At 36.5% G+C, this 144,179-nt stretch overlaps 9 protein-coding genes and 3 long non-coding RNA genes across 16 annotated transcripts; 8 read left to right on the plus strand and 4 right to left on the minus strand.

Annotated features, from left to right (window-relative positions):
- Positions 1 to 26,497: 26,497 nt before the first annotated feature.
- On the plus strand, positions 26,498 to 27,651 carry LOC130986078 (uncharacterized). Its single transcript, XR_009089161.1, has 2 exons — positions 26,498 to 26,778; positions 27,371 to 27,651. It is a non-coding gene; the product is annotated as an uncharacterized LOC130986078 (long non-coding RNA).
- An 8,293-nt stretch (positions 27,652 to 35,944) lies between these two features.
- LOC130986077 (uncharacterized) lies at positions 35,945 to 37,098 on the plus strand. The gene is made up of 2 exons (XR_009089160.1): positions 35,945 to 36,225; positions 36,818 to 37,098. It is a non-coding gene; the product is annotated as an uncharacterized LOC130986077 (long non-coding RNA).
- A 7,357-nt stretch (positions 37,099 to 44,455) lies between these two features.
- LOC130986079 (peroxisome biogenesis protein 5) lies at positions 44,456 to 54,011 on the minus strand. Of its 2 annotated transcripts, none has more exons than XM_057909355.1 (15): positions 53,563 to 54,011; positions 52,490 to 52,618; positions 52,254 to 52,410; positions 50,916 to 51,109; positions 50,339 to 50,587; positions 49,546 to 49,668; positions 49,069 to 49,236; positions 48,721 to 48,905; positions 47,746 to 47,992; positions 47,393 to 47,477; positions 47,037 to 47,146; positions 46,692 to 46,916; positions 46,052 to 46,117; positions 44,934 to 45,028; positions 44,456 to 44,866 (listed from the first exon to the last, which is right to left on the minus strand). In XM_057909355.1, the coding sequence occupies exons 1-15, from the start codon at positions 53,677 to 53,679 to the stop codon at positions 44,785 to 44,787; spliced, it is 2,232 nt and encodes a 743-aa protein (XP_057765338.1). In that variant the 5' UTR covers positions 53,680 to 54,011; the 3' UTR covers positions 44,456 to 44,784. The 2 variants fall into 2 exon arrangements, with proteins under 2 accessions (XP_057765338.1, XP_057765337.1); XM_057909354.1 differs by having other exon boundaries at positions 48,721 to 48,914; positions 53,563 to 53,937.
- Positions 54,012 to 66,008: 11,997 nt separating this feature from the next.
- Positions 66,009 to 70,163, plus strand: LOC130986080 (COP9 signalosome complex subunit 6a). Its single transcript, XM_057909356.1, has 9 exons — positions 66,009 to 66,358; positions 66,474 to 66,562; positions 67,055 to 67,148; positions 67,943 to 68,004; positions 68,082 to 68,160; positions 68,300 to 68,392; positions 68,614 to 68,714; positions 69,318 to 69,373; positions 69,835 to 70,163. The coding sequence occupies exons 1-9, from the start codon at positions 66,124 to 66,126 to the stop codon at positions 69,914 to 69,916; spliced, it is 891 nt and encodes a 296-aa protein (XP_057765339.1). The 5' UTR covers positions 66,009 to 66,123; the 3' UTR covers positions 69,917 to 70,163.
- A 1,149-nt stretch (positions 70,164 to 71,312) lies between these two features.
- LOC130986082 (putative 4-hydroxy-4-methyl-2-oxoglutarate aldolase 3) lies at positions 71,313 to 73,381 on the minus strand. Its single transcript, XM_057909357.1, has 2 exons — positions 73,087 to 73,381; positions 71,313 to 71,925 (listed from the first exon to the last, which is right to left on the minus strand). Exon 2 carries the CDS (start codon positions 71,919 to 71,921, stop codon positions 71,421 to 71,423), a length of 501 nt encoding a protein of 166 aa, XP_057765340.1. The 5' UTR covers positions 71,922 to 71,925; positions 73,087 to 73,381; the 3' UTR covers positions 71,313 to 71,420.
- Positions 73,382 to 75,964: 2,583 nt separating this feature from the next.
- Positions 75,965 to 79,060, plus strand: LOC131025526 (uncharacterized). Its single transcript, XM_057955319.1, has 4 exons — positions 75,965 to 76,621; positions 77,100 to 77,389; positions 77,472 to 77,946; positions 78,035 to 79,060. Exons 1-4 carry the CDS (start codon positions 76,517 to 76,519, stop codon positions 79,058 to 79,060), a joined length of 1,896 nt encoding a protein of 631 aa, XP_057811302.1. The 5' UTR covers positions 75,965 to 76,516.
- A 538-nt stretch (positions 79,061 to 79,598) lies between these two features.
- LOC130986083 (uncharacterized) lies at positions 79,599 to 80,258 on the plus strand. Its single transcript, XM_057909358.1, has 2 exons — positions 79,599 to 79,729; positions 79,820 to 80,258. The coding sequence occupies exons 1-2, from the start codon at positions 79,676 to 79,678 to the stop codon at positions 80,255 to 80,257; spliced, it is 492 nt and encodes a 163-aa protein (XP_057765341.1). The 5' UTR covers positions 79,599 to 79,675; the 3' UTR covers position 80,258.
- Positions 80,259 to 81,389: 1,131 nt separating this feature from the next.
- LOC131025527 (uncharacterized) lies at positions 81,390 to 83,287 on the minus strand. Its single transcript, XM_057955321.1, has 2 exons — positions 81,554 to 83,287; positions 81,390 to 81,422 (listed from the first exon to the last, which is right to left on the minus strand). Exons 1-2 carry the CDS (start codon positions 83,285 to 83,287, stop codon positions 81,390 to 81,392), a joined length of 1,767 nt encoding a protein of 588 aa, XP_057811304.1.
- Positions 83,288 to 85,181: 1,894 nt separating this feature from the next.
- Positions 85,182 to 90,726, minus strand: LOC131025528 (uncharacterized). The gene is made up of 6 exons (XM_057955322.1): positions 90,180 to 90,726; positions 89,829 to 89,948; positions 89,422 to 89,717; positions 89,016 to 89,271; positions 88,528 to 88,895; positions 85,182 to 85,199 (listed from the first exon to the last, which is right to left on the minus strand). Exons 1-6 carry the CDS (start codon positions 90,724 to 90,726, stop codon positions 85,182 to 85,184), a joined length of 1,605 nt encoding a protein of 534 aa, XP_057811305.1.
- A 26,289-nt stretch (positions 90,727 to 117,015) lies between these two features.
- Positions 117,016 to 121,348, plus strand: LOC130986084 (receptor-like protein kinase BRI1-like 3). The gene is made up of 2 exons (XM_057909359.1): positions 117,016 to 117,464; positions 117,553 to 121,348. The coding sequence occupies exon 2, from the start codon at positions 117,590 to 117,592 to the stop codon at positions 121,244 to 121,246; it is 3,657 nt and encodes a 1,218-aa protein (XP_057765342.1). The 5' UTR covers positions 117,016 to 117,464; positions 117,553 to 117,589; the 3' UTR covers positions 121,247 to 121,348.
- Positions 121,349 to 128,027: 6,679 nt separating this feature from the next.
- LOC130986086 (uncharacterized) lies at positions 128,028 to 128,796 on the plus strand. Its single transcript, XR_009089162.1, has 2 exons — positions 128,028 to 128,169; positions 128,293 to 128,796. It is a non-coding gene; the product is annotated as an uncharacterized LOC130986086 (long non-coding RNA).
- Positions 128,797 to 132,434: 3,638 nt separating this feature from the next.
- LOC130986085 (probable WRKY transcription factor 2) lies at positions 132,435 to 138,373 on the plus strand. Of its 4 annotated transcripts, none has more exons than XM_057909361.1 (7): positions 132,435 to 132,757; positions 133,804 to 134,306; positions 134,920 to 135,108; positions 135,324 to 136,126; positions 136,210 to 136,368; positions 136,453 to 136,968; positions 137,906 to 138,373. In XM_057909361.1, exons 2-7 carry the CDS (start codon positions 133,857 to 133,859, stop codon positions 137,967 to 137,969), a joined length of 2,181 nt encoding a protein of 726 aa, XP_057765344.1. In that variant the 5' UTR covers positions 132,435 to 132,757; positions 133,804 to 133,856; the 3' UTR covers positions 137,970 to 138,373. The 4 variants fall into 4 exon arrangements, with proteins under 4 accessions (XP_057765344.1, XP_057765347.1, XP_057765346.1 ...); XM_057909363.1 differs by having other exon boundaries at positions 132,503 to 132,927; XM_057909362.1 differs by lacking the exon at positions 132,435 to 132,757 and adding an exon at positions 132,998 to 133,333.
- The last annotated feature ends 5,806 nt before the right edge of the window (positions 138,374 to 144,179 follow it).

Genomic DNA, 144,179 nt, shown 5'->3' on the forward strand with positions numbered 1-144,179 from the left:
AGAGGGAGGCCTCCCTCTACGGACACTATGATCGGCCAACCCGCTAGATGACTCACGATCACAAGGTGTACACTAATTCCGAAGGGATTTGCGGTCCCATCCAGAATCCGAATTCGATTAACATCAGATAGGCAATTAATAATAAAACATAAAGCATTTAGGCATTGACAATATCATTTAAATTCATAAGCATAAAGTCTTAACAATTCTAATATATAATTTTAGTTGATACGTAGAAAGCCTACCTGAATAGCCGACTCACGGTTTAGCTCTAACTCTGGTGCTTGACCTTTAATTCGAGAAAATAAAATAAGATTCTAATTCTCAAAAAATCTCAATAAATGAGGATGCGTGAAATGATTATGCATGACTCATATTCCTTTAATTAAATTATGAGATGTTAATCCTATTTAAGGAATTAAAGCTCGTCTTATGAGGTCGGATTATTAATCTTTAATAATCTACTCATCTTAAAATAATCTAATTCACTTACTAATTAATAATTAGTAAGTCTTAAAATTTATCACTAATTAAAATAATTAGGATTAAATAATGGGCCTAAATTAATAAATCTCATTGGTCTTAACTAATAATTTCATTGAACTTAATCAATTAAAATAGTAGGAGTTCAATTAATAAAAATAATAAATTCATTATTAATAATTAATAGAAGCCCAATCAAAATAAATAATAAGAGCCCATTTATAAAAATAATAGAGTCCAAACAATATATATATTAGCCCAATGGAAATAAAATAAGCAAAGCCCAATTGAATTAATCTCCGGCCCAATAAAATAAACTAGGCCCAAAAGGAATTTAATTCGAGCCCAAATGAACAAATTCAAAGCCCAATGCATTAATAATATTAGGCCCAACATCAATTAAATTCTAAAGCCCAACAAATGAGGCCCAAGATAATAAAATCATGAAGCCCAATAAGTGAGCCCATCATCACCCTTAAAAAAAATTAGTAAATTATAATATTAATCTTATCTCGTCAAAACCTTAGACTCAAAACATTATCACATAACTATCATTTAGGTTCGAAACTATTTATTCGAACATCAACATGCGCATTAATCATAACTCGTTCTATTTATGTCATCAAGTCAAATATTCCGTCATTTAAAAACCTATAATATTACATAGATAAATTATATCATCATAGATCATGCTTTCTTATTTTTTTTTTTAAAATCGTTTAATCATTTTCACATAATCCATATTAATAAGTCATTTGAAAAGAATTAATCTAAATGAGAGTTTAACTCGAAATATTTCATTTTAAAAGTTCATTTGTAAATAATCAAATGGAAGACTCCATTTAAATAATTAATTTAAGAGGTTAATATATAATTAAATTAATCAAGCTCAATTTAAATTAATAATTAAGAGCTCAAATAATTTAAATAGATATAAGCCCAAATTAATTAGATAAATTAAGTCTATCATGTTTTTCTTTGAATAAGACCCAAACAATTTAATTAAAATAGGTCCAAATCCTTTAATTAAAAGAAGCCCATCAGATTTTATTTGTAAAGGGCCGAGCCCAAACATTTAAATCGAAGCCCATCTGTTAATTAAATAAGGGCCCAAACACTAATTAAAATCGGCCCAAGTCTCGGCCCAAACAATTAATAAAATCGGCCCAAACAATTTAATTAAATTGGCCCAAGGATTTAATTAAATCAGCCCAAACAATTAAAAAAAAATCGGCCCATACCCGGCCCAAATCCTAACCTAAATATACACACACACTAAATACACTCAAACACACACATAACACACAAGCTGCGCCTCTTCTTTCTTCTTTCTCACTCTCTCTCTCGGACCTCCCTCTCTCCCGACTCTCTCTGTTTTCTGCCGCCACCGCTGCCGTTCAACGGCGCCGTCGCCGCCGGCGAGCGGCGCGGCCTCTCCTTCTCTCTCCCCGAACTCTCCCCCCCTCTCTTCTCCTCTATCTCTCTCTCTCATCCTCACAATATCGGTTCTCTCCCTCAAAATCAAGAAACGGACACTGTTCATCGTCTCTCTCTCTCGCTCGATCCCTCATCCTCGCGGCAGATCCGCCGCCGCCGTTCAACGCCACGGCCGCCTGGAGCTGCTGCTGTTCGCCTGGGGTCGACGGATCTGGCCTTCGGTCGTTCGTCTTGCTCGGAGTTCCCGCCGCCGTTGGCTTGCCCGGAGTCGCCGCCGACTGCAGCTGCTTCGCCGGGAGTCGACGGATCTGGAGTTGCTGCAGGCTCGTCCGGTGGTCAGTGGCTCGCTGGAGGAGCGCCGCCGCCGGCCGCTGCTGTTGGCAGCAAGAGCCCGGCAGCCGCCTCTCCCGGAGCCGCCGTCGCCGTGAGTCGCAGGGCTCCGTCAATCCACCATCCTTTCTCTCTCGTTTATCACTCACGATAGGTTCGTAAATTTGAATTAAAGACTGAAACTCCTCTTTCCCTTTCTTGGCAGATCGGAGACAACCGCGGCTCCGTCGCCGTCCGTCAACCGCCGGCGACGACGAGCCACCGAGGCTGCCCTCCCCCTGACCTCGACTCACACACGCAATCAGCCAACACAAAGGGTTTTTGTGCGAGAATCATATACTGTAATTGCTCAAATAAAAGTTTTAACTCTTTCCTTGTAACTTCAGTTCACAAGTACATATTTAGTAACTGTAAATCTATGAATTTGCTACTCATTTTCTTCATTTATCAAAGCATATGTAAATCTGAGTTAATGAGCATGTGTTGGTATTCTGGAATTGATGTATACAATTGAAGGATAATATATAAATTAGAAATATAAACCTTGAATGATGAAAGATGTGGTGTCGTTTCTTGGCTGCGAGAGAGATGGTAGATGAATGTGAGAGGTGGGACTTGGCTGAATATGGTGTAGGTTATAAAAGAAAAAAAATGGGTTGGCTTGGATGGAAATTCTTCAACTCACAGGTATGAATACCTTCAGCCTGCATGTATGACTGAAGAATTTCTTCAGCATGCGTAGCAAGAATTTCTTCAGCATGCTTTAGGATTCAGCATGCTTGCCATTATTCTAATTAAAAAAAATCTAAGAGATTATTATATTAATTATAAGGTTCCAAACTCATTTAAATACATTAAGACATATAAGCCTAATTCTTATTGAAGCATAAAATCCATTTGAGCTTGCTTCTAACATAAAATAAATTACTCATGGCTTAAGTAAACAATCGATAAAAGATTCATATTTAACACTTCAGTGTTAAATTCTCCACAATAAATTAATGGACTCAAAATATATTTTGAGTGCATCATCTATTGAAAAAAAAAAAAAAAAAAAATCATCACATATATAAATTATCAATTTCATATAAGTTCGTATTTTATAAATGGATGCTGAACTCTAATACATCCTTAAATCAGTAATTAAAAGTATATAATCCTTAATAAAAAGTCGGGTCATTACAAGTTCTCTCTAAACCACACCCTATATATATATATATATATATATATATATTGGTGGGCTACCGTGAGAACACATCTTAAAATAAGAAATAAGAGCAATTTTCAATGTATGAATTTTATGTAGAACACGTATGAATTTACTGTATAAAGGTATGAATTGTGAAAAATAAATTTTTGCTACCTTTGAGATTCGAACTCAGGACCATAAATTCATCCAATAGGATTACGAATAAACCGTAGATCTTGATGATCTAAGGACTGAAAATGATTCTTATTTTATATCTTAAGAAGTGTAATATTACTTTAAATCCCAAATTATTTTTGCACTATTAATTATGTCATGATCTATTGAAAATATTTTTTTTAATTTTAAAAATTATTAATTTTGTTTCAATTGTACCCTTCATCTATATTTCACTTTATTTTTTTTAATTAGTAAGACATATAATGACGTTGTTTTATAATGTAGGTTAAAAAGAATAAAATTCTAAATACATTGTGGCATTCGTGAGTCACATTAAATTTTTGAAGTTAAAGAAAAATAGATGAATGATACGATTGATATAAAATTAATAATTCAAAATTTTAAATATTTTTAATAATTTAAAATATAATTAATAATATAAAAATAATTTAAAATTTAAAGTGATATTTATCCAAAATTATATACAAATTGAAAGCGGTGATAGAGAGCTCGTGATTTGTGATGATAGCTGTTATTTCAATATCTACCCTGAAAGAAGACGACAATGAAGAACAAGAAAAAGAATCTCCCCTTTTCGTAAGAAGACTTTCAAAATTATTTTTCGAGACAGTACTCAGATAATTTCCAAATAAATAAGTCTATATTCCTGCTTTTACTCATTTTGTTTGTGAAAAGATATTTTAAACTTGTCCACTAAAAACAAAAGACATTTTAAAATTGTCTTTTTCAAAGAAGATGTTATATAATCCCATTTGAACCTTTTTTTTGGTTGCCATTTTGAATACTTTATATTTCGATTTCTACTGGACTCCATATCGAGCTATAGCAACTCGACGATCAAGTCTTGATTATCAAAGCCATGATCCACAGTTAAATGAGAATATATAAAATATGTTTCAGATGAAAAAAAAAAAACTCGATCGATTGTGTGTGTGTATATATATATGCACGTAGTAATAAACAAAATTAAAATTTGTTGCCTGAAGAAGAAACCTTTAATTTCTCATAGGTGGAAAAACAGATTGGATGTTGTTTGAGATGGGAGAGTCGTTAAAAAAGGAATCTTGAGCAAAAATTGTAGCAAAAAGTGTGAAATCCGAGATCCATGTTTCCTCTATTCTGTCTCTGAAATTGTGCCACGCCATTTCTTCCATTCAATTCTTATCTTATTAATTTGTCCAAGGCACATGAGATGAGATGATGATACCAAACACTTTTGTGGAATCTATCTTGTTTACTCCACATTTATTACATTTTTGTCACTTTAAGACTAATATCGATGGACCATGTCAAACTTTAATTAATCTTCAAATGTCAAATTCAAAGAATCTTGAGAAGACTTCTCAAATCCATAAGCCTCTTAATTTGTTTTTTATTTTTTATTTGGTAAAACTTGTACGATCCTAAAGATTTTGAGAAATGAGATTTAACTTAATCCATTGTAATTGTAAAGAACCTATATATACGACCCTAATGATTTTGAGATATGCGAATTAACTTCACATGCATTATTCATTTAGTATCTATATATACGTCCTCTCATACGATGCACGGACTGCAATAATATTTTTTTAATTTTAGATTATATAAAAATATCAAGATGTCATTATTTATGAATTAGATTAATTAGTACAAAATTTATATTAATTTAAATATTAGTATTTCATTTAAAATAGTATTTCTTACGTTCTATTAATAATGTCTCACTTTTTTTTTCTTCTGTCCCATTGATAATAGCATGTTTCAAAAAAGAAACCACATTCTCTCGCAAAATATTGTATGCTCCACCACTTTCTATTACTTTTATCAGTTTTTTGAAGCACTATTACGGTTATCATTTCATCACTCTTTTTCTTAATAATTGTGAAGAACAGTAATGAACCATTATAAATGGAACGGAGGAAGTATATATATAACAACATATTATCAACTTAATGAGTATTGTATAATGATTATTAAATTTATATATTGTAAACAAAACAATTTAAGTCAATCTCATTTTGAGCAAATAACATTAAATCATCAATATAACAAAATTAATAGCCGTCATTTAATATAACCATTTTGGGCTCTTGAAAGTCCAAATTGTATTATTATAAAAAGTTTATAGATTTAAATAGTCCAAAACTGATAAAAAAAATTAGAAAAATACGAATAATATAAAAGAAAAGTACAACAAATATATTTTTATAAATAAATAAATAAATTGTACACATACTAATTAAATAAATCTATATAATGTTTGTATTCTAAATTTAAGGAATATAACTAATTTTTTATTTACAAATTCATATTAAAATTAATACTTCATCTGTGCCATAAAAACATACATAATTTTTCTTTTTCGTCCGTCCTATAAAAACATGCAGAGTCCATTTATAGTATTTCTTAAAACATCAATGTGGAACCATTTCTCCACTCACACTATATTTTACAAGATTTCTTAAAACATGTCTCGTCCCAAACTATGCATGTTTTTATGGGACGGATGGAGTATAAATTTTCTTCTCCTTAATTGCATTAAAAAATACAATAATTTAAAATATTAAAATTTAAAATATTTATAATTAAAAATCGTGTAAACTATTTTGAAAAAAAAATGGGAAAGCAAAATGAAAAAAAGAGTATGATGTTCAACATTAGAGATAAATGAGAGAGAACATAAATTATTTTTTGACATTTTAAACGATCGCAACTTATTCGTAGCAAATTTATTTTTTATAATTTTTACATCGAATCAAAGATCTTCTCGTAATGTTTATTTAATATACATATTGAAATTTATTCATGAATCAAAGTTAAGGATTTTTTGTGAAAAGAATTAAAATAGGAAAAAAAAATGAAAAGAAAAATTTGAAGGAAAAATTGAGAGAGAAAAATTCAAGGTAAAAAATTCCACTTTTTATATATACGGACTTTCATCATAATTGCATAATTGCGTAGCCTTATTTAGATTTGTATATGATTTATATATTTATATTTTCCAAATTATTTTTTTAATTAATGAGGAAGATTCGTTCTGATTCAATCCGAACTGTAGATGCAATTATATATTGTTATCTTCCAACGATATGATCAGGGCTGGTGAAAATATATCGAAAATTCAGTATATTATTTATATTGTATTAAAAAATATTGAAAAATACTAAACTTAAGATATATCATACTTTTAAAAATAATAATAATAAATTAACAAAAATAAATATGAAAAGGTATATTAGACTTTTTGATGAGGTATGCTACTATATCGAAATTTTTCGATAAAATAAAGATATGAATTTTTCGGATATCAGGGTATACCGATCTATACCGATACTACATAAAATCTATAAATATTGTAATAAAACTATATATTGTATTTAACAATTTATGTATCGGTATACCGGTATATATACTGCATCACCGGTATATACGGGTATACCAGTACATACCGAAAAGAGGTATACCGTCGTATACCGTAATTTTCGGTATGTATCAGTATACCAATATATATACTGGTAATGTGGTAGCATAGCTTGTTTCGGTATGGTGCAATTTCTAAAATAAATTACATCTAACTTATAACAGTAATATAGTTTATTATATGAACATACAAGTATGAGAGTATGAGAGTATGAGTTACATAGTTATAACTTATACTCCCTCCGTCCCCATTCAATAGACCATGTTTCATTATTCTGATGTCCCAATTCAATTGGCCACTTCCAAAAATAGAAAGTCAACACATAACAAATACTCTTATAACTCATTATTTACATCAAATGTCATTGTACTTCACATTTAATTATCTTTTCTTTATTTCTCTCTCTTACTTTTTGGAAACATATATCTAGGGGTGAGCAAACCCGAACCGGACCCGCCGAACCCGCCCGGACCTACGGGTTCGGTCCGGACCGGACCGACCCATTGTATATGTATGGTCCGGGTTGGGTCTAATTCTTAGGATCGATTTTTTTCGGGTCGGTCCGGGTCGAGACCCGGTGAACCCGCCGAACCCGGACCGACCCATATCATTAAAAATTAATTATTTATTATATATATTTAATATTTATAATAATATTAATAATATTAAATTTCAAAATTTTCTAAAATCTAAAGGAGGAATGATTTTGATTTATGTTTTTTGTTGTGATTGTGGATTGCGAATGGTGAAACTATGATATTGATATGTGTTTGTATCATATTTATTATGTTTTATGTATGAAAATTAAGTGCGAAAATAGGAAAAAAAATAATTTCGGCCTCGGCGGGTCGGACCCGGACCGAACCGGACCCGTTGCTCGGGTTCGGTCCGAGTCCGGGTCGGCCCGCACACATTTTTCGGTCCGGGTCGGTCCTTCATTTTAAAATTTTCGGTCCAACAAACCCGGCGGGTCGGTCCGGGTCCGACCCGCTGCACACCCCTACATATATCCTCAATAAAAGTCACTTTCTCTCTCCTATTTTATTATAAATTATTTGTTTCTTAATATTCGTGTCTAAGGCTTGTGGGCTATTGAATCGGGGACGGAGGGAATAGTATATTATTATAACTAGCTACATGGTGAACAATACATATATATGAGTATTTTTTATATTGTACTCTCTCCCTCCCATTACAAATGTCTCACTTTTCATAATGGGATGGCCTATTACAAATGTCACATTTTTTTTGGGCAAAATATTCTCTCTACACCTAATATTTAAATAATTTTCAGTAACCCACTTTATCTACTAATTACACAAGTCTTAATCTCCGTGCCCAAAAATAATGAGATATTTGTAATAGGACGGATGGAGTACAATTTAATATAATTATATGATATTTTTTATATTAATACTATAACTTAGTTATATACTCCCTTCGTCCCATAACAAGTGTCCTACTTTTCTTTTTGACTTGTCCCGCAACAAATGTCATTTTTCTCCATCACTTTTTTTTACCTTTTTACAATCATTTCCACTTTAATTTTATTCTTCTCACAAAATAAAAATGAATTTCACCACTCTTTATTTTTTTTACTTTTTAATCATACCCACCTAAATTCTCGTGCTGAAACAAACTAGGATACTTTGTTATGGGACGGAGGGAGTAATAAATAACTATAATTATTGTTCTAAAATAAATTACATCTAATATATAACATCAATATATTCCCTCTGTACGTGACTTGAAAAATGTGTCGCTAAAACTAATTTTAATGTCACAAAAGCTAATTTGCAACATTTTCAGTCACTGTAAATTTTGTCACAAAAGGGGTATGTAGCAATTATACGACATTCTTTTGTCAATTATGCCCAAAATGTATACAACATTCTTTTCATAAGAACTTGATAACCATTAAAATTAATGCATCTGCTGCTCAATTTACTGCACTCAAAAAAAAAAAAATCGCTCCTTTCATAATTCGAACCAAGTGTTGCATTCATCCACTAAGATGATGCATTCACAATAAATCTTGATAATCGAAGGGTTGAAAATGATTTTCCGTTCTTATTTTACTTAGTGGTTTTTACTTGATCCTCTCCATATATATATATATATATATATATATATATAAGGAAAAAGTTAAATAGAGAAATGTAAATGTTGAAAGAAGGGAGAAACAATCTCATCCATTGATCATGATCCATAGAATGATCAATAATTAAGAATAAATTTCGTGTCCAGATTTTGATAAACATATCAATAATTTTGATAAACATGTAAATAATTTTTTATGAACAAACATATTTGTTGAAAATCTCGCACTCCAACATTCAATCACCAAACGTTCAATAAAACTATTGATATGTTCTCAATTATCCATATAAACTAACCCTATATATATAGGGTTAGGATCAATGGAGAATTCTCTCCCCCCCCCCCCCCCCTCTCTCTCTCTCTCTCTCTCTATATATATATATATATATATATATATATATATATATGAATTCATAGTGGCATTAATTATAATGAATCTTAATTAAATAATGGAATTGTTATTTTTCACAATCAATCAATATTTATTCACGCCCAACTATATATATAATTATTCACGAAAATTTCATTTAAAATAAATTTTGGTAAAATTCATGTTAATTGTTATTTACAAAAAATCGTAATTTATTTACAGTAAATCGATATTTATTCATATTAATTTATTTATTAATTTATTTGTTATTTTCAATCCCACGAAACATAGCTATTATCGCCCGATTCAATTTTATCTTTTCGTAATATACGTATGGAAGCAACAGATTTGGGTTCAGACCATTATTTAAAATATGGAAAGGTTAAAGTAGTAGCCCAGAATATATAAATTGGTAAAGAAAGGTGATGAGATTGTGATAATTGAGTACTTTTGGGAAGGATATTCCAAGATCCTAATCAATTATATTAAATTGTGTAATGGGCATCTTTGATCCTATCTTAATTTATTTTTCGCATATGAAGTCCACTAAATTCAAACTGTTAAGTTGACCATGTACGCATAATATATACATATATAGACGACATACGGAAATATTTAACATTTGGATTGTTCCAAATCAATGTGTGTTGTGCGTGGTTTGAGGGAGACAGCAAAGGCATAAATCGCGTCGCAAAATTTAAATGCCTGCCAGAAAAGAAAATAAAAACTACTCCCTCCGTCCGCCAAGATTATGTCACAATTATTATATCGGGCGTCCGCCAATTGTCACTTTCCTTTTATGGCAATGATCCCACCATCCTCTTTAATATTTTATCCTTACTAACACTCTTTATTTACAAAAAACTCATTCAAAATTCAATATCAACCACTCATCTCATAAAGTGGTGGGCAGAGACGGACACACGTTGTTTAGTATGGGGGCATGTGCCCCCACAACTTATTCCTCTTTTTAGTTACATATGTATATTTTTACAAATATCTCAATTACCAATTCTAATTCCAAACTAACTCGGTGCCCCCACTTTTTAATTGTAACTTTAATCGTAACTTTATTAATTTAATATGCATATATATAAAGGAACTCAATAGGGTATTAGGTTTGCATGGCAGTCAATAGCTACAACCCAACTTTTCAATTAGTGGTGCAACTACCTTAAAAAAATGGTAGAAACGAAAAAGCACGAGTTATATTAATTGGTTTATTTGCTTATAACACTAGCTCTTACTCTTTCGGTTGCCACTGTTATAGTTGAAAGAGTATTTTTTGCAATAAATGTCATAAAGAATCGTCTACACAATCGGATGAGAGATCAATAGATGAATGATAGTTTGATTGTATATATTGAGAAAGAAATTTTTGATAATGTTGATAATGAGTCAATTATGCAAATATTTCAGTCAATGGAAACTCGTAGGTTCCAATTTTAATAGTAGTAATTTTTTTAACATATTATATGGAGTATATATATATATATATATAATTATTTTGTGCCCCCGTACCAAAAAATTTCTGGATCTGTCCCTGGTGGTGGAACCCTTTCTCCACTACATCAAAATCATCACCAATTTTATTAAATCTCGTGCCCAAGCAAATTGTCATAATCTTGACGGACGGAGGGAGTAACTTCTTTAAAGAAAAAAGATTTTGTAGCAAACATTGTTTTCTTCGAAAAGTCATTTCTTTGATTATATAAACGACCTCAAAATTAAGGGTTTTATTTAGAGCACTTCCAGTGGAGGTGCGCCGAACCGCACCGGCAATCACAGCTCGGCGCGGGATGATGGGACATATCAATTCTTTTAGGACGAAAGGTGTGATGGGTGATTGACACGTGCTCCCTTAAAAAAAATGAAAATTTGTAAATTTAATCGTTTCATATTTTTTTCAATTTTTTTTTTAATTTCGATCGTTTGAGCAATCGACTCTATTGGTTGATTTTTTTTTAATTCCTTTTATCATCTATAAATACCACTTTCCCTCATTCATTTTTTAAATTCAAAACAATAATTCTCTCTTCTTTTCTTACTTTTTCATCTTCTTCTCTCAAATTGACTTTAAAAAATAGAAGGCCAATTCAACGACCATAGCTCAAGGCTCGGGTGCTCCTCCTTCTTTCACAGGGTTTCTTAGTTCTCCCCAGGTGATAGGGTCGCGCCTTTCTCGCAAGCTTCAAATATCTTCTCCCTGGCTCTCTTCCAACCACGGCGAATCTAACTCGTGCCGAAGCCAAAGACGTTGAAGCCCCGCACCAGGGTACACCTCGACGGAGGCTGAGCTCATTTGTATATTGTGGGCGAAGGCTACCCACAATTCAATTACAGGAACAGACCAAAAGACAAACCAATATTGGAGAGATATCGCCCAAAGATACAACGATGCTCTACCTAAGGGGGGCTCCTATTCGTAAAAACAAGAAGATCAAATCTCATTTTTAATGCGTCCAAAAGGACGTCAGGGTGTGGGAGGCAATCTACGAGAAATGTAAAGTCAATTGGGCTAGTGGAATGAGTGATGAACAAATCATTGAACAAGCGCAGGAGATCTACGAGGCCAGCAATTCAATGAGATTCAAGCACTTCAAAGCTTGGATGATTTTGTGCGAATGTCAGTGGTTCGCGTCCCAGGGGAAAGATGTGCACTCGTCGAAAAAATTGAAGGGCTCAAAAGGTCAGGCCACGACTACATCTTCCGAGCCAAGAATCACGGCCAAGGTTAGAAAGCGGCAAAACGCGACAAAGGTAAGGGGAAGAAAAGGGAGACATCCACAAATAAGGCTCCATACTACGATGCAATGGAACTCGTCGCCCACGGAATCGAGATATTTACCACCTCAACCAATTCTCTCGCCGAAGCTAGATATATATATATATATATATATATATATATATATGGTTGGGTTCCTGTAGTATCCAAGCTTATAATAGATCCGTAGGTCCAAATCTAGACCACACATTTATGACATGTGGCGCATCAAGATGGTGACACGTGGCAAGGCATTTCAAGGCAAAATCTGGATAGGGGTAAAATTGGAATGTAATTTTCGGATTTAATAATTAAAACAAAAAAAATTAGATTTTCTCAAAATATATATTTTAGATGCATAAAGTTTAATACGAAAATGCATGAAGGTTCATATAAAAATGCATAAAGTTTCATATAAAAATGCATAAGATTTCACCCCACCCCCACCCCACCCACCCCCCACCCCCTACGCCCCCACCCCCACCCCCAACTTTTTTTTTCAAAAACTAATCAGAAAATCAGTTTTTGAAAAAAAAATTGGGGGGGTGGGTGGGTGGGGGTGGATCAGCAATCAGAAAATCAGTTTTTGAAAAAAAAATTGGGGGGGGGGGGGGAGGGGGGTGGGGCAGGGGGGTGGCGAAACTACCAGATTTATTAAAATGAAATGCATTTTTTGTATAATTTAATGCATTTTTATGTGAAAACTTTATGCATTTTTATTTGATTTTATATGCATGTGAAACATGCCTATTTTTGGGGGGTAGTAATGGGGAGGGTTGGGGGGTGGTGTGGGGTGGGTTGGGGGGTGGTATGGGGTGGGGTGGTGAAAATACCAAAACTGTAAAAATCAAATGCATTTTTCTGTTCAAAGTCATGCATTTCATGTGAAAACTTTATGCATCTTGGTGTGAAACTATATGCATCTAAAATATATCTATTTTGAGAAAATCTAAAAAAATATATATTTTTTTAATTATTAAATCCGAAAATTACATTCCAATTTTACCCCTCTCCAGATTTTGCCTTGAAATGTCTTGTCACGTGTCACCATCTTGATGCGCCACATGTCATAAATGTGTGGTCAAGATTTGGACCTACGGATCTATTATAAGCATTGGATACTACATGATCCCATTCATATATATATATATATATATATATATATATATATATATATATATATATATATATATAGGGGCGCGCTCCAGTGAGACCCCCTATTTTTCGTGTAACATGAGTACAATGAATAAGACATATAATACTAATGAACAAAACGTATATCTAATGAACAAGATGTATATAATGATGAAAAATAAAATTTAAAAAATTCGTAATGAATAAGACATATATACTGATAAACAGTGTCGTATATACTGATGAACAATGCAGTATATACTAATGAATAACAAAATTTAAAATATTCTGCTCCCTCCAGGATTCGAACCCTGCGAAAAAAAATCACCCTCTAGATACAATATCAGCCATAGGATTGATAAAATAAACGCACCAGATCGTGCCCTAGATCTCACTAAAATTAAGGGGTCTCATTGGAGCGGCCCCCTATATATATATATATATATATATATATATATATTTAATGTTATCTTCTTCCTTCTTTTTTTTCGACTCATCCTCTGATAAGGTTCTGGCCGCTCCCGTTTCTGCGTTGATCTCGTCGTCCAATTCATGTCTTTGGTGTATCAATTTTTAGAAATTGCCTACGCAGTTGGTCCCCGTAAATTCCTTTAAGGTTAAGGTCGAAGAAGAAAGCTTATATTCATTGGAATCGTGAAGTCGGTGCTCAATGGCTTTATCAGGATTACTTCGCTCCAAATCCTATATATCTACCTCGATTTCTTTTTTTGGCGTCGTTTTCGTATGCGCCGCGATTTGTTCTTGCGCATCGTCAACATCGTGTAGTCCGATCTTTACTTCCAACAATGTGAGGACACGATTGGGAGGCGATGCTTCAGACCACTGCAGAAATGCAGAGTTGCAATTAGGCAACTTGCAAATGGAGGTTCAGTTGATTCATCGTTGGAGTGCTTGATGAAATTCTATCGAGCAATCGTCTATATCTTCGGCCCTGAATACTTGAGGAGGCCGACCTTCGTCAACTGTCAAAGGCTACTTGCATTGCATGATGCCAAACACGAGTTCCCGAGAATGCTAGAGAGCTTGGATCGCAAGCAGTGGACATGGAAGAATTGTCCAATGGCGTGAGAATGAGCATACACTCGAGGTGATTAGGGCGAGCCGACGATCATCCTCGAAGCCGTTGTATCCCAAAATCTATGGATCTAGCATGCATTTTTTGGGGTACCCGGCTCAAACAATAACATCAATGTGCTCAACGCATCGTCGTTATTTAATGAAGTTCTTGAAAGAGGGGCTCCACCGGTGACAGTCAACTCCAATGGCTCCTACTATACGGTGAGGTACTACTTAATTGACGGCATCTTCAGTGATTGGTCTACTTTCGTGAAGAGTCCTCCATTCCCATTAGACTAGAAGAATAGGAGACTCAAGTTAACGCAAGAAACGACTCAGAAGGATATAGAATAGGCTTATAACGTCCATCAAGCTCGTTGGCAATCATCAAAGGACTGGCTCGTCTTTGGAAGAATGAGCAATTGAACGACATCATGTTTGCGTGCATCATTTTGCACAACATGATCATCGAAGACGAAGGCGACTACACAATGGAATGGGAAGGGAAGGGCAACGACGAGATTTTGAGTAGCTCGGCTGCATCTCGTCCTCGCAACGGAGCTCCGCGAAATTTCGACAGTATTTGGCTAGGCAATCCTCCATTCACGACCGCCAAATTCACAATAGCCTCAATTCAAATTTAATCGACCACATTTGGGCTCGATTTGGTCCGATCGAGCCATAATTAAATTATTGTAAGTTTATTTTAATTACTGTAATTTTACTTTTATTATTGTATTTTATTTTAATTAATGTAATGTGGCAATTTTAGTTTTAATGGAATATTTGATTTTAAAATTGAAGAAATAAAATAAAATGAAATGAAGATGAAAAAATTAGAACCCCTAATTGTGGAGTAGAGGCTCTAAGGTGGGGAAACCCCTTTAGAGCCACTTGATTTGAGAGCTCTCAAATTAAGTGGCTCTAAGACTTGAGGTACTCTTATAAACTCAGCTAAACACTCTCTTAGTTAATGACAATTATAATTTGTCATTTTATAGAGAGACTTGTAAAAAATGAAAAATGGAAAAAAAACTTTTCGTTTTAGGTGAACATGATATTTTTTCTCAAATAATTATTTGAAAGAAAATACAAAATATATAGGGAATATGTAAGAATGTAAGAAATTGTCTATCAAATATAATTGCACAAAAACTTGGGTACAACCCGGTTGTACCCTGACCCGCATCCTGACTCGAACCTGCATCCTGATCCAAACCGTGTAAATGACATTATTCGACTATACAAATGATATTGCCTATAATTGACACTATTCAGTTATACAAATGACATTATTCGGTTATATAAATGACACTATGTATAAATGACACTATAACATTGTAAATGACACTATTCGGTTATACAGATGAATGCGTTTTATATAGCTGAATAGTGTCAATTATAGGCAGTGTCATTTGTATAACCGAATAGTGTCATTTACACGATTGGTTTCATTTGTATAACCGAATAGTGTCAATTATACACATTATCATTTACAATTTTGTAGTGTCATTTATACGCAGTGTCATTTGTATAATCGAATAATGTTAATTACAGTCAGTGTCATTTGTATAACCAAATATTGTCATTTACACGGTTCGGACTTCGGATCAAGATGCAGGTGCGGGTCAGGATGCGAGTTAGGGTGCAAACTGATTGTACGATACAATTAGTTGTACCCAAGACCAGCTCGTATAATTAAGAGGACACATTAAAAATGATTTAATCAATTTAAGCATAAAATACATATTTTATAAAAATAAGCATTTTTTATACACACTTGATATGAAAATAGACATTTTAAATTTCCAGCCCATATTTCAACGGTGATAATATCAATAATGTGACATTTCCATTGCATATAGTGATCCTTTTCTCTTTTGACGAAAATGAGTGCGTTTTGCATGTGTATCTATGTATGTATTTATGTGAAATGGAAAGACACATAAAATCAATCATTCAATTGACTAGGTGGAAATGATAGATCCAAAGTGAAAGGAAAAAAGAAAGAAGCAACCTAATTTCGTTTACACTATTGAAAATAAAAAATGGATGCAAATACCAAGAAAAAAATAAAAAACAACATACCTCTGATTAATTATCCCCATCACAAAATGTCTCAATCATACAGCTTCTTACATCAATCGTTCTGCTCAATCAATAGTAGTAATACTTCTTCCTAATTCATCTTGCCTACTATTACACTTTTTATTCCTTTCCATTTTCTTTATCGCTATTTAGCACAAATTTTCAGCTCATTATTTTCCATTTATTTAAATACCCACCTGTCTTTTCATTGAAAAACTGTAATTTATCCATTATTGTTTATAAACTTTAGTTTATCCATGTTTTAATTTTATTATTAATAGTATTACATATTCAAGGACTTTCTATGTGGTGCATCATCTATATTCTCTATTCTAATTTTCTTAAATCCTCATTTAATCATTTTAATCCATACATTCTTCAATCCCACATCGAATTTATAGTAGCCAATGACTATAAGAGAAAATATATAAAAGGATTAGATATAATGTGTACTTCTCCATCCCTCATTTATTTTCCACCTCCAATAAAATTTGGTCTGATGAGTTAAAATATTTTATTTTAAAATATTTAAATTCAAAAAATTGTCAAGTTGACGTAATTTGAAGAAATGTAGAATTGCATTTCTCCATATGCTAAATATTTGAGCAAATAATTAGAATAAAATATTTGCTAGATTTTTATAATTTTGAAACATAAATTTTTAAACTAATACTATAATATAAAATCGATTTACTTTTCTTAGTAAAAATTGTCATGGATGATTATATGACTTTCTCTATTCTCTATTCTTATTTATCTCAAGTCCGAATTTTAATCATTTTAATCCATATATTCTCCAATCTCACATCAAATTTTTAGTAGTCTACAACTACTAGAAAACATATATGAAATGATTAGATATATAAATAAAAATGATTAAATACAGATTTAAGTTGAATAAGTATAGAGAACATGCATACTAATATTTACTTTTGTTATATTTGATTATTATTATTTTATAAATTTAGACAAGTTCAAATAATTAGCAAGTATTAATATAAAAGTTAGGAACAAGAATGAATTAACATTATTTTTTTTTGTTCAGGTTTGTGACCTCAACACATTTTGACAATAGCTCTCCATTTATTAGGCAATCAATATTTGAAAAATGAGAAGTATATAGAGGTAAAAAAAAAAAAACAAATAATAAAAAAAAATCAAGATTTTCACCAAAAATAAAAATAAAAATTCCTGCAATTGCTAAATATGTTGCGCTAAATGATTTTACTAATTTTTTAAAATCAATCTTTATCAATTATCGACGGACTGCACACTAAGATATATATCATCTGATGATAAATTATCGGAGGTGACAATCTTGGTGATGGAGAAGCTAATGTGACGTATCACACGATAAATTATTCGAGGTGATAATCTTGGTGATGAGAAGCTAATGTAACAATATTATCATATGATTTTTTTTATACAAGACACGTATTGCGGTCATAATGAAAATTACATATCAATATATATTGCATACTGCATTCAATCCAGAAGTTTATAAAGATAGAGATATTTTGGGGTTATCAATGAGATGATTCTTCATGCGTGTAACACTTATTTGCAATGATTTGTCGAAACTTATCACTTCAAAATAAATTTATTCGATCATTTTTAAAGTTTATAGTTGTAAATTACAACGTAAAGTGATTTTCCATCGAATCTCGCCGAATTACACATGTTAGGTCCGGAGGGTCTCGAATAGGTGTATGGGGGGGGGGAATACACCTATGGGCTATTTTTCTCCTCTAAAACAGAGGGATCTCAAGATAGAGATCAAAACGAAACTTTACAAGCAAACTAAGACACCTGTTAACAGAAAGGAGTTTTGACCAAACAGGGTTGACGACTGATACTGAAAAACTCTTCAGTAAGGAGTTATCAGTTAAGTCACTGGAACTTAACTGATGCACGTTAAGGCTTCAGTCGAGTTTGCTAAAACAGAGATGATATCACTCTTCCTGACTATCAGAGGATAGATCAGTCAGACTAATATCATACGCAGCGGAAATAACTTTATTTCGTAATAGCCTCGGTTGAGCACGTTGTTAGTCTTAGGTTTCTCTTTGCAGTTAATCAGAATTCAGTTTATCAAATGTAAGAACACAAGTAAGAATGTAAAACTGAAAGCTGTAAATAACACAGAGACTTTTACGTGGTTTGTAAAACACTTCCTACATCCACGGTCGGTTGATCAGACCAGCAATCCACTCCGCAAGTGCTTAACTGGTGCACTGCAAACCGAACCGTGTGCTTGCCGGGTGCACACAACCGTACCACTGAAGATTCCACTCTTCAGTACCAACACTTCACTCGCGTTGGATTTCTCACTCCTAGCACGACCTTGTACTAGGATCTCACGGAGTCAGAGTACCTTCCTGAACTCCTTTTCACTCAAACACTCGATTCTAACTCGAAGGGAGGTTTGAAATCCTGCCAACTAAACTTCAAAGAACAAGTTCTTTGCAGCTAGTTTGACCTAGGCTTCTGGGTAAACAGAGATCTGCCTAAGGTCTAAGAGAATGTGTGTAATCAGCAGTGACCGATTTTTTACTTTGGAATTCTCTTCTTCGATTCAAACTTTGGGGAGGTTAAGCTTTTGGCTGAGAAACTATTTTGGCAGAGTTTCAGCTTATGTTGTTGAATCGGTGAAGATTGAAGTGATCCTCGAGCGCTATTTATAGGAGAGGTCTTGAATAGATCCGTTGGCGGAGAAAATCTTCAAGATTTCTTCCGTATGAGAGCTTTTCGAATTTGGGCTGAGGCTTCAATCTTCGAGGTTCCTTGTTTGGTGAGAACGGCTATTTTGAAGAGCAGGAGATGTGATGTCTCTGATAAAGTAACCACCAAATATGAATGACATCTGCAGAGAGGGATGATCCTGAGATCTCTGCATTTAATGCGGCTGTACTTTTTGAGTACGTGGCTTCCTTTGAACGTTGGAGGTTTAGTCCGAGGAAGAATGTTTAACTGATACTTGACTTTAGTATCAGTCCGCTGAATCCACGCGGTACGCATTAAGTAATCAGTTCCGAACTGATTCTTCAACTGATACTTCAGTTGGTATCTTCAGGCTTCAGTCTTCAGTCCTTCGTCCTTCAGTCTTCAGAACCGCAAACTAAACTAGAAACGAACTCTAACACTTGAGTTCAAATAGTTCTAGTCTATTACAATTAAGACCTATGGATTTTGGTATCATCAAAACAAGGATTAGGATATTCCATAAAGTTCCCAACAATTTTCCCGTTTTTGATGATGCCAAAACCACACAACAGTTCTAGACAAATAAAAGACTGAACTCAGAGCACAAGTCCTAAAACAGGGTGAAAACTATTCCCCCTTAACAATAGAACCTAATAACTTGTACTTATAGTCAAGAACACAACAGTTCTAACACAGAACGAGGAGAAAACAGAAAAACATTAATCAGAGCCTGGACAAAGAGTCATTGTCTTCAGGTTGAGATCAAAAGAAGTTATTTTCATTAAAAGTAAGACTGATGAGACATCAGTCGAGGTACAGAGCAAGACTTACATTGGAGTAAAAAAGAAAAACAAAAACACATGGAAAACCCATGGACTCCAGCAGTCTGCATGGCTGCGCCTTGAACTTCTTGATCTTCATCTTCTGTCTTCATGTTCCTAAGCTTGTTCCATTCACACTTGTTTTCCGTTGTCTTGAGGTCTCCCTTACTAATCTTCCTCATGATCATCGTGATGATCATTTTGCTTAATCGGCTTCAGTCTTTTGACTTTTCCCCCTTTTTGGCAACATCAAAAAGGTAGAATTGACTGAAGGATGAAGCTAAGACAGTGCGAGGAAACAGAATCGCAGGATGGTCCAGAGAAAGATGCCTAGGGTAAGATGGAGGTGGAGAACGCGAAGGTTTAGAAAAATAAAGTGAAACATGGAGAAGAAGGTAAGGGAATGGAGGAGACGGAGAAAGGGGCAGGGGTGGATTTGCATGGCTCTCCAGAATGGGAAGAGAAGAGAGCGGCTATCATGCAAACCGAAGAGGGCTGATGAGAGGTTTTTGGAGAAGAGAGAGGGCAGTAGAGAGAAGTGTGTGGGAAAGGAAAATCGAATCAGTGACAGTCGTGAGGACAACCACTATCGATGACCCAGCACCAGGCCCATGAAGAGAAGACCTTGTGCAGTAGGTTGCGCCGGCTGACAACGAGCTCCTGCTCATTGTTGTTGCTCCATATGGAAGCATCACAAAAATGTGAGGAGCTTTCCTGAGAACCAGGTGAAGTCCGTCTTCTTGAGACAGGAACTTCAAACCATATGGGCCGAGCATGAGGATGGAAGACTCTCGCGTCGCTGGATACAAGTGAGAACAGAGCAAGCTTTGACGTCGGAGAGACGTTGAGATCCAGTGGAAGGGTCCGGCGAAGACCAAGTATGTGAGCGTCATTCTCCCACTCCATGACTTTGCAGTCATTGATTTCTCCTTTTGTCAGAACAAAATCTTTCTGCAACTTTGGAAAGATTGGAAATTTTTCTCACAGTGAAGGTTGTGGAGAGTTGTTAGTTGATGCAAAAAATAAGTGAAGACATCAAGGTACAAATACACAAATTTTACCAAGTAAGAAGATGAAAAGTTTTTCGAAAACTTGTGCCTAAAATATTTTTGAAGTAAAAATTCACTTCTGCCGTCACTGCAGGGGACGGAAGCTTCAAAAGGTGAGAAATATCATTGCATTATGTCATGTCAATGAGATTCTCAAGAAATTTGATCACAGAGGCAACAGGTTGGAAAGATTTTTAGAAAAGATCAGGACAAGTTAAATCAGATACGAATTTCCCTTTTAAAAAGAACTTGTCCTTCTCGGAGATTTCATTTTCCAACAATCAGTTAAAGGTTTTGAAAGAAACTGATCAGTCAGAGAAAGATTTTGAACTCAAGCAAAAAGACTCTGAACTGAAATAACTGATTTTAAATAGTAAGCTGAGAAATACTTACTGATCGACTGATCATTGTAGTCAGTCGATACCACTTGATCCTGGTTGACTTATCAGGATGAGTTTCTTTCAGATGAGGGCTTGTCTTCATTGCTTTCCACGTCAGCGGTCGTAGAACAGCAGTTGGTTGACCACCAGTCAGCATGACTGTTTGAGAAAATCTTCAAACACAGCATCACTCTTCTGGGTTGATAAGGCCGATTGACTCAACTAGAAACACCTCTAAGTTGACTTGCAATAGAACAAGGACATCCTAGTGATGGTAAGTTGACCCAGTGTCATCTCTCAAGGAAAGTCTTTAAGGGCTTTTAGTAGTATCGTAGGAAAAAACAATAAAAGAAAGCAGTAAAGAGTTGGATTTAAAAACGTAACTTAAACTTAAACGTGCAGAGTAAACTTGAACTCGAAATTAAACTTAACTTGAATTTAAACTAGAAAATTAACTAGGCATGCAAAGAACAAGGCTGAAAACGTAAGCATAAAGAAACTATAAATCCTAGGCATGATTTAAACGATTAAAGTAAAGCAACTTAATAATTTAAAGACTTGTAAATTAAAAACTAACTAATCTAGGCGTGAAACTAAAGTGCATAATTTAAATTGCATAATTAAAAAGAAAGCATGAACATGAATGAAAAACGTAAACATGATTAAACGAAATAAATTGAATTGAATTACGAAATACCGTAAACGTCTTGAAAGTGTAATTGTGTCACGCAATCACAATCCAAGAATAAAAGCTAAACAAAACTAAATTGAAACCTAATTAAAAATCGACACTATGAAATCAATTAAATTCCTAAGCTTCGGATGCCAACAGATCTCAAAGATGGCGCCTAAAACTAGGGCAATGGATATTTTTACAATGAAAAGTATGGCCCTATTTATAGACTTCAAATCCCTCTAGATCACCATGGAAGTTGCCATGCGAAGTAGAATTCTAAAGGCAATAGAATCGTGCAAGATAAGGCAACTCTCCAGCTGTGACGCGCGCTGCAAGTCATCTCCATTCTGGCCGAATTCGCGACTCTCGCCAGAGAAACGGCTTCCGCTCTGGCGCACTTGTCCGCTCTGACTCCCGGTTTCTCTGGCTTCTTGATTTCTCTGCTCTGGCATTCGGTTCCTCTGGCTTCTTGATTTCTCTGCTCTGGCTTTTCTCCCCTCTGACTAGTGATTCCTCTGCTCTGACTATCGACTTCTCTGGCTATTGGTTTCTCTGCTCTGGAGATTGGTTCCGCTGCTCTGACGAGTTGACTTCGCTGCTGTAATACCCCGTTTCCCCGAGATAAATTTAGAATTTATTTTGAACTTAGAAGTCAGGATGATTCACGCCGGATGTAAAGAAAATAAATTTATTTTTAATTCCAACAAAAATAAATTACAAAAACATTTGTAAATTTAGTTATTAAATTTATGTGCGTCGAAGACATTTCTTTTGGTATGAGTCTCGAGTCCAGGAGGTGTCGGAGTAAGAACAGGTTAGATTTTGAAGTTGAGTCAGTGTAAAAACAGAGCATGTTTTGATAATGTTTGATTGTGTTTTCTTATGTGCATTATGTGATTGTGTTGTCTATGTGTTGAATGAGATTAGACGAGCCTTATATGAGAGATAAATCGAGACTTAGTACCATGATTTTCTTGAAACCTATCCTTGAACTTAAGGATTTGAGATGAGTGGAGAGTTTATATAGAGTTGAGTAAAGAGATAGAATATGAGATAGAGCATGAGTTAAGGCTTTATGAGTATGGATTTTAAAAGGATTAAAATGTTTTAAATCAATTCCTTTTTAATGGAGTTTAAAATGCTTATTTAAGTCATTTATAAATGAATAATGAGAAATGCGTAAAGGAGTTCGTAAATGAATCGCGGCATGAGATTTTCAATTTCCCTAGTAAACTAAGGAGATATTATGAAGGAACAAGCAATGAACGAGACTCTCACCACCGAGTCACTACAACAAATTGGAGAAGGAAAAAGTTCACGCACAAACAAGATATGTACACCACCTCAAGATGGAGGTAAAGAAAAAGAAAATGGAAGGAAAGCAATAGAACTAAACTTAAGGTATAACCCAACCCCAAGGCTAGTAGGCTCTAGCTAAGAGAGTGAATGCTTTGGCTAAAGTGCCAGAAGCTACAGCAAGAATAAAGTTGGAACGCCACCACAATGGAAACTTATAAAACCCCATTAAATAATCATTTGGAAATGAGAAAATGAGTTTACATGGCAGAAGGGAGTGCCATTAATCTTTAAGTGAAAGTTACCAAGATGATGAGAAAAGTTTGATGTTAGAATTTCCTAGTCAAATCTGAGAAGGTGACTTAGGACGAAGGAAACAATTAAGGTAGTTCACCACTTTACTAAGATGAAGTGGGTGAAAGAATGTTGTTAGGTCCTAAACTGGTCCAACAGATGATTGAGAAAGTCGACCACATCAAGCAAAGAATCAAAGAAACTCAAGATAGACAAAAGTCTTACGCCAATAAACGCCGATCGGAATTAGAATTTAATGTTGGGGATCGAGTTTTCCTCAAAGTCTCTCCCTCAAAGGGAGTTATACGTTTCGGAAAGAGGGGCAAGTCACGACCCCGTTATATAGGACCTTTTGAGATCCTAGATAAGTTAGGTCTTTGTAGCCTATAAGTTGGCTCTGCCACCAAGCATTGTGGATGTATACAATACGTATAGCATCTCGCAATTAAGAAAGCATGTGATTAAGCAAGATAAAGTAGTCCTAGCCAGGACCTAAGTTGTGAAGAGAAATCAGTCCAGATACTTGATCGCAAGATTCAAGTTTTACGAGGCAATGATATTGTTCTCGTCATGTAGTGGAACCAACACAGGATGGAAAGGGCCACAAAAGAGAAGTGTTAAATGAATGACTAGTATCACAAGCTAGAATACCAGATATGCAATTCCGAGGACGGAATTTTTTTTAAGGAGGGAGGGATGTAATACCCCGTTTCCCCGAGATAAATTTAGAATTTATTTTGAACTTAGAAGTCAGGATGATTCACGCCGGATGTAAAGAAAATAAATTTATTTTTAATTCCAACAAAAATAAATTACAAAAACATTTGTAAATTTAGTTATTAAATTTATGTGCGTCGCATATTTATTTAATTTAGCATTCAAAGCATTTTTGCGAGCATTTAGTCAGCAAACCCTGAAGAATTATTACAGTTTTCATAGTATAACCCGGAAGACTTTATTTTATTATATTTAATTTCTCCACCAAATTTCCCACATCTACCTACTCTTCCACCTCCTCCATGACAGCCATGCCACCTTCCTTTACACATCCTTTTCCACCTCCATGATTAACATCACTAACTCCTCTACTGCACATCACCAACTTCCCTACTGCAATACACCCACTACACCTACTCCTTTACAGGCATTCAAGCCATGCCTGCTTTACAGGCATTCAAGCCATGCCTTTACAGTCAGACTCCTCATCTGCAATACAACTATACATCAACCAAGTTTCTGCCTTTTTCCACTAGGCACAAATTAATTGATCACTCACCACATATCACTTCGCAAGAAAGAAACTCAGATTCATAAGTCTATACAAAATATATTCCAAGCTCATCTCCTTCAACAATTCAGCAGCAAACGATCAGCCCTCTCATTCAAGGTTTCAGCTTTGAACTCACTTTGATATTTCATTTTACAGTATGATTTAAGCACACATTTCGCCTTATCTGTGCAAACTTCACCAAGCAAAAATCACAAGCATACACCCATTCATTGAGTCTCCCAAAAATGAACTTTACTATGAAAATAGATATGTATACATAATCTGTGCATATACATCAATGAAAGCATGATTTGTTTTAAAAATGAAAAGAAGAGTAGAAAAAAAAAGTCTTGAAGCTTTAACTTTCTCTGTTCGAACTTGTTGTGTTGAGTCGGGAGGTGGACGGAGGCACGGCACGGCACGGCAGCGGCGCCGCTGTCGCTCGGCCACGGCCGGAGAGAGAGAAGAGGGGTGGCTAGGGTTCAGGCGCAGCAGCGGCTCGTCGCTGTTGTAGCCGATCAGTCGGGGGTGAGGGAGAGGTGGTCTGGTCCGGGCACGATGGAGTAGCAGCGGAGGTGGAGCCTGTCGTGGTCGCCGTTGCTCCAGCGAGCTCCAGCGGCCGTGAGAGCAGTCGAGAGGGAGAGAGACTGGCGGCGGCAGCGAGCTGTTGTCGTCGGAAGGAGGAGGGAATCGGTGGTTTCAGGGAAGCTTGGTCAGGCGGCGGTGGCTGTTTCTGACTGCGGCGGCCGTGGGTTCTCCGCGGTTGCTGCTGCTCGGGAAGCCGGCGCTCTTCGCCGGGAAAAAGGAAGAAGAGGAGGGTGCAGCGTGAGATGTGTGGGTGTCGAGTTCAGTAAGGTCGTGTGGTGGTGACCGAGGTTTGAGAGAGAGGAAGGTTGAAGGGTGAGTCGACGGACGGCGGCTGGTTAGCTGCTTCGCCGGAGAAGAGAGGGAGCCGGGCAGATTGAGTGAGCCGAGAGAGAGTTGAGCGAATTTCTTTTTGAGATTGAATGGAGATAGATAGAGAGACGAAATGGGAGAGGGGGCGCAGCTTTGAGGGAGGAAAGGGTGAGAGTTAGGCTAGGTTTGGGCTTGGGGTTTTGGGCTCCTATTTTGGGCCGAGTTAAATTATTTGGGCCGATTTTAATAAATGTTTGGGCTTGTTTTTATTTTAATAGGACCATGTCTATTTTATTGAGTTGGGCCTCATCTTTTAAATTTATAAGGGCTATTATTTATTTAAGCATGGGCTCTATTTCATCTATTTAAATGGTTTCCCTATTTTAATTAATTGAACTATTAATTAGTTTAATTAATTATTTTCAAAGACTAGTTTTCATAATAATAATAAATTATTATTATGTGCATATTATAAGTAATTACTTATTATATGCTAAGCATGACATGAAATTGCATTATATTTTGCAATAAAAGTATTTATGATTTAATTGGTTTTATTTATAATTCCAATTATTAAAGAAAGATGAGTAAGAATATTGTTGGTGTTCTTAACTCAAGAGAAATGTTTTTAATTATTTATTCATTAAAAACCCGGCTAAGTGAATCATAGAATGTTAAGCACTACACCATGACTTAAGATTAGATTCAAGGAGACCTATTAAGAATAGAATTTCTTGTAGGCTTTGTGGACCAAGGGGATTAGCACTGTTTTCCCAAGACAGGTTATGTGATTATGATCTTCAGGCTTTGCCTATCCAGGTGGGCATTACTTTTACTATACGTATATAGAGATCCCCTGCGTGTCGTAGGCCTCTTATACGAATATATGCATGAGATGATTTTAACTGTTAATTTCAGTTTATTATTATGCCCAAATGATAAATGACTCTTATGAAATGAAAATGAAAATGTTTATGAAATGAAAAGTTTATGAAATGATTGACTGCCAAAAATGTTTATGTTTTTATATGTATCCTATCTGTGTTGGTTCGCCAACTTTAAAGGAAATCCAATTGGGATCCTATGCTAGACAAAGGTCGCTAGCTAGGGTTAACGTGTACACTTATGGAGACCGCGAGTCGCTTGCGACCGGTCTTGGCGTCCGTGGTAAGGAGGCCTCCTTCCCGGCGCGTGACAGAAAGGAACAGATATGGATCATATGAAGGAAAATGATCGGCCGATCGACTTTATGAAAATGAAAGAAATATTTTAGTAAGCACAGGTCATTTAAGAAAACCCCTGTGTGTTACTGTTATGGCAGTTCAATTTATATATGTATGCATGTTGTATTTTTGGCTATGCCCACTGAGTATTTTTATACTCAGCCCTGCATGTATTTCTAAATGTGCAGGTTGAGCAGCTGATGGAATGGAATGATGTTGAGCGGGTGTTCCTTTGACATTTCAAGAAATGTAACCTTGAGTATACATCTTCATATGTATATCTCACACGTTTTCCGCTGCAAAACACTTTGATTAGGATAACTTTATGTTATGAAATTGTGACACGTGTTATTGGGTAACCCACCTTAATCAGTTCTCATTTATGTGTATGTTTTATAAGTATCCAAATAATCATATATGATCCTAGCATTTTATCTATGAGTGACATTTCCATATACTTTAATGTTAAGTAATTGTCCATTTCCATTTCTTATTGTTCACCCAAAGTCATAACCCCGGTTAACCCGTCATTGGGATAGTGGGCTGTGACAGAGTGGTATCAGAGCGGTTCGTTCGCTCTGGCCCTAGAAACCTTATTCTAAAGAGTCGAGTCTAGTTTGATTCTTTAGACTTACACGGGTTCATATGGCACCGCTCAACACTCCATTGCATCGTGCTCAATCAAGGAAAGAAGGTAACTGCAGTTTCAACGTTTTAAAGATGTTAATGTTCTAAAATGCTTCATGAATATGTTTATGTGAAGAGCAGGTTATGATGAAATGTTGAATGTTTTGCCTTTCATGGCATATTTTCGCAATCTATGATGTTATGATCAGACGAATGATAGAAAAATTGACATATGTTTTCCCGGAGAACATAGATTGCTATAAGTTGCATGATCACAATTTTAAAAGAACATAGACTACTAGATTAGTAGGATATCTCTACAATCTAGATTCTCAAGGTGATGATGTAGAAGAATGAAAGAGAACTTAGAACGTCTCAGCTCCCTTAAGAAAATGATGGTTCTTTTGAACTACAAAGAGGAATGAAAAGATATGTACGAGGTAAAGGAAAAGCACAGAATGAAAATACGAGACGAATTCAAGGTAAACGTTGCATCAAAGGTTGAACCATAGTCTCTACGTTCAAATGTTCAAGTGCGACGGAATATCAAATCGACTTTTGCTACAGGACAGATTTTAAGAATAGTGTGTTTTGCCTGTGTACGTATGTCTGTGTGTATATGTCTTAAGAGAGGTTTGGGGTTTGAGATCAATAGGATAGAGAACCTTAAGATAAGTTTAGTTGTCATAATGAGCTTATGTTTTGTTATGTATAATATGTTCATGGCTCTTCAAGTTCGGGACGATGTTTCCCGTGTGACTGGGAGGTGATGATGTTGGACCTGGCCAGTCCACATGATCCAAATCTCAGTAGACGTCTTTTGGGTTGAAAACCCATGTGTTTCAACTTTCGATTGAAAAGCCAGATGGGCTCTTACTCGAGGTCATTTTGTTCGACCTTGTAGTTAATCATTTCATACCCTCTGGTCAATCTTTTGATTCTCTTGAACAATTTCTACAACACCTTGTATTGATGTTGTGTTGAGTTTGAGCCTTGCAACTCGTGAGTTGTCATAATAGATCCCCTTGTTTGATAAGACCAAGAAGTGTTAGTCTACCGATGTAGTATACTACCCAAATTATGGCTTCGTATAATTGTGTCTCATTGTAATTAGTTGAGATTATTAGTCTTTGTCCTATAAATGATATCGACCACTCATTATGATAGAAATTCAGAGTTCAAGCTAAGACCGTAATATAGTGTTCGAGTACGAGGACTTAAGTTAATTGGTCTATGATAGTTTTAAGATAGATTCATAGGAAAGTGTTGTACATGTGTAGGTAACAAGAAATGGGTTGATGACCATTTTGGTCTTTGGAAAATAGGATACTCCGTAAATGAGCCCTAGGAATGAGGTAGGAGTAATGAACCGCCGCAAAAGGACGGGGAACTTATTCTCAAGTAAATCTCATGTATATAAATTGGAATTAGGAATCCAATTGATATGAGGAGAGACCCGAATCTATTCTAGATCGAAAAGTTAAAGTACTAAGGAATAAGTCGATACCTTTAGTAATAGTTCTTTGGAAGCACCATGATCAAGAAGAGGCGACGTGAGAACTCGAGTTTAGCATGAAGGAAAAATACCCAGAATTATTTCCTGTGGTACAAATTTCGTGACGAAACTTCTTTTAAAGTGGATAGTATGTCATACCCCGACTTTTAATCCCTGATTAAGGGCTTAATTATTAATAATTGGGATTCGGCATCCATTTATAATAAAAACTGGTTTGATTTATCTGATGTGATTTAATCATTATATATGTGTTTTAATGTGCTTAGTTAAAGGAAAATTTTTATAAATGTGGTGCATAAGTTTTAATTGGTGAGTTAAGTGTATTTATATGAGCCACATGAATTTTAAATTATGCATGAAGTCATGAATTTTATCTAAATTTGATAGTACATGTAACACCCCGTACTTTTCCCTATGTTGTGAGATAGTGTCTTAACACTATTGAGAATACTGAGATGTCAGAGAGATTGACTGTCCTATTAAGAAAATAGGAATAATGAGTTGGAAATAGAGTCGAGAAAGAAAGAGTGAAAAACCTTGATAAAAAAAAAAAAAATCGGTCGGAGAGACGTCTAGTTTGTCTGTGTTTGCCGACTGCTTTGACGTGATATTATGTGAAATTACGTGACTGATTGATTATGTGAGTTTTGTTACGTATGTCATTGTGAGCAAGTTATTATGATTTTTATTTGAGGATATTAGCACTTGGAATTTTAATTAAGTTTCTAAAGCAAGTGTAGTTTATTTTCACCGAGAAATCAAAGAATGCCGGTTAATGAAAATATTTCCAAGCATATATTTTGTTTTAAACTTATTTTTCCTATAAGAGGAACATTATAATTGAGTGAGTGCACTAATATTAGTGCTATAATTATTTTATGTGGTCACATGAATAATTATGTATTGGTATTTTATTAATTAGTACATTTCCATAGTTTTTGTGATTTATTTTTTGATCACCCTTCTCACACTATTACTTTAATTTCCCTACCATGTGACTAAATACCACAATTTGCCAAGTGTAGAGATTATTGAAGAGAGTGTAGAGATTAGAGAGATAGTGTAGAGATTAGAGAAAGAGAGATCAAGGCATTAATTGCCAATACTTCCTTAAGATTACAAAATCCTCTTTAAAGATCACAAGATCATTTACAATCTTGCAAAATCCTCTCTCACTACTCACTCATCATTTTCGACCAACACCTCTCTCCCTCTTTCTATCACTTTCCTCCATTTTCCTCCATTGAAGAGACCTTCGGAGCTTCCAAAAAAATTTTACAAAACACCTCAATCCACTCTAAAATCTTCCATAAACACATCCTAGCTACTTATATTCAAGAGAATCATTGAAGAAAGGCTTCCAAGCTAGAGTGAGAAAATGTGAGTTTTGGTGAGAAATTTGGGTAAGTGGTCATGTATTCCATAAATCTTGCTTGAATGATGTTGTATGAAGAAAGAAAATCACCTCTCCCTTGTTCTTAAAATTTTCAAAAAAAATGGGTCTTTACCCTTCAAAAAATTTCTTTTTCTTTCCTTGATTTGGGGGAAAAAAAAAAATGAGACCTATGTGGTGTTTGTTGATGATTGATGTGTGTTGTGAAAGTATGTGCTTTGAGATGTGAAAGTCGATTGAGTTTAGTTTACAAAAAAAATTGGGAAATTGTGAGTCGATGATTTATATGATGATTGATGATTATTGAGTTAATATATATGAATATCTTGATGATTAGCCATGAGATATAGATTTTTCTATTAGGTTAGTTTACCTAAAATTGGGATGTTGAGATCCTATGAATCAATTGATGTATTGATGATGGATTTGAGTTTATGAGATGATCTAGATGATTAATGATGGATGAGATTGAAGTTTGAGGTTGAGAAATGAAAAATGAAAAGTGTTAGTTTGAGGAAGAAGATGACATACATGTGTATCTATATGTGATCTTGTTTTATGATGTTGATTTGTGCTAATTGGTAACCTAGGATGTTAGATCTATGATTTGATCAATAGGTTATACATGATTAGTGATATTTTCAAAAGAGTTTAGTTTAATAAAAATTAGGACTTTTTGCCTATGTGTTATTAAAGTGATTTTGGCTTAAGATATATGTATTTGAGCATGATATTAGTGTATAATTATGTTTGAGTAAGTCTTTTGTTGGCTAAGAAAATTTTTGACTTAGTTTAGTTTATATGAGTTTTTGAGTTTTCATATTTTGAGAAGTCGATGATTGATAAAATGAGGTTTAATTGCTTTATGACCATTATGTAAAAGTTGTCATGTTTTTTTTAAGAGTTTTATAATGATACATGAAGTTTCATTAGAGTTTAGTACATGATAAAAGGGAATCTATATGTGTATAATGATTTATATGATGAATGAGATCGTGTTGAATAATTGAGTAATTTTGTACATGAAAATGAAAAGAGAATTTTAATGATGCGTTCATTGAAACGTTTTACTAGAGATTTGAGGTTATGATGTAAGAAGAGAGTCAAGATTTGAGTATGATGAGCATTATAATGTGCTTGAATGTTTGTGAGTGTTATATGTGTTTAAAATGAGCTTTGATGAGTTTCCTTGAAGGAATGTTGAGTTGAGTATTTTAAGAGTTTGAGATGAGATTTTGGTGAATTTCGTAGGCCTACTGACCTACTGTGATCGACGGTTTTTTTTTTTCAATGTCAAAAAGCTTTGAAAATTTTATACCAAATCTCTACATGAGTCTTGAGAACATCGGTAAAATTTCAAGTCATTTGGACTTCGTTTACTATTTTTATAAAATACAAAACCGAAACTGCACATTACTACCGAGAGTTTCAGAGAGCAGGGGAAAGAGTCATTCATTTCAGTAGCTTCCTGTGTGATCTAGCTTTCCAAAATTTTATGGTATTAACCTTATTGTGTTAGCTAGATATCCACAAAATTTGAGCCCAGTTTGACAGCATTTACTATTTTTCAAAAATCCAAGTTTTCGATTGCTCAAAACTGCCGAATATGGTAGACTGTAGTAAAACAGTCATATCTCCTACAATACTTGGAGTTTTTGACTCTACTTTTTTTTATATGAAAATAGACTCGAAGACATTTCTTTTGGTATGAGTCTCGAGTCCAGGAGGTGTCGGAGTAAGAACAGGTTAGATTTTGAAGTTGAGTCAGTGTAAAAACAGAGCATGTTTTGATAATGTTTGATTGTGTTTTCTTATGTGCATTATGTGATTGTGTTGTCTATGTGTTGAATGAGATTAGACGAGCCTTATATGAGAGATAAATCGAGACTTAGTACCATGATTTTCTTGAAACCTATCCTTGAACTTAAGGATTTGAGATGAGTGGAGAGTTTATATAGAGTTGAGTAAAGAGATAGAATATGAGATAGAGCATGAGTTAAGGCTTTATGAGTATGGATTTTAAAAGGATTAAAATGTTTTAAATCAATTCCTTTTTAATGGAGTTTAAAATGCTTATTTAAGTCATTTATAAATGAATAATGAGAAATGCGTAAAGGAGTTCGTAAATGAATCGCGGCATGAGATTTTCAATTTCCCTAGTAAACTAAGGAGATATTATGAAGGAACAAGCAATGAACGAGACTCTCACCACCGAGTCACTACAACAAATTGGAGAAGGAAAAAGTTCACGCACAAACAAGATATGTACACCACCTCAAGATGGAGGTAAAGAAAAAGAAAATGGAAGGAAAGCAATAGAACTAAACTTAAGGTATAACCCAACCCCAAGGCTAGTAGGCTCTAGCTAAGAGAGTGAATGCTTTGGCTAAAGTGCCAGAAGCTACAGCAAGAATAAAGTTGGAACGCCACCACAATGGAAACTTATAAAACCCCATTAAATAATCATTTGGAAATGAGAAAATGAGTTTACATGGCAGAAGGGAGTGCCATTAATCTTTAAGTGAAAGTTACCAAGATGATGAGAAAAGTTTGATGTTAGAATTTCCTAGTCAAATCTGAGAAGGTGACTTAGGACGAAGGAAACAATTAAGGTAGTTCACCACTTTACTAAGATGAAGTGGGTGAAAGAATGTTGTTAGGTCCTAAACTGGTCCAACAGATGATTGAGAAAGTCGACCACATCAAGCAAAGAATCAAAGAAACTCAAGATAGACAAAAGTCTTACGCCAATAAACGCCGATCGGAATTAGAATTTAATGTTGGGGATCGAGTTTTCCTCAAAGTCTCTCCCTCAAAGGGAGTTATACGTTTCGGAAAGAGGGGCAAGTCACGACCCCGTTATATAGGACCTTTTGAGATCCTAGATAAGTTAGGTCTTTGTAGCCTATAAGTTGGCTCTGCCACCAAGCATTGTGGATGTATACAATACGTATAGCATCTCGCAATTAAGAAAGCATGTGATTAAGCAAGATAAAGTAGTCCTAGCCAGGACCTAAGTTGTGAAGAGAAATCAGTCCAGATACTTGATCGCAAGATTCAAGTTTTACGAGGCAATGATATTGTTCTCGTCATGTAGTGGAACCAACACAGGATGGAAAGGGCCACAAAAGAGAAGTGTTAAATGAATGACTAGTATCACAAGCTAGAATACCAGATATGCAATTCCGAGGACGGAATTTTTTTTAAGGAGGGAGGGATGTAATACCCCGTTTCCCCGAGATAAATTTAGAATTTATTTTGAACTTAGAAGTCAGGATGATTCACGCCGGATGTAAAGAAAATAAATTTATTTTTAATTCCAACAAAAATAAATTACAAAAACATTTGTAAATTTAGTTATTAAATTTATGTGCGTCGCATATTTATTTAATTTAGCATTCAAAGCATTTTTGCGAGCATTTAGTCAGCAAACCCTGAAGAATTATTACAGTTTTCATAGTATAACCCGGAAGACTTTATTTTATTATATTTAATTTCTCCACCAAATTTCCCACATCTACCTACTCTTCCACCTCCTCCATGACAGCCATGCCACCTTCCTTTACACATCCTTTTCCACCTCCATGATTAACATCACTAACTCCTCTACTGCACATCACCAACTTCCCTACTGCAATACACCCACTACACCTACTCCTTTACAGGCATTCAAGCCATGCCTGCTTTACAGGCATTCAAGCCATGCCTTTACAGTCAGACTCCTCATCTGCAATACAACTATACATCAACCAAGTTTCTGCCTTTTTCCACTAGGCACAAATTAATTGATCACTCACCACATATCACTTCGCAAGAAAGAAACTCAGATTCATAAGTCTATACAAAATATATTCCAAGCTCATCTCCTTCAACAATTCAGCAGCAAACGATCAGCCCTCTCATTCAAGGTTTCAGCTTTGAACTCACTTTGATATTTCATTTTACAGTATGATTTAAGCACACATTTCGCCTTATCTGTGCAAACTTCACCAAGCAAAAATCACAAGCATACACCCATTCATTGAGTCTCCCAAAAATGAACTTTACTATGAAAATAGATATGTATACATAATCTGTGCATATACATCAATGAAAGCATGATTTGTTTTAAAAATGAAAAGAAGAGTAGAAAAAAAAAGTCTTGAAGCTTTAACTTTCTCTGTTCGAACTTGTTGTGTTGAGTCGGGAGGTGGACGGAGGCACGGCACGGCACGGCAGCGGCGCCGCTGTCGCTCGGCCACGGCCGGAGAGAGAGAAGAGGGGTGGCTAGGGTTCAGGCGCAGCAGCGGCTCGTCGCTGTTGTAGCCGATCAGTCGGGGGTGAGGGAGAGGTGGTCTGGTCCGGGCACGATGGAGTAGCAGCGGAGGTGGAGCCTGTCGTGGTCGCCGTTGCTCCAGCGAGCTCCAGCGGCCGTGAGAGCAGTCGAGAGGGAGAGAGACTGGCGGCGGCAGCGAGCTGTTGTCGTCGGAAGGAGGAGGGAATCGGTGGTTTCAGGGAAGCTTGGTCAGGCGGCGGTGGCTGTTTCTGACTGCGGCGGCCGTGGGTTCTCCGCGGTTGCTGCTGCTCGGGAAGCCGGCGCTCTTCGCCGGGAAAAAGGAAGAAGAGGAGGGTGCAGCGTGAGATGTGTGGGTGTCGAGTTCAGTAAGGTCGTGTGGTGGTGACCGAGGTTTGAGAGAGAGGAAGGTTGAAGGGTGAGTCGACGGACGGCGGCTGGTTAGCTGCTTCGCCGGAGAAGAGAGGGAGCCGGGCAGATTGAGTGAGCCGAGAGAGAGTTGAGCGAATTTCTTTTTGAGATTGAATGGAGATAGATAGAGAGACGAAATGGGAGAGGGGGCGCAGCTTTGAGGGAGGAAAGGGTGAGAGTTAGGCTAGGTTTGGGCTTGGGGTTTTGGGCTCCTATTTTGGGCCGAGTTAAATTATTTGGGCCGATTTTAATAAATGTTTGGGCTTGTTTTTATTTTAATAGGACCATGTCTATTTTATTGAGTTGGGCCTCATCTTTTAAATTTATAAGGGCTATTATTTATTTAAGCATGGGCTCTATTTCATCTATTTAAATGGTTTCCCTATTTTAATTAATTGAACTATTAATTAGTTTAATTAATTATTTTCAAAGACTAGTTTTCATAATAATAATAAATTATTATTATGTGCATATTATAAGTAATTACTTATTATATGCTAAGCATGACATGAAATTGCATTATATTTTGCAATAAAAGTATTTATGATTTAATTGGTTTTATTTATAATTCCAATTATTAAAGAAAGATGAGTAAGAATATTGTTGGTGTTCTTAACTCAAGAGAAATGTTTTTAATTATTTATTCATTAAAAACCCGGCTAAGTGAATCATAGAATGTTAAGCACTACACCATGACTTAAGATTAGATTCAAGGAGACCTATTAAGAATAGAATTTCTTGTAGGCTTTGTGGACCAAGGGGATTAGCACTGTTTTCCCAAGACAGGTTATGTGATTATGATCTTCAGGCTTTGCCTATCCAGGTGGGCATTACTTTTACTATACGTATATAGAGATCCCCTGCGTGTCGTAGGCCTCTTATACGAATATATGCATGAGATGATTTTAACTGTTAATTTCAGTTTATTATTATGCCCAAATGATAAATGACTCTTATGAAATGAAAATGAAAATGTTTATGAAATGAAAAGTTTATGAAATGATTGACTGCCAAAAATGTTTATGTTTTTATATGTATCCTATCTGTGTTGGTTCGCCAACTTTAAAGGAAATCCAATTGGGATCCTATGCTAGACAAAGGTCGCTAGCTAGGGTTAACGTGTACACTTATGGAGACCGCGAGTCGCTTGCGACCGGTCTTGGCGTCCGTGGTAAGGAGGCCTCCTTCCCGGCGCGTGACAGAAAGGAACAGATATGGATCATATGAAGGAAAATGATCGGCCGATCGACTTTATGAAAATGAAAGAAATATTTTAGTAAGCACAGGTCATTTAAGAAAACCCCTGTGTGTTACTGTTATGGCAGTTCAATTTATATATGTATGCATGTTGTATTTTCGGCTATGCCCACTGAGTATTTTTATACTCAGCCCTGCATGTATTTCTAAATGTGCAGGTTGAGCAGCTGATGGAATGGAATGATGTTGAGCGGGTGTTCCTTTGACATTTCAAGAAATGTAACCTTGAGTATACATCTTCATATGTATATCTCACACGTTTTCCGCTGCAAAACACTTTGATTAGGATAACTTTATGTTATGAAATTGTGACACGTGTTATTGGGTAACCCACCTTAATCAGTTCTCATTTATGTGTATGTTTTATAAGTATCCAAATAATCATATATGATCCTAGCATTTTATCTATGAGTGACATTTCCATATACTTTAATGTTAAGTAATTGTCCATTTCCATTTCTTATTGTTCACCCAAAGTCATAACCCCGGTTAACCCGTCATTGGGATAGTGGGCTGTGACAGCTGCTCTGAGCTTTGATTTCTCTGGCGAATAGGATTTCTCTGGCGCTTATGATTCCTTCCAAAATTTTGCACTCTTCATCTCGAAAACCTAAATCTCCTGCAAAGCATAAAATACACCATAAAACGCACCAATTTCCAGAAGATTTAACTTAAAATATGCACATGAAAACCCCAAAATTTAGAACAATTAAGCATAAATCATCGATCCTTCCACACAGATCATTGAACCTTTCTTCTGGAAGAGCCTTGGTCAGCAAGTCCGCTCTCTGAACTGCAGTCGGAATCCATTCAACAGAGATGTCCTTCTTTTCGACGTGATCACGAATGAAGTGATGTCGAATGGCAATATGCTTGACTCTGGTGTGATGAACTGGATTCTGGGAGATTGCAATAGCACTGGAGCTGTCGCAATAGATTGGGACTTCTTTTTCTTCTATCCCATAGTCCTTTAACTGTTGGACTAACCATAGGAGTTGTGAACAGCAGCTTCCCACAGCAACATATTCAGCTTCAGTTGTGGAGGTGGCGACTGAAGTCTGCTTCTTTGAAAACCATGAGATGAGCTTGTTGCTTAGGAATTGACAAGTTCCCGAAGCCGATTTGCGATCAATCTTGCATCCTGCAAAATCTGAGTCTGAATATCCGGTGAGCTTTAAGTCATCGTCAGCTGGGTACCACAATCCTAAGTTGGGTGTGCCTTTGAGATATCGCAAAATACGCTTTGCTGCATCCATATGAGCTTCATTTGGCTAAACTTGCATTCATTTCTCTCTTTCCAGATGCACCAAATTGTACAAATCCAAACTCCGGAAAGGAAAGAAATATCCTCCTTGTTACCACGATTGGTGAAAGCTAGCAAATGTTCCTTCGCTTTATGGTGGCTTGCTGCCTGTTTCCCTATCTAAAGAAGAATCTCCTTCCAAATTTCTTCCGTTTTGAGGCATTCAAAGAAAAGGCGATCGATGGACTCTGTCTTTATCTTACAAAGAGCACAAGTCGCCTCCGTGATCGTGATCGTGATCGTGATCACCACATGTCTTTTTTGAAGATTGTCGCAAGTTGCCAACCTCCCTTTTAGCACTTTCCACGCAGTTGTAACAGCCTTAAAAGTTGCTGGAGCTTTCCAGATCTGTTTCCACTCGAACACTTCTCTGTTGGAGCTGAGGGGGGCTTGTCTCAAGGCACAATGAATTGTAAGCCGTCTTGACGGAGAAAATACCGTTTGATGATGCTTTCCACCTCCATCCGTCTTTTTTACCTGGTACCACTTGAAAATTTCTGATAATAGAATAAAGGTTAGAAAGCTGATCAAGTTCTCTTCCCGAGAGATCCCGATTCCACGATAAATCCCAACTCCACTGACCCTCAACCCGAACGCCCATATTGTTAATAAACCCTCCCTGTTTGGTGCTAAGATGGAAAAGTCTAGGGAAATCCTTCGCCAGACTCCTCTCCCCTGCCCATTGTTGGCAGGGTCGGCCCTGGGCATGGGCGAGCATAGGCGACCGCCCAGGGCCCATAATTTTTGGGGGCCCCAAAAAAATTATATACCTTTAATATTTATGTTATATTTTAGGCCCGATTTAAATAAAAATATACTTGTATATTGATATGTTTTTATTTGGGCCCAACAATATTGTATCCATTTGATTAATTAGGGCTCAAAATATCATAATTATTAATACTCTTTTAAAATAAATAAAACAACTTTAAATATTATTTAGCAGATCAGATTCGGTAGATATAATTATGGGATTGTCCGTTCACCCATGATCTTTTCATCTTTTCTTCTTTTCTGCAAACAGTCTTTGCCAATCCCAGAAATCTTTTCCAAAAATTTTCTACCGTTAACAATGAACTATATATTCAGAATATTCTTCAATCTACAAACCACAATTTTATCAATTCCTTGCAATCTACATACTGAAAATCTTCATCTACATTCTACAATCAAGTGAGTGATCATCTGTATTGGAAAATTGAGATCAAATTGAAAGGAAGACTGAAGGCAATCATCAATTTTGATTTCCACTTTTTCAGGTAAGTACAATTTAATTTTCTGTTGAAATATTTGATTTTCGAAACTGAATGATTCTAAATGTTAGAATTAAAATCACTAATTGCATTTGAATGATTCTTTGCGGTAAAGTTTAAAATATAATAGATAAATGGCTAATGATTCTTAGGCGTTTAGCATAGGCTATTATAATAGGCCACATATTTGATATGTGTATGTGAACTGTATAAAAAAAACAAAGCTTTCTATTCATTTATAATTGCAGTATTTATTTTATACGAATGATTGTTGATTCTATTTAGTATATTAATAAATTATATATTTTTTTATGTAACAGAAATTCTGTTCAATTGCAGTGGCTAGTGGGAGTTGAAAGATGTTTAGCAATTTATCTATTGAAAAAGATGTTTTAGAAATCCTAGAAACAAATGAGATTATAAATGACCTTGCAAGTAAAAAATCTTGAAGAAATCATTTTGTATAATAAAAAAATAATTTATTTATTTATACATAATTGTCATATTGTATTTTTATTATAATAAATAAAGGGCCCATTTTTTCTAGTTCGCCCCGGGCCCTATTTTTGTCAGGATCGGCCCTGATTGTTGGTGCCAAAAAAGGATCGACTCTCCCTCCCCGATTTGCACCCCCCCCCCTCCCCCCAGCTGAGACTTAAAACCTTTTTCCACTCAAGTTATTTTTAATAAATTTTCCACTCACAATAAAGTGGTACTCTTACTCAATTAACAATACATTCAATTATTTTATTAAAAAATTCGTATTATTTTAAAATGGATATTTTTTATATGGACGGAGCGACTTAGAGATTAACTTTATAATTTTTATTCATTGAAATTAATTTTTAAAAATAAACGCCTCATTAAAATATAAAAATAATTTTAAAAATCACAGCTATGGTTGAAGGAGTATTGGCTCCCTTTGAATGTACTTGCTTCTATTATGAATATTTCCTCTGTTAACGTTGTCAGGTTATCATGCGTTTTTGCGAAAAATTAGGTATCTTTGTTACTTTTTAGTCGTTACATGCATCAGAATCCACTCACTAATTTCTTATATAAAAATCGGCGTATTGCCATGTTGGAGAAGAACTACTTTGCATTTAATTAACAGCACAACATGTCCTCAGTGGAAAAAAAATACTACTCTCTGATTCTCATTATTCATGACACATGACACTATTTTAATTTGAGCTGTTTTAAGTTAAATGACTTATTTCACCTAGTTGTATATATTTTTACACTATAAATTACATAAATTTACATATATTTATACATTATAATCTTATTTTTTTTAATTTTCATGTTGAAAAAATATGTACAATAAATAATGAGACGAATAGAATAATAAATAAAAATAAACAGCAGACTATATATATTCATTCAAGTACACCCATCGAATTCAAAAAATTGAATACTTAAAAAGTGGCATAACGGTAGAATTTATGTTTCGTACTGATTTTTATAATGTTTCATTCATATACGAAAGAACTTCCTATTTTTCTTTTTTGAAACGTTAACAAAAAAACTTTTTATTTATTTTTGGACTATAGCCCATTATCCTCAGTACTAATTCAAATAACTTTTTACTCTTTTGTGAACGGAGTATGATTTATTATTTCTTTATAATTTACAGATTATTGCATGAGCGAGATTCACTTGGACATTTTTTCAGTAGGTTTACTTAGAAGGAGCATATGTTTTATTTGTCTCAAATAAAAGTAATTAAAAACAGTCCCTTTTCGGCAACTCGGTTGGGACACTCTTCCCCTCTCTCTCTCTCTCTCACACACACACATTGATTAGAATAATCATTAATCCATTAATCTTTAAATTTCCTATTTGGGGAAGCCGATATTATTCCGACGATCTTAAGAGAATTCACAAAATATTTCATTTACGTAACAAAATTAATTTGAAGATAAATCCTATGCTAAATTTAGGGACGTGTCTTAAACCTTTAGCTAAAATAATAAATACAAACTATATAGTTTTATTGTAGACCAAAATAATACATTATCTTATCAAAATCAAGTACGAAATTTTTTCTTCAGTCACATACTCACATATAACGCAATATATATATATATATAATATATATATATATATAGGGAGAGGTTCAAATAAGAACCACTAAATAAAATTAGAACAGAGAACCATTTTAAGCCATTCGATCATCAAGATCTACGGTGGATGCATCATCTTGGTGGATGAATGCAGATCCTGGGTTCGAATCCTGAAGGGAGCAAATTTTTTATTATTTTCGGATGCATTAAATTTAATAGCGAATGCATTAATTTATATAGTAGATGCATTGATTTTAATGGTTCTTATGTTCTCACGATAAGTGTGGTTCTCACTATAACCGCACCCTATATATATATATATATATATATATATATATATATATATGGGTTAATTGCCAATAAAATACTATACTTTCGTCCAATTCTAGTTTTGCACACAAACTTTGAACTGTAGCGTGAAAATTACTAAACTTTAGATTTTATCTGATTTTGCTACTAATCCAAATTCCGGTCAAATATCAGGCTAATATGACGTGCCAATATTTGACGAGACGTATTTATTGTTGATTTCTTATTAAAAAAAAGAACACTAATATATCAAATCAAATAATAATATTTTTTAATTCTCAAGTTCAAATCAATTTTTTTCTAGTTCACTATTACACAACTGATTACTCCAATATATAGAATAGAAGTTATTCAAATAGTATAAATATATATAGTTTATAAAAAAAATCCTTAGATAATGAAAATTTAATAAACTTTATTACTTAGCTAAATAATTTTTTTTATATATTAAGTTATTGATAATTAAAATATTATTTGGCTGACACACCTAAATTCGAAGAATCCCCTTACTATTATTGAATTTATTCAATTAATTAATTCAACTAAAAAAATACTATTATTTGATTTGATATACTCCCTCCGTCTCACAAAAACATGAACAAAGAGAAATGCACGAGTTTTAACAAATGTTAGTTGAGAGTTAAAGTTAGTGGAAAATGGGTCCCACTTAAAAGGTGTTGTGAGAGTAATGAATTAATTAAGGAAAAGTAGTGGTGGGCCATGATGTACTAAAATGGAAAGATTCATGTTTTTGTGAGACACCCCAAAATGGAAAAACGTTCATGTTTTTGTGAGACGGATGGAGTATTAAATTATTGACAATTTGAGTTATTTGCTTTGTGTTCTTTTTTTATTGATAAAAAATTAAATAAAAAATATTATTTTGCCAACTAATTGTCACGCAAGAATAAATACGCCACATCAAAATTGGCACACCATATTATATATTAGCTTGGTATTTGGCTGGAATTTGAATTAGTAGCAAAATCAGATAAAATCAAAAGTTTAGTAATTATTACGCCACAATTCAAAGTTTGTGTGCAAACTCAGAAATGGATGAAAGTTCAGTATTTAATGAGCAATTAACCCCTATATATATATATATATATATATATATATATATATATATATATATATATATAAGGGTTCAACAAAGAAGCTAAATATTGTGGAGAATAGAGAATTCGTAAAATAAAAACAAACAGATCTATAATTTTAATGAACAGATCAATGTACCGCATGAACAACAATTTGCCCCGGGTTCGAATCCTGCTGGTGGCGAGTTTTTTCTATATTTTTACTAAATACGTCTGTTCATTAGTTATGTTGATCTGTTCGTAAACTATATAGATTTGTTCATGATGATTAAAAAGATAATTCTTTATTAAACTCAACCCTATATATATATATATATATATATATATATATATATATATAGGGGCGCGCTCCAGTGAGACCCCCTATTTTTCGTGTAACATGAGTACAATGAATAAGACATATAATACTAATGAACAAAACGTATATCTAATGAACAAGATGTATATATTGATGAATTTTTTTAAACAAAAATTTGTAATGAATAAGACATATACTGATGAACAGGGCTGTATATATTGATGAACAATGCAATATATAGTAATGAATAACAAGACAATATAAATGTGTCGTATTTTGTGTGCATTATTTTCAGAACTTGAAGAATTCATATTAGGCTATTTGGGATCAAGATATTTAATATTTTCTTCACGTTTTGTTTTAAGGGAATCTCCGATGGGTTTACTCTCCAATAGTAAAAGCTACACACTCTATAATAGAATATTCCGTTTTATATTTTTTTAAATAATTTATTAATTTCTTTATCTAACTATTGTACATCATAGATGACTAGGTATATTCAAATCAATGCATAATAAACAACTTATTATTTACACCAAATGTCATTGTGATCCTCAAACAATTAATTATCTTTCTTTTTACTTTAATAATATTATATTCTTTTCTATTTCCTATTTTTTTTTTTACAAATATATCCTAAAAAAAACTACTTTTACTCTCTTATTTTATTATAAACTAGTATTTGTTTCTTAATATTTATGTCATATTTAATTGGGACGGAGGGAGTAGATGATTTAAAAATAAAAATAAAAACAAAATGAACTCAGACATGTTTAATTCCAGTGGAGTTATGGGTTGTGTTTTGGGGCATCAAATTTAGTGAGAGAGAGAGAGTTGCTGAAAAGAAAAGAAGATTAGGTAGGAGGAATAGAAAACGAGACAAGTGATGATTGTGAGGTAGAAATAGAATCCAGTGAAAGGGACGATGATCCCCTCATCTACTCTCTCTTGCCAAAATCTGCTAATAATAATACTACATTTCTATATTACTCCTATTTTATAAACCCGTACTATTTTACAAATCAATTATTTGTGCTGCTATTGTGCAACTGGAGTGAAAATAACAGTGATTTATTAAAATAGAAAAGCAAGCATATGTATAGATAGATGGATAGGGATATCTCCAAAGCAAAGGTTACATTACCACTTGGAAAATAGATGGAATAAAGGAGCTGCTTGAATTGGTACCATCTCTATCCCATCACAATCTTGTCCTACTCAAATGATTTTGGAGAGAGAAACCACAGCAGATTCTCTCTCTCTCTCTCAGATCGTGCATTAGATTCATCCCATACCTAAAATTATTTTTGTTTCATCCTAATCATCAAACCCAATGCCAACAACTATACTTGGAGATTTCTGTTTAGATAAGTAATACACATATGCACACTTAGCATCCATGTGATATACTCCATAATGTAAGCATTGGACAAAACTGAAAAATTTAGTAATCCGCCCTCAACAAGTCTATTTGATCAGTAACCACACAGATTTATTAATTGAGTCTTCTAACATTTGCCACCACAGATATGTAAAATAAATCGACTTCGACTTCTTGAACCCTTTTTAAATCAATGAGACTTTTGCTATATACTTAGTACTGTATCGATTCTTTTCTCATATATATAATGATACAACATATATGACAGGTTTCTTGTACACTGTAGTATCCTAAACCATACCATAATTTGCCTCAGGCAGTTTTACTTGAAAACCAACTTATTGGTCGATCTTCCATCCCTTTACAGAGTTTGAGCTGGGATGAAGTCACCCGGGAGAGGCCTTCGGCACGACCAAATTTATATCAGGGGAAATTCTTTCTGCAGGATGTCGAGATTCCTTGAGTCGCAGGCTTCCAACATGTCATTCCGCGAGGCACAGCTGAAAAATGTAGCGTGTAAAGTTTATATTTTTACAATTAACAAATAGAATTATATCAGCTAGTTACCTCAATGATATTCTCAAATATTGCCAGGCATTATCTGCTTTTGGGTTCATTGCCAGTGCCCGGACATAGTAGCGGATAGAGTCCTCATACATGCCCTGAGCAGATTTACATTGCAAGTAAATCAAATATCAAATATTATGCTGAAGGAACCCTCAGACTTCAGTGTTCATTGCTGAATAATGAAAAGAGCCAATATCTGAATAGGTTAAGAGGATGTGCATATCTGGTGGCTGAATACAATTCTATTCTGTAAATTCATATACATTACATGTTTAAGGTGTATATGTGTGTGTGAGAGGGGGGGAATTGTATCTGATTGAGTTGCCTTATTAGACAAAAGGATTTGACACCAAAGGGTTTGGGCAAGCATAGCAAAAAGCAATTGAAAAGTCTGCGTATCGAGGTTGGTGACCAACTCATTAACTCCAAAAAGGAAGAAGTGAAATAAGTGGAGTATTAAGTATGGGATTCTAGAACTTCCATTTGATGATCAAATTAGATCACATCACCAATGAAGAAAAATATGGGTCTCCCTAGTTCATCAGAAATTTGTCACCAAGCATTACTATAAATGATTTGGCTGATCAGAACTCATCATCAAGCATTACATTTATATATGGTTTTGCTCATCAGAACTTATAATCAAGAATTACATTTAGCGCATGTTTGGCTGGGCTTTTTTGGAGCTTGGAAAGGGATTCAATTAATTGAATCCATTACTTGTTTGATTTTTGATTTGGGTAATGAGTTAACCATTACCCTTACTTGAGGGTAACTCAATCACCTAATTTGTTGCCCCTCAAAATAGAGGAGAAACAAAAGAAGGGAATCCCTTACTAGTGATTCCTTGCTAATTGTTGAACCAAACACTTAATAAAAGTAACAGTTATTGTTACCATTCATCCCCTTTATTTACTTTCATTCTCTTTCCATTCCTCTACTTGAACCAAACAAACACTTATATTGTTAAGAAAAGCATCAAAGTATTCAGCTTTAACTGCGTCTAGCATCCTTTTTATGCAGCTAATGCCGCTTCACTGCCATAGGCATTAATTCTCCAACCAACAGTTCTTTATTGTAAAACGAGGAGCAATTTTATAAGTGAGGTTTAACCATACCTGGTTGGCATAACTGATTCCCATGTTTGCCCATGCACGTACATAATTAGGCTTTAGATCTAGAGCCTGAAACCCAAAAAATAGAAAAATATTGAAACATTTTACCATCTGGAGATAATAAAATAAGTGTATTTGCAGGATTCTGTGGTAGGGAAAGGGCACGTGAAAGCTTATTACAGTTGAAACAGACACACAAGCAGTTAAGGACAAAGTAGGTTGAAAATAATTAAATTAAATTAAATCAAACAAAAGAAGTTCCAGCATCAAGTCCAAGGGTACTAAAGAAAAAGTGAATAATAGTTGGTGACTTATACCTTTCCAGTTTTTGAAATTTAACATGCTATTTCATGAGATGCAAATAAGCTAAATAATTGCTGCAATAAAACAATATTAAATTCTAGTTTCAAATTTTATTGATTACTCTCGTCTTAGAGAAATCCATATCATGTGCTCCAGTATAGTGGTAGTGGATGTCAAGCAACAATTTCAAGCTTTATCTACATTACAGTTTCTCATTAGTATGTACACCTATTTATCTTAAATGGCACCAGAAAAGACGCCTTTCAAGATGCTATTATCTAAATCACATCCAAATTATATATGCCATCAATCACCACCGTTACTGGACATAAACTATCACCTGTTGATAAGCAAAAATTGCATCAGCACTCTGAACACTATTAGCTTGTGTTGCACCAAGCTTATTCCATAGTGAATAATCTCGTGGTTTGAGTTTCAAAGATGTCTGAAAAGCTTCAATTGCTTTGCCGTATTCTCTAGATAAGTTGTACAGCACCCCAAGCACTATATGTACATCGGCATCATCAGGAGAGAGTTTAGCTGCATCGTTAAATAACCTAGCCACCTATACAGCCACAAATCAAACCATCAGAAAGACTCTTGCTGTGAAGATATATAATAAATACAGACAATATCATAGTGTGTGAACGTTCATGTGCATGTTGCAGTCTACATAGACACTTACATCAGCATAATACAAATTCTCAGGCTGATCTGGAAGGGATATGGCGCTATATTTAGGATGATGGTGTAGCCAACTATACAGGTACTTTAGTGCAGCTGCTTGCTCCAGCTCTGGAAGTTTTATGAACAAAAGTGAAAATCCACATTAGTTATTGCTAGAACACATGACATATTTTGGAGGTAAAACATAGTGTGAGCATAAAATACTGTGAGAGATCTATAAATGACCTTGTGAGACTGAATAACGTGAGAGATCTATAAATGACCTTGTGACCGCACTATTACAATTAACAGGCCCAATCAAACAAAGGGAAAGCTATGAACGCTATTTTAAGCTTCAATGCTTTAGCTACTTACCATTTGTATGACTCACACCAAGAGCAAGAAGAACTTCCAAATTTGTTGGATCAACCTCATGTGCACGCATCATGGCTGCAATTGCCTGGAACAAGGGAAATTGTCTTAACGATAATAAATGGAGGAAAACAATGAAATTACAGATTACACTACCAGAGTTGTAATTATTTACAAATACCAGAATATCCTCACAAATTTTAATTATTGAAATCTGATGTAATTGTAGGGTACTCATAGATTTTAGAAATATCTAGTTATAAAAACATGAAAATATACTACAAGAATTTCAAGCAGCAGAAATCTTTAGATCCCAATAAAAGGAAAAACAGAAGTAGCAAGTCCAATATATCAACCTGCTGATCATCATCATTCTCTGCATGAGCTATACCAAGCAATCTCCAACCCTCAGCATTATCTGGGTTCTTCAGAACCTCAGCTTCCAAAGCAAGAACTGCTTCACTTAAAAGCCCCTTCCGGAAAAGTTCCTGCCCTTCCTTCAGAGGATTAGGACGGCCAACATAAGGATTTAAATCAGAGAACACATATACCCCTCTTGATGCGTCTGATTTCTGCCTTAGTGATGCTTGCTCATTTAGGTAACTGCAGGTTGAACCGCATTTATATCCAAGAAACTTAACAGGGATAACTCTAATAAAAAAATTCTTAGATCCAGCGACGCATGTCCTCATACATGACATGCTAGTAAAAAGAAAATACATACAAGGACATGCTAGTACAGAAACCACACAACACTCATTGTTTATGGCCGCATATGCAATGAAGTATTCCTATTAACGCTTGATGACAACCAACAAAAGTAAATCATTTCCTGGAATGCACTGCTGTGCATGGGTGAATTTGATACCTCAATTTCCAGTGAAGGAACAAGACACAAACAAAAGTTCGAATGGCACACAAGTTCAATCAAACAAAATTATTTTGTGTATGTTAAGAGTAGAAAGTCCTTGTATCCCTAGAAGAAGAAGAGTAGAAAGTCATTGTATCCCTAAGAAGAAGAAGAGTACAAAGTCCTTGCACAACAGCACAAGTAAGTTTAAAAGAAGAATTGGTCTAGAAGAAATGAAGAATCAGATTAAATGCACCTATACTACACAAAAAGAGGTTGCTACTGAGACAAAAAATGGCGCACTTAAAGGACACATATGTTAGTAAGTCCTTTTCAGTATTGAGATATAATGACGATAATCAGATTGATAGTTATTCATTGACAGACCAAGACAAAACAAAGGTAAGAAAATGTAAATTAAACAAGTAACAGAAATGAGAATAAAATGTAACATTCCCACAATTTCTTGTAGTGGACTTACTCATCATAAGCATTAGCCCAATTATCAGCAGAAGAATCGCCAAGCACTCCATCAGCAACCTGACGCTCAAATTCATCGGACCAGTCATTGACATTTAACTTGGAAAATTCATTCACCCACTCATCCTCTGCCAATCCTTGTTGCCCACGTTCAGTAGCAAACTCATTTGCCCAGCCATGTGGTCCCTGAGAAAGCTGAATGTAAGATAAGATAAGATTTTTGCTAACTGGTCTTATCACTAAAAGGAAATGAAGAAGGAATGTCTTAAGAATACAAGCAAAACTCCAGAACATTTTGCTTTTTGCCAAAAGCATGTGTTCAAGGTGTCTTTATAATGTCGGTACTTGCCTGTTCATTGGAAAACTGATCAGCCCAGGATCTGCCTCCACTGTGCTGCTGCTCAAACTCTGCTGCCCAGTCTCCAGGTGCGGAAATCGCAGCTGGCTTGAATTGATTGTCCTCAATAGTGATCTCACCACGGCTCATCTTTGACACAAATTGGAGGAACTTTGAATTCTATACGTCCAAATTAGTACAGAAAAATCAGGACAAGATTGTGATCAAAAAATTCAATAATCAAGGACCTTCATGTATGCAGATGTATTCTCAACTAGGCTTGCTTTGTCATACATTGAACTTGCAATTGAACCCCTCAAATTAACCATCAAAACTTAGTATCCAGTCATAGGGAGCTACTGTTATTTTTAACAACAGGTTGAGGAATATAAAACTTCGTACATACTGGTAAACACTGAGAGCAAATATCAAAATGAAAGTGTATAAAAAAGTATTTACAACATGATCATGTTCAAGATGGAAAGTAACCTGAAACTTTGGGTCATTATTTTGAGCTAGTGTATGAGCTAACATGCGAGTCTGCTCCATGGCAGCAAGGTTAGGGACACCTGTCGCTCTCATTTGATCAATCGAAGCAAGTTGCGAGTGCTCCTGAAATTTAAAGGGGATCTGAAATTTAGCAAGGAAAATTAAAACAAGCATGGCATTCATCAGCATCAATATAAAACCTGCTCTCTTCCAAGAAAAGCAAGTGCAATGGGAGAGAAACGTATAAATGGGGACTGACCAGTGTTGTTACTTTGCATATGAAATTACATAGATGCAGCAAAAAAGTGGAGGGCAGAGCTTCTCTCTCATAGTCATAGTTAAGAGTGTCAGAATAAGGAGTATGCAGTCACTATGACCACTAACACCAAGGTAAGTAAGATAAGCTCAAGACTGCTAAACATTTAATCTTCTTTAAAAGATACAATATGGTAGTTACACCATCCAGGGACTTCGATTCTGGTTTTACATTCCTTTTACGAGATAAACTTAAAAACTAAGAAGTAATATTCTCACCAAGTTAAACAGAAAACACTGATGCATTAGACACTACACTTGAAGCCCAAATGCTTTATTAGCAAGCAAAAATTAGTTGTCCAGAAGTTGAAACTGAATAGGTAGTAACACTTAACGTCTTCCCATTATTCTCTTTTTCTGGGAATATTACGACAGAGCTGACTTTCTCGCAAATAACTACCAAGTAAAATGCTGACAATCAGATAGACCAAATAATGTTAAAGACTGCACGATGAAAATACAAGAAACCCTTCCTTACATGCTCAAATTCAGATGCCCAGCCATTTGCACCATGTTGTCTTTCAAATGACTGAACCCACATATTTGGATTGTCATGCGGCAATCGCTGTTGTGAAAATTCTGAAACCCATCCATCTGCACCACCAGACAAAGGTTTCATATGTTGTGATTCGTTCCAATATTCCTCTAGCTCCGGAAATCTCCCAGGAACCGGGCCTCTGGCTCGGATATCATTATCAATATCTAAAGATGATAGAAGTGCATTAACCTGAAATGATGGTTAATACAGAATTATCTGAAAAATGCAATGCCAGATACCCTCAAAAAAGGAACAAAAGACTGTAATGATACACACTCAAATTTAGACACTACTAAAAGAACCATAAGAAAGATAATCATATCTGGGCTGAAAAACACAGATAAGCGTATTTTATATGCAGAGCATCTTTGACAATGTTTAGAAGTTAAGACACTAAAACCCCATATTACTACAATTGTTAGAAGATTCAAAGTTTAAAATATTCCAAAGGATAGACAGCAGTACACTTGGACATACTCTAACCACTCAACCTGTGAGAAATTTTTTGTACAACTACCTGTGTGTGAATAAATTCTTCACTCTTGTCTGCAAAAAGATGGCGAGCCATAATACTGCTACGATCACGTATGCATTGCTTATCACCTTCAGACAATCCTAAAACAGGAAGTGAAGCTGGACGAAAAGGCATGCTACCGCGATCGCTGTGAAGAAATGAGTGCAAAAAATTGGACAAAACTTTTTGAGGTGGCCCTGCAATCAGAAAATCAATGTAGCTGATCAGGAATGCATAAATCAATCCATAATGTTCTCCGGTAGGCAGTATTAACCAATACGCACACAAGAGGCACTTACTTGAAAAGAGAAAAATACATCTGCTAAAGTCAAAAAGACTCTCAATAGGCATTATCCATTACATTTAAAGGGAAACAAGGGTTTCACTCAACATTACAGTTTATGACACCGCACCCCCAATATTTCAACCTATGCAAGAATTTCTTGGGATGTTTTTCCAACTCAACCAAAAATATGACACCGTGTGTAAACTGGAACTTTATGTGCTACCAACTCCAGTTTGCAGCAACTCGTCAAACTATTGAGACTGTAGTTTCAACTTTTTATATGATTACTTACACCAACATCTCAAATCGGAATACCTGCACCACACCACTACTCTAGCTATCACATAGATATGGAATATCAACAGACCACTGTGCTAAATGGCTTGATCTAACTGCTGCTCAGAGCTGTCCCCGTCAATCATTGATCATTAGAGAAAAAATAGATTGCAACATGCCAACATTGTTCACCAAGTCTGTTCAGGATTTCCCACAACCAACTAAATGGTGATTTTCCAGAATTCAGTTCAGCTGTTATCGCTAATAAAACAACAAATTTGCCAGTTCCTATCCCATTTTTTACTTGATTCATCTCCCAATGTTGGATGTTAAACATTGAAATATACAACAGAATTTAGTTTGTTCTTTCTTTCCTGATGTTCCTTTGTGATTCCATACACCCTCCATCTATGATTGGGGATAACTCATGCGTTCTTAAATTTTTACATTTGGGTTTCATATATTTTCATCCACTGGATATTCCATTCCTGAGTTCTAAGCTGAACTTTTATATTCGTCTGTTGATATTAGTGAAGCGGCTGGATGCATAAGGGAAGCTCGGTTTATGAGGTCGTTGTCAGGATGTAAGTGAACGTGAATGGCTAATGCTCTCCTTGCAAATGTTAGATAGTGCTTAAAAATTGATTTGATGTGATAAATGGTGTTAGAAGGAATCAGCTTAGTTCATTAATACTATAGGATGGAATTTACCCGCAACCAAACACAACTTGAAGAGCAAAGATCTCATCATAATAATGATAAAGAACTTCCAAAATTACCATCAAAATCTTGTTGAAGCCGAGCTTGCTCTAAAGGAAAGTTGGTTGGCCCCGTCCTTCCCTGATAATGAGGAATTTGAGGCCTCTGAATGTCATCCCAAGCATCTGGAAACCTATTTTGATCCATCGAGTGAAAGTCTTGAAGGAATTTTGAACCCTGAAAATATAGTAGATTATGAAATTTATCCAATAGATCCAACCAGCAATCAGCAAGAAAAAGATAAAGTAATACCAACCTGCGCATTAGGATGCAAATATTCAAGCTCGGACCCTGGAAGGGCAGCAGCAAAGGGCTCTCCCACCCCTGCATGCAAATTGCCATCTGATGCTGTAGCTGTTGCAGTTGGTATCTCTTGAAGCCTTTCCTGCTTGACGACAGAGAGAGCACTTGTCAGCTATTATGTGTGAGACGAAAGTATATGAACTCTAGAGAGCACCTAACAATATAAAGAACCCAAATACCCAATACAATTATTTCTTTAGATAGGTTGACATCCATCTATCGATTCTTCTTTGGTTTCAGCATTTTGTATTTACCACCAAAGACAATGTTTAATAAATCAAATCTGGTCATAGGTGAAGAGTTAAGTCATATTACATTCAATTCTCAGAATGGGCGAGTTATAAAAATACATGATACATCTACTGTCTGGTAACTAACAGAAAGTATAACATTGGAACAGCTGATAACCCATCTGATACACAATATATTAGGCAACTCCATATCCATTTCAGTCTGAGTCTCCTATTCATAACCTACCGATAAATTGCATTAAAAACATGAATACTCATGTGTATAACTCTTGCCAAATAGAAAGGAAAACATCACCAGCAGAACCTTGCAGTTGCCTAATGCAATTTACTAGATAAGTGTGATCAAAATAATACAATGCTCATACTTCCATCAATCAATCTAATCTCTCAATAGTTGAGAAAGCCAAAACACTTGCTTATCTCGACTAAATAGGAAAAATCATTACAATGAAAGAAAAGTGTGATGTGAAGACATAAAACCCCAAGTACTACAGCGCCAATTTGCACTCTCCACTATCATAACATAATCTTCTACAGTATCACGTGTCAACTAACCCAAACAGAGCACGGCAGCAATTGCTCGAAAAGCAATGCTATATTGCTCGATCACATAATCTTAACACGACAATCGTGCTTCTCCTACTAGCATGAAAACATGGGAAAAAAACTGCTACAATTAATTTCCACGAACGCCACCAATCCAAAAAAAAAAAAAAAAGACATAATCTTCAGCCATGAAAATAGAAAATTGAAAGAAGAGAAATGATTGGAGAACCTGTTTGGAGGATGAACCAATAAGGGCGTTGGCGAGAGCTCCAAGAGGGTTAGATGAAGAAGACGACCCCGGCACCGCGCAGGCGGCGCCGCCGCTCACCAGCTCCCGCATCGCCATACTAACAGAATTCTGGTAACCCTTCCTACGGCAGCTCGGCGCCGCTTATTTTTCCCAAATTCAGTAGTTCCCTTGTGGTCGGAATTATCGAAATAAAAATTTTAATTTGGAACTTGGAAGGCAGAGAAAAACGTTTGAGGTGAGGAAGTAAACAGCATAAACAATTCTGAATTTTTGCTGCTATGTATAACCCCTGTCGATCGATTCCAGTCGACTGGGTGGGGCCGGTATGCATCTTTATATTTTCTATTTTATTTTATTTTATTTTATTTTCAGATAGTGTAGATTATTTATTGGGATGTGGAAACTTTGTGATAAGGTGTTTTTGTACGCTTTGTTTTGGTTTCACTGATAATTTACACCTGGTCCTATTTATCTCGCCTACCCCCAGGCGGTCCAGGCCTATCAAACCCAACCCTATTTTTCCAAATACTATATCCTATACTTCTTTGGGTTTTTTTTTTTTAAATTACTAGTGCATTCTCTCAAAAGATACATAGGTTAGAGAATATTTATAATTTATAAATTATATAAAAAAATTAATGTCATCGTTTGAGTTAGATTAATAAATAATGAAAAATATTTTTTATTAACTTAAATATTAAATTCAATGATCATATAGTAATAGTTAAATTTGTAACGAAAAATATATAACTACGAATAACTACACAATCTCATAATTTTTTTTGTGTAAATCAAGGTTGGCCAATAAAAAGTGAGGGTGGCTGGTGGGGCTGGCACAGACAGGAAAGCCTCGTGAGAGACGGCAGCGCCATTAATAACGATGTTTCCACCAACTGCAAATGTTTTCACCAACAATTTTGCAGAGATTTCGGAGATGTCGGGGAACTTGTTGAGAGCTAGGAAGCACGGGGACGCCCCCTGATTGTACGTATGCGTTCCGGGGACGTCCTGGGGACGATACGTGAAAAATGCGTGGAAAATATGTTCCCTAATATGTATTTTTTAGTCAAAATTTTTAATTATTTTTTTAATTAAAAATACGTGAAAAATACGGTAAAAAAATGTTTTGACCAAGTAAATAGATGAAGAAGTGAGAATGACGACTAATAATGCGCCTAAATCTGTTCCGTTGCCGCCTACCCAACCCCAAACTAACTCAAATGAGCTCTATACAAGTTACACGATGAAGAAAAGAAATGGGAGTGAAGGGTGCTCATCGGCTCTTGAGAAGGCATTCAATGTTCAAGGCAAGAAGACGTTGGATGCTATGATTGCAAGATTGTTCTATTCTTCGGGTTTGCCGTTTCATTTGGCAAGAAACCCTTACTTTCGGAGCAGCAACCAACAATTTGGTTGGTTATGTGCCACCTGGGTACAATGTTTTGAGGACGCATTTGCTTGAGCAGGAGAGAGCAAATGTTGAGCGTCTGTTGGAGCCGATCAAGACCACATAGGCTGAGAAAGGAATAAGTATTGTGAGTGATGGATGGAGTGACTTACAAAGAAGGTCATTGATCAATTTCATGGTTGTCACTGAGAGTGGACCTATGTTTTCGAATGCAGTGGATTGTTTAGGGGAGGTTAAAGATTGTTTAGGGGAGGTGATTGAGTGGATTGTTTTCGAATGCAGTGGATTGTTAATCTAATGAAGGAGGTGATTGAAGATGTTGGACCTCAAAATATGGTTCAAGTGATCACTGATAATGCGAAGAATTGTCAAGCAGCTGGGCTCCTTGTTGAAGGAACATATCCTAGGATTGTGTGGACACCATGTGTTGTGCATACGCTCAACTTGGCACTTTAGAACATATGTGCCGCAAAGAACGTTGAAAACAATCAAGAGACCTATGAATTGTGTTCATGGATCTCTGATGTTTCTTCAGATGCTAACATGATCAAGAACTTCATCATGAATCATGGAATGCGCTTGGCAATATTCAACAAGTTTGTGCCTTTGAAGTTGTTTTCGATTGCTGCAACTCGATTTGCTTCAGTTATTGTGATGTTAAAGCGTTTCAAGCTTATCAAGAGATGTTTACTTGAGTTGGTTATTAGTGAGCAATGGGAAGCATATCGAGAGGATGATGTTGAGAAGACGAGCAATGTTAAAATGAAAGTATTAGATGACACTTGGTGGGATAAGCTTGACTATATACTTTCATTTACGACTCATTTGTATGAGATGCTTCGTGCTTGTGACACGGATAAGCCGTGTCTTCGCTTAGTCTATGATATATGGGGTACTATGATTGAGAAGGTAAAGTAGGCGATCTACAAGCATGAAAGACTTCAACCAGAGTAGACAAGCAACTTCTATAATGTTGTTCATACGATCTTAGTCAGTCGTTGGAACAAAAAAAAAACACTCAATTTCATTGTTTAGCTCATTCTCTTAATACAAGGTAACAATTTACATTAAATATCTAACTTAATTACTATTAGACTATATTTTTATTAATTCTATTCTTTGAATTTTATATATTATAGCCACGAATGGCTTTCAAAGGACTCCTCTCGAGTTGCACCACATAGGGATCCGGAAATTGCTAAGGAAATGATCAATTGTTTGAAGAAATAATTCCCACTCATATCTGCAATAAGAGTTGTGGCACAGGGGTTTGCTAACTTCTCTAGCATGGCAGGTGATTTTCCCGATTCTGATTCGATTGCATAGCGCCATGATATGGATCCCAAGAGTTGGTGGGTTACATATGGAACAGGTGCACCTGCACTTCAAAGTTTAGCATTGAAGCTACTTGTGCAACCATCATCCTCATCATGTGCTAAGAGGAATTGGAGCACATACTCGTTCATCCATTCTTTGCGAAGAAACAAGATGACACCTAAACGTGCTGAAGATTTGGTGTTCGTTCATAGCAACCTTCGTTTGCTATCTAGAAGAACACCTGATTACATAAAAGGTGAAACAAAGATGTGGGATATTGGATGAGATAAATTTGGGATATTTGCAGATGTTGGGGAGTTAGAGTTTGCTGAGTTATCTCTTGATGAGCCAGAGTCGGAGAGTGTTGTCTTCAACAATGAAGATATGAGGGAAGAAGAAGAGGAGGAGGAGAATGAGGATGATGAGTGAAGAGGGCTAACATTTTAGTGTGTTTTATTAAGTATTAACTATTAAGACTATGTTTTATTTGCTATTTGGTTAACTTTATTATGAATTAGTAGTGTTTTACTTATATTATTGGTGAATTATGAATTTATAATATATATAAATATATTTTTAACAAAAAAATTAAAACATATTTTTGACGTATCACATCATTTTTTTTGAAAAAAATGACGTATTTACGTCCCCGTATCGTATCGTTTCCGTATTACGTATTCGTCCCCATGCTTCGTAGGTTAAGAGTGCAGAGAAATCCCATCGTTGAAGATGAACTGAGATTTTCATTTCCCCTTTGAATGGAGTTTTTCCCATGGGTCCTGCTGCCGTAACCTCTGATTCAAAGATGTTGAAATCCTTTTTTTTATAGAGAAAAGAACTTAGATCTGAGATCATTATTTCCCCATGAGATTTTTTTCCCGTTTGAAAAAATAGAGAGAAAGATGGGTTCCTCCCCAAATTTCCCTAGTTGATTAGACGGCAGAACAGAGCAACCCAGATTTGTAGAATTTTTGAATTATTTTTTTCTATGAACAGTCGCCAGAAAACTTTGCAGACTAGACCTTGAATTTTTTATCGGAAAGAAAATGGACCTCACGCGTCACGCCTTAGCTCAATTTTTCACAGACAGCATCAGTTGATGAAACAAGTATTAACACCTTAAATAAAGATGATAAAGAACGCTAAGATTTACGTGGTTTGATCATTAAGATCTTCATCCATGGAAGGTTGTCGGAGTTTTCACTATGTTTTGTGAGATATTACATTTACAAGACAGATAAAAAGAGAATCCTCTTAAGTTTAGGAATGAAAATCCTATTTATAAGCATCAATGTAAACCTAGCAATTTGGCCCATTAGCTCAAGCAATTAGGCCCAAGCCTTATTACATTAACTCATGTCTTGTCCATGCTGAGGTGAAGCTGAGAATATATTTATTCTGTGAAGTGTCAGCAGCTCTAGTGTTTCAGAGCTGCATCATCTTCTTACGAAAGAAGATTTGAATCCCCGATGTCACGTGGGGCTTATCTCTCGAATGATTCACCATTTTTTACGTCTTTATTGATTAAGTCGGCCTTGCCAACAGTGTTGCTCCAAATATTCAAAACAACAACAACAACAATAACAATAAACAATAAACAATAAGAGAAATTTGATCATTGTATTCGGTATGAAGATAATTATGATGCCACGATTCAGTTATGTTCTTTACATCGTTGAAATTTGACTCTTTGCCATTATTCATATTTTTTATTCATTAGTCCTGACCCAAAGAGATGTGCATAATATTGTCCTTATCACATACGAACATAATCTCATTTCTCAAGATGCCAAAACTTAGAAACCATGAAATAATTATAAAATGGAGCATTTGACAATAGTGTAGGTATATTCCTAACTAAATAAATACCCTAGGATTTCAGAACTTCCACAAACATATAGAGATACTTATGATGTTGCTAGAATAACTTCATGTAAAGTATGAAATAATATCTTCAACATAGGCCAAACATGTTGAGTAACAATATTTGATTAAAGAAAGATAAATGGGAAATTAAACAAAATAGAGTCACAAGGCTAACTAATGATTTCATAAGTTAGTTTTTTGTGCCCATTTATGGGACCACCACCAGTAACTTATTGACACGTCTTCACCTCTATTTGAAAATTTTAAAAACCAATTCAATTATGATAAATGTATAAATATATATATATATATATGTATGTATTTTCTTGTGCGGGGGATAAAATCCAGGATTCCATCTCCATAGGGTTTAAGCACAAATTTATGCCTTTATTTAAAGAAGGGCAAATAACTATTATTCAAAAATTTCAAGTAATGGAAAGCAACCCCAACCTCCAAGCTTTAGGGTGTGGATTTTATTAACTACTCCCTCCGTCCCATTGGGCTTGTCCCATTTGGTTTCGGCACGGTTATTAAGGAGAGTAGTAATAGTGTTAAGTGTGTAGATAAAGTAAGAGAGAAAAAGAGAGAGAATGTGATAAAGTAGGAGAGAGAAAATGATAAAGTGATAAAGTAGGAGTGTTATTTATAGAAATTGGACAAGATCAATGGGACAAACAAAAAAGGAACACGGGACAAGATCAATGGGACGGAGGGAGTATTTTTCTGTAGATATTGCTTAGGAAAAGCATTTTATGTGGTTCGTTTTTCATATCTTCTGTTTATGATAATATCATTCTAAATGAGCACTACCTTTGGCACATGCTAGCATAATAAACTAATTCATTGTCCTTGAAAGCTAACGTTTAACAATTGAAAGGGTTCTCCTCATAAGTTGTTGAAAGTATGAAACACTCTCATCTAATGTTCGAGCAATTTTTATTGCTGAATATTTTTGTATGATTCTCCTTCCCTGATTCTTTGACCTTAATGTATGTTGGATTGTTTGATTGGAAAAATAAAAGGAGAATATGCAAATATATAGAGGAATTTCTAAATAATGTATGCATATATACATCAAATCATTGATGTTTTTTAGTTTATACATATATTAACTCATATCCAATGATTATTGATGAAATATAGTACTTGTTTTTATCAGTTAATAAAATAGTCACTCTGGTGTAAACTAAAAAACAAGTTTTTATCAATTAATATTTATCTTCTTGTAATATTTTATAACTATTATGCACATATATTTTACCGGGAATATTTGTACATTTTTTAATGAAACTGTCGAGTTATGTCCGTGTGAGCAAATACGAAGCCGACAAATCAACGCATTAAGGGCATGTTTGATAGTTAAATTGAGATAAGGAGTGATATATAAAACTTAGATAATGTGAAATTGTTATTATAGTATATGTGTTTGGTAGATAAGATATAATCTTAAGATAACTAAAGAATCTTATTTGGTAAAGAAGATACAATTATGGAATAAATAATCAAATTACATTATTAACCTAATATAATATAAATAAAAGAAAAATAAAAAAGTAAAAGCCCTTACATCTTTCAGCGCCACCCACCGTCACCACTGACCAAGAATTACTTTTTGCAGAGATTTTTTTTTTTAGAATTGCAGAGAGAAGTTACTAATGTATCATTCAATAAATTAAGCAAATTCTTAAATCATTCCCTTAGTCCCCTCATATACGGTGAGCTCGCGGAAAGCACCAATACTCCGAAGGGCATTCAAACACACCCTTTATATTTATGGCTTAGATTCGGTGTAAATTATTATGGTATGAATTGATTCGCTGGAACTACGTTCCCCTTTGTCTTTTACTTTTGGTGCTTTGGTGGTGTTGTTGAGCCCTCTCTGTGAATCATAGAGCAATTGTGTAGCTGTATGTATGCGTATTGTGATAACAGGGGTAAATTCGAAAACCTAGAAAATAAGCTGGAATACTGTAGCGCTATGGAAAAGTAATCCGGGGGTGGACGAGACACACAGATTCCAAGTGTAACAGTGAATTAAGGGCGGGCCATGGCATACTAGCGGGCCTTTGACATTAGGAATATTGGCTATCAAACGTCCGAAAATGGGCTGAAACGTAATTATTCAGCCTATATCCCAGCTATCAAACACACCCTAAATGTATCCATTTGTTGAGCTCTCAAGTCACACTACTTACTAAAAAAAATTAGTCATATACTTAGATTTATTTTAGTTCTTGAAAATCTATAGTTATTAATTACCATACCATTACGTTCTTAGTTAAGTATTTTCTGACACCATAAAATATGGGGTTTAAGATAACAATTAGTTTTGTTCCCATGCGATGCACGAGAAATATTATTTTTTAATAATAAATATTATTTTAAAGTATTTTTATATTTAAAATTCAATTATTTATTAATATTAAATAAATGTTAAAAAAATTATGTTGTACAATATATCAGTAGGAACAATTATTGTCAATTATTTCAAATAAAAATTATCGTTGATGTTGTTAGAGTAGGACGAGTAAGTTTTTGAAATGGCGCCTTGGAACATCATATGATTTAAGTAATATATTCTCAAGGAAATCGATAGATGCATAACCATCATTATCACCACCATTTGATACATCTCTAATACCTACATTTATTAAATATTTTATTTACATTTACTGAACACATGTGATAATTTTATACAAAAATATGTATAAATTATATATATAATATAACTATTACATATAAAATATTTAAGAGTGAAAGAATTTTGTGTTCCAAATTACCAAAAAGTATCAACTGTGTAAAACGAAGAGTAATAGAATGTTAATAGCATTGAAATCAACATGCAGCGGAAATTAAAGAACACACAGGAATACTTTTTCACGGATTATGTAAATATAATCCGCAAGTGCCTCAAGGCTGAAAACACTATGATCATCAACAAAACAAAGTACAGATTTGAGATATCTTGGAGATCTATCTTTACAGATTGGCTGCCTAAGATAAATCTACATATCTACTCACTGCACTAGAATGTCGAATCAACACAAAATCAAAACACCCTGCTACGCTCCAATGGCCTTGTACTTCAATTCTTGCCCTTGACCTCCCGTCAATACAAAGTGAGACTTCACAGATTAGCTGCCTAAGACTTATTCGTTAAAGCGATCCTTGAAGAACCGGTATTACGTTTGCAGCAGGAATGTTGAAACAACACAGCCGAATAACTCGGACAAAATATATAGTATGCTACGCTCCAATGTCCTCAATCTTCAACCCTTACCTTTGACCTCCCATCAATACAAAGTGAGCATTTACAGATTGGTTGCCTAAGACTCCTCCGTCAAAGCAAGGTTTGAAGAACTGGTGTCATGTTTGCAGCAAGACAAAATGACGAGTTGGTTGTGAGCGAATGTTAGGTCGGTGAAAATGTACTCCCAAAACGTAAGGGTGAATGAGGCTTCTTGCTGCTTTTATAGACCTTCATGTCGTGGTTAGTTTCCTCCACTTCCCACTTCCAGAAGCTTCTTATAACCGCTGCAATCCACCTCCGAAAACTATCAGTTGACCAGTCTGGAATATTGGTTGAAGAGATCATGGGTCCTGAAAAATAGGAACTAGCAGCCCACTACTTTGGACCATGATAAACCACCTTTCCACTTATTAAAAACGTGGACAACAAGCATAAAACCTTTATTCCACAACCAAATAATAATAAAACGTGAAAGGAATGTAAAGATTAAATATATACAATTATCAATGGAAAGTCAAAGTACAGAGTCAAGACAGAATCCAGAATGTTGGTTGAAGCCCAGAAATGTTGACACTATGAATGTTATCAATATTCAACCCAACATTGAAAACACGAATGTTATCAACATTCAATCCAACATTGTCGGAGTCAACATTGACTCTAACAATCTCCCCCTTAATCTTTTCCTTCCTGTAACAAAAACAAAAACAAAGAAAAACTATATACAGAAAAGAATTCTATGTTACAGGTTTTCAGAAAAGAATTCAATCCAACATTGTCGGAGTCAACATTACTCTAACAAAGAGATTAAAAATAATTAATGATATGTCATAAATAATTTGTTGGAATTATAATTGACACACAATCATAATGGTTGATTAATCTTAAATTTCAAATGTTTTACATATGTTGATTAAATATTCAAGAAATAATAAATAAATATCTTAACGTATATTTTTAATCATAAATCTTATCTATATAAATATTTTAATAATATTATAAATATTTGTTAAACATTTTATTTACATTTTATCTATACAATTAACTATACTATTTTAATTGGGTCAATATGAAAAATTACAACAAAAAACTATTCATATAATCTGAAGTAGACGAAATTAAGAATAATTAAAAAAAATTATTTCTTAAAATAGTAAAATGATTTTGGTAACTTGCATTTTTATGTAAGTGGTTGAGCTTATATATAGAGAGAGAGAGATTTAAAAAAATTTATGTAAATAATATTATTTGAGACATAAATTTGATTTTTAATTAGCAAGTTGATTTGACATAAAAACGACCAATTAGGTATTATATGTTGTTTTTCTGCTAGGTAATTGATTCTTGATGTTAAAGATATTAAGACATCATTATATATTGTTTAAAAATTTATTAATATATTGTAGATTTAAAATTACCACGTCCAATAATATTCGTCGAATTTAGATCAACAACTTACTAATTTTTTTGAATAAATAAAAATAATACTCCCTCCGTCCACGAAATGAGTACCCATTTGTGGACGGCACGGGTTTTAAGAAATGTATGGAGTGTAGTGTGAATAGTTTAAGGGTCCCACTTTTTGAGTGTATTAATTAAAGAGATGTGTGGGGTACACTTGCCAAAAAGGGAAATGGGTACTCATTTCGTGGACGGACGAAAAAGAAAATATGAGTACTCATTTCGTGGACGGAGGGAGTAATATGATTATGACTATAATTTTCGTAAAGTGAACCTTGCATGGTGTTTAGTTTGATGTATATAATATTTTACATATTTATCAACGAGGCACTCTCTCGTGCAATCGGCTGCACCGTACGACTGGTTTCTGAATGACACTACTTCAACATACAAATGACACTTGAAGATCTTCATTTGTCATTTGTATGTTGCTTCAAGTGTCATATGTATGTTGAAGTAGTGTCATTTCCCGAATGAAGTAGTGTCATTCTAGAAACCAGTTGCACGGTGCAATCGGCATCGTAGGAATACATGACTAATTTTGGAGAAAGAGGGAGTACTAATCTAGTTATAATTTGGGACCAGGAGAAACAACTAACAGTACGTATACTCTGATTGAAAATAAGATAAAAAATATAGAATTTTTTTATGAATAAAGTAAAATATTTTATTGAATAATTCATTTTCGCTCATTTTCTTTTAGTGTTGAATAATCTTTAAGTAATGGTGTGAAAATATTTTTTAATATTTTCAAGGGTTAAATGCATGTAATATCATGAAATTTAGTTGAATTCCAAATTTAGCACGACTTTTAAAAGTTCCAATTAATATGACCAACTTTGCCCCGTGTCCAATTTTAACACCGATTTGTTTTCCGACATAACCACGTGGCAATGACGTGAACCACATGGCAATGATGTGTCTTCCAAATGACACGTCATAATTTGTAACTTAAAAATGTCCAATTTAAATGTGTAATTTTACTTCGTGTCCAATTTAAATGTGTAACTTTACTCCATGTTCAATTTTAGCACCGAATAGAGAAAGAGAGAGAAAGACAAGCACGGTCGGAGAAGGTGAATTTTTCTAGGAAGGGAAGAAAATCGAAGAAGAAGAAGAAGAAGAAGATTTATTGCTATACAAATCGAACTTGAGTGTTTGCTATCAGTGGAAGTCAAGTCCAGGAGGCGGTGGTGGTTCAAATCTGTTGCTCGTCCGGCGAGAGAGAGCGTCGGTAAGGGCGACAGCTTGTGGTTGGGTGGCTGCGATTTAGGTGTTTGAAGTTGGGGATCTATGGTTTAAGGGAAAAGGGCAACGGCGGCCGATGTTGGGCGATAGAAAATGGTGAGGGGATGAGACCGAGAGGGGAGAGTTTTCAGTGAGGAAGAAGGGAGGTCGAAGCGCAGAGGCACGACTTGAGTTGTGTCGTCGCCGTAGGTCGCGAATGGGGGTTCGGCAACGCGAGCTGTGCGTCGTGCTTGGAGGAGGAGAGGCGCTCGCCGATGGGAAGAAAAAGGGGTGTTGGAGGAGGAGAGGAGCTTGTCGGCGGGAAGAGGAAGGGGTGTTGGAGGAGATGAGCATAATTCGGTGAGCAAAACGTGGCATTTTGCTCGCCGGCCGGAAACTTGTGCCGGCAAGCCTTATCATTGACACGTAAGATTCAATTTTGGGGGGGGGGGAAACGACATTAAAATTGGACACGGGACAAAGTTGGTCATATTAATTGGAACTTTTAAAAGTCGTGCTAAATTTGGAATTCGACTTAAGTTCATGATATTACATGTATTTAATCCAATTTTCATCTATGATAAATACATAACAAAAAGGGTTCATTGCCCCTAAATACACAAACTTTCACCAAATTCTAGAATTGCACACTACCATTAAAATTTGCTCTATAATACATCACCTTTCATTTTTTCAGATTTTTCCCATGACAACTTAAACCCCAATCTGAAAAGTGACGTGGCGATCAAAAATCCACGTAGACATTACTATATATATCTGAAGTTTTGTCTAAAACCAATCTCCTGCATAATGCAATTCCCAAAAATTAACCCAGTCCTCAGCATAGCATTTTATCCTTTGGTCATTTTCATTTTTCTGGTGTTGCATTTGGTTTAAGCTGTAAAGGTAACTTTACAACAGAAAACACATAACACAAAAATCCAACAAATAAAATTGTTACAGTAAATTCTTTCCATAACATCATTCTCATTGAACTAAAAAAGATGGTTACATCTCCAATAATCCCAACAATATTGCTAAAAAAATAAAACACAACCAAAGACCATAAACTACAACTACACCATATCAAGACTACACCTTGGCTTTCGAGAATATCTCTAAAATTGATGATGAAGTGAAGCCTTCAAAAAATCAACTATTCTCTAGCCCTCAAACGATGGCTTTGGAGATTCAGGAATTGAAAGAGAACCTACAACCCAAATATTCAATTCAGCACCTCTGGACAGCAGCGACAGCAGCACAACAACAGCATCTGCACCGCCGCTTCACCCTCCATCATCCCTTCCGCCGAGCTCCATCTCCCCGCGCCACCTTCGTCGCTTCGATTTCCCTCGTTCAACCACCGGAACTCCAGCCGAAGCTCCTGCGAGCTCTCTTCGCCGCCTTACTTCACACGGCTGCCGGAGGCCAAGCCGTGTGCCGCCGACCTCTGCTTAACCTCCTTCTTCCTCACGAATTGAATGAGAAGATTAGAAGAGAGAAGATGTTTTGCGGCTTTGCGTAGAAAAATCTGCAATTTAGGGCTAAAAACGTGAATAGGGGAAAGAAAGAAGTTGATTTTACCTCAAAATGTCGTCGTTTTGGGCTTTTTGGAAAAACGACGTCGTTCTCTCAGACGTCCGATGTGTCTACGTGGATTTACGATTGCCACATCACTTTTCAGATTGGGGTTTTAAGTTGTCATGGGAAAAATCAGAAGAAAAGGAAAGGTGATGTATTATAGAACAGATTTTAAAGGTGCTGTGCAATTCCAGAATTTGGTGAAAGTTTGTGTATTTAGGGGCAATTAACCTTAAAAAAAATATTATAATATTTTTTCATTTTTTTTATTATTCATAATTTTTAAATAAAAATTTTACAGCGAAAAACAAACGTACTCTAAAAATAACAACAGAGAATAAATAGAAAAAGCGAACTCTGCAAACCCTTCAAATTATAACCGTAGTTTTTCCGATATCAATCAATCAAAGGGGGGAGAAAGAGAGAGAAGATGGCGTCGTCGTCGAGCAGCGGGCTTACCTTCAAGCTCCACCCTCTCGTCATTGTCAACATCTCCGATCACTTCACTCGAGTGAAGTCCCAGTCTCATCCGCGTCGTGTAGTCGGTTGCGTCATCGGCGTCCAGCGCGGCCGCACCGTTGAGATCTTCAACAGTTTTGAGCTTCTCTACGACGACTCCACCCACTCGCTCGACCGCGCATTTCTCGAGAAAAAGCAAGAGCTATGTGCGTATCCCTTTTTAGTGTTCCAGCCTTCATGTTTCGGGCAGTGGTTACTGATTAGGTTTTCTTTTGGGGGAAACAAGGATTGTAATTTACTGATATCTGATATGCTGAGCAGATAAGAAGGTTTTTCCGCAATTCTATATTCTTGGATGGTATTCGACGGGGAGTGATGCTCAAGAATCTGATATGATTATCCACAAATCTGTAAGCTCTTAAAATTTTCTCCGCTTGTGTTAATGGAGCAATTTTCTGAGTGATATTGTGAACTATGTTTTCAGGTCATTAACTCTTGTATTTTCTAACCCTAGTATGTGAAATATATTAAAATGACATGGGATCAGAATGTTTATCTTCTGAAGTGATGCATGTTTTTTAATGCTTTTCCATAGCTTGTATACTCACAATTGACGTGAAACATCCTATTGATTTTATACTTCATTGGTCTACGTATCTGCTGTGTGTATCTTCAGAGTGTTACAAACTAATCTGTTTGAGGCACGGGCTAGTCAAAGTGATAACTAATAAAAGAAGTACTGGAAACCAGCATTCTGGACATAGATGCAAAGTTGTATTAAAACAAATATGACTTAATTGTCTAAGCTGACATACCTTACAGTTTATATATTTATTGACTTATTTTAGTAGAGTAAACTTCCGTATTTCACCTGACTAGTGAGAATCATTTGTTCCCCACAGTTAATGAATATCAATGAGAGTCCAGTTTATGTTCTTCTCAATCCTTCAATCAATCCTGCACAGAAGGATCTGCCTGTTACTATCTATGAAAGTGGTACGTACTTACCATCTGCTATCACCAATTTCCCAGAAAGCCTGCTGTGGAATTGATTGGGGTTGTTGTTATCACTTATATATAAATATTCAGTGCTTGGTGATGAAGAACAATTGTATCTTGTTATGTGTTTGTCAACTTTCGTTTTCTGAGGATTAGCCTGCAGGTGTAGATTTACAGCGTCAGATAAAATACCTTAACCACATTGTTCTTGTATAAATGTCTTTATGCAGAAGTCTCTAGTGTTACAGGCTTGCAGCTTTCTTATTTACTCTAAAAGAAGCAAGCACCGTTTATTTATTATTTTTATATTTTCATATTGCCAGATAAAGAGGAACCTAGAACATATTGAGTGATATAGAGTCAAAATGTGTATTTTGTAACGGCTAGCCATATGACCAATATCAAATTCTTTTGGTATGTGATCTTGTATGCACTTTGTGAATACCATACAAATCTAGCCCTATCAGAGTGTTAAAGTGAGTGAATTTGCCTGCATACATGTGGATGATATATTCTGGCCTGATTTTGAGATAATTTCTATCCTTAGCTGTTTGTGTTTCAGTAATCAAAGTTTGGGATGGTGCCTCTTTTAGGCAACTAGAAGATTGCTACTGTGTATGAAAGTAAATTTGCTGCAATAGAATAGTCTCCTTGAATGTACATCAAGAACTATATGTGAAGTCTTTGAAATGTAGTTTTACTCCTTTTTTTTAGGTAAGTAGTTTTACTCCTTACGTATGAGCTTAATTTCTGTTTTTTCCTGTTTTTGTTGATGATCATTACCATTCAAGAGCTGCACGTTATTGATGGCAACCCCCAGCTTATTTTTGTTCAATCAAGCTACACCATTGAGGTTTGTTTTGTTTATTAAAATTTAATATTGAGAAAATTTTAGCTGTTTGCTCTAACTTCTTTTTTCTCATTTACTAGACAGTTGAAGCTGAAAGGATATCAGTTGATCATGTTGCCCACCTTAAACCATCTGACGGGGGTTCTGCTGCAACTCAGTGTGAGCTTTTTACGTTCACTGCACGAATTGAATCCTCTTTTTTATACCTTCATTTTTCTTCTTAATGATGTATTGGACTTCAATTAACATCCTCTTTTTTTTCTTTATATATATATATAAAAACTTTAAATTTTGGCAGTGGCTGCTCATCTTACTGGTATACACAGTGCCATCAAAATGCTAAATAGTAGAATCAGAGTGCTTCATCACTATCTTCTTGCCATGCAAAAGGGTAAGTCTGTTTATTTTCTAAAATTTTAATTTCCTTAATGGAGATCTCATAGCATAATGCTCTCTCATCATTGGTTGAGTGAAACATTTAGGTTTACTTGTTCGAAAGATGTCTCCTGCATGATTGTTGATCTGAAAATGAGATGTTTGTTTGGACTTCAGAATGAATCCAATCTTCTTAAGTATATTTCATGTTTATGTTTTATTTACTATTGCTTGCAGGTGATATTCCCTGTGAGAATTCATTGTTGAGGCAAGTTTCCAGTCTCTTGAGAAGATTGCCAGCTATTGAATCTGAAAAATTTCAAGATGATTTCTTGATGGTGAGTGCATCATGTAGTATTTGGTTATGTTTTGATTTTTTTTTTGGTACCATTCACTTTAAACGTCAAATAATGTAGGTCTTTTTTTGGTTTTTTGAATTTAATATGCTATTCAAAGCTGCATATTTGTCCTCTTAATGATTTGCATGATGTTGATCTCATACAATTTCAAACCATCATGTTGAGGAAGTAGTGGCGGAGGCGGATTTGAAACCTGTTGAACTCACTTTTATTTTTATTTTTTATTTTTGAAAAAAGAACTCACCTTTATAAATGAGGCCTAAGACCACCATCTTCAATGGGAGCTTTAAAATAGTACTCAACGCTTTTTTGAAGCTTCCAATCTTTCTTCTTCTTTTTCTTCTTCTTTTGGATTATTCTTTTTTTGCTGTATAATGGGGCAGGCGGCTGGAGATGAAACTGAAACTCTGTGCTATATTAGTGTTAAAGCTGCTGTATAATAGCGCTGGAGATTCCCTAAGTTCCAACTCTGTTTGATTTATATTGATATTGATGTTGATACTGATATAGATAAATTTGTGTACTTATACATTTTCTTTCTGCCCAATAGTTTTCATAATGACTAAATTTTGTAATCTCCAGGAATATAATGACACATTATTGATCACATATCTTGCCATGTTTACCAATTGCTCAAGGTATGGCTTTTTTACCTTTGTGCTGCTATCATCTTTCCTAAATATGCTTTAGTTGTGTAGTGCTCTTGAAGTAGGATACATCATTAGTTCTGAGATTGTTAGGATTTGTTGAATTTGGGTACATCCTTACCTAATAGTTGTGTCAGGCGGATTGCATCTTAACTTTGTGTGGCTGATTTTGTAATATGCCATTAAGAGAGATGTTTGGAGGCACCTGGATTCCTTAATGCATTATGAATGTCTTATAATTTTCTACCGTTGACCTCAATGCTTGAACTTATGATTCATTCCCCGCTTAATGTAACTGCAAGTTATGTGTCTACCTGAGATATCATTACCTGGAAACTCAAGCATCTGTCTTGTGGCATATGTAGAAATTTGAACTAATAAGAAATTGTTTCTAACTTTAATAGACTACTTTGATGTAATTTCTGATGATAGGCTGTAAACTTCTTATGCAGTACAACGAATGAATTGGTCGACAAATTCAACACTGCTTATGAGAGGCATACCCGAAGGGGTGGTCGAACTGCATTTCTCTAAATATTTATTATTTTTTGTCACCCTTGTTATTAATTTGACCTCTGAAGAAGGCAGACTATACATATCTAGCAATCATATCGCAATCAAAAATGGACCCCTGGGTGATGAACGATTGAATAGTTTCTCCATGTTCCTGCGATTTGTGTTCTGACATCCATGTAGTTTGCCATTTTCATTTTTGTTTATACTCAAATCAGGTAGTGAATTGGTATTGAATCTATGAATTCACCTCGTTATATACAGTCAATATATGTCGCTGCTCCTCTCCCATACAGAAACTGATGTTCATGGTTTCACAGCTTTCATGTTATGATTTGGGTAGAGTAAGTTGGTCTCACACAGGACCTTCCCAGCTCATCTGCAATGTAATCCATATAAGTGCTGTTCGATTTGATCGATTAGATCAGTTTCATGATATTCTGTTACGTTGGATGGATAGTCCCGTACTTAATCTTGCTAATTTATGTTGACTCAATTCAATTTTGGCGTTATCTTGTGCTAGTTTAATTTTGAATAACCGAACGCTTTCATTGGCGTATTTGGTTTGATTGATAAGATAATTCAACTCGTGTTTGGTTCGAATGATTAATGTTGCACTCCAGTAATCTAAATGTATGATAATTTATCAGTTCAATTTTTTGTTGATGCTTAATTATTCTTCAATTTGTAATGCCGGAATTTGAAAATACTTTCATCAATTTTTTGTATCATGTTCTATTTTAGTCACAATCCTTTAATTTTTCTATAACATAATCAATCCAAAACATAAAAATTACTATATTCTCTTCATCTGCCAAATAATTTTCTTTAACTTTTTTTTTTCGCTCCATGCGGTTAGATCATTTGGCTGGATGATCTAGGCACCGACTAAATAGACTATTGAATGATATTTATCAAATTATTTTACTTAGTTCGTCCACAAAGATTGTGTTTATTACTATTTTCGTTCGTCCACAAAGATTGTGCGTTTTCCTTTTTTGGAAATCTACTTTATACTTTAAATCTCATTCACACTTAATATTATTTACTTTTACAATTTGGTGGACCCAGTCCTCCACTCCACCTCACACTCTATGTAGACAGAGGGAATATTTTTTAAATTTTTCTTGCACATTTTTGATTCAACCATACTCGTGTAAGGCTTTTTATAGTAAATCAAACAAAGTCATCATCTTTTAAGTTTTTTCTACAGTAAATCAAACAAAGTCATCATCTTCTAAGTTTTTTCTGAAAAATATCCCAACCTAAAGCTAATTATAAGTATAACCCATCCTTGCATTTTTTTTTCCTATTCGTAGCCCATAAAAATATTCAACCAACTTAAAATTGACATGTTCCGATGAACATCCACTGCATTGGAGTTTTTGGACATCAAATTGAAAATACTACTAATTCATTGACATTGAATTATATTTTTATTACAGAAAAAGGGTTCATAATCTGAGTTCACTGACATTGAATTTTCTGGACAACAAATTGAAAATACTTGGTAAGTAGAAGAAAACTAGATAGAGAGTTCCCCTTTGGAAATGAGGATGCCATCACTATCTGCATACAACCACTCCCCGTCGTGAATTATGGTTCCTGCAATATTAATCGGCACATGCTTCTCGCCGATGCCCTTTTTGTATGATTTCTGGGGATGTGATGCCAATGCCCTTACCCCAACATCACAGCCGTTGATCTCATCTACGTCTCGTATACAGCCATTTACAACAATCCCAGTCCAACCCATATTTTGAGCCAACTGCCCCAGATTTCCTCCTACTAACGCACATCTCATGCTTCCTCCCCCATCTATCACTAGAACTCTGCCTTCCCCTTTCGTTTCAAGAAGCTCCCTCACCAATACATTGTCTTCGAACACCTTCAGAGTTACAATTGGACCAGAGAATGCACGGCCTTGCCCATAGATCTTGAAAACAGGTGGAAGGACTCGGATATCACCAATTGCTAGGAGTGCTGCATTCGTGTCACAAGCCTCGGCAGTTGCTAACGAACCCATATGCCTTCATCAAAGCAATTACACATGTAAAAAGCATTCAAGCACACAAAAAAGTTTGAAACATACTTATTAAATAGTAACAATAATAACAGTCATTTGATCTTTAAGATACATTCTCTTTGGTGGTAGATTTATCGTAAGAAAATGTGGGATTTTTTTTTAACATTTTAATGGTCCACTTTTTTATCCCATGTTCTCTAGAATGGCAAAACATGGGAAAACAATATCATGAATTGAAGTAAAAATGAGCTGTTTGGAAGAATTTAATCTATCCTACTAAACATGCGAAAAAGAATGAAAGGACTATCAGCGACCGCAGTTATATGGCTAACAATGCTTCTTTCATCTCCACATCACCTACACATTTCTCTAAGTAAATAGCAAAGCTTCATGTTTAGATAACTTCTGGAGTATCTGCACGCACTCCACACATATCACTTAAATTTAGTATTGCAAACTCGATTTTAGTTCTCAACAACAAAATAAGAGAGACTAAACAGATGCCACACCGAAAAATACCACTCCCTACATGTCAATAATCTGAGATATCAGGATATAAATTTCACGTTATAAGTTTATCTGCCACAGGCCCATAAGTAGGTTTCATAGCAAAACTTTCAATATAACATCAAAGGAAATTGCTTTGTTTTGCTCCAAATCCAATATGATCCTAAATTTATCTACAGAGCTTTGCTTTAATATAGTTGTTCAAACACATTCTCTCCTCTAATTACAAGAATGGTTAAGTTCTCGCCCAAATGATCCATCAATCAGCTTATCAAGAGCAATATCTTCAAAATTTCGACCTCACTCAGAAAGCTCACCACCGATATTATTAAGTAATAGCATACTGAGAAGGAAAAAAAAAATAGCAGATCGAATTAACAACTTCTTTGCACACCTCTTACCTTTGAAGTTAAACCAAGATAATTTACTGCACGAATCACAAAATATGCTTATAAACCACATAGTAACAAGAGTAACCGTTGACGAATAAAAGCCACAGGCCGCAGCAGTAACCAAATCAAGCAAATGACATTAGAATAAAATCCGTGAAATTGAAATCGAATTTGAGCTCAAATCACATGCTACGATAAAACTGAAGTCGAATTGAAGTTTAATTGGCACGCTACATTGTGAAATTGAGGTCGGGTTGAAGTTTTACCGGTCGAGGAGAAATCAGAAGAACGCGAGCTGTAGCAGCCACCGATGGAAATTAAATTCTGAAACCGCAGCAAGCAGGTGTGCTACGATAATGATTTGCTATTTACAAATCGCATGAGTTGATGCATCAGAAATCATTACAAACATTGAAAATCGTCTCATCTTCTCGTTGGGTGTGCCATGACGTATGCGTAATATTCTTATCCGCCACAGAATTAAATTATCCCTTCCATTTCAACAGTGAGATTCGGCCTCCAAGTTTTGGATTGGGCCGTTTGAAGGCCCAGTTTACGTCCACGAAAATAACTACTCTATCCATACATAAAAATTGTAGTGCAGTGTGACGTAGGAATACAAATTTTAATAAATAATTGAAAGATTTATATAAAATAAATTAAAATTTTATTAAAATTAAGTGGAAAAAGAGATCCATTAAAATTAATGGATTAAATTATTGGATTCTTTTGTAAATATTGAATATGATGAACAGAGTTTAAAATTTAAAAAGTGATTTTCAAAAATGAAAAATTAATATTATGGACAAATAAAAATAATAATAAAATTATAATTTTGTGAACGGAAGAACTATGATCTTTACTGCAAAAAATCAATTATGATCTTGCTTTAATATTTTAAGTTAAAAGTTACTTTTATTTTTAAGTTAATTTATCACACTTGGTAATACTAAATTGTTTACTTATCCATCAAATAGGTCTTTCCGTTATAATTGTCATGAAAATAATTTATGCACTTACATTTTTGTTGATTTGGAATAAAATTTGTTCATTTGAAAATAAATGTTGTTGGTTTGGGATAACTAAATACTACACTCTCCGTCCCACTCTAATAGACTCGTTTTCTTTTTTGGGATGTCTCACTCTAATAGGCTCGTTTTCCATTTTGAGTATAAAATGTGTATTCAATTGGTGTGGACCACACCACTTTTCTACCACTTTCCTACTAAAAAATAAGTTCTCTTAATCTTCGTGTCCAAAAGAAATGAGCCTATTGGAGTGGGATGGAGGGAGTAGTAATTTTCGAATTCCGAAAATAACAACATTAGATCCTTTTCCTATTAGGATGCTTTATTTTTATGGAAAAGATTGAAAAATCTATATTTTCATTATTTTGTTTAAAAAAATTATATTTTGCATGGTAAATAATGTTTTTTGAGGGAAAAAAATTCGATTAATTCTTTTTCTCTCTTTTCCACCTAATTCATATTAATATTATGAGTAGTGGTATGATAATATTTTCTTATGTTTCTACCTTACAAACTATGAGATAAAAATAGTGATGCGATAAAAAAAATCTATTTTTTCCACCATGATAATTTTACAATAATAATAATGATAATAAACACCACACTTATTGTTAAATTTGTTTTCCCTTAGGGCGCGTTCACTTTGATGGATGAGAAAATGAGGGATAATAAAAATTTATACCTTTAAATGTCTCATTTCTTTTCCCATATTTTACACAAAAGAGAAGTTCACAATTTTCCTTCCTTATTTTCACTCAAAGGATGGATAATATTATCACACCAGAATGGAGGGATAATATTTTGGTGTGATAATATTATCCCTTCTTGAAGTGAAAATAAGGAAGGAAAAATGGTGAACTTTTCTTTTGTGTAAAATGTGGGATAAGAAATGAGACATTCAAAGGCATAAATTTTTGTTATTCCTCATTTTCCTATCCATCGAAGTGAACGCACCCTTAGTATAATTTAATTTTCTTACTAAGTTTCTAAAGTTTCAAATTATATTTTGCTATGCTAGCTCCTAAACTTGCAATTGATATTCTTTTATGTGGTGAAATTATCATTTCATTTGATTTTATTTTATTAAGCTGTATACCTTATTATTATTCACATGGCTGTCTTTCTTTCCTTTTCTATTGAGCTTATAAACATACTTGCAAAATGTACTCCAATATACTGCTATAAAATATAAGCCGGAAAGGTTTTGACAAAACAGATTAAGAAGCTCAAAAATTAAGTAAAGCACAAAAGGGTCCATAAATACAACCTAATTAAACGTTCACAACTCTAACGATGTGTTTTGTCTTTGTATTTGACAAGAATGCATAGCTTATAATATCTTCGTAGGATGTATGATTATGTATGTAACTGTCTGAAATATGAATAATAAAAACCATTTTTATTAAACGGAAAATATTTATCGGTTAATGGGTGGATGTATACTTGATTGTTCCACACGTATGTGTGACCATTATTCTTTGATTGAATATAACATCCAATCATGATATCATATTCATTATTGCTTCCAAAAAATTCAAATTTCATAGTTTCATTTTCTAGGGTTTAGTTAACCTGTCATCGATGTCTCATAAGCAAATGATTAGAATTTGAACAAGTGATGAGTTGTGAAAATCCAAAACACTACTGTTGAAAGCTTTATGAATATTGGTCTTAACAAAAAAAATAGATTAGACGGTAAAGATTTGAAACTGGCAGCAGTAAAAGTTGTTAATAAAGTTGTAGATATTTAGGATGTGTTCGCTTTTTTACCCCTTGAAATGGCGGAATAATATAAGAAGGTATAAATTAATCTCTTCAAGTGGGGACCATATATTTTATATCTTGTTTGGTTTGAATGATAATACATTTATCTCTCTCTTTATATATGGTATAAAATTATATCACTCTTTCTTAGGTATAAAATTATCCATTTCCCAAGGGATAAGGGGCTACCCGAAAAATTATACCACCTGCCCAGATTTTTTCATACATCAAAACAAACGAGGTATAAGGTGGTAAATGTAGCTTATCTCTCTCTTATGCTTCAAAGTGAACGCACCCTTATTGTTAATGAGGTCTACCTTTCAAGTGGCAAAAATAAGAGGGTGAGATTTTTATGTAGCACTTTGAATAAAATAAATAAGTTAAGTATCACACCCCATAAAAATATAAGTTTAGTAGCACATTCTTGTAAATGTACAAATATATCCCTAATGGTCCCCACATATATATATATATGACTTCTCTCTCAATATCTAATAAATAAAATTTAAAAAAAACGTCCACATCCCATCCCCACAAAATCTGCCAAACAGCACTTCCAATGAAAAAGTGGGTCAAATTTAGAATCTTCTATCAAAATCAGTTTTGTCCTATATTGTCTCTCTCTCTCTCTCTTTGTACACGAAATCAAAATTTTGACAAACCCTAGAGCCGTGTACTCCAAAATCTGCGAACTCTCTGAATTTCCAAGGGAACAATACCGTGTCTCTCTTGTACAAGCTCAAATTTCATCCAATTTGAGAGCAAAATTTCACCCAATTTCACGCCTATCACCCTTTTCTACAAACAAATCGTGTGTGGTTTGAAACCCCACACAAATCGTAGCCGTGTACTCCATAATAGAGCAAAAACAACTTGGTGAATTATTCTATCTTCTCAATTAACAATGAGTGAAACTGAATCCGACTACTCCAGAGAGGAAGAACAGCCTGTAGAACGAGGCCATCGCCCGAGTACATCGAGGAGGGAAAAATACCCGACGCCGAATCCGGTAAGTAACCGTGAACTATATATATTTGTTAAAATTTGAATTTATGTGTTTTGTATTGTTAAATTGTGCACAATAGTTGATTATTAGGTGTTTATGTATGGCATAATGTTGGTAATTTGCGAAATTTTGAATCTGGAAAGTAATTTGAACAACCGTGTACAACCGTGTATGGTTCTTCAGTACACGGTTGTACACGATTAGGTATTTATGTTACACGATTAGTATTAAATGATTTAATATTCCCTAATTATGTATTTTCAACGTATAGATGTATTTTTCGTGCTAGATTTAACCGTGTACAACCGTACACGGTTTGTTCATCCGTACACGGTTGTACACGGTTGTACACGGTTGGTCTATAGTCTGAAACGGTTGTACACGGTTGGTCTATAATCGTACACGGTTGTACACGGTTGGTCTAGAATCTGTACACGGTTGATATTTTTTGATACTGATCATCATTTTGAATTAATTGCAGCCTCCGAGGCATGCTTGGTTACGTCCGTGCATGCAAGGTTATGCCGGACGAATCAATCACTATGTAAAGGACACGACACTGAAGGAAGTGGAGACCTGTCTGACGCACTACCAGCGTTTAGAACAATTTAAGAAAGGTCCGTTTGGGCATTTACTTCAGTTGAAGAGGCAGGATAGTGCGAATGCCGCACTGCACCATCTTCTTGCACGGGAGTTGTATGATGAAGCATTCGGTCCGTGGGAGAAGTGGTTCCACGTTGGTGGACACGACATTCGATTCGGCGCAGTGGAGTATTGTCTGGTGACGGGGTTGTGTTTCGGGCCATCCCCGCAGCGTTTTGATCCTAATGTGGATCACCGTGTTGGGAAGCAGAGTTCTATGGCACGGAGTTTTGAAAGGCAAGAAGGTGGAAGTGAAGGATCTGCGGAAGCGGTTCGTTAACCGCAGTCTGGGCAACAGTGCCCAGGATTATTTGAAGGCGGCCAATATTCTCGTGGCGTATGATCTCCTCTTCTGTCGGGATTATAAATACGTGCACGATTGGGTGTGGGCACTGGTAGAGGAAGATCAGAAATGGTCCGACTTCCCGTGGGGCTCTTACTCATTCCAGATTTTGTGTCATGGGATGAGTGTGTTGAAGAAGCATCCCAACGAGATTACCGGTAATAGGAAGACGTACCACTTCTATGGGCCCATATGGGCATTACAGATTTGGTCGTACGAGGCCATTCCGAGGTTGGGCCGCGCGTGTGGGATGCGTGACCCGAGGTTGCAGATGCCACGATTGGTGAACTGGACGACTTGGAAGTCGGCTTCTGACTTCACCCACTTTTTTGATGCTCATGAGGTAATTATTGTTGTTTTTTACAGTTTCAATCCTTTTATTATGTTATGATTAACGAATAATGAGAAATGATCGATTCATCTTTGTGCAGGCCGAGTGTCACCGGACACTCGAACCGGTCGAGGAGGAGAATGATTCATGGTATTTGCAGACCCTGAGGCATCCAGAGCCTTTTTCTGTACGATACCATCTTGGAGGGAAATATGCCGGCTTGACAGAGCCAGTTGTACCGGAGCCGCCTCCTCCTGTTAGGCCTCCCCCTGTGCAGAGGAGTATCTCACGAGCAGAGATGACTCGTGAGAAGCAGCCTGTCCCTGTCCCGAGGAGTAGCTCACGAGCAGAGAGGGCTCGTGAGAAGCAGCCTGTCCATGTTGAGCGGCATAGACAGACGTATGTTGATCCGACTGGTAGCCCATCGAAGCGGCCCAGGCCGCAGGAGTTCGATGATTCAGTGCCTCGAGCAGATCCAGATGCTGATTATTGGAGGCGACGTGATGAGGACTTGATTGCCCGTGTCACTGAGAGCGTGACACGGGAGCAGATCCGGACCGTGATCCCTGAGGTGCGGCGGGCGATTGTAGACGACGACTCCGAGCATGGACTGGTTGCCAAAATTACACGGAAGGTCGTGGCCGCTGTGAAGGATATATTCGGTGGGCGATCTTCTTCGAGGAAGCATAGATCATCATCCAGCCATGCCAGTCGTCATAGACACGGGAGTGAGGAGTTGGACCAGCCGAGACCCAGTCACAGACGGTCTACATCTCACATTCCTAGTCCTGGGCATCGGGGTCATGAGGATCCGCCTCATGTGAGCCATAGGCACTCAGTTGGAGACCTGGATCGGCAGCATCGGGGTCACAGTCGATCACAGCATGGAGATGATCCACCCCATGCGAGTCAGCGGCGATCTGCCTCACGTCACAGTGAGAGGGAGGCATCTATGAGGCGATCAGCCTCACATCGTAGTGAGAGGCAGACATCTTTGAGGCGATCTGCCTCACGTCACAGTGAGAGGTCAGCTCGTCAGCGGAGTCCAGTGACGCCTATGCATGGAAAGGAGATGACGATGTCCAGTTCAGCTGGACTACTGACGAGGAAGAGGCCCAGGATGTAGGGCGGCCACGACGCCCGATTAAGCCGTCTGCTCTTTTACAGAGTCCGTATGTGACCGATGGCCCACTTGACACTCCTACGGCAAAGAAGGTTGCTTTCCGCAGATTTAGAGAGATGGGCGACGATGCATGTGTTGCTGTAGTGGAGACTGGATATATAATGACCCAGGGCTTTTTTGGGCGTATTTTGGATCGTCGGGCTGAGTTCGATGCTGAGGTATAATATATTCGTAATATTGTATTGTTTAATATTCGTTGTGTTACTAACGAAGTCATATTATTTTGGATGCAGATTATAGACCTCTGGATTTTGAAGCAAAATCGAAGGATCAGAGTCAACCAGGAATATATAGTGCATCGGGCTCGGACTCAACTCCAGCCGGGTATTAGTCGAGTTAGAACTCCAGTGGCTGCAACCGTTTTATATGTAAGTTTAATGTGACTTTGATTTATTTTGAGGCTTCCAATATATTGTTACATTCATCATCTCAATTATTCCTGTTCAGGATACCCTATACAGAGAGTATGGTAAGCTGCATCCAGAGGATCCCCAGGGGAATCATCCACAACCGCGAGATGCATACACACATTGGAATGTGCCCTACAATCTCATCACAATGTTCCAGGGCACTGATGCAGATCATACGTGGCATTGGTTGGAGGCTAATGAGGTAAGCTTAGTAATTCTTAAGGGCAATGCGACATTACTATCAATGGGGTTTAGTTTCTAAGTTTTTATCGAATCATCACTATCAATGCAGATTCTTACTATTTGCAATGTCAACGCGAGTCATTGGTGCACTGTGGTCATTTCTATCGAACGATGGGAGGTTCGAGTGTATGATTCTCTGTCACATGTTGAAGGGATCACACAACGTCGACAAGCTTCAATGAGGTGCATAACTCGTTTGATGCCTAGATTGTTGCACACTGTGGGGTATTGGGATAACAATCCCAACAGGTTTGTCCATGCTGCTGATGCAGAGATGGCGTATGTGATGATGCCCCACAACCAGCAATTTGTGCAACAGGACATCATTAGTTGTGGTGTGTATGCATGTGCTTACTTAGATCGTCTGGTATGTGGAAAACCGAAACGGGAACGGATGAGAACCAATAGGGATGTAGAAAAATATCGCTACATGGTAGCTGTTAGGATATGGGAATTGTGTACCCCAATTCCCGCTGCTTTGATTTGATTATCATTTTGTCATTGATTTGATTATCATTTTGTAATTGTCATTGATTTGATCATTTTGTTGGTGTTTTTGGGGTGAAACCGTGTACCGTGGCTCGAAACCGTGCACGGAAGAACTCGGAACCGTGTACCGCACACGGACAGACCCTAACCGTGTAACCGTACACGGTTGCGAGTTCTTCCGTGCACGGTTGCGTGCACGGTTTCGTGAAACTGTACACGGTTAGGGTCTAACCGTGTACAGAGCTCATTCAGCCCTTGTTCACCCCCAAAACCCCTGTTTTTCGAATTTTAAAGCAAATTCAACAAATACCAACAACAAAATCAGACCCCAAACAACAAGTAAACATCCAACAACATTCCAACAATTATTTTGAAGATCAAAGATTCAAAATCACTCACGACCCAACATTTTGAGGACATGCATTCCTAGTGTGTGTTCCACTCCTACAAATGCCGCATTTCTTCTTTCGCCGCCTTCGTGCATCGGGTGGTTGCTCGACACCTTCCACCGGCACGTTCAAGTCCAATGGTCCCACTTGCGCTTTGCATCTCCGGGCATTGTGACCTCCACCCTTGCAACGTGAGCATACTTGAGGTCGAGAATTAGGAGTACCCGAATTAGGAGGACTCGAATTAGGAGGACCCTCAACTGCTGAACGAGCCCTACTCAACTTCGGTCGTCCCGCATGGACCGTGATATCCGGGGGTTTCACAACATAGGCTGATATCTCATCGGGCACATTCCAATACGTAGGATGTGGAACGGGAACAATACGCTACATATATGTGGCCAACAGCACGGATTGTTTGAAATATCCTCCAACAAAATCCGTGACTTGCAGTCCTGCACGCCTAATAAAATGCAAAGATAAAAAGATAAATTTACAAAAAATTACTTCAATATGCAAAATTTGTAATAAATGAGATACCTAATAGCGGCACAAGCATGACGACACGGAATGTCATCCAGGTCGAACTGAGCACAACTACAAGTCCGATTCTCGAGATCGACAATGTAGAATGCATGATCATCCTCAACACTAAACATGTGCGTCGTCGTCCCTCGAACGGCCAATTGCCGACCCGCTTCGACAGTCACACGCAACTTTCCCTCTACTACCTCAGTCAACTCATGTGACCTCGATGCAGCCGAGATGCGTCGCCTATCGAACCATTTCTCCATAATGGCTCGATAGGTCTCGATCAATGAAGCAACCGGGAGTCGTCGTGCCCACAAAAGTCTACTGTTCATCGTCTCGGCAGCATTCGACGTCATGAAGCTCGTGCGTCGTACAGGGCACTTGGACCTGGCCCATCTCTCCACACCAATAGTGTCGAGGCGTGTGTGCGCGTTGACTTTCAGTAATTGAAGCGCAGAAAAATTCCTTTGAAAGTCGTCTGATCGATAGGAATATGCCGCTGCTTTGAAGACTGCAGCTACATGCTGCCCATAATGCGCGAGATTCTTCTGGATATGGTAATAGCACAACCCGTGAGGGACGTTCGGGTAGACACACTCCACAGCATTTCTGATGCTCTTGTGCTGATCAGACACAATCAAGAGATCATCCGGCTGACCAAAGCAAGTCCGCAGTCGGTGGAAGAACCAAGTCCAAGACTCGTCGTTCTCGATAGGACCAAGCCCAACTGCGAGAGGAAATATTGCTTCGTTCCCATCCTTTGTAACAACGACGAACAAAATGCCGCCGTTCCTTCCCTTCAGATGGGTCCCGTCTACGACGATGACCGGCCTCAAGTAACCCTTCTCAAAGGCAGCCACGCTCTGTCCAAGTGCAACAAACATATGATGAAACTTGCCATCGTCCTTCATCTCAAGGTCGTATAATGTGCCGGGATTACTCATTCTCAGCATATACAAATACGATGGAAGCATCTGATACGAGTTCCCAAAATCACCATACGTCATCTCAATCGCGATGTTTCTTGCACGGAGAGCGAAGCTGTAATTGATCTCAATACCGAATAAGCGCTGCATCTCTGAAATCATCTCATTCGGCTTCAAAACGACCCCCTCGCCTACCAATTTCCGTGCAAAATATCTTCCAACAACCCTCGCCGGAATCTGTCTCGGGGCAGTGCGATTCAAATCCGTGTGGCAGGTATGATCCATCACCACCTTGATCACTCTCCAGATCGATGCACTCTGAACGGCTCGCAGCATGAACGGACAACCGTTGCCATGCTTGCAAACAAACCACAAACGGGTCGTACTGGAACGATGCACGGCGTACTCCACGTGATTCTCCATATGGTACAGGCCAACAGCGATTGCCAAATCATCCTTCGACCGGAATAGAGCCCCCACTAATAATATCCCGCTCTCCAATACGTTACAATCCTCCCAACCTAATGCCGGCGCATCATCAAAATCGAGGACTGGAATCCCCCAGTCACGTGCCTCAAGCTGCTGAACTCCAACACGAGGCTCGACATCGGGCTGATCATCCGATGTGAAATTCTGAGGCCCTGTCTGTCTCCACGCTTCCTGTTCAGTCGACACTGAATCCAATATCTCTCTGCGTCGTATCGCCTCTTCTTCCTCATCCGAAGACTCGGACTCGTCTTCCTCCTCCTGCGACGATGAATCGTCCCTACTATCATCGTGTGTAGGGATACTTCTTCCAACGTCCGTCTCGATAGGAAACACAGTAGACCGATGTCCCTCATAATATACCCGCTCTTGAGTCTGAGGAACCGGAGCCGCAGATTGTTTGCCCTTCTCGATCACGTAAACAACGGGATATTTCTTATGCTCGGAAATCAGTCGGTTCAAATCCGAATCAGTCTTCAAAGCCACTTTTATTCTTCGCCCTTCGTCCGTGGTCGATGTGTAGAAAAGCATATAAGTGGATCGACCATCCTCGTTTAATTGATCGTGCACCTCTTGCATCAACTTCGCATGACAAAGGTCTTCCTTAGACATGTACACGACAACCTCATCGCCTCCTTCATACTCGGTTAATTTCCACTGACCACTGTGCCGTATAACGATTGCTTGAAACGACATCTGCTTCAAAACGACAAAAATACAACATTTAAATACACAAACAGGAAACCGTGTACCCCAATACATCAACTGAATATACAAACATGCTAAAAATAACCTCAAAATCATATTCAACCCAACCGTGTACAGCAAATTCGACCACCGTGTACAACCGTGTACACAACCGTGTATACAGAAACCCTAACCGTGTACAGCAGAACACTAAGGGTTCAAAAATAAGGTAATTTGCGTACAGAGTGTTTTTTTATGCCGTTTTTTAGTCCAAAACATGTAATAAGTCATATATATAACATAATTATTGAAATAAACAACAAAAAATCACTAAAACTCAAACCGTGTACAACCGTGTACTCTAGAACACCAACCGTGTACATCCGAAAATTAAAAAAAAATATGTATTTCACATACCTTATGTAATACAAGCCTTTAGATGATTTTTTTTTGAATTTTTGAGCAACCGTGTATGAGTCGTGTATGTGTATTGAGAGGATTTTCTTCTTCTTTCTTGTTCAAATGTCTGATGAATGAACATTTGGTTGGTATCCTTCATTAACTACCCACAGCAGCCGTGTACGGAGCATTTAATTTCGTGAATTTAAGGTTGTTTCCTTAACAAGTGTTTGAGTTGGTGTAAATGCACCCAACAACCATAATATCACATAAAATCACGCCATAAACGTGAATAGAGAGAGAGAGAATCAGATTTTGCTTATTTTTAAATCACATTTTGACGTGATTTCGGTTATTTTTAAATCAAAGAGAGAGAATCAGATTTTGATCACATAAATTCACGCCATAATGCCATAAGATATGGTTTGCTTACTCAGTTTTAATTTTAACGTGAATAGAGAGAGAGAGAATCAGATTTTGATTTTATTTGGTTATTTTTAAATCAAAAATAAGTAATATGTCACTATCATTCACTTTATTGACTTGTACTTATGTACTTTAGGTCAAATGTGCTACAAAACTTATTTATTTATGGGGTGTGATACAAAACTTATTTATTTTATCAAAAATACTACTACTATGTATTGTCACAAAATAAGATACTCAAAACTCTCCTTTATGAGAAGTCTTTGGTTCAATTCTGTTTACATGGAGGTAGCTTTCTCTTGTAATTAAAAAAATGTAGATATATTCATTAATACGATCTTAATAGGAATTTTGTATATGGAAGTTATGGGCCTACGGCCCATGGCAAAGACAAAGGGTCAAGAAAGTTAATAATGCTTATATTTATTGAAACACGAGATTACAAATTAACATTGGAATGAAGTTTCATACTATATAATATCGTAATTTAATAATAATTGAAATGAAGTTTCACATCAACCATCTTTACTTTTTCTTTTTGCTTCTACGTGCATCTAAAAGTAATTTACATTACACCCGCTCTAATAAATAAATAAATTGATAGTACCTCTGCTTTCATAATTTCATGTAAAATACAACCAACGGATTAAAAAAAACAAAAAAAACAAAACAAACTTTAATTCAATGAGTTGGTCTTCTTTAAGGCAGGTTACCATGCGAACCGAATCAATCCACCCCGCCCTACTCCTCCTTGCCTTATTCCATTCAATTATTATACTACTATATAAATGATATTTTCTTTATAATAAATAATATTATTATCAACAATAAATGATATTTTTATGAATAACAAATAACATCATGCACATAAAATATGATAATAAATGATACAGAGTATAACAAATGATATTTTAATGTATATAAAATAACACTTTTAATAAATAAATAAAATGATATCCCCACTCAATTTTTTATTTTTTTTATTTTATCAAATGGACCACGCTAGGCGCGGATTGACCCTGGCCGCACTGTACATTAGTCTTGACAGAATAATTTCCCAAACTTAATTGGGGTGACACTATTGTGTTTGATTTTCCTGAAAATAAAAAGATTTACTTGATATGTCAATTATTAAATTCAATTGTAATATATATATATATATATATATATATATATATATATATATATATATATATGGAAGGGCTACCATGAAAACACTTCTTAAAATAAAAATAAAAACGTTTTTCAATGTACGAATTTTATGTAGAACACGTATGGATTAATCCAACATGATTATGAATCAACCGTAGATCTTGATGAGCTAAGGGTTGAAAATTGTTTATATTTTATATTTTAAGAAATATTTTTATTTTAGCCCTTCCCTTATATATATATAGAGAGAGAGAGAGAGAGAGAATTTTCTTGTTGTAGCTTTTAGTTTATTTATCTATATACTCCTTCTGTCCCCCGTATATAAGCTTGTTTTCCTTTTTCGAATGTTCTATTTATATAGGCTTATTTCCATAAAAAGTAGTACTATTTTTTTACTCATTTACTATTATATCTCTATTTAATTCTTTAATTTACTGCAACTTTAATTCATCACTAAATAATAAATATGAGCATATTAGAAAGTTTACTTATATATTTTCATTGTCCAATGATTTTCTTAATACTTGTGTATAGGGCTGTCTAAATGGTTATCGGGTTTTGGATATCCAATTAACCGAACCGAAATTCCCGGGTTTGGGTATCCAATAACCGAAAATTTCGGGTAATGGATCGGTTTCGGTTATTGTTTTTTTGGAAATTTCGGTTATCGGTTAACCCGAAAAACCGATCGGGTTAACCGAATAACCGAAAATTATTTTATTAATTATTTAATATATATTATCAATATATTATATATTTGTAAATTAATATATAAATATATTTGTAAATTATTTAATATATATATATATATATGTAAATAAATTTGTAAATTTACATATATATGTAAATAAATTTGTAAATTTACATATATATTATATATTTACAAATATATTATAAATTTGTAAATTTATAATATATATTGGTAAATTTACAAATATATTATATATAATATATATTATATATATAATATATATTATATATTTACAAATATATTATATTTGTAAATTTACAAATAATTTACATATATATTATAATATATTTACAAATATATATATTATATATTTGTAAATTTACATATATATTATATATTTGTAAATTATTTAATATATATATAATATATATTTGTAATTTCTTTTAGAGTAGATAGAGCAAAAATTATTTGAATTTTATTTTTTAAATGGGTATTTCGGATACCCAAATAACCCAATTGGTTAACCGAAGCGGGTATTGGGTAACCGAACTTTTAAAACGGTTCGGAAACGGTTATTGAAATTTGACAATTTCGGGTTCGGGTAACCGAAAATTCGGGTACGGGTAACCGAACCCGAACCGATCGACAGCCCTACTTGTGTAAAGTTCAATCAACCTATATGTATGGGACGAAGGGAGTATATTAAATTAAAAAGAATCGAAAAAACTAACTCTTCTGGTTGTTGTCTAGACTCAATTGTAAGACTTCTCAAATCTAACAATACTGACTTCCAGTGTTCGAAACATACATATATGATGGTTTACTGAAAAATGTCATGTATATTTTTAAAAATGGGTAATAGTGTCAATATACATGAACTTTCATATATTTTTAGTTTTAACATGAACTTAAAATCTTGCCACTAAATACATGAACTTTCATTTTCCTTTTGATTTTACACAAAATGAACATTTTTTACGAATGAATGTTGAGGCTGAAATCAAAACTGTCTACGTAACTTAAAACAAAATTCTTCCTTTATGACGTAGTTGGACATTAGATAAATTCCACTACAAGAATACGAAAAATATATTTATAAATCATTCATCGAAAATGTTCATTATGTGCAAATCTATATACTTTTTTTTTTTTATAAGGAAAGTAAATATTATAGAACGAAAAGGCACCAGTAGTACCAAGAAGATTACAAAATCATCGGGGATTCATCATTCGACATCCACCTATGAAACCCAACTCCATCATTAACAAAACCAAAAATTATACCCCAACTCCACACTCTAGCTTTGATTTCTCCAAACAAGTTTGCACTCTCCCATCCTTTGTTCTCAAATCTACTCTCATTCCGCATTTTCCAAATAAGCCAAGTAGTACAACACCAAAGAGCCATCAAGAGCTTCTTATTTCTTTTCCGGCCACTCAAACTAGTAAAGAACTGAAAGTGCGAGGGCACGTCATATGGCTGCGCCATGCTAACTCCGAGCCATTGAAAGATTGCTTCCCATACCTTTGAGGTCTTTGGACAGTGGATCAACACGTGGTTCGTGGATTCCTGCCGATGAAAACAGGCGTTACATCCCACCTCGACTTCACACAACATCACATTTCTTCTCAAGAGGTTGTCACACGTCGGAATTCTGTTTTTCAAAATTCTCCATGCGGTAAGCTTGACTTTGTTTGGAATAGGGATCTTCCACACCTTCGTACTCGTATCAGTTTCCTCCACCGCCTCCGTAGTCTCGTTTGCTTGATCTTTAATAGCTTCATAAGCGGACTTGGTTGTAAAGCCTCTCCCAGTGTCGCCATTCCATATCCATCCGTCCTTGTTACCTGCACACAGATTAGTACCAGAAACAAGGCTAAGCAGCTCCGAAACTCCTTCCCTCTCTCTCTCAAACAGCTCTCTTCTCCACCTTAAATCCCAACACCATCCAGTATCAGTCCATTCCCCAACTTCACAGATTGCAGCTTCTTTATTCGCACTCAACTGAAAAAGTCTAGGAAAAGTAAACTTCAACGGCTTTTGACCAACCCACCACTGAGTCCAGAATTTAAAGGTCTTCCCATCCCCCACCTTTGGCTTCAAATTTTGAACAAACCAAAAATTGCTCGCCCCTCCCGCCGCAGAAACGATCTTCGGCCACCACCCATCTCTAAATCTACCTTTCCCCGCGTTTTCCATACCTGTCTCTCCCCACTCAACCTCACCATAAATGGACCTAACAATTTTTGCCCAAAGCATGTCCCTTCCAGTAAGGTACCGCCACAACCATTTAACGACTAGTGCCTGATTAAACCACTCAATATTTTTAAGCCCCAAGCCTCCTTCATCTTTTGAAGCACAAAGCACCTTCCACTTCACCCAAGCAATCGCACTTTTACTAGCACCCCCTCCCCACAGAAAATTACCAAGTAAAGCATTTAGAGAACTCACAATTGATTTTGGTAAACAGGTAAAAGAGAGCTGATAAATCGGTATGGATTGAAGCACAGCCTTCACCAAGGTCACACGGCCCGCGAGAGAGAACTACCCATTTTTCCACGAATCGATTTTCTTTCTCACCTTCTCAACCAAGTATTTCCAATCAGCAACCTTTTTGCCCTTGCTGCCCACTTTAATACCGAGGTAATTGAAAGGTAAGGAGCCCACATCACAACCCAAAACAGCCTCCATCCTCTCGATCGTATCCTCCTCGACCCCAACTCCGAAGAGACAGCATTTTTTGAAATTGACGGCAAGCCCTGATAGTAGCTGGAACACTCTGAGAATCATTTTAACTGCCACTGCATTTCTTTCATCATCCTCCATCAAGAAGACCGTGTCATCGGCGTATTGGAGGTGCGGAATTGAAATGTCATCATTTCCTACCTTTACCGGCTTAATCAGCTCCTTCTCAACAGCTCTCGTAATCAAAGAGTGGAGCCCCTCCGCTGCAACAAGAAAGAGAAACGGGGAAAGCGGATCCCCCTACCATAATCCTCTTTCTAAACACACCTCACCAGATGGAGATCCATTTACCAAAATATTCGTCGTCGCCGAGGAGATACAACCTCGGATCCATTTCCTCCATAATGGCTCAAAATCCATTCTTTCAAGCATTAAATCCAAGAAATCCCACTCAACGGAGTCATAGGCTTTCGCGAAATCCACCTTGAAGATAATCCTCCCCTTTCTCTTCTTAGAAGCCTCCGCGATTGCTTCATTTAGAACCACCACCCCATCTAGGATGTAACGGCCGCCAATGAAGGCACTCTGATTATCCGAAATAACTGAATCCATGACCTGTTTCATCCTATTCGCCAAAACCTTCGCAATGACTTTGTAGAGGCTACAAATAAGTGAAATAGGCCTAAACTCCTCAAGTGAGCAAGCTCCTTCTTTTTTAGGAATGAGAACGATGAATGAAGAGTTACATCCCCGAGGGATTTTGCCATTGGAGTGAAATTCAGTCATCACCTTTAAAAAATCTTTCTTGATAATATCCCATGACGCTTTCCAGAACTTGAGGTTAAAGCCATCCGGTCCCGGGCTCTTGTCACCGTCACAGCTCCAAATGGCCTCTTTAATTTCTGATTCTGAAAAAGGTTTGATCAGCTCCGCATTATTTGCTGCAGAAATTTTCCGAGCAGTGAAATCTCCCGGTATCATAGGTAGGACGCGCGGCGTCTTCTTGAAGTGATTCTCGAAGAACGTTTTGACGTTCTCCTTAATGATCTTTGGATCCTCGATCCAGCAACCCCCAACTTCAAGCCCTGCAATTTCATTCTTCTTTCTTCTCCCAACAATTGCTTTGTGATAAAAACTAGTATTCAGATCGCCCTCCTTGACCCATTTGACTTTCGCCTTTTGTTGGAGAAGACTACATTTTTCTTTGGATTTAAGGAAAATCTTTGCTCGTAATTCATTTCTCCTGATTGTCTCACTCTCCTCAAGACCAAAGGTGTCATCAAAAATGTCCAGCTCCTGAAGTTCATCCTTAAGATCTGTCAAGCCGTGCTCAATGTTGCCATAAATCCTCATATTCCACTCTTTCAACGCACTCTTCACCAATTTCAATTTCTCTTTGAACACAAAGCAACTCCATCCTTCAATCTTAGCTTCATCCCAAGATTTCCTTACCAACGCGCAAAAATCTGGGTGGGAGAGCCAAGAATTAAGGAACCTAAAAGGTTTGGGTCCCCAGTTCTTGGTTTTTATAGTCAGGAAGATCGGACAATGGTCCGACACTGATCTCTGAAGCCCCCTTCCGACTGTGTCTGGCCATTCCTGCATCCATTTCTCGTTGACCATAAATCTGTCTAGTTTGCTCTTGCATCCTCCACCAGGTTGATACCACGTAAACTTTCTTCCCTGTGTTCTGATTTCCAGCAGATTACTTTGCCTAATAAAAGCGTCAAAAGACCTTGCATCTGCTTGATTAAAGACAGCACCTTTCCCCACCCTTTCTCCTGAATCACGCACTGCGTTGAAGTCGCCAAGAGAACACAGGCACGAGTCTTTGTTTTGAAGAGCAATAAGCTGTAATGTATCCCACAAAGATTCCTTTTCGGTGGTTCCCATGGGCGCATACACATTAACAAAACAACAATGCAGGCCTCCTTGTAGCCAAATCCCATTAACAATAACAGCCCCCGTCACGTTCCATTTACTAGTTGCCACAAACTTATCCTTGTTCCAGACCGATAGTATTCCACCTGATCTGCCTTCTGACTCCCTCACAGCCCAATCAAAATTACTCATCCCCCACCACTTATCACACATTGGGGAACAGAAAATTTCCATTTTGGTTTCCTGAACAAAACAAAAATCTAAAGCATTTTTCCTAACCAATTCTCCGATATCACTCTGTTTAATGGAACTCCCCAAGCCTCTAATGTTGTAAGATAAAATATTCATTAAGAACCTGTTTCAATATCACCCACGACCTTCGGATCTCCTGCCTTCGCTCTTTGCTCCTTTAATTGCTCGATCATGACCGCGTCTTGGTGATTGCTCGATAAACCCAACTTCTTGGCAAAGAGCCATGTTCTTGTATCTTCTCTGTCCAACTTCTCCCGATCCGCCTCAGTAGATCGCGAACCGCTTCCATTCTTGCCCATCTCACCCTCTGATTCAATATCAGCAATGAAATTGCCCCAAACTTGATGCTGATTTTCGGTGGCTTTTGATTTATGAATTTTCTTCCTCGAAACTCCTCCTCGTCTGTTTGCCGTTCCTTTCTTATAAACAACCCCCGCAGTGAGAGAATCTGATACCCTCGAGGGATCGCACTCCTCCCCCTCAAGTTCATTTTGAAATTCCTTCTCTTTCTCGTTTCTACTCCCTTCGCTGATCTCTCTACCTCTACTCTCTGGCTCATTTGAAGGTGATTTATCAGTCCCTTTGGAGGAAACCATCTGGACTTGGCTCCCTTTATCTGTGCCAGAGTAATGTGGGAACGGGCCATTAGTTTCCACAACCTTCCTCTCAAGTTCTGAGACGCCGTTTTTTTGAGTAACCGAATCATTTCCTTCACCGTCCTCTGTTTCCGACTCGACGATGGAAGCCTTCGCCGGACACTGTGAGATATCTAGTAAAGAACATTCTGAGTCAGCATCTTCGTCCAAAGACCACTCCTCCTCCTCCGGGGAAACGAAATTATCGGGCATTTCTTCCACCCGGATTTGGAACGAAGCACCGTCGATTTTACATTTCATGATGTTTCCAATAGAGTTGAACCCAGTAGACATCTGTATATAAGCCACGTCCAGCCTCTCTTTCGTTCTTATTTTTTCTTCAATTTTCAGAAGCAACCCGAACCTCGCGCTTGCCGTACTGAAGAAACGGGAATTCCAAACATGTAGCGGGACTCCGGTCCATTTAGTCCAGACAACTCTTTGATAGTTGATATCCACAGATTTCCAAGGCCTCCACCACTGCAACCAGAAGTCTCTCCATTCGTTGAGCTTATTGAGATTTTCCTCGGTCGTCTGCTCGTTGCTGCTTTGGATTAGGACCATGTTGCCACCGAGGGAGTTCAACTTAAAACAACCTGCGCATTCACTATTTATTTCCTCTCGAACTTCCTCCCAGAGAAACTCAGATTTAATGTAACCTGTAAAAGCCCCATTAAGCCAAACCAGGTCTTCTTCCGTCGTCTGGAACTGTAAGGTTTCGTCATCAAGTTCTTTATCATCTTTAGCACCTGTAAGAGCTTCCTTAAACGATACACCTGCGTGTCTGTTATACACCTTCATGGTGCATTGCTGGATCTGTTTCAACTTTTTTTTCTTTGACGCTATTCTGCTCATTCCTTCTCTTCTCATCATCCCTTTCGAATTTAGGCTTATAAACTCTAACCTTATAACTGCCAATCCAAAGTTTGTTCAGGTCCTCCAGTAAAGTCTCAGACCTCTCCACCTTTTCAAATCGAACAAAGCCGAACGGTCTTCCCCAAAGATCTCTCTTCCTTGGGCAGTATACATCCACCGTCTTCGCAACCGTCTCGAACTTACGTCTTAGAAAATCAATGTTGCAATCCTCTGGGATGTTGTTAAAGAAAAAGGTTGTAGTGCCTTCACGTTCATTCGAACTCCAATCTCTCCTTCCATTCAAACTGCTCCGGTTCCAGCTTCTTGCTGGTTTTCTCTCGACATGTTTGGGACCAATCCCTCTTCTTCTCACCTCTCTCCACTCTCTCTCCCTCTCTCTAGGCTCCATTGTAGAGTTTATCACCGTTTTTAGGAAGTAATCAACTACAACGAGCAATACATCAATCAAACAAAAACAACTGTAAGGTAAGCTCTGTCCTTAACTTTGCTAATTTCAGTTCAAATCTACTCCATTCGTTTCAACATGGCACCTTCAATTCATTTCATTTATTATACAATACGTTCACCCCCAAGAACAACCCATCTGCTTGAAAACTTTCAAGGTAATTTGCTATCTCAATTGCTCAATTCAATTCGCATCCATATCAACTGAACATCACCTGAGATAAGGAAGTAGAACTTAGCTTTAAAAGAGGAAGGACTGACTGCCCGTTCGGTTGGGACAAAGCGACGTGACAGCAGCGACGATTGGTCGCGGGTGAGCGGCACGGCGCGGTGGGCGTGGCCGGCAGGTGCTTCTGGGCGGCGGATCTGTGGGCGAGGGCGGTCCGGCAGAGACCTCAGGGCTGCGGATCTGCTGGCTGCTGCTGTGAAGGCTCAATAAGCGCACTGCTGCTGGACTGATGAAGCTGTAGAATCCGTCTGCTGCAGACTTGCAACGCTGCTGACGGAGGAGGCGGATCTGTGCGGCCCGGGCGTCTGCGATGAGACCGACGACGACTGGTCGCGGATGAGCGGCACAGCGCGATGGGGCGTGGCCGGCAATGGCTTCTATGCGGTGGATCTGTGGGCGACGGCGGGCCGGCAAAGACCTCTGGGCGGCGGATCTGCAAATCTATATACTAATATATAAAGAATAGTTTTTTCCTTCATTTTTTCTATCTCTTTTTCTCTCTCTTCTCCCACCAATTTTTTCACTATTTTTTTTCTTTTTATTTTTTTATATTTTAATTCTTTTTCTAAATATCGCCAAAATTGATTCATGAAAATATGCATCTTAAATTTAATATAGTGTAAAAATAATCAAAAATGAATTTTAAACGAATAAGTTATAAATTTTTTATAATTTAAAATATTTTAATTTCTCTCTCTTCATTAAAATTTTACAACTTTTTAATATTGTTTTTGTATGAAAATATTTATTTATTTATTATGAGGTGTAATACTCTATAGTAATGATGTGTAGTTCTAATTTTCATTATCAAATAATTTTAAATTTATTAATAACTATAATTATCATTACACTTTATACAAAGTTGAAAATTTAAATTTTCAAATTCATGATTTTATTGAGTAATTGATGTGAATTATTTTATTTTATTTTATTTTTAAAAAATATTTTGTATTTGTTGATATTTTAATTTTAATAAATATTTATATTGATTTATTTAAATATATCATTTATTTTTAATTTAACGCAAACCCTAAAAAGAAGAATGTGCACACATAATAGAACTTTTGTTAAAATGTCATCTATTCTTTAATATATGACACTACATGTCTACACATGACGTTTCTTACTGAAACTTAATGCATTTCTATTTTGGCACTTCATCTTTTCTTGTTATAGCAAGTAAAATTAATATGCAATGTTCACGTTGCATATATACAATACAATCTATATCCATATATTATACGAAAATACTAGTACATTTTTTAGGAATATAAGAGATATATATTCTATAATCAAATAAGCAGCCTGCACGCAGGTGGGATCTCTATATCGCATAAAGGTGAGAAAATTATCTGCACGAAAGTAGAAAAATTATTGGCACACTGGCGGGATTTGAATCTAAGACCTCTCACAAATAGAGTCTTTGAGTGGCTCACCTTTGCCACTTGAGTTGGGCCTCATTTCTAATCACAATTTTTTCGCGCCAAAATTGATCTCTCCTCATTTTTTCTTCTTTCTATTTTAACTGTTTTATAAATATCATTATATTTGATTCATGAAAAAAATATCTAATATGCGTCTTAAATTAAAAACCATGATAAGATCTTTAATTTGATTTGTTTATTTCACTTTCAATATTTTTACTTGTGTTTATTTTTATGCTTTTTTATGTATATGGTTTTTAACTATAATAAGTTTTAATGCAATTAAAGTATAGAAAATTATATTGATTCATTTTTGAAATTTTTAATATTATATTAAATAATTAGTTATATATATTATAAATAAAATTTCAAATATGATTTAGATTATTTAATTTTTATTTATGTTTGTGTAGAAAAATATTTATTTGCATTAATATATTTTTTATTATGCTTTTTAATAAAATGTAATATTAGATTGATATTTATATATATTGAAAATAGATCGAATTTTAAATTTGATTTAAAATTTATTTATTATTTTATCCAGTGACGGCTTAATCTATAATAATAATGTATAATGTTGATTATAATGGTTAAATAATTTAAATAATTATAAATGACAGTTAATAAATTTTTAAATTTAAATTGCATATTTTTTTGCAATGTTTGATGTCATGTTTTGTTATAACTATTTTATCATAAATGATATTTTTTTTATCCTAACTAATTTTATGTTGCTATACTAAGAGCATTAAATTACAATTGATAAAATATTTTAATTTATGATAATGATAGAAATGATGGTACTACTACCACAAATGTTATACTCCCTCCGTCTGCGATATCGTTTTCACATTTGTTATTTCGGTTCGTCTGCGATATTGTTTTCACTTCCATTTATAGAAGTATGGTCCACAAACTTTTACTCACAACAATAGTAGGACTCAAACTCCGCTCACTATAATATCCACTATTATTTACTACCATCCACCATTTTCCTTAAAACCCGCGTCGTCCACAATGTGGAAATGATATCGCGGACGGAGATAGTATATAAGAAAGTATTCCATAATACTGCATATAATATTATATATTTTGTCTTCTTTTTATTGAATCTATTGATAATTTGACTTACATATAATGTTTAATATATATTTAACTTTAAAAAATAAAACTTAATTTTGATGTTTCCTCACGGACGGCGTACGAGTAATATACAAAAATGGAGTTCCCCCCCCCCCATTTCTTCCCTCCCTTTTTCTCTCTGTTCTCCCGCCAATTTTTTCATTATTTTTTCTCTCTCTTATTCTACCAATGTTCTCTATCTTTTTTTTGTTATCATTATTTTCTAAACATCGTCAAATTTATTTCGTAGTAAATTATTTAATATGCATCTTAAATTTAATTTCGTGAGAAGATCTTTAATATGGTATAAAAATCATCAAAAATGAAGAAAAAATTAAAATATTATATTTTCTCTATTTTCATTAAAATTTTACAATTTTTTATTAATGTTTGTGGATGAAAATATTTATTTATTTATTTATTATGACACGTAATACTCTATAATAATAATGTGTAAGATTGATTTTCATTATCAAATAATTTAAATTTATTTAATAATTATAATCATCATTACATTTTATACAAAGTGTAAAATTTACGATTTTAAATTCAGTGTTTTGTTGAGTAATTGATGTGGATTATTTTATTTTCAAAACATATTTTCTATTTATTTATATTTTAATTTTATTTAATATTTATATTTATTTACTTAAATATGCCGTTTAATTCACACATAGGGCGTAATAATTGTCACATAAAAAAGCAATTTTTAACATATATAAAGAAACATTGTCATAAAAGAAGCATGATTGTAATAGATAGCCATTAGACCATGTTTATCAGCAACCATCCAACCACCCAACCATCCAACCATCTTTAATATTTAATTACTTTCTCTCTCTTCCACATCACTAATATTCATCCAACCCAACCACCTCTATTTTTGTTCATTTATCAATGACCACCCCAACCATCCAACCATTCAACCACAACATAATTTTATAATTATTTTATTATTATTCATTGGAGCTTGGAATATCAGCAAGATTTGGGTAATAGTCTTGGGAGGGATTGAAATTTTGAGAGTTGAAGAAAGAATTATTGTCTCCATCCATTGAAAAATAGAGAAGCAAATAATAGAAGTTATATGTAGAGAGGATAAATGAGAGAATTTGAAGGTGTATTGAAATATACCAAGAGTGGTCTCTATTTATAGAGAATGAAAAAATATAAATTTTGGTATAATTTTTTTATTTTTTTAATATTTTATATAAAAGATATAATGATTTTTATCAATTATCTAAATAAAATTCACTCTACCAATAATATTATTACAAGTGTCATGACATCAATACATTAAATTTGAAGAGAGAGAGAGACCAAGGGAGGTCCGATTTTTATGTTGGTCGACCACCTCTTTGTGACCACTTTGAATTGTTTTTTTTTTTTTTCCACAAGAGGTCGACCAGGTCCCTCAAATTCTACCCGATAAACATGGTCTTAGTATGTGAGAAAATCAATCTCGTCCATCTATGTAATTAAGATCTTTGATACAAATTAATTTTTTATTTACTATAGGAAAAAATTTATACCTCATCTATGTTTGTTTGAAGACATTCGGATAGTAATAATATTGAATAAAAATAAATACAAGGGTTAGCCAGGCTGGTTGATGTTCAATAAGGGTTCATTTAAATTTCGAAAGCTTATGATGGGAATTAACAGTGTTAAGTGAAAATGATAAGGGTATAACAAGGGCAAAATTAAATGAGGAAATGAATCAATCAACTTTTGGTACTACATTGAAGTCTCATCCAATTAATCTCGAGTTTGCTTTTCCCCAAATTCTAAGATGAATCAAAGTAAGTTGGACTAAATGACGCATCAAATAAGTGATCATATATTTTTCATTTATTTGGCTAATAATTCGGTCGGTAGCAATTGTCAAAAGTTGAGAAAAATAAAAGGGTGAGGGTCCCAAAATCACGATTTAGTTGATAGGTTCAAAGATGAAGATTTACCCCAAGATTTGAGTAAACATTAATAATTAATTCCCACCATACTAAATGCAAATATCTTTTCCGTTACTGTACATATATGCATCCATGCATCCAAGATCGAATCATACACGATTTAGTATGGAAAAGTAGGGATGTAAAACAAGGTAATGAGTATCAGGTATTATGAGCAACAGCAGATCCACAATCTCAACTTCTTAAAGTATCAAACTTAAAAGTATTGCAGGGGCGTTCGAGGGCTATTGTGTTGGAGTCAAATTTTTTGGACAGTCCGTATAATTAAATTTATTTTTATGTTCAAATTGAATTTTAATAGACTTAGAATTTAAATTCGATCATCGATTATAAAAAATAATTATATTTTTCAATTGATTCATGATTGCATTATTATTGCTATATATAGATATTGCTCGTGCATGTGGCTGAATAAACCTTTGGATTGAAGCGGACTCGACTTATATATGTTACTTGACTTCTTGAAAATCGCTCTAAGTTGGTTCCATGGAAATTTTTTTACCACTTAGAATAGGGCTTTAAGTCTCTTACAAGACATGAATTTACGTGTTTCTCATATCTTTCGTGAAGGTAATAATTAGTGGATGCTATGGCAAATCTTGATATGCCTGAAGGATGGCGATTGCAAACTATTTCCAATATTTATTGGTGAATCGTGATTGAGTGGGTAGTGTTTTAACCGGTGAATCATGATCAGATTATGAGTTTTACCTAGTGTTGAACGCGAAAATCGAAAGAGACTAGAGTTGAATTGCCGAGAAAGAAGGAGTTTGTTGTTGTATTGAGAGAAAGCACGTGAAAATACATAATACAAGTGCATGGGTATTTATAGAATACATTTGAGGGGCAAAATAGTAATTTCAGCCTTGGAGTCATGTTCCCCGCGTGGTCAGGGGTGCTATGGTAATTTCGCCTAGCTTCGCTCATTCCTTTGCCCAGAACCGTGTGTATCGGGGAGTTTTGAATTCCTCTGCGAACAGATGATTCATCTGCTCTGACGCTTCCTGGGTGACGTGGTCATTTCTGCCATTGACTGTCTGTGAGTGGAGCATTCCTCTGACCTCAGCGATTCCTATGACCTCAGCGATTCCTCTGACCTCAGCGATTCCTCTGACCCGAGTGATTCCTCCGTTCAAGCCCATTCCTCTGCTCTGCATATATTACTCCTCATCATTTATGAAGTTGTTTTTTTTTTTTTGAAACCGAAGCCATGTATTCATATTACTCAAGGTCTGCGGTTACAATCTGTTCCAGCCATGCTGGAAACTCACGAGTCCACCAACAAGGTGACTCAGTCGAGTGAGCAAGCTTAGCTAAACTATGGGCCGCCCCGTTCGCCGAGCGGTATGCGTGGAACACTCCGACTAGCATGTTCTCCCTAGCAATATCCATGATTTCTCTAAGATCTTCAGGCAAGAACGCATGCTCCTCCGCATTACTCTTGCGGCGAACATGGAATCAGTGTGAATAAAAATCGGCATTATACCGGCCTCTATGCTCGCGGTAACACCATGGATAACCGCCATAATTTCTGCTAATCCAGCTGTAGAGGAGGGTTTTGTGCGCTTAGCTACAGCCAGCTTGATGCTCCCGATATGATCTCTAGCAATTATCCCCACACCAAACATCTGTTGGCTCGCATCAAACATCGCATCCACGTCCACTCAGTATATGCCCCTCTTTGGTTTTGACCATTTCCTCTCTCCAAAGTTCATCCCCATAACAAGTGGCACCGTAACTGTCTGTTTAGCCTGTTGGTATGCCTCCCACATCACCTCGCATTCTGCCTCTGAAGTCTTGTTTTTCAGTTTCTGCTCATCGTGTTTCACATTACAGCTCCAACCCCAGATTTGCCACAGTATTGTGGCCCACAACTCATACTCCTCTTTCGTAACCTCACTCCTTATAGCTCCTGCGATCGACCTCAAGTCCAGGTACTTCCCTCGATTCATGGTGTATCGAAATATGGATTCAGCCCAGATACTTCTCACCATCGGACAAGAAACAAGGCTATGCTCCGTTGAATCCCACCGGTCCCCGCATCGTCTGCAAATACCGTCTACTGGCACTCTATGCTCCTTCAAGTTGGCCTCCGTAGGGATTATATTTGAAAAAGCACGCCACATGAACACTTTTGCCTTCGGTGGTATAGATAAATTCCACACATGCTTACTCCACCATTTCCCATCATTCGAATTAGTGTGTGGGTGTGGGTGAATGAAGCCCACATCGAGCAAGTAAGCCTTCACTGAAAACTCCCCTCTCGTTCCATATCTCCATCCCATCTCATCATGTGATCCATGTTCTGCTATTGGGGTTCTGTACACAGCGCTCGCCTCATGAGGCCTACGCAAAGCCTCAACTTTGTTCTGGTCCCACTCGCCGTTCCGATTAATGATCTCAGCCACCCTCATATCTTGATGTATTGCGGCCTCTCTTTCTATAATTTGTCCTCCTGACGAGCTTACCACCCACACATCTTCAAAAAGCCGAATATCTGCTCCATCCCCCACCCTCTATCGATGCTCTTTTTGAACAAGTGGTCTGCTCCAAACCAGTGACTGGTGGACGTCGTTTACCACCAAATAATTCCTGCAGAATTATCAAAATAAATTAGTATGATGATAAGCAGGGTCGATCCCACAGAGAGCAGATAAAATCATTCAATTCCCTAAAATCTATAAAATTGGTGATGCCATTACGCCTTAACTTGGGATAAAATATTAATTAAAGTAAGAAAACAAAATTAATCAAATAAAAGACTCTAGAAAAATATCAATAGAAAGGTAATTCGGCTCAAATAAATCCACACTAATTCAAAGCTCTGATCATCGACGCAAAAATTAATCAATCCCTATCAACCAACTAGTTATAGGATACCGTGATACGCACTGACATACCCCAATTCCTACTTACTGTGTCGATAGACGGCTAGATACGCTAGTCCTGCCTATTTCCCTTATTAAAATATAACCTAGTTGGATACGACAGTCTTAGATTTAATATTCTAATAGCATTAAGATGAAGGAACGCAATTTATATCAATTATCCTAGATACGCTAGTAATAATTAATACACCAATTTATTCCTACTACGATCACGGTAGCTTTATCACTAATCAGCCCTATTCCAACAATTACGGATTGGAGGTGCTAATCGACTGTAATCCAATTTAATCTAAGTTGATCAGGCTTAAATAAAATCAGAATTATCTTTAAACCCTAGGAATAAATTGAAATCAATAGGAACCAATTTTAAAACGAATTAGGTCTCACAGATTAATAAATTAGAGTTTCATTATTCTCATCGAATTAAAAGTTTAGCTACTCATAATCAAACTATAAACAATCAAATAAATTAAAGCAAACATAGAACAATAAAAATAAAATAAATTGCAATTGAAATAAATAAGAGATCACCACTTGAAAATCAAAGGAAATTAAACCGTCTACCTTGATGAATATTTCCTATCGCCGCCACTCTCTAAAATGCACAAAAGCTAAAACAAAACAATTAAAACCTAACTAGACTAATTGTAAAAAAAAAAAAACGTGCAAAGCACAAATAAGGAATTAAAAGTGTCTCAAAAGTCAACCTAATTATCTAATATATACTACTAAAGTGGCGGCTAACCATAAAACTAAATCAAGGGATTAAAACCCTTAAGTGACCAAGTCTAGCCCATTAAATGGGTAATTTTTCGGCCCTTACAAAAAATAAAGCATATGGAATAATTAAAATCAAGAGTTTTGGACTTAATTAAATTCTAGATAATTAATTCCAAGTCCAATCTCAAAACTTCTTCTTCATAGTCCACCATCTTCACCAAATCCATGCAAAAAACTCGATTTCCTTCAACTTCTTCCATTCACAAGATCATCTCCAATTTTCGCTCAATTCCTACATCCAAAATTTCACAAACCATGTAAAATCACATAAAACCATAGCAAACACATGCTAAACTAGGTAACTAAAATACACACATCAGTGACCTCCAAATGTATGATGCGTCCTGCTTCACTTGTGCATTCATGATATCGCCATTCTTGTAATACCACACCCGGAACACTCTGGCTACCAACGATTGCGGCCTCGTGGTCAGACGCCACAATTGCTTGGCAACAAGGGCCTTGTTAAAGCTTTTCAGATTTCTAAACCCCATGTCGCCCCCTCCTTCGGCCTACAGAGATTACTCCATTTCTTCCAGTGTATTCGTCTCTTGTCGTCCTTATCACCCCACCAAAACCCCGCACATAATCGATCAATGTCCTCGCAAATGGAATCAGGCAACTTAAAGCATTGCATGGCATAAATCGGGATTGCTTGGATCACTGCTTTTAAGAGTATTTCTTTCCCTCCTCCCGAGAATTCTCTCTGGTTCCACGTAAGTAGTTTCCTCTGAACTTTCTCTACGAGATAGCCGAATTGGAGATGTTTTTACCTTAAAGAGAAAGATGGCAATCCCAGGTATCGCTGCACTCCTTTCCCCACCTTCACCCCCAACATGGCCATGACATCATCTCTCTTATTATTCATCGTGTTTGGGCTAAAGGATGCCTAAGATTTATCGAAATTCACTCTTTGTCCCGATGCTCGCTCATATTTAGCCAAAATCTCCTTCACCTCCCTTGCCTCCTGCTCCTGAGCTCTATGGAAAACTAAGCTATCGTCGCCAAAGAACAAATGCGTTATGTTAAGCGAGTGTGGTATAATGGCTACTCCATGAATTCCTCCTCTTCTTTCAGCCTGCTTAAAAAGGGAAGACAATCCTTGGGCACACAACACAAAAAGGAACGGAGATAACGGATCGCCCTGTCTGAGTCATCTCGATGGAATCACTTCTCCATAAACACACCTGTTCAGGAGAAAACAAAAGGAAACTGACCTCACGCACCTCATGATCAAGTCGCAAAAAGCTGATTGGGAATATTCCCATCCTCTTCATTATCGCCTCTAAGTAATTCCACTCAATTCTATCGTAGGCTTTGCTCATGTCTAGTTTTAGCGCCACCATTCCTTCTTTGCCACCACACAACACATGATACAGAACCGGAAAAAAAATATGAAGTTGTTAATGAAGGATGATGACTGCACACTATTTTCGATATTTATGAAGTTGTTAATCGACTTGACGCATAGTTTTTTTTTACATTGTTTGAATGTATTTGGGGTATATGTGCAATTCTCTTGTCCGCATGGTTCACGGGTATTATGCAGGTGAGTATAGAACATTGCATATGTTGGAAATATGGTTTTATGCCATATCTGAAAATTATTATTTAATTAAATATTTATTATTTAATTAAAATAATTATTGGATGTTATTCTACATCTCGAGTAGATCAACGTGATATACTTGAAGTCTCAAAACCGATTTCCGATGAGTGAGATATTGTATGTCAAAGTTTGGATGTTGAAGAGGGAAAATAAATGCTATCCCACATTGGAAAACATAGAGATGTTTTTCATGTATAAGAATAGCAAAGCACATGGAGTTGATAAATTGACTTGTGGGCTTGCTAGTGGGCTTGATCTAAGTACTAGCCTCGCGCGCACACACACACGCGCGCCGCCGCCGACGATCGATCGGACGGACGGACGACGACGTCATCGCCGCCGCCGCCGGACGGGCGGGTCGGGTACGGGCCGCGGCCAAGGACTTGGATCTTGGCAATTGGTGCTTTGGGGTGGTGTTTGGGGCCCAAACTATTTTTTGGACCAACTCCACTGGGCTTTTTATTTATTGGCCCAACAGAATTTATTCTTGGCCCAATGATTGTTTTTTATTCCCAAGCCCACAGCAACAGTCACAGCAGCACAGCAGCAGAACAAGTCACAGCAGCAGCAGAAGCACGCCAGCTTCGACTTCTGCATGGCGTCTTCAATTTTGCAACTAAGTTTTTTCAATGACTGCGCCCACCGGCCAACTCTTCAACCTTTACGGCTTCCAGCCGTCGGAGTAGAATTCAAGGTTATGAATTCATACTTACCACATGTCTATAAATAGACTTGTGGAGAGCATGCAGAAACGAAGAACAACACCAACTAAGAAATTCTGCATTCTGCCATTTACACTCTCACACTCTCTGCAAACACTTGTGCTCAGTTCTTGATCCTATTAAGTTCGCCGGAGCTCGCCGGATTGTGGTGCTACATCCGACGAGACGTAGTCGTTTTACCTTTGGGGAAGATACGCCAAACCGAAGAGCACTACCGGGGCGATAATCTTCTTGCGGGAAGAGATTCATCTCGACTCGACTTTGTTTATACGTATAATTTATTTATACAGTGTATTTCAGTTGTATTGAATTATTTGAGTTGTAATTTCTCAAATTATTTACTTTGTAATATTTTCAATTATTTTGAGTTGTAATTTCTCAAAATAAATATTTTGTAATATCTCGATCGTGTACCCGGTTATAACAATCGCAAGAAGATTATTTCTCTGCCGTTGATACACGTTCGAGAAATGGCTCACACCGACGTCAATATGGATGGCTCCACCACCTCTGCAACCATCGGTTCAACCACGTCGTCAATATTTTCCTCGTTTGCATCAACGGGGGCTTCTTCGTCAACATCTAGAACTATTGGTCTTGCCGAGAAACCATCAACGTTCTCAGGCAAGAACTTCAAATATTGGCAAGAGAAGATGCTATTCTACCTCACAACCGTGGGGTTTGCCGGATTCTTAATGGAGGATAAACCTCCAACCCCGAGTGAAGAGGAAGGGGAGACAAGCCAAGAAATTCGTGTCGGATATTTGAACTGGTGTCGCGGCGACTACTTGTGCCGTAACACCGTTCTCATGTCTCTGGACGAACGGCTCTACCGTGTTTTCAAGGTTCATGAAACCGCGAAACAATTGTGGGAGGCCCTTGATCTAAAGTATCAAGTGGACAAGGCAAATACTACCAAGTATATTGTCGCCAAATGGTTGGAATATAAAATGGTCGACTCCCGGCCATTGATGGACCAAGTGGAAGAGTTCCAAAATCTTTCACATGAGGTTCAAGCCGAAGGGATGCCCTTGGCGGATGCATTGCTCGTTGCAATCATCATAGAGAAATTACCTCCTAGTTGGAGGAAATTTCAAAACCTTTTGAAGCATGAGCGCTCGAAGATGTCCGTGCCAATATTAATATCCAAGCTTCAAATGGAGGATCACGTGAGAAGTCGTGATCAAAAGGGAAAAGCTCCAATGGAGGCAAAGGCCAATCTCACCGAGAAAGGCGGTCCCTCCAACAAACGTGGTCGCCCTAACCCTTATAATAAGGGTAAAGGGAAGCAAGGCGGTAATCAACCATCAAAGTTTGATGGTGTATGTTATAATTGTGACAAAAAAGGTCACATGGCTAAGGATTGCCGCAAGCCAAAGCGGAAGAAAGCAAATGGCAACGTGAACAACGTCGAGAAGGACTTCGACGATTGGAACCACGATGACTTTGCTGCCATGATCTCCGAGGTGAATCATGTGGACAACCCGAACGCTTGGTTCGTGGACACCGGCGCTACCGTCCATATATGCATAAATCGTGAGTTGTTCCACAACTACAAAGAAGTGGAAAACAAAACGATAATGGAGGCTAGCGAACGGACATCCCAAGTCCTTGGCATGGGAGATGTAATTCTTCAACTCACGTCGGGCGTGGAGATCACATTAAAAGACGTATTACACGTTCCAACTGTCCGAAAGAATTTAATTTCGGGCTTTAGGCTTACGAATAAGGATTTTGAATTGTTTTTCAAATCTGACTATGTTGTAATACGCAAGTGGGGAAAGTTCCTAGGGAAAGGCTATGCCTCCGAAGGACTTTTCAAACTTGGTGTAAGAGCTTGTAAGCCTGCCAAGGCTAAAATCAATAAAGATGCGTCAACTTCTTCTGCTTACTTGATTGAGTGTTCTGATTTATGGCATTGTAGACTTGGACATGTTAATCTAAATGCTATAAAGAGATTAGTAAAAATGAATTTACTAAAAGTTGATGAATACAACTCACAAGAAAAATGTGAAGTTTGTGTTGAAGCCAAAATGGCTAAGTTACCGTTTAAATTGGTAAAAAGGAGCACTCAACCATTGGAACTTATTCACACCGATGTTTGTGATTTAAAGTTCGTGCAAACTAGAGGTGGCAAGAAGTACTTTATCACCTTTATAGACGATTGCACAAAGTATTGTTACCTTTACTTATTGAAAAGTAAAGATGAGGCTATTGAAGCTTTTAGAAACTTCAAAAATGAAGCCGAGAATCAACTTGGATGTCGAATTAAGATGGTTCGAAGTGATAGAGGTGGAGAATATGTAGCTCCGTTTGCTGAATTATGCAACGAAAGTGGTATAATCCATCAAACGACGGCTCCTTATTCACCACAATCTAACGGCGTTGCTGAACGCAAGAATCGAACTCTTAAGGAAATGATGAATGCCTTGTTGATTAGTTCAGGATTACCCCAGAACATGTGGGGGGAAGCTGTCTTAACGGCCAACTATATCTTGAACAAGATTCCACTCAAAGGGAAAGATGTAACTCCCTATGAGCTATGGAAAGGAAGGAAACCTTCGTATAAATACCTCAAAGTGTGGGGGTGTTTAGCCAAGGTAGAAGTGCCTTTACCAAAGCAAGTTACAATAGGACCTAAAACGGTGGATTGTATCTTCATTGGTCATGCACTTAATAGCAGTGCCTATCGTTTTATAGTGCACAGATCGGAGATACCTGATATACATGTTGGGACAACGATAGAATCAAGGAATGCTATATTCTTTGAAAATATCTATCCTAACAAGGATAAAGGTACATCGAACTCTAATGATGGAGTTGATGGTGATGCTACAGGTTCTAAACCTATGGAAGTAGCTAGTAATTCTACTCAAGTAGATGATGTCACGGGTTCTAATCATGTACCACCTAATAGGAAAAGACCAAGGTCTAAACCTATGGATGTAGAACCGAGACGTGGGGAACGAGTTAGAAAAGCTAATGTCTATGGACCGGATTATGTTGTCTTGATGCTAGATGGCGAACCGGTGACGATTAAAGAAGCTATGTCTGGCTCAGATGCAAATCTCTGGAAAGAAGCCATCGATATTGAGATTGATTCCATTATGCAGAATCATACTTGGGTGTTAGTGGATCTACCACCTGGAAGTAAAGCTTTAGGATGCAAATGGATCCTAAAGAAGAAGTACAAATCTGATGGTACTATAGATAAGTACAAAGCCCGACTTGTCGTTCAAGGTTTCAGGCAGAAAGAAGGGTACGATTTCTTCGATACCTATTCACCTGTGACCAGACTAACATCTATTCGGATGCTTCTCGCTATTGCTGCCTTGCACAATCTCGAGATTCACCAAATGGATGTGAAAACTGCGTTCTTGTATGGCGAGTTGGAAGATGAAATATATATGAAGCAACCTGAAGGGTTTGTAGTACCTGGGCAAGAGCACAAAGTATGCAAACTTCAAAGGTCTTTATATGGGTTGAAGCAAGCACCGCTTCAATGGCATTTAAAATTTGACAGTGTAATGTTGTCAAATGGATTCAGAATCAATGAGTGCGATAAATGTGTCTACATTAAGAATTCTAATAACGGATATGTTATTGTTTGTCTTTATGTAGATGACATGCTCATCATGGGAAGTAATTCCCGAGTGATTCAAGAAACCAAAGGCATGCTAAGTAAAAATTTTAGCATGAAAGATATGGGCTTAGCTGATGTTATCCTTGGAATTAAAATTCTAAGAAGACCTGATGGTATTACTATAACACAATCTCACTACGTTGAGAAAGTGTTAAAGAAATTCAACGCTTTTGACAAGCCAATAGCTAAGACACCATGGGAACCTAGTGTGCATTTGAGTGTACACAAGGGAGAACCTGTTGACGCGATAGAATATGCGAAGATTATTGGGAGCTTGTTGTATCTAACAAATTGCACTCGTCCCGATATAGCATGCTCGGTCAACAAGTTGGGCAGCTTTACAGCTAACCCTAGTAATGAACATTGGAAAGCTCTTGAAAGGGTTTTGAGATATTTGAAATATACTCATAACTATGCGATTCATTATACTAGGGAACCCTCTGTACTTGAAGGGTACTGTGATGCAAATTGGATATCTGATGCCAAAGACTCGTTTTCAACGAGCGGTTATGTATTCACTGTGGGGGGGTGGTGCTGTGTCTTGGAAATCCAAGAAGCAAACATGTATTGCTAGATCGACCATGGAATCAGAATTCATAGCTTTGGATAAAGCTGGTGAAAAAGCCGAGTGGCTTAGAAATTTCCTCGAGGATATTCCATGTTGGTCGAAACCTGTGTCGTCCGTGATAATTCATTGTGATAGTCAAGCTGCTATCGGACGAGCACAAAACCATTTGTATAACGGTAAGTCGAGACATATTCGTCGACGTCATAATACCGTGAGACATTTGATCACTAGTGGAGTTATCTCAATTGATTATATAAGATCAATTGATAACATAGCGGATCCTTTGACAAAAAGTATCCATCGAGATCAGATGTATAAACTGTTAGGGGGAATGGGTTTGAAGTCCACAAATTAAGGATAATTATAGTGGCAACCCAACCATGATGACTGGAGGATCCCAAGAACTTGGTTCAATGGGACAACTAAGCTATGAAAATCCGTGTGTTGAACACTCGAATTGCCTATTCCTTGTAGAACAGTGAGTGTTCGGAAACCTGCACGTGGTGAGGTTAAGTCTTTGACTTTTAATGACTCTAGAACTCCTCGAAGAGGACAAGTATAGCAGGATACTTGAGTTAAGAGTCACCTATGTAAGTGTGAAGTGGGGCCGCTTCGATTGAAACACTTATGAATCCAAAGAGGTGTTCCAAGGCCTGTAATGGACACAAACGTGAGAACGAATAAGGATTGAAGCAATATTGTGTCAATATTGTTGACTCAGTATACACCGAGGAGGACTAGTTCAAGGAACACAATCCACTAGGCCGCCGGTATACTCGATAATATTGACTATGGCAGGTTCAAAGCCACAAGCTACCTTTCCAAAAACAATGTTGTTTCTTAAGAGAACTGAGCTAAGTGTTTGTATACTTTCGCATACTGATTTCTCACTCATGTGGGGGATTGTTGGAAATATGGTTTTATGCCATATCTGAAAATTATTATTTAATTAAATATTTATTATTTAATTAAAATAATTATTGGATGTTATTCTACATCTCGAGTAGATCAACGTGATATACTTGAAGTCTCAAAACCGATTTCCGATGAGTGAGATATTGTATGTCAAAGTTTGGATGTTGAAGAGGGAAAATAAATGCTATCCCACATTGGAAAACATAGAGATGTTTTTCATGTATAAGAATAGCAAAGCACATGGAGTTGATAAATTGACTTGTGGGCTTGCTAGTGGGCTTGATCTAAGTACTAGCCTCGCGCGCACACACACACGCGCGCCGCCGCCGACGATCGATCGGACGGACGGACAACGACGTCATCGCCGCCGCCGCCGGACGGGCGGGTCGGGTACGGGCCGCGGCCAAGGACTTGGATCTTGGCAATTGGTGCTTTGGGGTGGTGTTTGGGGCCCAAACTATTTTTTGGACCAACTCCACTGGGCTTTTTATTTATTGGCCCAACAGAATTTATTCTTGGCCCAATGATTGTTTTTTATTCCCAAGCCCACAGCAACAGTCACAGCAGCACAGCAGCAGAACAAGTCACAGCAGCAGAACAAGTCACAGCAGCAGCAGAAGCACGCCAGCTTCGACTTCTGCATGGCGTCTTCAATTTTGCAACTAAGTTTCTTCAATGACTGTGCCCACCGGCCAACTCTTCAACCTTTACGGCTTCCAGCCGTCGGAGTAGAATTCAAGGTTATGAATTCATACTTACCACATGTCTATAAATAGACTTGTGGAGAGCATGCAGAAACGAAGAACAACACCAACTAAGAAATTCTGCATTCTGCCATTTACACTCTCACACTCTCTGCAAACACTTGTGCTCAGTTCTTGATCCTATTAAGTTCGCCGGAGCTCGCCGGATTGTGGTGCTACATCCGACGAGACGTAGTCGTTTTACCTTTGGGGAAGATACGCCAAACCGAAGAGCACTACCGGGGCGATAATCTTCTTGCGGGAAGAGATTCATCTCGACTCGACTTTGTTTATACGTATAATTTATTTATACAGTGTATTTCAGTTGTATTGAATTATTTGAGTTGTAATTTCTCAAATTATTTACTTTGTAATATTTTCAATTATTTTGAGTTGTAATTTCTCAAAATAAATATTTTGTAATATCTCGATCGTGTACCCGGTTATAACAGCATAAACTATAAATTATACTCTTTGCTGAATAATTTGAAAATAATGTTTTATATATAAAAACCTATATGCATCATGTTATTAGATGCAATGAACCCAATGTATTTGGGGGTTGGGGGTTCGGAACAAAATTGAAGTTCAAAAATACACGCATGGTCCAAGATTATTCTCGCACTTAAGAATGCAAGCATTGTGCCAATTTTCATATGTAAATGAAGGTGCCGTATCTCTCCAACTCCAACTCCTTCGCATATTTGGTAAGGGATGTTGAATTTTGAGTATTAATTTTAATAGATAAAAATAATACAATTATTATTTTTTGTTTAGATGAATTAAAATTTTGAATATTTCGAAGTCCTTAATTATTTATATCATTTAAATTAATTTTGCTTGATTTTGTATTTCAATCATGCATTTTATTAATCATGCAAAATAAATACCTTTTAATAGTATTTTATTACACGAACGTCGATTATGAAGGTGTTTGGCTAAGATTTTCTTAAAGAGCTTATAAGCTCTTGAAACTTATAAAATGTAGTTTTTTAAAAGCTTATAAGTTGTCAAAATATTTGGATAATTGGGCTTATAAGCTAAAGAGAGGATTTTTAATTAAAAAGAGAAAAAAAAATCGACAAGAGATTAAATTAAAATAATGTATGATGGAAATAAAAAATCGTAGTCGAGTTATCTTGAAAATGAATATTGCTTCTATAATGAGAAAATAAGTTAAGGTGGATGAACTTATTTCTTGAGTAGCTTATAAATTGTTACAACTTATAATTTTTATGATTTTTTTTTATCAAACACATTAAAATATTTTATATACTCCCTCCGTCTCAATAATCTTGTCCCACTTTCCTTTTTGGGTTGTCCCATTTCCTTTTTGGGTAAATTTTAAGGCTAATTAACTCTCACTTAAACATGATTCTAATTAAACTTACCCCTCCAAATTACATCACTCGCCTCTCTCTCTCTCTCTCTACCATCTCCCTCATTCTCCCTCTTCGCTCCACCATTTCCCCTCTGCAAATCCACCGGCGCCGCCGCTCACTTCCCCTCTGTTCCATTGGCGCCGCCTCCCTCTTCCCCCTTTGTTCCGCCGCCGCCTCCCCCCTTCCCCCTCTGTAAATCCGCTCCCCCATGAATTAGGGCTCGCCGCCGCCGCCTCTGCCTCTCTCTCCTCCTCTGTTCCGTCGTCGTCGCCGCTTCCCTCCTTCCCCCTCTGTAAATCCGTCGAGCACAGATCTACCCTAACACTCGCCTCCGCCTTCCCTCTCGCCTTCGCCCTCCCGCCTCTTCGCCTCTCCTCAGTTTTTTTTTTCCTTCAGAAATTAGTGCTCGCCTCCGCCGCCCTCTCACCTCTTCGCCTTCGCCACACAGAGGCGCCGCCCAAGCCTCCCTGTGTTTTTCTCTCCCCTCAAACGGTGGCAACTCACCACCACCGCCCTTTGCCACACAGAGCCCTTCGATTCCGGCGACGCCCACAACAGTACAATCCTTCGATTCCACACAAAGCCCTTCGATTCCGACGCCAACAACAGTGCACCCCTTCGATTCCGGCGACTGTACAGCCATAGGGCATTTTCTATTCTTGTTTAATGAAGATTTTGTTGAAATTTCTTGTTGAATCTGCATAATTTTGTTGCATTTTTTGGTTGTTGCATTTTCTGTTCTTGATTACAGAAGATGATGAAAAATTTGCAGAATGAATTGTTGAAATTTGTTGAGGAGGATGAAGATTTTGTTGAAATTTGCAGAATTTTGTTGTATTTTCTGCTCTTGCCGTTAATTTCTTGTTGAAATTTGAAGATTTTTTGTTGTTTAATTTACAGAATTCAGTTTTGCTAATTTTACAAGAATAATTAGGCCATATTTACTTTTTCTTAAACATGTGGGCCCTTACACTTTACAACACTAATTCAACACTCCTTAGTCTCCGTGCCCAAAAGAAATTGGACATGATTATTGGGACGGAGGGAGTACTATTTAAGAAAAACTATAAACTATTTTAAAGAGTTTACAAGCTTAATCAAATATCCTTTATATTTAAAGCAAATTCAACATAAGTCCATTTGACGATCACTTTTCTACTATACATTGCGAAATTGCGATATAGATACCGATACCAATACCGATATTAATTGAATATTTATTTAAAAAGCAAAAAATCAGAAACCAAAATAATATTTCACGAGGTACGGATTTTGGGGCGGAAAGATGAAATAAAATAAACATGAGGCATTCTTTCGTGCAACTGGTTTCTGAATGATACTACTTCAATATACAAATGACACTTGAAGATCTTTAAATGTCATTTATATGTTGAAGTAGTGTCATTCGAAAATATTCAAGTATTATTTCTCAAATAAAGTAATGTCATTTTGAAAACCAGCTGCACGTTGCAGGGAGTATTTTTGAATAAACATACGTCTATTTCTGTTCGAAGCCAATAAATTCGAAAACTAATAAATTCGGAGCGGCGGCCATGAGAAACAAACACGTCGCGCGTAAAAAAGAATGATGCGTCTAAAGAAAAGAAAAAAGAAAAAAATAGAAAGGAAATAAGGTCAAATAGATATGGGACGCACCTCCACTCGTGCGGTGAGCCGTGGGCCCAACCTCCTCAAATCGCGAAACCAGGTTTTGAAAGGGCGACAGCCAATGCTCGTCATTTTTGGATAGAGACGAAAGATTATATGATACGTCGTTTATAAAGGTGATTGGTTTATTAGGTTATTTTATGATTAAGCAAAGCCTTAATATCGTTTGAATTAAATGCCACTATTGAAATTTGAGTGTTACGTGGTATTTGTATTTGCATGGGCATAATATTTTTCTTCTATATTATTTATTGTTAAATATTACAATAATTTTATTAAAAACTTATATATGATATAAATATTTTACAATTAGGGGTAATTACTCCAAAACCCATAAACTTTGGCCCGATTTTCAAACTTTCCATTAACTTTAATTTGTACTTTCAATTTCTTGAATTTAAACGCATGTTCAATTTTTCCACACTTTTTATAAATCTCCAAATTACAAACTGACGTGACAATTTTGAAGTCACTTGAAAAATGACATGACAATGATGCTCATTCTTCAGTTGGGGGTAAAACGATGTCGTTTGAGCCCAAACTTCTCTGTCTCTCTCAACAATTCCTTTGCGATTGCATATTGAAGGCGTTTCAGTCGGCGACATTCTCCAGTTTTGGTGAAAGGAGATTGAAGGCGAGATATCGAACGCAACGACATCAGATTGAAGGTGAAAGGAAATTAGTGCTCGGCTTTGTTCTCATTCATGGGTGAGTGCGAAGGATTTCAGTTCTGAGATTTAGGGGTTGGTGATTCTCGATTTGGGGAGGGTGATTGCAAGAATTTCAGAAGTGGAGGAGATCTAAGATGGGATCGAAGGGGAGGAGATCTGAATTTCCCGGCGTAACCCTCCATGCTCGCTTTAAAGGCATACCTCCATGTCGCCATGGAGACGGTGTGCGTGCCGTGTCCATTGGCGTCTCTCCGACCACAGCCCGCGTTGTGAAGAAGGCGGATTCCGACAACAACTTGTACAGATAGGACAGCGCCGCGTAGTCTCCAACGTTACAGAGAGAGAGAGAGAGAGAGAGAGAGAGAGATGGAGATTGAGAGGCGAGTCAATGACGAAGACGACGATGGCCCAATGGCAGGAATAAACTTAGGCTCACCAAAACGCAGTCTGCTCTTCTTAAGGAAAGTTTCAAGCAGCATAGTACTCAGATTTGAAAATCTGAAAATCTACGGTTCTTCTAAATTTCTTTCAATCTGAAAATTTGCAGTTTTAGAGATAGTTATCCAAAATCGAACAATTGAGGTTTCTTCTAAAAAATGCCTCCAATGGATGGATTTATTGAAACTTGAGTTTTTGAGGTGGTTGATGGAGCTGCCGGCGACAGTAGGTGAGGATGCAGGCGGACTTGGAGGACGGGGAAGGGAAAGGGATGAATATATATTTTGTTTATTGTTTTCTAAGTGTCAATCTTTTAGTCCAAATATGTGCCATGTCAGCTCGGTATTCACCGGAATTCAAGAGTATGGAAAATTGAACAAGCGTTTAAATTCAGAAAATTAAAGGTAAAAATTGAAATTCGTGGAAAATTTGAAAATCTGACCAAAGTTCATGAGTTTTGGCGTAATTACCCTTTACAATTACGTCTCACGATCTGCTATTGAACTTTAATAGTATAAAACAAATAAAATAAAGTTTCTAACTATATTCACTTTTCTTATACCCCTACGTATGCATGTTCTCTGTTATAAATGCTATTACAATATAACACAATATCAACGTATTGAATAATATATCATATAAAAATAAAATAATTTAATTTGTTAATAATTTTTTAAAAAAAACATTCAATAATAATTACAAAATTTAAAGCATACAAGATCAAGAATAAATTATAAGTTTTAATTTGAAATGTAACAAGAACAGTCAAATTTTTATTATAAAATAGTTATACAAAATAGTAAAAATTAATAATTGTTCTCATACATCTATCAGTTAAGAGTTCATCTAGTGAGTGACGACATCATCTAGCCGCATGGGCGATTAGATGATTTCACTGGGCGGCTAGATGATCTTGGTGGTTAGTCCACCCAGAGCCACCCAGATCATCTAGCCGTCCGATAAAATGATCTCACTACCTGATAAAATCATTTGATCGTCCGGACGACTAGATGATCTTGCCACCCATCGATTAGATGAACTCTTGACTGATAGATATCAAATCGTTGTCTTTTTCAGATTTTTCTTACATATTTATAACTGATAGCTGTTAAATCGGTCAAATGTGTAAGATTTTTTTTTTTAAATCAAGCAGATCCATTAAAATCTAAAGATAAAATAGGTTATTGAGCATAAAATGCTCAAGTTTATAATGTAAGACATTTATAACATACACATTAAAATATGTCGTTTTTACCTATTAACACATGAGAATCTAACATTAATTAGTGTCGTATATGGGAGATTATTTTTTACCAAAATAATATTAGTATACTTGCGCAGTATTTAATCCTTATGAAATTCAAATATTTTAAGATTATATAAACGTCAATTCAGTTGAGCATTTATATTGAAAATGAGAACAAACAGTAAATAGTAGTAGTAATTTAATAGATCGAAAATAGAACTTTACCCTTTGTTAGTATGAATAATAATTATATAATTATATAAATTAATGTTAAGATCAATATTAAATAATGTAAATTTAATGTTGAAATTAATGCTAGACTTTAGGTGGGAAAATAGTATATGTACGTTGGTTCTTCTTTTATCAAAACCGATCGTCTATCCATTGTGGACATGTATAACGTACTCATCATTGATGTGATAATTTTAATTAAGAAAAAGAAAGAGTTAATACTTTTAATTAAAATTATTTTACTCAATTAAAATTACCACATCAGTGGTGGACACATTATACTTATCATTTTTTTTTGAGAACAAACATTATACTTATCATTGTGAATAAGTAATCCTTTCTGCTTCTTTATATATATATATATATATAAATTTTTTGCTCAAAATATATATATATATATATATATATATAAAAGGATACCGTAAATGAAATTTTCACGACGCTAAAATCAAATAATGCATCTATTTTTTTTGTTATTTTTGGGAGATTGAAAAGAGAATCGGGGCCCATTTGCAATTGCCCTTTTCTTGCTGATTGAAATCTTGGGCGCTTTTCTTCTTAAAGCGGGAAAAAAAATACTCAATAATATAAAGGACGGTCCAAAAATCAGCAAGTTTTCATTGCGAGGATTCCGCTCCCCTTTTCTTTTTTCTTTTTCTTTTTATTCATAGTGGAACAAAATCATGTATTTATTAAAACCATTTCTCATTACGAACTGATAAATCCATCTCAACAAACAATGTGGAAAATGACATTTTCTTTTTCTCGTATATATATATTTTGTTTGGATGTAACCAAAAATGAGTATTTCTGTTTGTTTGAAGAGGAGAGATGAATCGACGATGCGAATCCAATAAAAGGGAAAGAAAGGCCTACGGCAGCGAATACGATTCACTCGTGCGGTGTGCTGTGGAGAGAATACGGACAAAATGTGCCCCAACTCAACAACACCTTCAATTTTAAAACAAAATATGTGAGCATATCTAGAGAGAGAAGTCCCGCGCCCCGTGCCTAATGTCATGTTTGGGGCCCTCCCCCTCCCCTACTATTATAATGCACCCACTCTCCTACAATTCTACCTTAAAATAAATTAACTAAAATTTGTCTCACCCACTGCAACTATATGCCTATAGTTTTATGTATATGTGGAGAAACAACTGTAGAATTCCCAAAAGTTTTATTTAATTATAGTGTGTTTACAGTGGTGGCAGACTCGAGATTTATTACTCCAACGACCACTTTGAATTTTTAGATCCTTTACCTAAATCTTGCGCTTCGATTTCTTTTTTCCCTTTAATTTCTCTCGAATTTCAGATCTTTCAATTTAGATTGTGTGCTGAATATACATTGATTGTATCGGATCTTGCTTATATTCTTCTCCAAAGATCACGAGGTTGTACCAAACGCATGCTTATTAAATTCACTCTTTACAATCTATGGCGTTTAAATTTCAAGTTAGAAATTTCAAAGGGCAAGTAAGAATATTTCCGAATCCTGCTTTTCTGTAGATAATTAAGCATTCAAGTTTTGACTCAATATCTTAAATTATACGTTTTGGTTTACCGCAACTTCGTGTTCTCCAAGAGTAGATAAGGATTTGTAATTTTGTGGTAAACTATAATACATTAAAAATACAATTTTCAATTTAAAATTAATTTACAATAATTTTAAAATTAAGTGGTAATTTCGTAATTATAATAAAATTAAAATTAAAGGTTTATTCATAAATTATCTCTCTATATATATTAACTTTTTATTTTTCTATTTTATTTCTTTTTTTATAATTATGAAATTTTATTAGTTATAAAATATTTCATATTGATAACAAATCAATATAATGGTAGCTTTAGTCTGATATATTTTAAAATATAGTAAGAATTATACTTATACATTCTAAAAAAATTACATTTATATAACGATTAAAATTTTAAAAATCATTTAAAAGAAAAGGAGTTGTTGCTCAAAAAAATGGTAGCTAATTAGCCGAAAAACGAACGAAAAGACGAAAATGAGCCCTCTGTGGTGTTGCGGTGGAGATACAGTCAGCAAATAAACAAGAGGAAGACGTAGATGCCCCGTAACCCCTCCCTCTCTCTCTCTCTAAAAACAAAGAGAGAGAGAAAAGAAGAAAAAACGAATCAAATCCCAAGTTTGACCGGACCTCCAAAGTGAGAGCGACACAAAAGGCACCCCATTTCTTCCTCCCACAACTTCATCTTGCAGATTGATACTACTCCTATTTCTATTTGATTTTGAAAAACATGAAGATGGTATTGGGAAATCAAGAGCGAAAATGCGTGTGTGTGTGGATATTTTAGAATATTAATGGAGCTCACAAATTGTCTGTGATAGCCGACAATTCTGAACATCGTACCCAAAAGCCTCACCAAACTACTTTTATCTATCCATCTCCTACAACTCCCTTCTTGCTCTTGCTCTTCCTAGCTGCTCCTCATTCTCCTTCCTTTCTATTCTCTATTGACCAAAAGGTATGATTTTGGCTTTTCCAATTTTATTCTTTTCTTCACGTCCTTGCCCCATCTCGTACTTTTCATATTTCTATTTTCCCTTGTGCAGATGTGAATGATACCGAAACTAAGAGAAATAATTTGTGATGATGAACCACGAAACACTATCTCTATCTTCAGTGGTTGCGATTAAAGAAGCTGCTTTTCTCGTGATTCTATTGATGGGATTCTATCTCAGTGGATTAAATGCTAGAAGCTTGGCTTCAAAACCAGAAAGTAGCGGGGAGGTCGCCACGTTACTATCCTTCAGGCAATCTTCAATCCAAAGTGATCCCAAAGGCTTCTTGGCCAACTGGTCCCCATCATCTCCGACCCCGTGCTCCTGGAGCGGCGTCTCCTGCTCCGACGACGGCAGAGTCTATCGCCTCGACTTCACCAATGCTGGCCTAGTCGGCCGCCTCCACATCTCCCATCTCACGCCGCTCCCCGCCCTCACCACCCTTATCTTCACCGGCAATTCCTTGGACGGAAATCTCTCCTCCTCCTCCTCCCCCTCCTCTTGCAGCTTTGAGTCGCTCGACCTCTCCGTCAACAGCTTCTCGGAGCCGCTGGCGGCGGATTCGCTGCTGAACTCTTGTAGTAAGCTTGCCTTTTTGAATCTCTCTCACAACTCAATCCCGAGCGCTACCCTCAAGCTCGGACCTGCTCTCTCTCAACTCGACCTCTCCGCAAACAAGATTACCGATTTAGGCCTATTGACTTGGCTGCTTTCCAGCTGCCAAAACTTGAATCTGCTTAATTTCTCCAGCAATAAGCTCGCCGGAAAGCTCCAGACCTCTTTCCCGTTGTGCAAGAGCCTCGAGGTTTTGGATCTCTCTAACAACCGTTTGGAGGGGCAAGTGCCGCCTGCCTTGCTCAAAAACTTGCCCTCATTGAAGATTCTTCATCTCTCAAGCAATAACTTCACCAGCGATCTCTTCAATTTGGATTTTAGGTCTGTTACAAATCTCACCATACTCAATCTCTCTCACAACAGCATCTCCGTCTCCGGCTTTCCGGCGACCCTGGGTTACTGCCAGAGCCTCCAAACTCTGGATTTGAGCCACAACATTATCAAACTGAGGATTCCCGGAGACTTGCTTGCGAAGATGATGAATCTGAAGCAGCTGGTTTTAGCTAGCAATGGATTCTTCGGTGAGATTCCGTTACAGCTGGGGGAAATTTGCAGGTCATTGGAGGTTCTCGATGTTTCTGGGAATCAGTTAACCGGAGAGCTTCCTTCAAGCTTCGCGTCGTGTTCAAGGCTCGTTACTCTCAAACTCAGCAGCAATAATCTCTCTGGCAGCTTTCTCGATACTGTGGTGAGCTCCATTACAAGCCTCAAGTATCTGTACGTGGCGTCCAACAACATTTCCGGCGCGGTGCCGCCGTCGCTCACCAACTGCACTCGCCTTGAGGCTTTAGACCTCAGTTCCAATAATTTAACAGGAAATGTGCCTTCTGAGTTGTGCTCCGGCAATTCCGTTCTCGAGAAACTGTTGCTGGCCAACAATTATCTCTCCGGAGCAGTGCCGTCGGAGCTGGGACTCTGCAAGAATTTGAGGAGCATTGATCTCAGCTTCAACGACTTGAGCGGCTCACTACCGCCAGAAATCTGGACGTTGCCGGCGCTGTCGGACGTGGTGATGTGGGCGAACAATCTGAGCGGCCAAATCCCGGAAGGCATTTGCATCAACGGGGGGAATCTCCAGACTCTGATCCTCAATAACAATTTCATATCCGGAACTCTGCCTAAGTCCATCGTCAACTGCACCAATCTCATTTGGGTGTCATTGTCCAGCAACCGCCTCTCCGGCGAAATCCCTCAAGATATAGGCAACTTAGTCAACCTCGCCATCCTTCAGCTCGGGAACAACTCCCTGAGTGGAGCAATTCCACCGGGAATCGGAAACTGCCGGAGCCTGATATGGCTCGATTTAAACAGCAACGAGCTGCGGGGAGGCCTGCCCCCAGAGCTGGCCGCACAGACTGGTCTCATAGTCCCGGGAGTTGTTTCCGGGAAGCAGTTCGCATTCGTGAGAAACGAAGGCGGCACGGAATGTCGTGGCGCAGGCGGATTAGTGGAATTCGAAGGGATTCGTCCCGATAGGCTGGCGAATTTTCCGATGGTGCACGCGTGCCCTTCGACAAGGATTTACTCGGGCATGACGGTTTACACATTCACGGGCAATGGGAGCATGATCTACCTGGACCTCTCCTACAATCAACTCTCGGGTAGCATTCCTGCGAGCTTGGGCTCCATGACATATCTGCAGGTTCTAAATTTGGGGCACAACGGTTTAAGTGGTGAGATACCCTCGAGTGTTGGAGGCCTAAAGAGTGCTGGTGTACTTGATCTCTCTCACAACAAGCTTCAGGGGTTCATCCCAGGATCGTTAGGGGGTCTAACCTTCCTCAGCGATCTCGATGTTTCAAACAACAATTTGTCCGGCCTCATTCCTTCCGGGGGGCAGCTCACCACATTTCCAGCATCCAGATATGAAAACAACTCCGGGCTGTGCGGGGTTCCGTTGGCGCCTTGCGGCTCGGGGGAGGGGCGACGTGCGTGGCACTCATCCTCGCGAGGGAAGAGGCAGAGCATGGCCGTGGGGATGGTGATCGGAATCATGGCGTCGGTGACGTGTATAATGCTGCTTGTGTACGCGCTGTACAGAGCGAAGAGGAGTCAGAGAATGGAAGAGAAGAGAGACAAGTACATGGAGAGCCTGCCGACCTCAGGCAGCAGCAGCTGGAAGCTATCGAGCGTGGCGGAGCCGCTGAGCATCAACGTGGCGACGTTCGAGAAGCCGCTGAAGAAGCTGACGTTCGCGCATTTGCTGGAGGCGACGAACGGGTTCAGCGCGGAGAGCCTGATCGGGTCGGGCGGGTTCGGGGACGTGTACAAGGCGCAGCTTCGGGACGGCAGCGTGGTGGCGATAAAGAAACTGATACACGTGACGGGGCAGGGCGATCGGGAGTTCATGGCGGAGATGGAAACGATAGGGAAAATCAAGCACAGGAATGTGGTGCCGTTGCTGGGGTACTGCAGGGTAGGGGAGGAGAGGCTGCTGGTGTACGAGTACATGAAATGGGGGAGCCTGGAGGCAGCGGTGCACGACAGGGAGAAGATGCGGCTGGACTGGGCGGCCAGGAAGAAGATCGCCGTGGGGTCGGCCAGGGGGCTGGCCTTCCTCCACCACAGCTGCATCCCTCACATCATACACCGCGACATGAAGTCCAGCAACGTCCTCCTAGACCACAACCTGGAGGCCAGGGTGTCGGATTTCGGGATGGCCAGGCTCGTCAACGCCCTCGACACGCATCTCAGCGTCAGCACGCTGGCGGGGACCCCCGGCTACGTGCCCCCGGAGTACTACCAGAGCTTCAGGTGCACCACCAAGGGGGACGTCTACAGCTACGGCGTGGTGCTGCTGGAGCTGCTCTCCGGGAAGAGGCCCATCGACACCGCCGAGTTCGGGGACGACAACAACCTCGTGGGATGGGCCAAGCAGCTGCACAAGGAGAGGAGGAGCGATCAGATATTGGATCCGCAGCTGCTCACTACCCTCTCCGGGGATGCCGAGCTCTACCATTATCTCAACATCGCCTTCCACTGCCTCGACGACAAGCCATACCGGAGGCCTACCATGATTCAGGTCATGGCCAAGTTTAAGGAGCTGCAGCCCGACTCCGACACCGACATTCTTGATGGAATCTCCTTCAAGAATGAGGTCATTCATGAATCGCACGAGAGGGAGACTTAGCTCTTGCTCTTGCTCTTGCCCTTGCCTCTGTATATAACACATTAATTGCTTCTCTTTCCTATCCCAAATTTTGTCCATTCATCAAATCATTATTTTTTGTTACTTCTTCTGCAAGTCGAGCATTAGTGTATTTTGCACTGACTTGTAAACGATAAATGTCGAACATTAGTGTATTTTCTAAGAGTGCTCGACTACAAATGCTCGATTGCTCGACTCGCAATGGTTGAGCATGTCGAGTACTGGAGTAGTAGTATTTATCATTATTGCTCGACTTGCAGAAGTCGAGCATTAATATATTTATCACACATACACAATGCTCGACATGTTCGACTAATGCATGTCGAGCATTAGTGTATTTACCACTGACATTAGTCAAGCATGTCGACCAAAGTTCACCATTTCAACATTTTTATAAATTAAGGGTAGCTTTGTCATTTCAAGCTCAAAATAGGTAGTTTTTATAAAAAAAAAATATAATGGATATTTTTTATTTGTTATTTTTGAGAACGGATAAAAAGAACCATTAACCCTTATGTATTTAGGGAAAAGTAAAATGTTGTCAGCAAGGGCATGTTTGTTTCCCAACTTGTCTTTTAGTTAATGTGTTTTAGTCCAAATTCCTGGACTTCGAAAATCTAATGTTGGTTCTTGTTTTTTAGGGTTTATAAGAGCACTCCCAGCAGATCACTTAAATGCATTACTAACTCTAAATTTAGCTTAAAACAATTGAAAATGAGATAAAAAATGCATCCAGCAGATCCCCTAAATTGGATGGGGCCCACAAAATTTTTTACACCTACCTAAATTCAATCTTAAATTTACACTCACCCTAAATTTATTTTAATCTTATAATTAGTAGGGCCCACAAATAATTATTATTTTTATGTAAAAAATAGGAGATCTGATATATGTATTTATAAAATCGAGATCCTAAAATAAAATATGGAAGCTTTAGGGAGGAATATAGGAGTATAATTTTGAGATTTCGGCCGGAGTGCTCTTAAATTATCAACTTCAGCAATGTAATTCCAACATAATCAATTGTGTGTTCCCAAAGATCCCACAGGACCAAGGAAGAAACTTTCAAGTTTTAAATAGGTCTTTGGGCCAAGAACTGATTGGGCCAATAATCAGTTTGCTGGGCCCTTGAAATTTAGAGCCCTATTTTGAGTAAAAGGCTAAAGGCAACGTAACGTCAGTTTTCTAATTTACGACCACCTTAACGTACCTTTATTTGGTATCCCATTGATTGCGGAAAATTGGGAAAGATTCTTGCTATCTTTCCAAGCTTTTTCACATGTAGTAATAAAAACTGTATATATGTTAATTATATACGGCAAATTGTTATGTATTCACAATTTATTTTAGACCAAATTTATTACTATGTTCTTTTATTTTTTCTTGAAGCGAAATTTTTTATGGTATATATATATATTGAAAATAAATTTATTATGGTACTATTTCATCATGTCTGAATCTTGCAGAGTTTTGTATTTATCAGTATGCGAGTCGTGCATACTTAGAACTCTTTTATGTATACATGTTAATGATATAATAAATTAAATTACGAATAAAAAATTTATACTCCATATGTTAAAATAAAATATAGTAGACGACATCTGATCTGACGCATAATTTGAAAATATAGAATACCGACAAAAAACAAAGAGGATAAGCATATGATCCAACATGTTCTGTGATCTAATAGCCCCTAATTGATTATACTAATCTTTCGTTGATTAAGGTCTTAATTACTTCCTGATTCCTCAAATAAACATTTAGTGGCACTGTAGCAGTGCTTTGCGAATAAATAAATCTTTTTGACCAAGTCTTCTAACTTTTCTTATTTATTTATTTTGTTTTGTGGTCCCTGACTGTATCTTCTACTCCTCATTGTAAAGGTGAAGGACATTTGCGTATGAAACTACACACAAAATCATGTTACGTCGAAATTGGATAATAATCACGCCATGTGGCATGTTTTTAGATATTATAACTACTCCGCAAAAGATCATTCTTGAAAATAATATTTTAAACTAAAATAAGTTCTCATCATTATGAGCCCTAATTCGTCAAATAATTCCAAATTTAGGATCTTGAAGCCACTTGTGATTCTTTTCGTCCCCGTTTATCCTTTTCAGATGGAGAGGTCGACAAATGGAGTGGGTTTTTTCATTGAGAGATTGATGTGTTTTTAGGGATGTTAATTCATTCAGTTTCAAGTTTCTAAGTTTCAATCAATTCTATCGAATTGTGAGTTATTCAATTTTGTGTTATTCGACTAACTTTTATTTATTTTTTGGTTTATTTGGATCAATTCATAAATTTGGAATTTGATTCACATCTCTAAATGTTTCCTACCTCTTTTTTTGATCGGTAAAATTAATATTTAAATGTTTCCTACCTCTTAAGACAGGATTCGAGAATCTTGCTCTTATTCAATTTCGGAATCCGTCAAAGCTCAACTTTTGATTGATTGAAACAATGGTTCGAACCATGAAACTTTGAAAATTTGGACTGCAGAACTTTTTTTGGAAAATTTTAAATATTTGAGCCCGTTTGATTTTCAGTATTGGATTAATCAGGATATAAATTATCCTGATAATTTGGTGTGGATTAGTCATGATTTTTAATCTCAGATGAGTGTTTGATATCATTGGTAATTAATTCCAAAAAGTGTTTGGTATCCATTGAAATAGCTTGGATTAACATATCAAATACCTAAATTAGTAGCCTATGGAGGGGGTGGAATAATTAGTGTGGGTTAATCCCATGGGGGAGGTGGGATAATTAGTATGGGTTAATCTCACAAAATAAGCCAGAGTCTTGGGATAAACTTGGAGTTGACCATATTAGTAACACATAATATCAAACACTACATAAATCCATATTAATTTAACTTATCCTGCTTTTAAACCCATATCAAACAGGCCCTTAGTTCAATATCTGATAAAATGTGGTTGAAATTACAATAGCATCAAATGTCATGATTTTTACTGCAATTATCCTCGAATAGAATTATTTGAATATTTAGTAGATCACTAAAGTAACGAACTAAGGCGATAGTAAACAAAATAATAAAATTAAAAGGTTATTGTCACGTGAATACATCAAATTTTAGATAATTTATGAATTATATATGAACTTTAATTTTAGTATAATTATACATAAATTATCAATTTGTTATAATTTTATCACAAAATTCAAATTCTCATATTCTTGAAAGGAGCGGTGCACAATTTTTTATTTATAGCTTTACTTTGTGCATGTTTAGCTTTTTTCTTCCAACTCTTTCAAAGTCATAGATTTAATTTTAATTTTTTTCGCTTGATTGAGTTTAAAATGGATTTAAATTTGTGAATTTTGGTTTCGTGGTAAAATCATAATAAATTGAAATTTATGTATTATCATACCAAAATTAAGTTCATGTAAACTTATGAATTGACTAAAAAGATTTTTATTTATATGCCAATATTTTATATTAAAATATAGTAAAAGTCAGTAAAAAATAATATTAATTTTTTTTTACGGACTAATGCTATATAGTTGATCATATAAAATAATACTCTCTCTGTTCATAATAAAATTTTCTATTTTTCTTTTTCGAAACATCCACAAAAAAATTCATATTTTATTTTTAGAATATACTCCACCGTATAATATCATATCTACTCTTACTTTTTACATTTTCATCACTTACAATATTAATTACAATATATTTTTACCACTTTCAATATACTCAACAATCTCGTTTTAAAATTTGGATCATTTCGCGAAAGGGAGTATGATCCTTTTTTTTAGAGAGGGAAGTAACAAATAACAAACTTGGATTTTCAACGCTAGAAGAGTGTTACATGATTTATGGTAAATGTATAAGCTGGGTAATAGTTTTGTGTCCATGTTTTTGAATTGGAAAAATGCGTTATCATGTCGTGTAACACGACATGGAGTATTAAAAATTAACGCAGTGTACTCAGCTATTACGACCACGACACAATTGGGATCTATGCTAACATAAACACTAAATATCTCGTATTGACATGACTTAATATGATATCTATATATTAAAACTAATTTGATTAATTTGAAAATTTTAATTTATCTTAAAAGTGACAACTCACGATGGAGAATGGTAATTAAAAATCTCCAAATATATAAGAGCCACACTTTGGTGCGACGGCTGCACTTATGCGAATGGCTCCCCCTCCCTACAACCCACTCGGCTCCTGGCATCCTGCTCATCCCGCTAATGTTATAAATAAAAATAAAAATAAAATAAATTGAGAAGAAATAAAAATAAAAATTAATGGTCATTGCTTTCTCATACGTAAATAATTAAATCACCAAGTATATATTAATAGATAATTTGTAACGTATTAAAACTATTTAATATAGGGTTAAGTACCAAATCCCCCAACGTTGGGGTCCCTATCGCGTATATGACCATATAGGCAAGGTAAGCGCTATTTACTACCTCAACGTGGCTAAATCTAAGCAAATCCGCCCCCCCCCCCCCCCCGCATTTTAACGGACACTGATGTCGTTTGATTTTTTTTTTAATTTAATTAGAATGGGCCCAACTCCAAATGCTAAATTAAAAATAAAAAAATAAAAAAACCCACAAAACACCGTCCACCGCCGTCCCTCTCACGCCGCCGTCTCAGCACCTCTCAATCCTCCAATACGCCATCTCCCTCCTCCATTCAACCGCCAACCACAACACCCCCTTCCTCATCGACGCCGCCACCTCACCTACTCCGCCTTCCTCCGCCGTGTCGCCTCCCTCTTCGCCTCCCTGAAACCCCTCATCTCCTACAACGACGTCGCCTTCATCCTCTCCCCGACCTCCCCCTGCATCCCCCTCCTCTCCTACAACGACGTCGCTGTCTCCCCCTCCAACCCACTCTCCTTCCTCGTTGACTTCGCGCACCAAATCTGCATCAGAACAGAGGTGGATCGATGGGGTTGCAGATTGGGGTGGGTTTTTGTGGAAGGGTTTTTCAGGAGAAACATTGTGAATTTCTAGAAATTGAAGGGGTTTTTGTGGAAAAACACTATAAATTTGTAGAAATTGAAGGAATCAATTTACAGGAGAGGAATTTGAAATTCGATCGATTGTGTTTGTGCGATGCCTTTCCTGTGAACGAGTTTGAGGATTTGGAGGACGACGATGCTGAACTTGAGGTGCTGAGACAGCGTCGGGAGAGGGATAACGATGGTTTTTGTGCTGAGACGGCGGCGGGAGAGGGACGGCGATGGTTTGTGTGCTGAGACGATGGTGGCCGGTTTGCGTGTTGAGACGGCGGTGGAAGGTGCTTTGTGGGGTTTTTTTTTTTAATTTTTATTTATTTATTTAGTCTTGGTGTGAGGCCCACTCTAATTAAATTTTAAAAAAAAATCAAACGGCGTCAGTGTCCGTTAAAACGCAGGGGGGGGATTTACTTAGGTTTAGCCACGTTGAGGTAGTAAACAACGCTTACCCTAACTATAGGGTCCTATACGCGATAGGGGCCCCAACGTTGGGGGGATTTGGTACTTAACCCTTTAATATATGAAAAAATTGTAGTACATTTTATTATTTTTATTGAATCAATTAAAAAAATTATTTATTTATGGAGTATTATATAAATGTACCCAATTTTTTTTTACGGGGGCAGTAATAGAGTAACAAACCCCGTACAAATTCAACTCTCTCGAACAATAATTCCTAGATCCACCCTTGTGTAGCAGTCACATACTCATTTATTTCCATGTAGCAAAACTTGATTCCGCTAAAAACTTTAATTCTTTGATCTAAAGCTTTATCAACGCCACCGTCTCCAGCTCTTCCACTGTGTTCACCAAATGTGAAGCAGCGGCGGCACCGCCAGAGATTGAGCAAGTTCCTCATTGGCTGCCAATTGATGGTCCGACTATTATTGTAACAACCCAGCTCCAAACTTGACGGTTGTCCCCATAACTTAACACGAGTCTTTTCTAGCGTATTTTGTCCTCCCTCGCACGCTCCCCGAGAAAATTCTCAGAGGTCACCCATCCTGAAACGCTCCTCGAGAAACTTCCCAGAGGTCACCCATCTTGAAATTGCTTCAATTCAAGCACGCTTAACCCTGGAGTTTCTTCCACATGGTCACCAAAAAAGAAGATGCATCTTTTTGATATGAGTAGCACCAATCAAATCATTTAAGCTCTTCTCGAATAAGTAGTCTCGTACCTACATATTCTCGGAATCCCTCTTATTCTGACTTGTTTCGATTCGTTCATGTACCCCTTCACTTCGAAGCACTTATAGGAGCCGCTCTTTGTCCGTGCCTTGTGCACCGGCGATCACTCCTTACATCTGCCTCGTGCATTACAATTATTCATGTTTTAATCTTTTTGAGTTATTTGATTATTTATGATTAAATCACAAGCAAAATACATAAATGTTTCTTTAGATTTTACAATTTTATATACAAATTTCTTCGAATTATTATATTTATTTAAATCAAGAAATGACAATGACAAACAAGGACCAACGATTGTTACAACTTAGCATGATTGGATTTTCTCCACAAAAGAAAAAAAGGATTTTATCCAATAATGTCCACCAAGTGTTTATAGTATTGCCTCATATGCTCTATTACTTATTTAAGTAAATGACAACACAAGTACTAAGATTTTGCCACATGTGTACATCTGCCGCATACAGATCTATAGAAATCTGACACAATCTTACCTTGGGTCAAACGAGAAGTATTTTAAAGCTACCCACCACATATTTGAAGATATTTTCTCTAACGGACTTATTCCTTCTACGATCTATATATAATTATATACCATGAGGTATCTAACGTAAAAATTACTAGAAACGCTGCACATTTGAATTCTCAAGCTTTCAAGCATTCTACTCATTCTCCCAAGACCACAATGTATTTCAAAATAAGGTCAGTCTCAAAGTGTTTACCAGCTATTTTCTGGAATTTCAAAATAAGATCTTCTAGAGTTATTATACAAATATTTTCTTAGTCTCCTTGGCTCAGTATTGCTTTTTCTGCTAAACCTTTCAGCACACTGACTACCAGCATCGCATTCAACATGTACATAAAATTGACCTCAAGTTTTATCTGACTCAAGTAAGTGATTTTGAACTCAAGTAAGTGATTTTGAACCGAACCTTGTCTAAGTTGAAAAGATAATTTAAAAGATTTTTTAAGCAAGTTAAAATTTACCACCACATTCCACACATATTTCAGTTTTCTAGTTTAATTGATCAGCTGACGAGCAATCAATAGGATTTTTAACTAATCACTTAGTTAGGCATGATTTATCTGGACATCAAACAATTTACATCAATTTTGCTGATACATGTCATCCAACTAATTCAGTATCAACTAGTCTGTCTTGAAACACTTAAGTTGAAAAAAAAGTAAAATTATTAATGATGTATTTCTCTCCCTTCCTACATAAGTACATATTCGTATTGAGACCAACAAGTAGTAATAATAATAATACGTTGTGTAGTCATTAAATATAAACAAAATTTAATATAGCCGTTGACCAGCCAAAACTGCCTGAAATAAATTAGGAAACATAATTTTTATGTCTATCCTGAAAAACCTTGAACGCATCATACATAAAGTCAGTTTTATATTTTATTATGATGATATCATAAATACTTATTATATAATATTGATTATAGTATTATATTGCAATACCAACCTTAAAAACTTCAAGAAATTAATCAGTAAAATATGGCATAGAGAGTATGAGATTAGAAATTGATCGATGCCCCAATATCTGATTAAAATTCTGTTACAATAACATGCATTATTTGAAAAGTTATTTATTTTTATATGAGAAGAGGAACCTGTGTGATTTGAAGTCGGGGATCTCAATATTTATTAATTGAATTTTACATTATTTGGATGTTCATTTATAGATTGAAAGTTATTTCTAGAACTATCTGTTTCTATTGTAGAGAAAATTTGGATTATATTGATCACCTTTAAAAGTATGGAATTATTTTTATTCAACTCACACACTCCAATTAATTTTGATTTACTCCATGTTTAAAAGTACAAATATATTTTCAATTTTTTATTTTTTTTACGATTGAATTTCTCCCATAATATTTTGACAACCTAAACATACAACTTCCATTATTCAAACTCTTGATTAAAATAAAAATAAAAAATCAAGGTATGAGAACTGACATGCTCGAGGATAAAAACATTTTGGCATATGAGTCGACGTCCAATACTTACTTACAACGATAAATTGGGGTGTCGAATCTAACAAAACATGTTGAAAACTACTTCCACGGAATTTATTGCTATCAGCAAAAATTGGACGTCAACACATGTGCCATATGCCATAATTATATTCATCTCTCCGAATCTGTCAAAGCCTTGAATTAAAATCTCGAACAATAAAATTTCATAGCTTGGGTCACCATAATATTTGGAGTTTTGTTTGCAAATGAAAAAAGTTGAGTATTGTTTGCTACATTCTAAAATGGGTGAAATTAAAACTACCCATATTTCATAGTGTATATGCAAAAATACCAATTTTCTATGAAAATGTGTTAAAATTATTCAAAAAAAAAAAAAAAAAAACTCTTGGATTTGACTCAGATTCGTTTGCTACATTCTAAAATGGGTGAAATTAAAACTACCCATATTTCATAGTGTATATGCAAAAATACCAATTTTCTATGAAAATGTGTTAAAATTATTCAAAAAAAAAAAAAAAACTCTTGGATTTGACTCAGATTCACTAGGCAGTCCACTGACTAGTCTAGTAGCAGACAATTACACTTGATTTATCGGCCGACAAAAAATATTTATCAGTTCCTTGCAGTTTTTGTCAACTCTCATGACCTTTTATTTATTCACTTAGAATTAGATAGTTTTAACATTATTTTTTTTTTTTTTTTTTTTGATCGGTCAAAGTCATGTTAGATGTTAGTAGTTAGTTCCCCATCCACTCCAAGAAATGAGTATCTTGATGTTAGAATTAGATAGTTTTAACATATACTCATAGAAATGAGTATCTTGATATATGAATAATCAGTTGTGAGTAATTTTACCCATTAACACATTCAAAGATCATGTCAAAATAGCAAGTTGAGTTATTCGTGATTTATACAACAATTATTTGAATAGGAAATTAACAAGGAAGTATGTGAAAGTTATACATAAATGAATATATAATGTCTCTATAGGTTTGTATATGTCACATCAAAGGTAGCAATTGTGGATTCCCATAAACGAAAAAATGGCATACAAAAAATAATTGAGAAATACTATACTCAATATATCTTATCGAATGTTATTCCTGATGTACTATATATGATTATAATATACATTTTTCATTAACATGTAATCGCGTAAACATCGTCGCGCATCCACTAACAAATAATACATGCATCATGCATGAAAATACTGCCTCTTTGAGAATGATATGTGTTTCAATAAAATGGTTGAGTGTGTTATGAGTAGAATAAGAATATCATCTTTAAGAGAGTATTAAAATGATCAAAATGGAGTAAGGGATTAATCTTTTATAGAGTTGTATGAAGTTATTTTATTAAAAATAAAAAGAGACATGCGTGAAATTGAGGGATAAACTAAAATAATAAAAGAAAAATGAAATTGGGGGATAGGGTGAGTAATTTTGTACTAATTTCATTACAAGATTGACCAACATAAATATCAATGAAAAACCTACCTGTCCGAATACACATATAAACTCTCGTAGATACCAGAGTTAATATTGAGCGAGATACTGCAATTTAGAAAGTAACAAGAACAATAACTGAAACGGACACTAGAAATTGGTAACCCAATTTGGTGATAGAGCACCTACGTCTGAGGGACCTCGCCCATAGAAAACGTTCCATTATGAGAAGATAAGTTACAGCAGGCTTTACAAAAAAGACTCAACTTTTCTACGCCTCTATAACTTCTCAAACCTTCAACAATAGTGAAATATTGAAAGCTAGAACCTTTTAGATGTGAACCCCGACGAACACACCTAATCCCTTACAACACAATACATCAAAGCACCAAGAAAAACACCAAGAAACGTACCTTGCTCAAGCCAACATGGAAAAGCAAAATACTAGACACATGCTGAGTAACAGTGCAGAAACAAAACACACAAAATATTCTGAAAAAATATGAGAATAAATTCTGGCTTGATTCACGAAAATATTCTGGAGATATACGAGAATAATGAATGCAGCAGCCAATCCACGTTCTTCTCTTTGTCTTTATATAGAAGATGTATAAATGAGTCCATCTTGATAAGAACTCTACCTGGATAAATTATTCTTCAAGAAATAAGAGTTCAAATCATATGGTGCTTGATAAATTCGTGGGTTATCAGATCAATAAAAAGTATATCCAATATAATAATTATACTTCAAGTAGGAGTCTTATGCTCATCTTTTAGAATATCAAGTCTGACAGATCTGGTAACGGTTAATGTAACAATCGTCTCTGATACTATATATGTTACCGTCTACATAATAACAATACAATATAGAATATCTATACTCTAAGAGTAGCGTTCACTTTGATGGATGGGAAAAGGAAGAATAACAATCGTCTCTGATACTATATATGTTACCGTCTACATAAATTTTTGTTATCCTTCGTTTTCCCATCCATCAAAGTGAACGCACCCTAAGAATCAACATTATCTTGAATAAAGAAGGGGTTGGAGAGCATTAAAATTGGTGGCAAGGCAAGTGTAGTGGGATTGGGAAAGAGGAGTTAGCGCAACGGCCGCATATGAATTTTCGTTATTTTCTTGGGGTGTCGTTCATGTAGCAACCCATGTGGTGAGAAAGTGGGTTTCAGATCCTTGAATTTATGAAAATACAGTATACGGTGAAATAGAATCACACAAATTGTTCAAATAATTTTAGTATGTGATGGTACACGTGCTACAGCAAGCCAAGCAGCACACGCTACACATGAACAAATTGGCCGTTACAAATCCCCCACACCACTTACCAAGAATTTAATTCTCTGCAATTATATTGCCTTCCCAATTATTGAGCCACCCAATTATTAACCTCCCTTTTGATTACTATCTCCAGTCAAATTCCCCGCTCCACATGGCGCCGCCTCATTGGCTGGTCAAACATCTAAAATCCCGATTTTGGCCCTTTAAGGGTAAGTCCTAGAATTTTACATTATTGTTAAATTAAATTGATTTCTAATCACAATTTTCGGACAATAAATTAAATTATTTGAATCAGTGCTGATAATTGTCAGTGAGTGAAAGGTTTCTCATGTACTGCTACTACAACTGCTTATTTTCTTTCCAAGAAGATCCAAAAATCGTAACTCCCCAAACAAATCCCACCCTTTTTTTTCTATAGTTTTTTTCTTTTTAAAAAGAAAATCCTTTTGTCTCATCAGCAATCATATTTCTTGCTTACTGGTGAGCCATTTTCTAGAGAGAGAGAGGAGCGGATGTACAAGAAACTAGAGAGAAAACAGTAGCGAAATTGACAGGAAGGTGAGCTGTTTTTCATTTTGCTAATTTCTTTGAAAACCGAGAGAGAGTATAAAGATTTGTCTTTTATTTTATTTTTTCTCAAAGGGAGAAAACATTCCAATACTAATCTAAGAAGGGTCAGAAAAAGAGTCATTGATTTCTTAATTTTGACTGCTCTATGTTCTCTTCAGGTACTGAAAAAAACTTGCCTGCCTAATCTATTATGCTCATCATTTACTAATCATTGAGTCGGATATTGTTTTGTTATTTTCCTTTTTTCCCTTTCTATTTTGCCATTTTTGTAATTGTGGGGAATTTATTGTCTGGGCCATTGATGTTTTGGTTCTAAATTTGAGCTGCATCCACCTTTTTCTTGTACCTGATGATGGTCCATGCACAGAAAAGTCCCATTTTTGCTAATATTTTTTTTTGTTTTTATGTAATTTTTCACTTTTTCTGGGTGCTGTTATCCTTATTCTCTTAGATCTTGTCGGATTTTAAGAATTGAGGAATTTGGGTCTCTATTCTTCTGAGTCGTTGTAATAATTGGGCTTTAATTGAAATTCTCCTTTGAATTGAGCTTGGCCATGCGTAAAGGTTTGGAAATGTCTGATAGAGTTACTAATTGACGCCGCCTCAAATTCATTATCGCTGATTCTTTTTTGTAAATCTGTTTTGCTCTTAAGCTTTGATTCTAAAATTGGTGCTGAATTCGTTCTTTTCGACATCCTTAGCCCTTCGTTGAGATTGTGTTCTGACACACACATACATAACTCTTTTTGAGTTTTGTGCCTTTGTCTTGTAATTTATTAGGTTCTACTTCAAGATGGATACAACCCGAAAAAGGGTTTTTTTGTTTTCGTATTTTTTTTTTTGTATGGGGTTATTTGAGAGATGGGTTCTGTTGACAAAAGTTGATCTTGACTGGTGTTAGGAGGTTACTTTTTCTGTGTTAACAAAATGAATGTGGATGAAAAAACTCTAATACTTGAAGGAATCTGATTTGCTTCTGCTGTCTATTCTATATGCCTACTGAAAAATGCCTGATTTTTGGCTTCTGAATCCAGCTTTGTGAGCTTGTGGTCTCTTATTGAGTGGATATCATTAGCACAATCTCAAGATGCCCATGGGTGGATTTGATGATCACGTCGCTATTATGGGAGAATGGATGCCCCCAAGCCCTAATCCGGGGGCCTTTTTCCTATCAATGATGAACGATGATGTTGGAGCACGACTGGCTGTGGAATCTGATAGTGGAAATAGACGTGGGCCTGAACAACAAGGTACCTCCAGAAATGGTGATCAAAAGGATCAGAGTGAAGCTAGTTTCGGAGATGATGAAACCAACAACTGCAAAGCAGCGGGCGAACCAAAGTTGAGCTCCCGAGGAGGTCTTATGGAGAGGATTGCAGCTAGAGCTGGTTTCAATGCCCCAAGGCTGAATACAGAGAACATCAGACCTTCCGACCTTTCTAAGAAACCAGAAGTTCGGTCTCCTTATTTGACTATTCCTCCTGGTCTTAGTCCAACCACTCTGCTAGATTCTCCAGTTTTCCTCTCTAATTCATTGGTAAACTCTCACTATAAAACTTGTGTGTTCTGTTTAGTAGGTAAAGCTCAAATCAGGTTTGTCTTCACCAACTGCTGCAAAATAAACAGACATATGGGAACAAGCTAGTTATTTACATGTTTGGGGTGTTGTACTGTCGTAGATTCTGGAATATGATGCTGCATTGCATTTGTGTGATTCTTATTTATTTGAGTCACTGAGTTTGTGTACTATTCAGATGACTGTTGGATGTCTGTTTGTATTGTGGTGAAATGAAACTGGAGCTACTATGCATCTCATGAATAAATGAGGCTGAGATTTTTGATGCACATAAATATCTCTGATTAGCACTTCAGAGAAGAATGGTCTTTTCATTGCTTCTTTTACCTCCTGTTGTATGTGAACATTTGGCTGATGTTGCATCAATATCGTATAGTTTGTCTTATGCCAAGAGGTCATCTAATCCGTATCAAGATGAGAAGGTATAGGACTAATAGAGTATGTTTTCTATGTGTATAAAATGTAGCTGTTTGCAGCTCTAGTGCAAGTGACACTGATACTTCGTTTATGATTAATGTGACTGTTCTCTATTGCATTATTGTTAAAGCTGCTATTGGGATTTGCTATTTTGCAGGTTCTGCCATCTCCTACAACTGGGAAGTTTTCTTTTGCCTCGAGTGGAGACTATCGGGACTCAACATTGATGATAGGCGATTCTGATAAGGGGAAGGAGAATAATTTTGAGGACATCAATGCCTCGTCGTTTGCATTCAAACCCATCACTGAATCTGCTTCATTTCCATACTTAAACGCAACAAATAAAGTAATTGATTGTTATCTCTTCTTTACTTCCCTTGTCCATGCAGTAATCATGTGTTTGTTTGCCCCTTGCCAACATGCACAATAGACACAATCTACTATCCATATATGTCAACTTGTTATGTTGTAGTAGTAAGTTAATGATGGTGGGTTTTGCATTTCATTTGTGTAGCATTTCCATTCACTGACCCAATTAGTCCATATGGCTTTGCTGTGCAGACATTTCCTAGTGCTGGGTTTACTGTTCATTCGAATACTTCCCTACAGCGTCAAAGTATAGAACCGACCAAATCGCACTTGGCAAACAACAGTACCTTGTTTCAGGAGGCAAGTTTCAGTAAATCAGATTTGGGTAACAATGGTAGCAGCAATCTGTTGCAGCAGACTCACAGCTCTGGTGCTATGGCGCATTCTCCACCTTTTGATGAACAAAACGACGATGGAGATCAAAGAAGCAGTGGAGATCCCAATAGTGGTGGAAGCACGGCTGATGATGGTTATAATTGGCGAAAATATGGACAGAAGCATGTAAAAGGAAGTGAGTATCCTCGTAGTTATTACAAATGCACGCACCCAAGTTGTCCCGTGAAGAAAAAGGTGGAACGGTCGCAGGAAGGTCACATCACTGAGATAATCTACAAGGGTGCCCATAACCACGCGAAGCCTCCTCCCAACCGCAGATCAACTCTCGGGTCCTCAAATGCGCTTGGAGATATGCAGCTCGACGCTGAAGAACCTGGAACCGGTGATCCCATCTGGTCGGCAGTGCAAAATGGAAATGCTGCAGGAGGATGGAAACCGGACAATCTTGAGACGACTCCCTCAGCATTGCCGGGCCAAGAATACAACAACGGAGGTACTACCGCCCCGCAGGCTCAAAATGGAACCACGTACGAGTCAGTGGATGGGGTTGATGGATGTTCTACTTTCTCAAACGAGGAAGAAGAAGATGATCGCGCAACGCGTGGCAGCATGTCATTAGGTTATGATGGTGAAGGAGATGAGTCAGAATCAAAGAGAAGGTTGTCTACTTTTTCTCTTGTAATTTATTCACTGAGGCAGTGACAACTCGATTCTTATCCTTGGCCCTTGTTTGGTATTGCAGGAAACTCGAAACCTATGCCCCAGAGATGGGTGGGGCATCTAGACCGATAAGGGAGCCGAGGGTAGTGGTCCAGACGACCAGTGAAGTGGATATCCTCGATGATGGATACCGTTGGCGCAAATATGGGCAGAAAGTTGTGAAAGGAAACCCGAATCCAAGGTTAATCTTCCGTCTCTTTGCCTCATCACATACAGTTAAAATCATCGAGACTATCACTGATCTTGTGCAACTTATCTGATGCAGGAGCTACTACAAGTGTACAAGCGCGGGCTGCAATGTGAGGAAGCATGTGGAACGGGCTTCTCACGACCTGAAGTCGGTGATAACAACGTACGAGGGCAAGCACAACCACGATGTCCCAGCAGCGCGCAATAGTGGTGCCCACGTCAACTCTGGAGGTCAGAACACACACCCTCCACAACAAGCTCATGCTGCTTCAGGTAATGTTCACAGGCCGGAGCCCTCCCACCTCCGTGGCAGCACAGCCTGGTTCGAGAGACCAGCACTAGGCTCATTCGGGCTAGGACCAGGTCATGGCTTCGGATACAGAATGGATCAGGCCGGACTGGGTATGGGGCCTAACCAAGGCAAACTGGGGGTCCATCCGTATTTAGGACAACAAAATAGAGCGGTAAAAGAGATGTGTTATATGCTGCCGAAAGGGGAACCTAAAGTGGAGCCTGTGACGGATGCAGGAGGTTTGAACTCCTCCAATGCATCATCAGTTTACGAGCAGCTTATGAGCCGACTGCCACACATGTAAGTATCGGCCACTGAAGAAAGTAGACATCTGGAATATATATATAACTCTTATTATATGTGATTTTGAACCGGGATTGCTAATTATAAATCATTCTTTATTTCTTTCTGGTATTAGAATCAATGGAATTATAGAGCATTTCTTTTTGGAAATTGCTAAATATGTTTCAATGCGGCGTATCTTAATATTATTGACGCCATGCATATATGGCTGTGTTTAGTTTCTTGTATTTCTTGAACCTTATTGGCATTCGCATTGCAACTCTCTGTTGAAGCCTTTCTACTTAATGATCCATTACTAAAGATTGCCACATATATGAAGGATTGTTATAAAAAAATGTCCACATACTTGAAATACCATGCCTTCTAGTTCCAATTGGTGAAAAAACATTAAACTTTGATGTTATTTGATTTGATGTGGAATAATTCCTGTACCCTATACCTATTATAGTGGAAGCCACTGTTTGATTGATGTGTGGAGATTAATAAATGTATTTAAAAAATTAAGGTTGGTGGTGTAAGAGAGTGTTTGGTTGAATTATAAGTTTTTTAAAATAGTTTATAAGTTGTTGACCTTATAAACTACTACTTCAAAATGTTTGACAAAATAAAATCTTAAAAACTCCCTCCATCCACTAGAATAAGCTTGTTTTCTATTTTGGGATGTATGAACAAGGCAACCTCGAGACTCCTTAAACTAACAGGACCCGCCTTGAATCTAGAATCTTAGACAGACAAAGCATAGCCTAGCAAGAAACTAACACCAAAGGTCAAAGGGGTTAATGCCTAAGGTCAAAGGTCTTGGGTTCGAGTTCTCTGGGACGCGACCTTTTATTTTTTTTATATAATATTACAAATTTATCAAAAAAATAAGATAAAGAAACTAACGCCAAAGGAACATACTTTAACTGGTCTCCTCGCATTTCCACGTGAACAGGGGAAACATCAACATAGGCAGAGAATATAGTGAATCGCTCTGCGAGCTCCTCGGTCTGACTTGACGTGGTAAGTGTAAGCCGAGTAACTTGTTCACAGGAAAGCCGAACTTACCCAAGTCAGCACCCCATAATGCCCAAAGGAACATGTGGAAGTTCCCCCAACAGAAAAGCACCTTTACCCAGATTCCCAAGACGATCGAGCAAATAAAGCCAAAAAACAAGCAGCTCGAAGAGGAAAGCAGAAGGAAGACGAAGGTTAAGAGTACGTATCCCAGGTGAACCAAGAGGTGAAAGGTGGGAGTCCCGCTGAAGAACTAGAACTATCAAGTCGAAAAAAAAGCCTTGAAAGTTAGGGGTCTCACTAGAATAAGCTCGTTTTTCATTTTGGAAGATTAATAATGTATTTTAAATGCTTAATTGGTGTGGACCATACTATTTTTCTCCTCAAAAGTAAGTTTTTTAATCTACGCGTCCAAAAGATCTGAGCCTTTTGTAATGGGATGGAAGAAGTAGCTTATAAGCCCCCAAGAGCTTATATAAATAATTTAATAAAAAAAAGAGCTTATATAAGCTCTTCAAAAAATAATTTTCTCTATCCCAATTTTTTTTTTTTTAATTTTATATGTAACAATTATTTTATAAATATTATTCAATTATAATTTGCTATTTTCATCATATATCCTTTCAAGTTCATCTATCTTCAATTTTCTCTCTCTAACAAAGATTTTCAATCTCTCTCACAAAAAATACTTTTTCTAACTTATAAGCTCAATTATCTAAACACTCTTAAGAAACTACTCTCTTCATCCCATTAATAATGTCTCGATTACCATATTGAGATGTCTCACTAGTAATGTCTCATACCCTATTTAGTAAAAAAATTAAGGTTTTAATTTGTTATTATCAGTGTGCCCCCAACCCACTAATTAAACACCACACTAATTACTAAACCTAATTCTCACACCACCCTAATTACTCCATTTGTTATTTACCTCTGCCTTCTTGATATTCTTCGTGTCTATCTCTCTCTATATCGCTCTGTATCTGCAACTCGAGAAACTTTCTTCTTCATCTTCCAACCCTCATCTCTATTACCCACACCCTCTCATAATCCTAAATTCAAAATCTGTGATGATTCAAAAATCCTAGAATCTGAGATCGAAAGGATCTTGTATATATCTTTCAAGGATGTAAAGCGTCTGTGTTGGAGCCCACATGGAGAAAGTAAAGGCTTATCTTGTTGATAGAACTCCTCTAAAGGGTGTACTTGTAGGATTTCAAATGAGAGAATCTGAAATTTTGGTAAAACAAAATTTACCTCTAAAAATTTGCTTTTTGTATCTTCATTGAAATCTATTGTGTACCAGAATTGGAACACCAAATAACTTTCATTAAATTGTGCTTCTCGATTCATTTTGATTTCTATTTTGACAAATTTTTTCTCGTATTTTTACTGTTTAAAGTCATAACATGAAAAATCGAGAATTCAAGTACATCAATTTATACTCTAATTAAATACGAATCTATAATAAGGTTCTAAAAAATAGGCGCAAAAATTTATTATGCAATGTGAATTAAAAATACATAAATAACGTGCCAAAAAATGAGCACATAAATTTGGGTTAGTCTTGTGTGCGGTTAACCACATAGGATGAGACGGGTCGGGTCCGTCTTGACCCAATCCGAACAAAAACGTTAAATTATTGTTTTCACATTTAAAAGCAAAATGAAAAGCTTGGTGCATTCGCTTCTACTTGCTCCTCATGTTCATACTAACCCCAAGGTCATGGGTTCCAATATCCCCGTGGATGCATTTTGAGATTTTTTTTTCATCTATTTTCTTTTTTTCTTTTTTCTTGCATTTTTTTTTGTTTTCTGTATGTATGTGTTTTTTTTTTGTTTTTGTTCAGTTTTTTTTTCTGATTTTTTTACAATGTTTTTTTTTGTTTGTATTTTTTTTACATTATTGCAAAGTAATTATTATTATGAAAAAAAATAATTATTGACAGAAAGAGAAAAGTAATGTTTTTGAAGCATTATTCTTCACCATTTCAATAATTTTACAAGTTTTGAATAAAAATAACAATTGTCGTGAAAAAAATTAATAATTTTGAAATATTACATTTCTCCATATGAATAATCACTTTTTATTAAGACAATAATTACTTTTTTTCTATTTTTTCCATTTACTTCTGTTCTTTTTTTTTTTTTAAATATTACCTTTATTCATATCAATGGTTATTTTTTTCTTAAGACTACAATTACATGAGACAATAATTAAAATTATAAGTTTTCATGAGTAAAAATAGCAATGTTCATGAAAAAGTAATAATTTTGAAATATTACATTTCTTCATATGAATAATTATTTTTTTTATTAAGATTATAGTTACTTTTAATAAATATAAAATGTACATTTATTAGCACAAATGTATATTATGTTAATATAAGTATTTACCTTCATTAAATATAAAGTATTATATTTTCTAAACCCTAAACCTTGAAAACTAAACACTAAATCTTGAGCCCTAATAGAAAATTTTACTTTTCATAAGCATTAGATATACATTTATAGTTGGAGATGTTAGTTCCTGTTTCAGTGACATGTACCTCAGAAGGCCTAATAAATAAGATTTGGAAATATTACTCTATGTTGGAGATCAACATGATTTTCTGGGCATGATTGACAATATTGACTGCTTGCATTGGGAGTGGAAAAATTGTCCTAATTCATGAGTTGAACAATATACAAGGAGAAGTAGAAAACAAACTATCATTTTGGAAGTTGTTGCATCATACGATTTATAGATACGACATGCGTTCTTTGGTACACCAGGTTCGTGCAATGATATTAATGTACTCCATTGATCTATTGTTTTTAATGATATCTTAGAAGGTCAAGCACCAAAGGGTACATACGTAGTGAATGATCGTCATTGTGATATGGCATATTACCTTAGTGATGACATTTACCCTTCGTGGACTGTATTTGTCAAGTCAATTAATTCCCCACATATCCGAAAATACAAGTTGTTCCTTCAACACCAAGGGTTTGTAGAAAAGATGTTGAGCGAGCATTTGAAGTACTACAAGCTCGATTCACATTTTCTCGATGCCCATATCTTATTTGGGACAAGGTTTTGATAAAAAAAAAAATATGATGGCCTGTATCATCATGCACAATATGATAGCAGAGGATGAACGATATATCTACTAAAATTATAATGATCCCACAAAATTGTTTATGAATATACCTACAAGAGTACAATTTGAAGATGGTGAACATTTCCGCTACTCTACTGAACGTATTGCGAGCTTGTCTGCTTATATGACTAATAAAGATCAACTTCACAATAAAGAAGCACATAGGACTCTTTAAGATGACTTGATTGAGCATATATAGGAAAAATTTGGCACTGGCAATTAAATATGTAATTTGCATATTTTAGTTGTATTTTGGTTTATTTAATTTCAGTTATGTGTTTAATTCTTTTAATTTTCATTTGTTATTGAGTGAAGTATCGATTATAATTCATGATAATATTTAATTTTAATATGATTATAAATTAAAATATTTAAAATTAAATTTTGTTTTATTTTTTAAGTACAATAAAAATAATACAGTAATATATATATACTAGACAATTAAAAATAAAATAAAATAAATATGTAGATTGAGTTGGTGTTATTAATAAGAATAGAAATTATATTAAATTATAGATTGTGTATGTGAATGAGAATCAAGATGGATCTTTTCAAGTGTTGGAGCGCATCAATGATAATGCCTACAAGTTGGACTTACCAGGTGAGTATAATGTGAGTGCTACTTTTAATGTGAATGATTTGAGTCATTTTAATATAGGTGACGACTTGGATTTGAGGACAAATCCTCTTCAAGAGGAGGGGAATGATGCAGCCCAAGGATAGTTAGTGCAAGACCCGGTGCATGTTCCTGTTGGTCCAGTTACAAGAGCTCGAGCCAAGAAGTTCAAGGAGAGCTTGATGATCTTAGTCCAAGAAGTGTGGATTCAAGAGTTGATGAAGAAGCCAATCAGAGATGGTGGAATTGGCGTTTTGGACAGCCCATGTTTAATTAATCTCATTACGTACGAGTGGGCCGAAGCTTGAAGATTTTATTTATTTTTAAAGACTTCATTTATTTATTTCAGCCTTGTTAATTTTTGCAGCCCATTAGTTTAAAGGCTTTCGCTATTTTCGAAGTTATAAGGACCTTGTTTGGCTGCTTAGGATTTTACTTAAGTTGTTTCCTTATTAGATTAGGTTTAGTGGGTTGGAACAGTGTGGTTGCTCTGGGAAAGCAGGAATGGTAGTCGTTTTCAGGACAAGGCTTGGGATATTGATAGACTTGTATTACAGATTAAGGGGAGACTTTGGAGTTGGAACGAGGCCTACAAAATAGTGGAGTTAGGAATTCCTTTTACTTCTTGGTGTTCCAAAGACTTCAAACTTGTTTTATTGTTTTGATTGGCATTCCTGATGCCTTGATCCATTTTCTTTCAATAAAATTTTTACTTTACTGATCAAAAAAAAAATTAGATTAGGTTTAGTCTTTGCTATATATAGGGCTTATGTGTTAGCCGAATTTCTCAGCTTATTCATTAATCAAATTGTGAGTTTTTATTCTCTCTTGAGAGTCTTCGAATTCTTCTTGATTTTTCCAAGTCGAATTCAATTATCGACGTAACGACGAGTAAACCAACCCTCGTCGGGTGTCATTCATCGTCCCCGAGTTGCTGTGTCAACATCACATTAGGGTATAGGGAATTTATTCGCCTATATCATTTCGTGGGTTATATTAAGAGGTTTTGGGATTTTTCCATCCGTTTGTTCGTTTCCAAAGTTTTCCATCCCCTCTTCTCTCCTTGTCTTTCTCTCACTCCACACTCACACATTATGTAAACTTCGCCGCCGCCACTACAATGCCTCTGCCGTCGACCCATCGCTCATCCTCCATCCAATCTCCCGCTATTCCACTGCCACCGCCACCGCCACCGCAACGGCCGTTCCCGGCGACTGCGAGTGGACTCTCCTGCAAGAATCCTTCATCTATTTTCCCATGATTTTCGCCGCCCCGCCGCCATCCTTTCCGCCCTAATTTCTGAGATCCGGCGTGGCGGTCTTGCGGAAGTAGAGTTTTGGGGAAAAATGGGAGGCGATAGTGGAGAACTCGAAGCACGATTCTGGGCGGCCGTCATTTGACGCCGGAGATCGAGGCGGCACGAGTCTGAGCAGCTCAAATGTCTCGTCGCCGCCGGAGCAGGAGCTCGCCGTGCTCATAAACCAGCCACTGCAGCGAAAGGGCAAGTTCCTGCAGGCGGTTATGAAAGCGGGGCCGAAGATGTCGCATTCCGACCTCAAGTACCAAAGAATTGTGCTCCAATGGCAGAACCCTAAATTGAAATTTGGCGATTTTCTTGGATTGTTGAAGATGAGGAAATGTGGGAGAAGTGCAGGTGAAATTTGCGAAATTTTTTCACAGTAGTTTGGTGTATGGTTAGAGCTAGCGTCGTTTTCTCTGACATGATTGCCGCAATGACGATGCCGACAACGCTGGTGAGGAAGAAGGAGGTGGTGCCTCTGTGTGTAGAGAGAGAGTAGAAAGGGGGTGGCACTAGCAACGTTTTTTTTCTTTCTTTTTTTTTTTAATTTTTTTATTTAAAAAAGCTTGACAAAACGACGTCGTTTTATATGACCGCCGGCACGTTCACGTCTGCAAATTCTAGGAGACACGTCATCTAGGATTTAAAGGATGGTCAACGCATGTGCAAATTGCAATTAAATTAAAAGGTGATGTATTGTGGAGCTATTTTTTAAGGTTATGTGCAAAATGCAAATTTGGTGATAGTTCGTGTAATTTCCAGTCATTAACCCAAAATTAAATTAGGTTAGGATAGATGTGTGCGACGAGTATCTATAGTATTAAGGTGCGTTTACTTTGGTGGTAAAAAATTTATTGGAAAATGATGGATAAGAAAAGATGAGAAAATATTATCCGTCTCTCTCTCTCTCTTTTTTTTATCCTATGTTTATTAGAGATGAAAAGATGAGAAAATGTTGAAAAATATTTTCACACCCCTACCTTAGAAAAAGAGTGAAAAGGAGCTGCCGAAGAAAATATTTCATTTTGTTTGAAGAAATTTCTCATCATAATAAATATATGAAAATGATAAAAAATGAGTGAAAAATATAATTTTTCTCTCATTTTCTATCAAAGTAAATACACCTTGGACAAAAATAAAGTGACGACTTGTGT

Source organism: Salvia miltiorrhiza, chromosome 5, assembly GCF_028751815.1.
Source record: "Salvia miltiorrhiza cultivar Shanhuang (shh) chromosome 5, IMPLAD_Smil_shh, whole genome shotgun sequence".
Taxonomy (NCBI): domain Eukaryota; kingdom Viridiplantae; phylum Streptophyta; class Magnoliopsida; order Lamiales; family Lamiaceae; genus Salvia; species Salvia miltiorrhiza.

Excerpts from the sequence above, each read along its gene's own strand:
- LOC130986079 (XM_057909354.1), bottom strand. The coding sequence starts at position 53,679 with ATGGCGATGCGGGAGCTGGTGAGCGGCGGCGCCGCCTGCGCGGTGCCG. Across the intron at positions 47,993-48,720 it reads TGGGCTAATGCTTATGATGA|TTACCTAAATGAGCAAGCAT; the intron begins GTAAGTCCACTA and ends TTCAACCTGCAG. Across the intron at positions 47,147-47,392 it reads TGGTGTGAGTCATACAAATG|AGCTGGAGCAAGCAGCTGCA; the intron begins GTAAGTAGCTAA and ends TAAAACTTCCAG.
- LOC130986080 (XM_057909356.1), top strand. The coding sequence starts at position 66,124 with ATGGCGTCGTCGTCGAGCAGCGGGCTTACCTTCAAGCTCCACCCTCTC. Across the intron at positions 66,563-67,054 it reads ATATGATTATCCACAAATCT|TTAATGAATATCAATGAGAG; the intron begins GTAAGCTCTTAA and ends TGTTCCCCACAG. Across the intron at positions 68,393-68,613 it reads TCTTCTTGCCATGCAAAAGG|GTGATATTCCCTGTGAGAAT; the intron begins GTAAGTCTGTTT and ends TATTGCTTGCAG.
- LOC130986082 (XM_057909357.1), bottom strand. The coding sequence starts at position 71,921 with ATGGGTTCGTTAGCAACTGCCGAGGCTTGTGACACGAATGCAGCACTC.
- LOC131025526 (XM_057955319.1), top strand. The coding sequence starts at position 76,517 with ATGAGTGAAACTGAATCCGACTACTCCAGAGAGGAAGAACAGCCTGTA. Across the intron at positions 77,390-77,471 it reads ATTCGATTCGGCGCAGTGGA|AGTTCTATGGCACGGAGTTT; the intron begins GTATTGTCTGGT and ends GTTGGGAAGCAG. Across the intron at positions 77,947-78,034 it reads ACTTTTTTGATGCTCATGAG|GCCGAGTGTCACCGGACACT; the intron begins GTAATTATTGTT and ends ATCTTTGTGCAG.
- LOC130986083 (XM_057909358.1), top strand. The coding sequence starts at position 79,676 with ATGTTCCAGGGCACTGATGCAGATCATACGTGGCATTGGTTGGAGGCT. Across the intron at positions 79,730-79,819 it reads ATTGGTTGGAGGCTAATGAG|ATTCTTACTATTTGCAATGT; the intron begins GTAAGCTTAGTA and ends CTATCAATGCAG.
- LOC131025527 (XM_057955321.1), bottom strand. The coding sequence starts at position 83,287 with ATGTCGTTTCAAGCAATCGTTATACGGCACAGTGGTCAGTGGAAATTA. Across the intron at positions 81,423-81,553 it reads GGGCCAGGTCCAAGTGCCCT|GCGACGCATCTCGGCTGCAT; the intron begins GTACGACGCACG and ends ATGGTTCGATAG.
- LOC131025528 (XM_057955322.1), bottom strand. The coding sequence starts at position 90,726 with ATGTGTGATAAGTGGTGGGGGATGAGTAATTTTGATTGGGCTGTGAGG. Across the intron at positions 89,949-90,179 it reads GAGATCAGTGTCGGACCATT|ATCTTAAGGATGAACTTCAG; the intron begins GTCCGATCTTCC and ends ACGGCTTGACAG. Across the intron at positions 89,718-89,828 it reads CCTTAAATCCAAAGAAAAAT|GGCTTGAAGTTGGGGGTTGC; the intron begins GTAGTCTTCTCC and ends ATGAAATTGCAG.
- LOC130986084 (XM_057909359.1), top strand. The coding sequence starts at position 117,590 with ATGATGAACCACGAAACACTATCTCTATCTTCAGTGGTTGCGATTAAA.
- LOC130986085 (XM_057909361.1), top strand. The coding sequence starts at position 133,857 with ATGCCCATGGGTGGATTTGATGATCACGTCGCTATTATGGGAGAATGG. Across the intron at positions 136,369-136,452 it reads AAAGGAAACCCGAATCCAAG|GAGCTACTACAAGTGTACAA; the intron begins GTTAATCTTCCG and ends TATCTGATGCAG. Across the intron at positions 136,969-137,905 it reads ATGAGCCGACTGCCACACAT|GGGAAACATCAACATAGGCA; the intron begins GTAAGTATCGGC and ends CCACGTGAACAG.